At 43.4% G+C, this 144,179-nt stretch overlaps 3 protein-coding genes across 6 annotated transcripts; 2 read left to right on the forward strand and 1 right to left on the reverse strand.

Moving 5' to 3' along the window:
* Window positions 1–520: 520 nt before the first annotated feature.
* Window positions 521–60,718, reverse strand: LOC119659888 (troponin C). 4 transcript variants are annotated; one of them, XM_038068211.1, is made up of 4 exons: window positions 60,234–60,658; window positions 38,001–38,028; window positions 18,581–18,976; window positions 521–1,352 (listed from the first exon to the last, which is right to left on the reverse strand). In XM_038068211.1, exons 1-4 carry the CDS (start codon window positions 60,234–60,236, stop codon window positions 1,318–1,320), a joined length of 462 nt encoding a protein of 153 aa, XP_037924139.1. In that variant the 5' UTR covers window positions 60,237–60,658; the 3' UTR covers window positions 521–1,317. The 4 variants fall into 4 exon arrangements, with proteins under 4 accessions (XP_037924139.1, XP_037924137.1, XP_037924136.1 ...); XM_038068209.1 differs by lacking the exon at window positions 521–1,352 and adding an exon at window positions 18,147–18,503 and having other exon boundaries at window positions 60,234–60,718; XM_038068208.1 differs by lacking the exon at window positions 521–1,352 and adding an exon at window positions 18,147–18,506 and having other exon boundaries at window positions 60,234–60,718.
* Window positions 60,719–89,217: 28,499 nt separating this feature from the next.
* LOC119660577 lies at window positions 89,218–101,416 on the forward strand. The gene is made up of 4 exons (XM_038069230.1): window positions 89,218–89,441; window positions 89,522–89,765; window positions 99,421–100,958; window positions 101,023–101,416. The coding sequence occupies exons 1-4, from the start codon at window positions 89,410–89,412 to the stop codon at window positions 101,246–101,248; spliced, it is 2,040 nt and encodes a 679-aa protein (XP_037925158.1). The 5' UTR covers window positions 89,218–89,409; the 3' UTR covers window positions 101,249–101,416.
* Window positions 101,417–108,155: 6,739 nt separating this feature from the next.
* On the forward strand, window positions 108,156–127,296 carry LOC119659859. Its single transcript, XM_038068168.1, has 4 exons — window positions 108,156–108,684; window positions 123,509–123,789; window positions 126,967–127,077; window positions 127,139–127,296. Exons 1-4 carry the CDS (start codon window positions 108,178–108,180, stop codon window positions 127,269–127,271), a joined length of 1,032 nt encoding a protein of 343 aa, XP_037924096.1. The 5' UTR covers window positions 108,156–108,177; the 3' UTR covers window positions 127,272–127,296.
* The last annotated feature ends 16,883 nt before the right edge of the window (window positions 127,297–144,179 follow it).

A 144,179-nucleotide genomic window follows, 5' to 3' on the forward strand; every position in this document is an offset into this window, starting at 1 on the left:
CGCAGCCAGCTCACTCTCCACTACCACTATCTCCTCGTTTACCTACGGTTAGGTATCACCAGGATTACCGGTGACATTTTTGACACAGTAGATTTCGGTTTTTCCATGGCACTGCCTAATGGCTTATGCCATGTCGGAAGCCTGCTTACTCCCAAAAGCATTTGGTACTGCAGTTCCGAGCCCTTACATCGCAAGTTTGAGAATCCTTCCTAAAATCCTTTTGATGTTCGTACCATAGATGAGCAAACACTTTCCCACAGACAATCTGAAAGAAAAGCACATGAGCGCTTATTTCTACAACTACAGATATCTTTCTGTTAGTCTGTCTATCACACCATTTGGGTAGGTAAGTAAGTAATGATACAATTTTTAGTTGCTTGATTAGTACTTTCCGATATAAGATTTAGTTTTGGCATTAGCTGTAAAGGGAGAGAGTGTCGGGGTTGGAAACTGGACACATATTCCAAGGACCTGTTTTCCTTTATCCAGTGTGATTTCCACCTACAATAAAACAACACGATCCCAGAGTTGACAGCATGACTTTATTTCAAAAAGTTGATGAAGATTAAAATGTCGGCTCCGTCTCTATTATGTACGAAATAAATAAATATTTACGATTGTATTAATTCTACTATATCTTAAGCCTTTCTCAGTTGTTTGTCCTCTTGCTTGTAAAAATAAACGGAAACGAAAGTGAATTACAACCATTGGATGCGCAAACGGAAACAAAGAAAATCCCGGCAAAATGGGGAGAACTGAAGACAAATTCAGATAATAACAATAGCATTGACTCGACGTGCTGTGTCAATTAAAAGTGAAAAGTGTAACATAACGTCTCTGTTGTAATTGGCTCATCGACGTGTGTACTGAAAATCGATTAAAAACAATCCGAATATTGTCGCTATCTTGTCCTGTTTTATTTACTTCTTAGTGTCTTGTTTATCTTTATATAAATATTTGGTATTGTAAGATCTCGCGCTCTCCCGCTTCATTACTAGATATCTACAATAATTAGATCATTACTTATGTACCCGGATATTAATTACATTGCGTAGATACTGGACATATCGATAGTATCTGAAAGGTAGAAAAATATCTCATGTCAATGGTGGTTTGATTTTACGCTGAGATTTCTGGTTTTGAATGTGTCCGCCGCCAAATTAAGTGATATTGAGAAGGTGGAAGTACGGCTTAGTGCGGTGTTCGCACGAATACTTTTGGTGTTGACTCGAAATTAATGATAAGTTCAATTGTTGCATGTACGGATAAATCGGTAACATTTGTCTTCTCGCTGAGATAGGCAAATCATTTAGATACTTAATCATCGCCGCCAGTCATGACCTCCATGAATTCTGAAATATGAATAGAAAAATCGAAATTAATTGGGTGCTCGAGAGATCAGTGTGGGAATGTTATTATTCAACTGGACAGTCATTAGTGGGTTGGTATTTCTGGCTATGTATGTACACATGTTTCTACTACTTAATTATAAAAAAATCTAGTAATCAAAATATTTGTATTTGATCAATTAATATCTCTTTACATTTGGCTCTCATGAATTACCACTTCCTGTGCAATACAAGAAATAAAATTAGAAGAAAGGAGGGGACCTGATTATCAAGGACGAATTCTAGGAGTCAATATTGGTTGCTTGGCATGTAGATTACCATTAAAAAACGTTATTCATTTAACAATTACATACTCAGGTTGTGATTAAATAGAATGACTCATGAATCGGGGATTATATTTAATTTCCAGGCTATTCCTGTTTAACGGTTGACTATTGCCTCTTAATTATATCTTACATTTTCGATTACATTCGTGGATTTGATTACATTCTTGTTCATTAAATATGACTTTTACACCCTGCCCTGCTGCTCTTGTCTTAAAAGGCGACTAAAATGGATGGAGATTCATGGGTAAAAACTTCCCCACATCGGAATCGGACTGGACAATGGTTTATAATGAACAATGGATTCTGAAATGTGTCAACACTTTGAGGGCCTCCAAAATGCTCCCTTGTTGTCAAGTTCAGTGAAAATTTCGCCAATACAGGCTGGACATTTGGGATTACGCGAGGTAAGGCGGTGAGATTCTGGAGAGCAGTACTCTCCCTCTTGCGGCATTGTTGGCTTTCGGATGGATTCAGTGCCAGATTAATGCTTATCGTACACCCTAGGCGTGCCTTTCAGTCTAAGAACTGGTAGCAAAGAGAGTACTCACTGCATGATTGCAGTTCAAGATGAGGAATATCTCAATATTGTAGTATTGTGTACAATCGGAGACTTCCAGTGCAGAAGTGAAGGAGAATTTCGAGGAGCTACTCAACGCAGTCCAAGATAGACTTGGCAAAGGTGACGTCTCCTAGTAGATATATGTCCTGCTTTGATTTGCACGAAAAAGCTCATCTTCGAGTCGAGCATTAAACAAAGTTATTTAACCACTAGTTTTGACTTTATAGTCAACTCGCTGATCGACATGGGACGCAGGGTTGGGATTCTCCTTCTGGTCAAGATGACTACTTCGGTTCCATCCGCTTACCCATTGCCTCAATATACCAAGACTGCTTTGTATCTGTCTAATGGTACGTCCGGCAACAAGTGCCGCAATGTTGTCAGCATAACCGACCAGGTGCAACTCTTTGGGCATACCGAGTCTCAGTAGACTATTGTAGGAAGCGTTCCAGAGGTCCCTAGAATGCATCCCTGTGCTACTCCCGACATGATTTCCATCCTCCTTTGGCCCTCTACCGTCTCATAGAACAGGGAGCGGTCTTTCAGATAATCCCTCAATATTCGCAAGAGATAGCTTGGCACGTGAAATGAGTTCTCTAATGGGCCTAGCATATCTGTCCATAGAGTCCATAGAGATCGGCGGCTGTGTGCCTCGACTCGATTAACCGCATCTACGACCTCCATAACAGCCAAAAGTCCGGCATCGCCTCGTTCGGCGTCAGGTAAACGCTAAAAAACGTTATCCCTAAACACCGGATCCAAACAAACCCGTTCCGTTTCCAATTCCGCCTGAGATTGGACACCGTCCCGAATCCGCAGTATGTGGGACGCTCTCACCAGACGCGCACGATCCTTGCAGAGAACCCAACTTTCGCTTTTACTGCAGGTCTTCGCTTGATGACCTACTTGGCCGCATCTCCTGTCCGGTCAGACGACAGACGACAGTTCTGCCCTCTGTTTTCTGCTTTCTGTCTTCTATCTTTCCTGTCTTCTGTCTCCTGTCTTTTCTCTCTTCTCTCTTTTCTGTCTTTCCTGTCGTCCGTCTTCTATTTTTCTGTCTTTTGTCTTTTGCCTTTTCCATCTTCTGTTTTTTCTGTCTTCTGCTTTTCCGTCTCCTGTTTTTTCACTCCACTGTCTTCTGTCTTCTGTCTTCTGTCTTCTCTCTTCTATCTTCTATCTTCTATCTTCTATCTTCTATCTTCTATCTTCTATCTTCTATCTTCTATCTTCTATCTTCTATCTTCTATCTTCTATCTTCTATCTTCTATCTTCTATCTTCTATCTTCTATCTTCTATCTTCTATCTTCTATCTTCTATCTTCTATCTTCTATCTTCTATCTTCTATCTTCTATCTTCTATCTTCTATCTTCTATCTTCTATCTTCTATCTTCTATCTTCTATCTTCTTCTATCTTCTTCTATCTTCTTCTATCTTCTATCTTCTATCTTCTTCTATCTTCTTCTATCTTCTTCTATCTTCTTCTATCTTCTTCTATCTTCTTCTATCTTCTTCTATCTTCTTCTATCTTCTTCTATCTTCTTCTATCTTCTTCTATCTTCTTCTATCTTCTTCTATCTTCTTCTATCTTCTTCTTTCTTCTTCTTCTTCTTTTTCTATCTTCCTCTTCTTCTTCTATCTTCTTCTTCTTCTATCCTCTTCTATCTTCTTCTATCTTCTTTTCTTCTATCTTCTTCTTCTTCTATCTTCTTTTCTTCTATCTTCTTCTTCTTCTATCTTCTTCTTCTTCTTCTTCTTCTATCTTCTTCTATCTTCTTCTATCTTCTTCTTCTTCTTCTTCTTCTTCTATCTTCTTCTTCTTCTTCTATCTTCTTGTATCTTCTTCTATCTTCTTCTATCTTCTTTTCTTCTATCTTCTTCTTCTTCTATCTTCTTCTTCTTCTATCTTCTTTTCTTCTATCTTCTTCTTCTTCTATCTTCTTCTTCTTCTATCTTCTTCTTCTTCTATCTTCTTCTATCTTCTTCTTCTTCTTCTTCTTCTTCTATCTTCTTCTTCTTCTTCTTCTTCTATCTTCTTCTTCTTCTTCTATCTTCTTCTATCTTCTTCTATCCTCTTCTATCTTCTTCTATCTTCTTCTTTCTTCTTCTATCTTCTTGTATCTTCTTCTATCTTCTTCTATCTTCTTCTATCTTCTTCTATCTTCTTCCATCTTCTTCCATCTTCTTCTATCTTCTTCTATCTTCTTCTTCTATCTTCTTCTATCTTCTTCTATCTTCTTCTATCTTCTTCCATCTTCTTCTATCTTCTTCTATCTTCTTCTTCTTCTTCTATCTTCTTCTTCTTCTATCTTCCACTTCTTCTATCTTCTTCTATCTTATTCTTCTTCTATCTTCTCTCTCCTGTCAGAAAAAGACAGAAGAAAATAGAAGAAGAAGATAGAAGAGGAAGAAGAAGAAGAAGAAGATAGAAGAAGAAGAAGATAGAAGAAGAAGATAGAAGAGGAAGAAAATAGAAGAAGATAGAAGAAGAAGAAGAAGATAGAAGAAGATAGAAGAAGAAGAAGAAGAAGATAGAAGAAGAAGAAGAAGAAGAAGATAGAAGAAAAGAAGATAGAAGAAGAAGAGGATAGAAGAAGATAGAAGAAGATAGAAGATAGAAGAAGATAGAAGAAGATAGAAGAAGATAGAAGAAGATACAAGAAGATAGAAGAAGAAAGAAGAAGATAGAAGAAGATAGAAGAAGATAGAAGAAGATAGAAGAAGAAGAAGAAGATAGAAGAAGATAGAAGAAGATGGAAGAAGATGGAAGAAGATAGAAGAAGATAGAAGAAGATAGAAGAAGATAGAAGAAGAAAGAAGAAGATAGAAGAAGATAGAAGAGGATAGAAGAAGATAGAAGAAGATAGAAGAAGAAGAAGAAGATAGAAGAAGAAGAAGAAGAAGAAGAAGAAGATAGAAGAAAAGAAGATAGAAGAAGAAGAGGATAGAAGAAGATAGAAGAAGATAGAAGATAGAAGAAGATAGAAGATAGAAGAAGATAGAAGAAGATAGAAGAAGATAGAAGAAGATAGAAGAAGATAGAAGAAGATAGAAGAAGATAGAAGAAGATAGAAGAAGATAGAAGAAGATGGAAGAAGATGGAAGAAGATAGAAGAAGATAGAAGAAGATAGAAGATAGAAGATAGAAGATAGAAGATAGAAGATAGAAGATAGAAGATAGAAGATAGAAGATAGAAGATAGAAGATAGAAGATAGAAGATAGAAGATAGAAGATAGAAGATAGAAGATAGAAGATAGAAGATAGAAGATAGAAGATAGAAGATAGAAGATAGAAGATAGAAGATAGAAGATAGAAGATAGAAGATAGAAGATAGAAGAAAGAAAGAAAAAAGAAAAAGAAAAAAAAAAGAAAAAAAAAAAAAAGAAAAAAAAAAAGAAAAAAAAAAAAAAGAAAAAAAAAAAAAAAAAAAAGAAAAAAAGAAAAAAAAAGAAAAAAAAAAAAAAAAAAAAAAAAAAAGAGAAAAAAAAAAAAAAAAAAAGAAAAAAAGAAAGAAAAAAAAAAAAAAGAAAAAAAAAAAAAAAAAAAAAAAAAAAGAAAAAAAAGAGAAAAAAAAAGAAAAAAAAAAAAGAAAAAAAAAAGAAAGAAAAAGAAAAAAAAAAAAGAAAAAAAAAGAGAAAAGAAAAAAAAAAAAAAAAGAAAAAAAAAAAAAAAAAAAAAAAAGAAAGAAAAAAAGAAAAAAAAAAAAAGAAAAAAAAAAAAAAAGAAAAAGAAAAAAGAAAAGAAAAAAGAAAAAAAAAAAAAAGAAAAAGAAAAGAAAAAAAAAGAAAAAGAAAAGAAAAAAAAAAGAAAAAAAAAAAGAAAAAAAAAAAAAAAGAAAAAAAAAGAAAAAGAAAAAAAAAGAAAAAAAAGAAAAAGAAAAAAGAGGAAAGAAAGCAGAGAACGGGATGGAGACCAGAGGAAAGAAAGCAGAGGATGGAAGTGAGTGGACAGAGGACAAAGGATCGAGATCAGAGAACGGAGGACAGAGGATGGAGGGCAGAAGAAAAAGAACAGAGGGCAAAAGACGGAGGACAGAAGATCATCCTCCAGGAATTCTCCTGGAGCATATGCTCTCAGAGGGCCGTCCCAGTCCCGATGGTACCAGATAACCTCCGGTGAGGCTTCGTGGCCAAAGCCACTTCAGATGAGTCCCTTGCAGACTCGGTTCTGATCACCCTTCCCGAGTACGTGGGGACGGTAAGAGGACAGAGGATGAGAGACAACGGAATTATCCCCTATCCTGTTTGATATTTTGTGTCGAATATTCGTCGTACTTTATCCCTTGTCTCCCTCAGTCTTCTTTTTGCTCCCCTGTCAACCCTCAGATGGAATTAGGTCTTACCTCCTATATCCCATCTAAAATCATGAATTTCCTGCCCGATTTTAGTGCGAGCAATGAATCCTTTTAGACATACTGTGGACTAGTCATTTTTCAACTATTTGATTTTCAACATTATCTAATTCTAATGGTATTTCATTTTTTGATTTCAGATAAGCCAATCAGTTGAAGTTATGGAGACGCTCCACAACCTTTCATTCAAGGGAGATATCTTCGAAGTAGCGCAACCCACGTTAAGGAGTTTCATGCTTAAATATTTTTTTACATTAAAATGTTAATGAATATATTGTCAATAAATATATATAGAAAAATTAAAATTCCTTTTTTTTTGTTAAAAAAAAATACTCCATCATCACCGAAAAAGTTATAAGGTGTCTTGTATTTGTTAAGGACACCGGATAGGGTAGTTCAGAATCTGAAATAGAAGTTCGTCCATTGAAAGGCAAAAGGTATGCAACAGAAAATAGAGGAATAGGTAAAGAGATTAATCGAAACGAAGTCATAATCTGGAGGAATTATTATTTGCGTAGCTGGGAATGAAAATAGGATAGGAACCCCCAACACCCAACCATAGAAAATATGAAAAGAGCCACCAGGGTCCGTTAGAATACGCGACAAGAGGAAGAAAGACTAAAGGGAAAGCGGAAACACGCTGTCCCCACAGTACCACAGGAGACAAAAATGGCACAACACCCCCAGTCACCTGGATAAAAACGGAAAAAAATGCTGCCAAAGGGAGGAGATTCTGTCTGGAGCTACCTGGCGCCTAACAAAAGGACTCATCACATGGAAAGACCCAAAAGGGATGCCGTAAATGAGGTGAAAACCCAAGGGAAATGACTAGGGAAATGTCAATTTGCCATACGCGTACATATTAGAAAAGGTCAAAGCTACTCGAAGCTTAAAAGATCTAACGATGGCCAACTCAAGTTGACCAAAAAGTCAGCAGGATGTAAGAGCTCAAAAGGAAGATTTGGTGTTTGGGTTGAAAAAGTCCAGTGTGGACAAGGACGATCATTTGACAAAAGTGTGATAAAGGTCAACACAGGCGACTTCTACGCCTTTCTTACTGGGTAGAATAGAGGAGGTGGTAGCATGTATGATATATAGCGGGCCATAATAGCACGGTGACTACCTAGTAAAAGACATTGACAACAATTCTTAGGATTGGAGGATGTCCTTGGTAGAAGCAATGGAAATTTCCAGTGAAAAATTATACATTTCATTGCAATTTGGATCTTACTGAAGAAAAATGAAAGCTCATTTAGCCGATGGCAGGCGAGGGGATATTTATTAATACCCAATTAGGCTTGTATAGTATAAATAGGGTGAAAGGCTTATACCAGGTCATGCATGAGTTCGGAGTTCTTTGGAACGTGAAGGACAGAGGACAACAAACCCCCAAACGCTAACCAGTGTCCCTCCTGGTAAATTGAAGGAAGTGATGAAAGTGCTGAGGCTGTCCGTATTTCCTAAAGGATGGAAATTTGGCGTGGGAATATGCAGTGTAGGTATAGAAGACGTTTCACATAAAAAATATATAAAAGAGATGCGCTCCTTAGTAAAAGCTAAGTCTAATGAAAACTTATTTCAATTTTAACGTTCGGTAAAGCCCTCTTCAGGATACATCAATGCTGGAGAAAGCCTCCTTCATTGGAACATTATAAAAATGTATATCATGCTGCAATTGAAGAAAAGCGTGGGTGTAAACACCTCACAAGTAGTTTTGCTGAATATAAAAGTCCGTAAAGCAAAATATGGCGAAAAGTGCCAGCAAACAGTTGGCAGTAGACTGTTACGGTATCTACTGGCTCACCACAAGAGAACCGGTTTATGAAGACCTTGGAAGGAAAGCTAAACATGCAGAAATACAGAAGTCAGTGAAATGTCAAGCGAAACAACTATTGCAGGACATTTACCAATAATATTTATCCTTCTATGTTAAAGTGATGCCTGAAATTTCTAAGATTCGCAGAGCAAAATGCAGTAAAGTTTGTACAACTTGATCAAATTCCACCGTGTATAAAAAAAGAAGTGGTTTGGATCTTCGATACATTTACGGCTCTAATGATGCATCCTCAGACATTTATGGAACATAATTTAGTTAAAGTAAACGCAAAGTTATCCTTTTATTTATTTGTAATATTTTGGAAGACAGACAAAAATTTGTCTTTGCATAACAAGGACCTTTCAAACAGGTCTCAGTTGAAACAAAAGATTTAAGCCAGTAACTCGATTGTTTCCTTATCCATTTGTGTGAAGCATAGGAGCGTCCCAACTTAAATACAGCATGAAGTTTACGCAAATCAAGAGGGACTACTGATACATTGGAATAATTTGCGTCATATCCTACATCTAGATTAGAACCAGTCTTCTAGGAGATCACAAAAAACCCTAGAGTTGGATTCATAAGGCTTAAAAGCAAGCTGAGTTCACATTTGCAACTGTTATCGCCTTTCTAGCACAACCTGCAGTGACTTGTCCGCTTTGCAATTATAAAACGTACTTCACTAATTGGATTTGCACATGCAGGCATCGACATCCTTTGGGCAATAAACGTTTAAGGATATCGTAGAAGCCAGATTTCTTGGTGCACAACATAGCGTGCATAGACAATTGAAATTTGTTGAGTAACCTTTGGCTAAGTTTCTGAAATGTGAATACATTTATGAATTTTAGCGGCAAGGACCTCCAGGGGAACATCCTGAAGTTTTCCGTCTAGAGAGAAAATCTTGCTGTTCTCGCATTTTCCCCAATACTCATTTCTGCCCTCAGGACAATTGGTTAACGGGCCATGATCGCGCTTTAAACCAAGGTCCTAAACCAAGGCGGCTATGTTAGATGACGCTTGGCTTTCAACCCAGATTTCGAAATGCATAACGTTTGTTCCAGAATTCGAGGCCCTAGACCATCTGCTGCGTCCAAGCTTCTTCTTTTGACTTGAGCAATTGTTTCACCCGATCAAGGAGAAAGGCTCACTCGGTGTATCACCGAGTGGACCTATCAGATACAAGACATTTTTTGGTGACCCCGACGTGATCGGCCGATCACAACGTTAAACGGACACGAGACAAATTAAAAACTTTGTGGAATTCATCCTAGCAAATCATGGAGGCGGTACGTGAGAAAGTGAATAAGCTCACTCACCAACAAGATGTGACGGGCCAGGAGATTCAACGTCTTTTGAGCAACTAGCGGAAGGATCCGGTAGCTCATAAGACAGAGGAATATCTCACGACGAGATGAGAACAATTAAAAAATCCCTGGACAACCTTTTTGGGAGAGAAATGAAGAACTTCAAGAATTAGCGCATTACGTTCCCGATCATCGATATTTCGAGAAACAATATTTCTCTTCAATGCAGCGCGAGCACACCAAGTACAAGGATGACATAGTGGAACGCCTTCAGGGTTTGGAAGGCACGTCTAAGCTGAATACTGATTTGGTAAATTAGCCACGGGTACCTTGGATACAAGGGCCGCCAGGGCAGTAAACAATGCTCAGAACGATCTTGTGGTACTAATAACTCAACAGGAATTAAGGATACGGGCTATGGAAAATATCATTAGCGATATCGACACAATTGAACAGGCACAACCCAAATCATACTATGAACTGAAGACAGCTACTTTATCAAAGTACTGGGAGGAGTTGCATCAAGGCCATCAGAATATATGGCAATATTCCAACGATCCAAATGAGTTGGGGTACAATGAGGAGAATTTTCCCCACCTCGAAGAGCGAATTCAAGACACCTTAATATTTCTCGCTGAATGCCGTTCAAAATTAGAGCCTAGCATAGCTCCCGCTACAAGGACCTTTCCAAGCATCAACTTACCACATCTGACAATTCCTACCTTTGACAGCGATTATACACAATGGCAATCCTTCCACGACTTATCCCGCCAGATGATTCACAAGCAACAATTGGGGAATGCTCAGAAAATATGGCATTTGAAGAGCAATCTAAAGGGTGAAGCAAAGCGACTTATACGTCATTTTCCCATCACTGACGAAAATTATGACATTGCATGGACGACGCTAACAAACCGCTACAGCAATCAACGATTGATGATAGCCACACTATTGGATAGGCTCCCACAGCAGCCGATGATTACTTCGGACTCCTCCAGTGCATTGAAAAATCTTCATGACGTTACGAAGGAATGTCTAGCAGGATTCGAGAACTTTCATATCAATATAGCGAGTTGGGATCCCATTTTATTATATATTTTACTGAAGAAGTTAGACAAGCTTACGAACCTTCACCACGAGAACTGCAGCCGATTGATGCATTTCTCGCGTTTTTGAAAAGACGCTTTCAGTCGTTAGAGGCCTTGTGTAGCGACAAGAGGAGTACAACTCAAAACAAACCCACAAGCAACCGAACCTCAGCTTTAATATCCACCAAGAACAGTCAACCTTTACAATGCAAAAACTGTAAGGGAAGCCATCGAATCTACTCATGTGAAACCTTCAAACAATTGTCCATCTGGGATCGAGTAGCCAAAATCAAGTAGCTGAGGCTATGTTTGAACTGTCTACGCGAAGGACATCGAAGTGCATAGTGCGGCGCAGAAAGTTGCCTTAAATGTGACAAGAAGCACAATACTCTACTACATATGGACGCCACCAATCAAGACAAAACTAGGTCCTTTATCACCGCAATTCAAACAACAGCCAACGCCACCAAGCAAGAACCAGTATCACGTACTGTAAAGGACAAAGGTTCTACAAATGTCAACCATTCTGCCACGTTATCAACGGAAATATCTGCATCAGAAGGGCCTTTGTTCTGTTAACTACTGTACTCATCAAGGTGATAAACAAAATGGGGAAGTCGATAGAAATGAGAGCTCTGCTGGATAGCGGTTCTCAAATAAACATAATCACAGAAACGGCTGTAAGAAAGTTGGGACTAGAACGAACTATAATAGTTTCCAAATACACATTCGAGGTCTGCGCGGCACGTCGCAACAAAAGGTTACGTCGTCATTCCAATCAAGAATCACTACGTTTGTACGGAAGATAGACGCTATAGTTTTACCGCATATAACATCCTCTCAACCGTCGTAAGGTCTGAATTCAAGGAATTTGGCCATACCCGGCAACATTCAGCTTGCCGATCCTCATTTTGACCGGGACGTATTGATCTACTTCTCGAACATGACATTTACTACGAACTATTAGCTACAGGGCAGATGCGGCTATCAAGGAACCTTCCACTGCTGCAAAACACGGTCTTTGGCTGGATAATTGCTGGAAGGGTTGCAACATCCTATCAGATAGAAATAACATGCAGCATCCTCAAGACCGATGATTCCAAGCTCAGCGAGCAGATAGAGCGTTTTTGAAAATTGGGGGAACCAGAATCTACAGATAACCATGCGTTGACAACACAAGAAATAAAGTGTGAAATCATTTTGCTCAAACCATGAGACGAACGAACATTGGACGTTTCATTGTGAAACTGCCTTTCAAGGTCGATCCAGCAAAACTCGGCAAATCTAGGGGATCGGAAACCTCTTCTGGATACAGTATGAACGATGTACTTGATACAGGACCTACCATCCAATCCGAATTATTTACCATTCTCACACGATTCCGGCTTCCTTGCTTTGTTTTTACTGCCGACATCGAAAAGATGTATCGGCAAGTCCAGGTGTCGGAGGGAGACAGGAGATTTCAACTAATTCTATGGCGAAATTAGCCTAATGAACCTATAAGATGTTATCAGCTGAATACGGTCACATATAATACTTCCTCTGCACCATATCTAGCCCCCAAATGCCTACAAGAATTATCATCAAAAACAACGCACAAATACCCATCCCGTTAGGCTGCATTAAGACGAGATTTTTATATGAACGATGTGATGTCAGGTGCAAACACCTTGTCAGAAGCTATTGAGAAGCAACATCAACTTCGCACAATCTTACAATCAGCCGGCATTGAGCTTCGAAATTGCTATGCGAACAACAAAAATCTTTTAAACAACATTCCTGTTGAGGATCAGGCACTCCAACTGGACATAACGCAAGAAAGGGAGGAAAACGTGAAGACACTAGGATTAGTTTGGGCTCCCAAGTCAGATGAATTTAAAATTAGATGCCCATACACGGAATCTAAGAAAGTAACAAAGAGATCAGCGCTGTCAGATATCGCTCATCTGTTCGATCTGTTAGGATTGATGGCACCAGTTACAGATACTGCTAAAATCATCCTTCAAAGGCTGTGGAGCCTCAGAATAGGTTGGGATGAAGAAATTTCTTTAGAACTACAGACGGAATGGGCAAGATATTATAATGACTTGCAGGGGTTGAGGTAAATTAAGGTACCTCGTCACATAGTTGGAGGGAAGGTACCTAAAAAAATACAGTTCCATGTCTTTTCGGACGCTTAGGAAAAGGCGTATGGTGCAGCGGTACACTTGGGAGCTATTCATTCAGATGGGGTTCGCACAGTTCGTCTTTTATGTGTCTTGTCGTAGATAGAACCATTAAAACGAGTAATCCTACCAAGATTAGAATTGTGTGCAGCAAGGTTAGCAGCTGAACTCGTTCATCGGCTTAAACGGGACATACAAATTCCAGACTATAATTGCTTTTACTGGACAGACTCTGAAATTGTCCTAAATTGGATCAATGTGGAAGCATCGTCATTTTATACGTTCGTGGCTAATCGAGTCGCTGTTATTCAGCAAAAATCCTCACCCAAGCAATGGAGGCACGTACGTTCAAAGGAGAATCCAGCAGATTTGATATCCACAGGTGTCGCTCCTGGAAAACTGCAGAATTATGCCCTCTGGTTCTATGGGCCAATATTTCTTCATGGGACTGAAGAGTGCTGGCGGAAAAGGTTTCATAATGTAGATATCAACTTGCAGAAAAAACGTTCAAAAATGGTATTGGCCTTGGTGAAGGACTCAATTTCCCCTATCAATCAAATCGACCATTAAAACTCTTTTCAACTACTACAACGCATAATGGAACATGTACTTGCTACGGTTCGTTAGGAATTCACGAACAACGAACCACAAGGAACGAGAAAAATCGCTCTTAACTGCAAGCGAAATGGAGGAACCCTTGCGAGTAATAATAAAGGAAGCTCAATGGAATGTGTATCAAGAATCTATGCAGCAACTAACACGTAACAAGCAATTAAACAACAACGATCCATTGAGCAGTCTGCATCCATTCTTAGACGAATTCGGACTTTTGAGAGTCGGCGGTCGGCTTGAAGCTTCAAATTTAACTTATGATACCAAACCCCCGATCATCCTTCCTTACGGCCATTACGTAACTCGATTGGTTTTAAATGATCTGCACCATAATCTTCACGCCGGACCACAAGCCTTATTGGCAATAGCGAGACAACGATTTTGGCCTATCAAAGGCAAATCAGCCATCAGATCTATCGTGCAGAGCTGTATGCAATGCGCAAGGGCGAAACCAAAACTCATGACGCAGCTCATGGGGAACCTGCCCGCCCATCGAGTACAACCAGCCAGAGCATTCACGAATACTGGTATCGACTTCGCCGGCCCTCTATGGATTCACTTTAAGGGGAGAACCAACCGTCCGCAACAGGCGTCCCTTGCTGTTTTTTGTTGCTTTGCGACAAAGGCGGTGCACTTGGAACTAGTGACGAATCTAACGACAGAAGCCTTCATCAATGCGCCGAAACGTTTCATTGGGCGTAGAGTACATTGCCGAAATCTATATTGCAACGATGCAACTAACTTCGTGGGCGCCAAAAATCAACTAGCAGAACTAAGCGAAAGCATATACGGGTAAAAATCCCAAGAACAACTGATCAATTTTTGTAGACCCAAGGGTATTGATTTTCGTTTGATTCCACCAAAATCGCCACATTTCGATGGCCTGTGGAAGGCGGCAGTAAAATCTGCCAAACACTTTTTAATCAGAAACATGTCCCCAGCAAAACTTACGTATGAAGGAATGGCAAACTTAATAATCGAAGTCGAGGCTATTTTGAATTCAAGGCCACTGACACCTCCATTATCCGAGGCCAGAGACCTTACGGCATTAATCCCAGGTCATTTCTTAATTGGGGAACTTCTAACGAACCCAGTTGACGTACACGCCCAAGCAGTAAAGGCCAATTTACCGCAAAGGTGGAAGGAAATCAACGACATAAAGAATAAACTGGCAAAGATGGTCAAGCGAATATTTGTCGGAAGTCCAACAGCGTCAAAAATGGAAACAAACCTGCGAAAACGTAAAACCTGGAATGTTGGTGGCTATCAAAGAAGACAATATTCCTGTTCTGCAGTGGAAATGGGGGCGAATAATAAAGGGATTAAAAGGTCGAGATGGTCCAATAAGAATAGCAGAGATCAAAACATCGTCAGGAGTCCTACAGAGAGCAATTTATAACTTAGCACCGTTACCGGTAGAACCGAACGACACCGAAGACTCCTCGCAGCAAAAACCCCCCGCTCCACCAAATGAATGGATTGTAGATACCTGCACGCAAAACTCAGAAGCAACTCGATGTTCAAGAGCGAAGAAGAAGAGAATTTCGCACTCCCCAGTAAACCTGCTACTGTGGACTAGTTTAATCTTACCCCTTCTAGCCAACCCAGCACGGTTCACCCCTTTCCAATCTTCACCAGATACCTACTTCGAAAATTTAGGAGCCTCCCACTTGATACTAAACGATTGGAATTTGATAGTCTATTACAACCTCACATCATACTGGAAAAACAGGGACAACCTACAAACAGGAATTGCGAGACTTCACAATATTTGTAACTACACAACAATAACTCCTGTTTAACCACCATGATACAGCTTAGCCATCTCTTAGGCGATATACCAGTTAATAACGAACTGTTACGGCCATTCAATAAGGAGATGTCATGGAGACACAAAAGAAGAGCTCTAAATATCGTTGGTAACCTTGCCAACTCACTCTTCGGAGTACTCGATTCTGACTATGCTACAAATATGGCACAAACTATAAAGAACTTAAAGGGGAACGACGAACATCTCCTGCAATTAATGAAAAACCAGTCGTCCATCGTTGACTCCACCGTCAATGTAATGATGAACTTGGAGAAATCAACCCACAAAACGATGAAAACTCTAAACGCAGCTCTCAACCATACCGCCACGCAAACAAACAAGATAGCCAAGGAAGTGTGGGAACAAGAAGTGATGCAGACCTTTTCATCAGCAGCGTTGCAGTTCTTAATTTTAGTCAACCAGTATCAAAAGGTACAAACAAGTTTACTAGACGTCCTTATTGACACACACAATGGAAAATTTAACCCGCATATGTTGGCACCACAACAACTACAGCAAGAGTTATCCAACATCAAAGAGGAATTACCCCCACATTTACGGGTGCATATCATGACTATTGAAGGACGCATCATGGCAGAGCATATTATCTTCCGATTAAAACTACCATTAATATCGGTCGAAAGTTTCGAGCTATTCTATATTGTTCCTGTGCCTATCTCTGCTAATGGAATCGTCTCTGCAATCACAACAACGTTACGTTATCTAATCGTTAATTGGGATCGTGACCAGTACTATCCGATGCCTGATCAGGAGCTGGAGCACGGCGATCGGACTCAGACAACGGCATCCCTCATATTGCATAGGATCAAGAGTGAATGCATGTCAAATGAGCTTCATCAATCATATTCCTTCCAAAGAACGATGCAAAATGTCCAAATTAGATAACCCACCACGATAGATCCAGTTGCCAAACACCAACCGTTGGATCTATTTCTTCGAAGACAAGGAGATAAACATAGGCTGCGGCACAACAGATACCCAGATGACTCTATCAGGAAGCGGTATCATTGAACTACGTGAAGGTTGCGCCATAAGAGAAGAATCACTAACTATCCAAGCACATCAAGTATTTCCAAGCACTATTAACATTTCATTTACACCAAAGCAGCGAATTAAGTAACGACGAAGGCATAGGAGAATCTCTTCTTCTGTAGGCGGGTCACTTAATCCGTATGGATGAGGATGATCCAGCCCGGAAAGTCTATAAGGGCAATATCTATGGTAGAAAAAAAAGACGAGGCAGACCCTGCCTAAAATGGAGCGATGGCATAGGCCAGGACGCCAGACAGCTTTTAGGGATATCGAATTCGTGGACCCAAGCACAAAACCGGGATGTCTGGAGTTCCTTTTTAAGGCAGGCCTAGACCGGATACCGGTTGTTGCGCCATTGATGATGATGAAGGAGTCGGTTGCCCTAGAATAGCATAGTGCATAACCGTGGAGGAGCGTGACGTTCTGGGAGAATACTTGAAGAGAGCCGAACCGCATTTCGCCAATCCGGGGATGACGTTAGTCTAGAGTTTAATAATCAGTTAGTAGTTAATTTTGTTGCCAAATAATACAAATTTTGCAGGAATATATCGCAATAACTAAGACCCCTAGGAAGGGACCTGTCAAAAAGATTGAACTCGACTGAGACTATCTGAACCAAATGGTAAGGGATTCTTTGAACTAACAATTCCTTTCCTCCTCTCCCCTTCCGCTGGTGAGAGAAATTCCCTAAGCCGAGAAAGCGGGAAGGCTAGCCCGAAATAATATGTCAAACCAGTTGCAGGGTAATTTTCTGATGACGGGGAGAAGTTTAGTTGGTAGTGGAAGGACAGGACGGGCCCACCAACAAAAAGTATTTATTTTCTACAAATGTTGATACATATTTCGGAAACAGCTTTCTACCTTCATCGATACTGGGTATCTATGTGAAGACGCGCAGTTACCAGGATAGCTGTGAGGACCAGCAATGGATAAAACTTTCGCAAAGGACACCTTTTCTTGGTTATCTTATCTTACTACCAAAGATTACATAATGCGCAAACTAGGAGTTAGAAATGGCTCAAAGATTGATCGCTATTGTTGTTATAACCTGTCCCAAGCCACTGTATATTTCCGTTTACGTACCTACCTTCAGTTCCCCATGTCAATCCGTTCAATCGTTACTTTAATTCAACCTCTAAATCTAGCTTTCACATTATTAAATAGATTGCTTCAGCACAAGATACTTTCTTCAGATTCTTATTTTTAACAAATTTATGTATGCAATGGCATAGGAAAAACGTCCTTTATGGGCAATAAGAATATATTAAGCAAATTCTAACCAAACACAAGCCAGTGAAGAAATCCCATCCTTGAACAGAAGAATGTAGTCGTCTGGAACATACGCGTATAAATCACGTAGATTCCTACCATATATTGCATGCACTGAAGTTTCGCATATTCGCTGGCCAAAAATAGCCGTTCACATCACATCACCTGCAAAAGATCCTCTTACTTTCTATCGCGTCTATTTAAATTGCAAAGTGACATGAACTGCGTGCAAGCACATTCCCTTGTACTTCTGGCTCGGCAGTATCTGATCTAAATTTACAGCGATCCCGTGATTCCAACACTTCCCGGTATCTAAATTTACCACAATCAATTTTGTGCGACAGTTGCGTGCACTTTATTACATGTTCTCATACCCGTCCCCGCCGCTCCGTCCCTAGCATGGAGCCATTATACGTATTCAATGATGAAAATTTAAAATTCGAAATCATTTATCTGCTTCTGACAAATAGCAAGCAGGGAACCCTTTTTATTGAAAAATGATTTAACATTGAAAGCAACGGTGACAAGCTCTGAGTGCAGGAAAGAAAACGGCAATTGTGTTGGAAAATTTCAAAATCAATCTTTCCGTGTCGGTCCGGTTTGTTATTAATGATTTAGTTATGAAGAAATAATTAATTTTCCCAGGATCCGATTATCGCCACTGGACCATGCTTAGTTTTGTCGTCGTTTGTACTCTAGTGAATAGTAGTACCTGGTCGTCAGTCTAGAGGGTCGTTTCGGTATACGTGGAAACAGTAGCCTCATGGCTGTGTTGCGCATTAATCTTTGGAAATAGTACGCTGCTGGGAAATGGCACAATTATGCAATTTTGTAAAGGGAAATCAATCAAAATCGGAAAATTAAATAAAAAAATTACCGTCAAAGTCAACTGTCCCAGATCCATCTGAATCAATTTCCTCAATCATCATGTCCAGATCTTCGTTGGTCAACTTGTCGTCTAGTTCCCGTAGAATTTCACGAAGGACTCCTGTCGTAATGTACCCGTTGCCTTCTTTGTCGTACAGCCGGAAAGCCTCTTTCAGTTCAGCCTGCATCGCTTCTGCATCCTCTTCAACCAGGAACCTGGCAGCCAGTGTTGTGAATTCCGCGAATTCGATTTGTCCTGAGCCATCCTCGTCTACCTCGGCTATGATTTCTGCTAGGACTTTGTCGTCTAACTGGTGTCCTAACATGCTTAAGATGGTCCCGACCATGGTGGTGTCGATGTAGCCTTTCTTCTCTTGATCGAATGCATCGAAGGCATTTTTCAGCACTGTAAGGTAAGGGAAAAATGAAAACATAATGAAAATATAGACGTAAATAGCTAATATCTATAGGAAGTTGATTGGGTAATTATTTCAATATTTCTAGGAAAAGATTGAATTTACATTTTTTATATCAAATTCAAAGTAGTAGGACTGAATTCGTAAATACAAAGAACGAAATTTGATAGTATTTCGGGCAAGATGAGGCATTTTTCAATCCCACTACAAATATTCAGTTTGAATCAATTCGATAGAATTTTTGGATTAGTTCCATCTTTTGCGTGATTCAACAACAGAATATTTTTCGTTCAAATGGATAATTTGAAGCCCTATTCCTACTCTGTCAAGGTATCAACTGGTGTTAGCTAGTTAGTTTGGTGGGGGAACCGAAGCTCCAAGCACCCAGGCCTTTTCTTAGGCCCAATGTACTCTCCCTTAAAACCGCTTATACGAATCTGAGCACATGTTGGAGATGCGCACCTACCAACTAAACCATCTTCCAGATGCAAAAATACGCAGACTCTATTTTGATGAAAACCTTACCTAGGAAAATTTGACCAAGGTATCCGCGTCTGAATTGCGACGAACATATGGACTGCAGGGCGTCTCTTCCCCTTCCTTATATTGGCTGCCTAAAGTCGAGAATATCATCCCATTTTTAAGGTTTTATGTTAAACAAAACCTTATTAAAATCGGTTTACTGTCTGTTCTTTTTATTTATGGATGGAAATGGAAATCCTATAAAGACACTGGCGCGGCACGTTACAGCAGCGTGTGAGATTCCCACCCACTAAAACCAACCCCACTTTCTAATTCTTCTTTCCCAGCGGAGCCGGCGCAAAGCATTACTTCGCGAGGTGGACTGCGCTTTAAGCGACCAAGCGCTCCGTTCTTTGCGTCCTCCTTGCGAGCTTCGCTTTTCCTAGTTCCTCCTGTATACTTTTCTTTGCGGAGTTCACCGTACACCAGTTTCCCTCGGACTTCATAATTTCCCCAACGATGTTCCGCGGGCTCAGGTTGATTTTCACGGAGTCTTCCAGGCTCCTTCTCTCTGAAAAAAAAACATAACATGCTCCGGGCCTCAGCTGTGCAACCACATTCAGGACAAAAGGGGGAATCATCCAGCCTGAATTGGTCCAGATACTTCCTGTAACCACAATGTTGTGACACGAATTACGCCAGATGGTAGTTAATCTCGCCGTGTCGTCGCTGGATCCACTCCTCAATACGGGGAATCAAAGTGTGGGCCCAGCGATCCCTCTGCGAGTCATCCCACCGTTGCTGCCTTTCGATATTCTGTATCCTTTTCAGGAAGATTCATTTTCATTTCCCCGTACAGGCAGCGTGTTTCACTTGCCAGAATGTCTATCGGGATCATTGCCGCAATAACACACGCTGCCTCGCCTGACATTGTTCTGAAGACGCTGCACATCCTAAGCGCCACTAAGCGGTAAGTGATATCTACTCTCCTCCGATTACTCTCACACGCTAGTGCTTCCTCCCAAACCGGTGCCGCGTATAATAATGTGGAGCGAACCACTCCGCTCACAAGTAATCTGCGACTCTATCTTGGGCCTCCAATGTTAGGCATTATCCGCGCTAATGATACGCTGGTATTTGGCGCTTTCATACAGGCATAGTCCAGATGCCTCTTGAAATTAATTTTAGGATCAATCATCACCCCTAGGTATTTGATAACCGGTTTTGAAGTGATGATGTGACCATCAACTTGAATATTCAACGTAGCCAACGTCACCACGGCACAGCATTTTCTGTACGACATTGCGTCTCAAGCCAGCTTCAAAACAACATCTACGGCGTCGATCGTTGGGTGGGTTTGTCGAAATTCAAATTTTCGCTCCGATAGTCCATCCTTATATCCAATGATAGGAAGCAGTCTACTGTAGATGGCCCTTTCGAGCATCTTTCCTACCGTGTCGATGAGGCAAACCGATCGGTATGATGATGGGGGTTCTGGGTGCTTATTCGGCTTCGGAAACAAAACTAGTTTTGCCTCTTCCACCGGCCGCGGAAAACTCCCTCTACTATGCATGTTTCAAATACGCTTATAAACCAGTCGGATCTGGTCTTAACAGCGAGTTTATGAGTTCTATTGGAAACAGCATCCAGACCGGTTGCTTTGTTATCACCAATTCTCCTGCAAATTTGCGCAAGTTCCTCCTCAATTACCGCAGGTATGGTGAAGACGCTGCTTGTATTGTTTGCACTCTGCTTTATTCGGGGGGTAGAGTGCCATCACGATATCGAGCAGAAGATGCGGACAGGTCAGTTGTGGTGTTCACCCCTTCCTCTTCTTCATAACCATCCTGTACGCTGTTTCCCATGGGCTTTGGTCTGCCTCTGGGCAAAGTTCTATGAAGCATTCTCAATTGCTGGTCCATATAGCCTGCTTAAGCCTACCTCGAAGGTTCACATATAATTGCCGTTTCTCGTCGAAGTCTGGTCTTTCTCTAGATCGTTGGCTGATCCTTCTAGCTCGAAAAAATGCATCCCGTAACTCCGTGATCTCTTTATTCCACCAATAGTTTGAGCTCCTTTTTGCGAGGACTGGACGCCTCGGCATAGCAGCGTCGCATGCTGTCGTTATGCGTCCCATCATTCGTTCTACCTTTTCTGCAGCTGCACCGTCGGGATTGTGGCCTCCCAAAAGAATCTCTATGAATGCATCCTCTTCAAACTTTTTCACGGACCACCCCTGGTTTCCAGCTCCATGGAAACGCACATCGCCGCAAGGACCACATTCGATCTGGAGGAAAATTGCCTGGGAGTCGCTATGAATATAATGCTTACGGACAAACCATGTCATTCTCCTCGCCAATGTGCATACTTAGCATTCCTTCGAATTCTGCTATCGTCGCGCTTGGTGGAGCGTAGCAACTATGTATGTAAATACCAGCTATTTTCGCCGTGACGAATCCATCTTCTGGAAACTCCATTACTTCTTGAATGGCATGATTTCCACGCGCCCATATTGCCGCCTTGCTAGTTACCTCTGCAGTCCAGGCACCGCTCTTATTGTTGCGATAATGCAGCTTCGATTCCCTTCTCATAAATGGTCTACAAAAGAAGGTCTTGCGTTGTCTCGCAGTGGTTGAGGTTGATTTCATTTCTTTACTCAAGGCTCTCCTAAATTTTGGGCATCTGCTGCCTTCTGCATCGTGCCGACGCACGTATGGAAGGTATTTCGGAGCCTAGCCACCATATAGTGGCAGCTTCTGAGAATGACCCCGTTAAATAAATGATCACTTTCAACCCCCTGAACTCCCCGCCTTTCCAACATATGTCAAAATCAAGACCAGCTTCGGAAAGTACTAATCGAGACTGGGCTATCGAGTGGGGCAGTAAAAAAACTAACGCGAGGAGGCGTGCTTATTAGAAGCTTTCGCCCAGTTGGATGTAGTTCTGGCCAACGAAGATTAAGTAAACACTTATCGGAAAGGGAGATCTGGTTCAATTGTAGATCTGACTTTCGTCAGCCCTGTGGTAGCACGTGACGTGTCCTGGCAAGCTAGCGACGACTTCACGTGAAGCGACCACAAGGCAGGAGATCCGCAGGTCGGAAGCCGAAATCCAAAAGAACACCAGGATGGTCTGCAAAAGCGATGGATGAGCAAACATTCATGGAGGTGTGGCTAGACCTGCCTAACAAAGCAGGCACCTCCACGGATAGAGCTCTCCATGTTACACAAAGCATCTCTAAAGCATGTGACGCATGGATGCCTAGAAGATGCTCATTTCCCACTAGTAGATCCACTTATTGGTGGAATAGTGCCAGCCTTCGATCGATTTACCCCAGAGCCAGAGGAATGGCTCAGAGGGCAATAGAATCGATCAAGGGCAAAAGGAGCATGCCTACAGGGAAGCCCGCAAGAACCTCAAGCTCGCCAACCAGCGGAGTAGATGGGAATGTTTTAAGGAGCTCTGTTCCGAAGCGGACATAAAATGGGTAGCGTCTATCAAATCGTGACAAGACGATTCAGAGGCCGATCATTTCCGTAGATCATGTGCCCTATGCTCTTGTTATTTCTCCAGCAAGAGGGGGATACTGACACCTTCCAGGGCCCTTCAATGTGACGGCGATTCCACCAGTCACCAGGGAGGAACTTTCGGAGGCCTACAGTCGAATAGGCGACAGCAAAGCCTCGAGTCTTGGGGGCATACCGAATAAGGCCCTAAAACTTGTCGTCAAATGAAGACGGGATATGTTCGCGGAGCTGTTCGAAACGTGCATGTCCGAAGGTATCTTTCCTGCACCATGGAAGCTGCAGAAACTGTTGCTGCTGCCCAAGGGTGGCAAATCTCCAGAGGAACCGTCCTCCTATAGACCCATATGTCTTCTAGACACTATGGGGAAAGTGTTGGAGCGTATTATTTATAATAGATTACTCGTAGTCGCTGGGAGTCATGCGGGCCTTTCAGATTGACAGTATGAGTTCTGTAAAGCCAGATCAACCGTTGATGCCATCAAAATGATTACTGGCTTGGCCGAAAATAAAATTCACGGAAGAGGTTGTACCAGCAAATATTGTGTGGTGGTGACTCTGCATATGAGGAATGCATTCAACTCGGCCAATTGGAACCTTATACGAAAGTTTCTGGCGACCATTGGTGTTCCCACCTACCTCACCGCTATTATCGATAGCTTCTTATAATAGCGGACACTCTGGTATAATACCGATGATGGACCCAATGAGAGCATTGTCTCCGCGGGTGTTGCACAGGGCTCTATACTAGGCCCACTACTAGGCCCACTACTGTGCAACATCATGCAAAATGATGTAATTAACCTTCCGGTTCCGGAAGAGGCTGCGGTGGCGGGTTATGCTGACGATATAGCACTGGTTGTAGTCGTAAAGCGTCTTGAGGATACTGAGTTGTACTCTAGCGAAGCAATCAGTATTGTTAAGGCTTAGTTAGAGAGTGCTGGACTGGCACTCGCGGAGGAAAAGATGGAAGCGGTCCTTATCACGAAGCGCCGCAAAAGAAATTACGCCAAGCCGGACATCAAATACTTGGGGATGACGATTGACAGAAAACTCAATTTTAAGCAGCACATAGAGCATACTTGTAAAAAAGCATCCGCCACGAGTATGGCTCTGGGAAGGATGATACCGAACGTACGAGAACCATAGCCAGGGTGGTGAGTTTTATCATGCTGTATGCACTCCCAGTTTGGGGAAAAGCGCAGCATGTTTTAGGCAATGCACATAAACTGAGTACGGTTTACAGAAGAACAGCCTTAAGGGTGTGTTGTGCCTTCAGGACCATCTCAGATGATGCAGCGTTCGTCATCTCGGGAATGATGTCGATTGACATCCTGGCAACCGAAATGATGAACATTTATAACACCAGGCTCACCTCTCCCTTATCACAGGTGAAAAGATAGAGATCCATAAGCAGATGGCAACAGCGATGAAACCAGTCAGAAAAGGGTCGTTGGACTTACAAGCTGATCTTTTCCATCGTTGAGTGGCTGGAGAGAATACATAGGGAGATCAATTATAATCTCACCCAGTTTCTCATCGGCCATGGAGGATACCGTCAATACTTGTATAGATTTAAAATGGACACCTCACCTAAAAGTCCAAACTGCGACGGGGTCCCAGAAGACCCAGCGCACGTATTCTTCCAATGTCCTTGGTTCTTGGAAGAAAGGAGGAACCTAGAGGAAACTCTAGGTGAAGTGTTATTGCAGGAAAATTTTGTCCGGAGAATGGTAGCTTACCAGGAGCACTGGGATGCGATCAATTCCATGATTGCAGTAATCCAAGATAAACTGCGAAAAGCAGAAGAAGTGAGGAAGACGCAGTTGCGAACGAAGCGGGTATACGGAAGGAGACCTAGCTAAAGTAAGCTAACTCCGCCCCATGGTGTAATAACTAAAGGTGTTTCCACGGGGTGGGGGCGAGTCGGGGGTGATTTTAGTGGGTAAAAATCTCACACTCTAGCGTGCCCAAGTCAGGGTCTTTTGAAGATTTCCACCTCCTTAAAGAAAAAAGAAGACAGACACACAGTAACCGATTTTAATAAGGTTTTGTTTTACACAAAACCTCAAAAACCAGAAAATAAGGTTTTGTTTTATACAAAACCTTAAAAATCAGAAAAGCTGATAATAGTAAAAAGATTATACCAAGATCATTCGAGAAAGAACTGCTCCTTCCAATTTAGAAGTTGAGGGCCATCGAAACAGGCGCACAAATTGGCAGCTATAGCCCGCTAGTTACAACGCTCAAAGCATTCAGGGTAGAAACTGCACAAAATAGTCAAAATCCAACCCTAGAGAAACTCAAGGGATGATCCATAGTTTTCAAGAGAAGAACCGTGGCCGCAATGAAGAACCCATTGAGTACTAGTCAAACCGAATTAATCTGATAAGATGACAAGACAAACTGGAATAGCTGCCACCGCAATATCCAAAACCCAGAGAGCAAAAAAGTCCAGGGACGCTGATGAAGGATCAATACTACAAGGTTTCGAAGTACCTAGAGCCTGGAATCACTGGCTAGCAAAACAGGCCGGGCAAGGTCGAATATGAGGCCATGGCTGCTAAGTACAGCAGGCATATCCAGGATAATAGCAGAATAGCGGAAATGAATAGTTAAGTAAAACGCAGGATCATGTCTAGAAACCCCATTTTCAGATTCATCACCAACAAACACTTTCCTTAAGGATCACACGCGCTACAAATATCAGAAAAATTAATGACTGACCATTTACGAAAAGACACGAGAAGAAGGATAATTGCTGATAATTGCGATAATGATAATAAATCAAGGAGAGAATAGTGAAAAGTTTTAGATACAATTTGCATTAGCTTTCTAGCGTAAATCATTCAAATGTAAGGAGACAAACAGAAAATACGGCGTAAGTGGTCGCCAGTCCTACAAAAAAGTCATACTTCCGGCAACCCTTCCGGGGTTTTGGTGTAATAATAATTAATTATTCCCTAAGTTTACGATCACAAAATATTTACTGCCCAAAGGATGGAGTGAAATGCTTTTTTAATGGGAATGAAAATATAAATAAATTGAATTCATGAAGGGACAGCATAACTGGTGATTAGTTTAATTGAAATGCTATCAAGGAACAAGGAAGTGAAATTAACAGCATTGAATGCAAATTATCAAATGGATCATTTCTTACATAAACCCAACATAAGGAAATAAAAACGGACACTCTACTTACGTCTACTGGTTCTAGCCAATACTTTCATTTCCAGTCCTTGACTGTTGCGCACTCAGTTTCTAATCGAAAGTACGAAAGTTACAGAAAGCCAGAAAAAAATTCTTTATATCATAGCTTTGCACGATCGCCTAAACCAAACTGAACGTTTTCAGATACGACAACATACGAGGCCCCAACATAGCAGATGAAGATAGCGTTAATGTCAGTACCTTAGGATGTTATGTTGCGGCCACCTACACCTTTGTTGTTAATGATTGTCCAGCCAATCTAAAATGATCCATAGAATTACGTGACCGCGGTTATGCTTCGCTGGATGTCCATGCTTTATTCCGGAGTAGGGAAGTTTGGGGTCTATTAGGGCTAAATTTTAATGACTTTTTCGACCCGATACAGAGAGAAGTAACCTAGTTAAGTGAAGGTCCCTTCAAAAAAGAACTCCTGAATTCAATGAAGATTTGAAAAAGGAGACGTGAGTCCAATCTTTAGATAACCTTAGTTTACATGCTAACTGGGAGGCTTAAAACAAAATCGTGCTAAAACACCCCCAGCTCTTCTATCCAAACATAGCAAGGACAAGTATCTGATCAATCATTGAGATATTATGTTCAGGTTGCGAAACTGCGATTGGGATTTCATTTCACTTGGCCAAACGATACATTCTATGTTCGAGCATGGATGCAATAAAAAAAACCCGGACAACATGGACCGGAGGTTTATTTGCTGGAATAATGGTCGATGGGTTGATGAATTGGGTGCCTAACTATCGATCGATTCGTTGAATAGCCGCCAAAGCCGTGCGCGAATTCAATGGTCATATTTCAGCTCGACCAGCTACTCCGCGATATAATTAAGTCTGAATGAGCGAACCCGAATAGGAACACAATTGTGAATGGCCGTAAAATATGTTGTTTATGTCCATTTATGCGTTAAATTCATTTCAAATATTGATAAAGTAAATTAGCGAGTTCGATTGAATACGGGCGCTCATTAGTTTCCTCAGTTTTGGATTGACCACGTTACAGAATGTTTAAATTTTCCAACAATTGGAATGAAGGTGCGACTTAATCAATGGCTCATTTCTCGGACTATGAAGCATTAAAATTTGTAATGTTTCCATTTTAGCAATTACACGGGTTTACGCTATTCAGCAATAATTTATTAGGTTTGGCGATGACATGCTTTTATGCGCTCACGAACACTCAAGAGTTAAGGCTTGAAACTCGGAATAAATCCCGTCTTTCTCATATGCCACTGAAAAGCCTTTTAAGAGTAAACTTCAAAGGATGCACGACGTCCTTGCATCCAGTTTCAAACATACTAGGAATTCCGGGTTAAAGTACTAATCGATATCCTTCATTTGATACCCCGCATGCTTATATTTTATGAGAAAAGATAACATCTCCTTCTTCCATGCATGGGGACTTGTGCGTGTAGAAGATAGATAGCGAAACCTGGGAGGAGTTGTCAGATCTGCCAACAGACCCGACCTCAGTTGTCGAATAGGGTCATCCCTATTGATAAATATGCGTAAATGCACTTTCTTTTCAGGCTATGCATGGACAAGTATTTGAGTGGAGCAAAGTGGCTATGAGAAGGATACTCAGAATATAAAGCCACAATGAAAGACGAGAAAAGGAGCAAACTTACGGCACAGGGTCTCCGCACTCAGTACCGACGGCTTTTAGGACTGAACAAATGGGCTCTTGGACGTCAAACGCCATCGATGGTGGAAAGCTGGGCCGCCTTCGCATCTAATGCTACAAGTGCGGACTTCGATCTAGAGAAAGAAGCACTCATACAAAGTACCATCTCTCCGCCAGTAACAAAACCAAAGAAATATAAACTGAAAACAACTCCTTGGACGAAAAAAAGATAGGCGACAGGAGGATGTACTCTAGAACTAAGAAAATACCTCGGCAGCCCTGAGATTCCCACCAATGCAAAAGACCGTAAAAGATAAAGTAGATGGAAGGTCAATGAATGGCATATATAAAACGAATAATCTGCACGGGACTAACAGAGAACAGAGCCGTAATTTGGAGGAATTACCCCCCACCAAATTTGGGACAACCATGCTCCAAGCGACCGTAATGCCAATGGTGAAAGGTTTGTGGCTATCTTCAACTTCTGCCGCCTTGTCATTGGTATCACATTGTTCTTGCTCGAGCAAATGATCAACACCGAACGCGCAATCAGATCGATTGTTTCGCGATCAACAGTAGATTTAGGAGTTGCTTCCTGGATGTGCGTAAAAAGAAAGGTGCTGGAGTCGGGATCGAAAAGTACCACCATCTGATGATCGCTTACGTGCGTGTTGCGTCCACCACTTCTTGCAGGGTTAAAGAAATGCGACCCACCAAGTTCAATATTGACCGATTGTATTCCCCAGCTGTTGGTCAACAGTTACAGAATTATCTTTCTGATTGGACGGCAGATTTATTGAGTAGCCCGCCTGCCAATATTGATGAGCACCTGCTATTTATCTTGAAGGGACGTCATAAAATCTGGCTGATGCGGCTGAGTCGTGAGTACTGCGAATGGTGCTCAAAGGTGGCGATGAGAAAGTCGAGCGGCAAAACTGTCGGTCAAATCAAGACCAAGCGGCCGAGGAGAACCTCCATAGTAGTGGCACGAAAGACGCTATATCGCCTAATTTGCGCGATCAGATCCGAGTCTGCAAGGAGGCTCATCTGTGGCAGTAAATAACGAAACCTTACCAGGAGTATACTCATACCATGAAAACCGGGATGGCCCCTAAAATCACATGTTTCAGGAGAATTGCTGTTTCATGTGAAGTCACCTCGATTGTTGCGCGGTTGGCCCCTTAGTGGGAGTTCCGTGGAGGTTGCGGTTGCGTTCAAGCAAACAGAGACACCCTTGGGCCTCAAACGTGGAGTTGCGTTGTGGAGATTTAGGTAAGTGTGCATCCACCAGTTATGAATGCTGAGCCATGTACTCATTATAGACTGGTACCGTCGTGCTTGTCTCAGAGGGGCTTTGATTGTGGTCATAAAATCAATCCGTGTCTTAAATCCACGTAAATCCAGAGAGACGTAACTGACCAATGCGAGTAGCGTGACGTTCTTGAATTCAAACGATTGTAATGATATATAAATGGTTAGAAAGATCTTTACAAATGGCGCCCAACGTGGAGCCAAACATTTCTTGGATTCAGGCCTAATTTCTTATTTGCAGGTTTTCTGAATCAAGTGGAAGATAGCCTATTCCGGCTCACAACTTCGTTTGGTGGTGTCGGATACAGAATCAATAGATTCTCAATATTGTTCCCGGCTAGGCTCCACGTACACTTGTCTTCAGATTTCTAGTTTAGGTTTCACGCCTTTTTCCCCGGAAGCAAGTGTTCCTAAGCCTCAATTTCCTTTCCCACCTTGTAACGTAGAGTTTCCTGCCCTATCCTTGGTAGAATACCATAAGAGCTAGTTGTTTGTTATGTTTGTCTTGAGATTTAACGTCTCGTAAGTGGTTGCCTTCCAGAAGCCTCTGAATCTACGGACCTTTGCGGCTATAAGCTGAAAGGTATTACCGTCCGAGCTTCTAAGGAGTGTCCTTCCCTACCTTGATGTGAAACGGCTATCTCTACGTTTCAGCATTTGGAAAAAATTAAATATTCTTTCTTCTTCGTAGGGATGAATTGACGAATGAGATGAATCCTTGATGGAATACGGAGGTAGTCCGCTATATGCTGTGCCGTTTCGCCCTCAATGATTCATCTTCACTTTGTTCTCTGACTTCAGACGAGGAAGATTGAATTTTCGCGATCCCTTTTTGCTTGTTTCTTTTTTAATACTCTACGACGGGGAGCAACTCGATTGTTGTCTCTTCATGAAAAAATACTGTGTGTGGAAGTTTTCTGCACACAGATGAAAAAAATTTATGAAGTTGGGATGGCTTTTTGGTCATCCGAGAGTTTTTCGGGAGTTAATTACAGGAGTTGACAATTTAGGGAGAGAGGAGTCCTCGTAATTCATTTTTCTTTCTTCTTTTTCATTATTTTCTTTCTTTTCCTTTTTTTTTCTTTTCGATTCATTCGACTATTTTAACTTTTCTTTTTTTTAATTTCTTTTTAGACTTCGTTTTTTTTTTGTCTTTTCGCTTTAAGCGTTATCTTTTTGCACCTTATAATTTCGCTTCTTTTTTTTTTTTGAAGTCAAACACTTCAAGCAAACAAATCAAGCGCAATTTGAGGACTCCTCCCTCTCTTTTCGTCCGTGCTCCTGCAGACCCTTTATCGAAAGGGACATCCTCAAAAAAATGATAAACTAGCCTGAGGATGTCGAGGAAGGGTGGGAGCCTCAGAGGCCGCGCCTCATACAAGATCTCAGGCGGAAGAGGCAATAATTGGGACTGTGATCCGTCGTGGATCTTCCCCTTCTTGATCGCGGCACTCGGGTCCGGAGACTTACGGCTCCACGCGCGCGGTCGAGCCGTTTTTTTTATTTACTTTCCCATTGTAGTCGCGTTCTGGTTATTATTCGATAGGCCGTCGCAAAATCCCTATTAATGTCTATTTTGGAATCCGGTGCGGACCCACGCATCGGAATAGACACGTTGATTTGTAGTAATGAAGCGTGAGGGATCAAAGCACTCAAAGGACCCCCCACATTCCCGAGCCTGGCTAGCACAGAGGCGTGCAAGAAAGTGTCGAGCGAGCACTTTGATGGAGCTTCAATCTTTGCGGGCGGACCTTCACGGTCAACTTAGCCAATTTTTTTTAGGTTTTTGGGATAGCTCTGCCGTCTAGGTCGTTGTCTGCCACTGAGAATGATCGATCTGATCATACAATCGAGCTATTTCATTACACGATACTGAGCGAAATCCCGAGAAATTCAGCGTGGTGTGTACCGTGATAAGAGAGAATTTGCTATTGCCTTGGTCAGGGAGATGGCACAACGCAATGATTTCAGAAGTGTATTCTGCATCACGAGAGAGCTTGCATGTGGTCGCAAATCTTTGAATGGTCCTTTAAGGACATTAACGGTCGACTTTTCCTCCATGATGACGAGCAACTAAAAGGATGGAAGAGAACACTTCACCACCACCCAATCTGACAGCTGTGGCATTCTGTTACCTTAATACACGGGAGACATATTGTGGAAACGGCTTTCAGATTAATGTCACAGCTGCCTCCGTCTCGATAATATTCTTGGCAGGGCTGCAGGTGCATTCAAAGCTATGACACCATTAAGTCGGCAGTGTAGGCTCAGTTGAAATGAACTCCTGAATAGGGCTTACTCCTGCCTATGAACACAAACTATCATACCATAAGCATTCACGCCAACCCACCCGTGACCTCCCGGCTCGCATAGACAGACACGGGGAAAATTTAAGGCAACTGCACTTTCTAATGGAGAATTAAAATGACAAGAACACCAATAACAAAAACAGCTACAACAAACATGATAATAAAATCGGCGATAGCTGGAATTTTCAGAAGAAGCAACAATACACCACCCTCACCGCTTTTGGCAGCTAAAACGCGAGATACCACTATAAGTTCCTTAGCAAGAAGCGCGAAAAACCCACTGTCCCAACGATGAAGGCGTCGGGAAGTGAAAAAGGGAGCGACACCGAAGAGACCTGGCAGCCGAAAATGAGAGACGCCATCGAATCGAGTCCGGAAAGAGGCCACGAGAAGCTGCGTGACACCATTTTGTCGGGAAAAAATAATGACGAACTCCACAACCTGGCGAAAACGTAAGTCACCTCACATCCAAAAGCCAAGAATAGAAGACGAAAAACTACTCAAGAAGTACGGGCTGGTCCCACGGAAAATGAAGGTTGCCACCACCGTCCAGCGAAGCATATCCATGGATGTCAAAAATGGCATAATGGAGATAGAAGCACTATTGGATCTTATTGCATACCAACAAAACTCCAGAAAGACAGCCGAAAAGGGACTGAGGAAAAGCACATCGCTAGTACAACCCCTAGTTGCACAAAACCCAGTGTCCTCAGCCCCCAGAGGGGGAACAAATAATCGACAAAAGGAGACGAAGTGAAAGCAGGGTGGATCTGGAAGAATTCCACGAGGTGGTAACCAAGCGGACTAAGCAGCGTCGAAAAAGGAGCAACATTAACCTAAGTAGTAGCAGTGGCTCCACGGTAGCAAAGTCGAAGTCGACTATGAAGTAACGTCGGCTCTAAGTAAAAAGAGAAGGAGCAAACGACAGTCAGAGGCCATTCTCATCAAGTCGAACGAACGGAGATCTTTCGCGGAAGTTCTTCGAGAAGTCCACAACAACGCCAGACCAGAGGACGCTGGATGTCAAATATATCCGGCGGACTCGAACCGGCGATATACTTGTTAAGCTTGGGTTAACGACCGATAAGAAGAGTACATTCTGCGAGACAGTCCAGACCATTTTAAGCACGAAAGCAGTGGTTTCCAGCCTAGAACCTATGTGCACCCTTAAAATAAAGGATCTGGATTGTCTCACTAATACGGAAGAGGACGAGTATGGGGATGAAAATGAATTACCCAGAACCTTAAGCTCTGAGTTACGTCTGTCAACTCGAGAGGACAAAAATTAACCATTGTCATTGGCCCTGAGAAGATAGCGAGCAATTTTCTCCATTGTGGGAAAGCACTTTGTATCACAAATGTGGTGAACCCAGTACGCAGTAACTTGTTTGCACTGATGAAGGGAACAAGTGGTTCCCGAAATATCGGTATTTGCAAGAATAAATACTCACACCAACGAAAAAGAAACAACAAGTTTTTATTATTTCAATTAATTAATCGTTGGAAACACCGCATAATTTCACTCTGGCTAGGATCTTCTTCGACGAAAAATCCTCGAGACCGAGGGCCTGCGTTCTGATGTCCGAAATTGTTAGAGACAACCATGCTGAGACCATTCTGTTCCCAGGACCTTGTTGCGGTCAACTTACAATACCAAGTTCATTAACCTATATTACCATTGTAAGAGGAGAAATGTTATAGATGCTTCTGCCCACTTATCCTATGATTCTTTGTACCCTCCGCTGACTAAGGGATCTGGTAGTTTATGCAGAATCAAGTGGCCTTGAACTTTTAATAGGTTGTAATGCGAACGCTTAGAATATTTGTTGGGGCAGTAGCAAATTCAATCCTAGAGGAGAGAAGGTGTTTGATTTTATCACTTCAGCTGGTCTGATGATCGCGAACGTAGGATGCGCCCCTACGTTCGTGGGGTCAAGAAGAAGTGAAGTAATTGATCTAACAATCGGCACTTCAAAATTGTTAGAGTTGATTAGAAACTGGCGAGTACTAGATGAAGTCCCACTCTCAGATCACCGTTACTTAGAATTTAATTTAACTAAAAAACTAAATAACTATTCGCCTAAGGACTCCTTTGGCGATAGAAGATCAATTGAAAATTCTAAATCACGCACACTTTTAGAGTGCTTTGAAGATACTTGTCCTATTTCCCGAGGCCAACGTGGTAAAATGGTTCCATGGTGGAACCGAGAACTGCAGAGGCTCATAAAATCAACCAGATGACTTCTAAATCGTGCTTGCAAAAGCAATAAAGATGAAGACTGGCTAAACTTCCGGAAATCACAGCTTAAATATAAGAGGCTCGTTCGAAGCGAGACTCTTTTAGAGCATAGGAACTGCAAGGTGAAAGGGAGACTTCCAGGTTGTACAGAGTCCTGAATAGAGATGTGTTGGCCAAGTTGGACACTGTTAGCAAACCGGATGATATTTTCACGAACTCCAGGGTTGAGTCTATATAGACTCTCTTGGAAGTATCTCCCATCCGGGAGAACAGGTCTCAGAAGTGACAAGAAGAAAATTACCGGTTTCTGCAAACCCTTCAACACGAAGGCATTGCAAGGGGAATTGGAACATTGCGAGAGCGGTTGTTACCAATGAAAAGCGAGAGCTGCTATACTATCATTTGAACACTTCAAAGCACCTGGTATGGATGGCATATACCCAGCGATGTTGAAGGAGGGTATAGAGCACTTAGAGAAACTTCTAAGAAATATTTTTCGAGAATGTCTTGTTCTGGGCTACGTGCCTTCCTCTTGGCAGAAGGTGAAGGTAGTCTTCATACCAAAGCCTAGGAAAGATAACTATTCTAATCCAAAGAACTTAAGACAAATCACAATAACATCTGAGTGAGTCTGCTTTTCATTCTTTGGTTTCAGAGATAAAGGATGCAATATTGAAGGTTGAGTACGCGATGGGGGTGTTCCTGGGCATTGAAAGAGCTTTTGACTGTGCGCCTTTCCAAAAGCTTTGTGATGCCGCCAGAGAGCATCGTATCGATGAAACTCTAATAAAGTAGGTCTACGGTATACTAACGCAGAAATTGTTGTGTGCTGAAGAGGGTGTTGATCGCTACTTAACAACCGAAGCGACAAACGGCTGCCCTCAAGGAGGTGTTCTATCGCCACTTCTGTAAACTATGCTAATCAACTCACTACTATGCGAACTACAAAATCTGCCAATACACGTTCAAGCTTATGTAAATCCAAATAAGACCACGATGGTATTATTTACAAAAAGGAGGAAACTGAATGATTTTTGCCTTCCAGAGATGAAGGGAACAACCCTTCAACTCTCCGAAGAAGTTAAATATCTGGGAGTTATTCTAGGCAAGGAGCTTCTTTGGAATAAACATGTAGATGTAAAGATGAAACGAGCTCTCACAGCTTATGGGCTGTGTAGGCGGACTTTTGCCACGGAATGGGGACTTAGGCCTCAGGTAGTAATGTGGATATATGTTCCTATCACTAGGCCGATGTTCCCTTATGCATCCTTAGTGTGGTGGGTTAGGGCGAAACGAAAGATTTTTCGCTGTAAACTTGTGCCTTGAGTACCACATCCGGCGCAACTCTGAATACATTACTCAATTTGCGTCCCTTGGATTTGTTTATTCAGAGCACTGCAATGAGAGCAGCTCTTAGACTAACGCGATTAGATATATAAGAAACAATGGACGTGGGAGGTACAAAGCATGGGAAGAGCCATTGGGAGAACTGAATCTAGTTTTCGCAATGCCTTCCGATTCTCAGATCCCCATACATCTGCTTGGTAGAAAATATGATGTTATCTTGAAATGGGGAGAAAACTGGGACGAACCAGAAAAATGCTTGTCAGGATATACTGATGTCTTCTACACCGATGGTTCAAAGACAGAAAATGGTTCTGGAGCTGGAATAAAAACGAGAAGTGGGTTTTCCCTTTGGGACAACGGTCTTTCAGGCTGAAGTGTATGCGATCCTAAGGGCGGCAACCTGGATGATTAACGAGCGGTTGAAACGCAGGTGCATCGCAATCTGGAGCGATAGTCAAGCTGCATTGAGGGCGTTGACTAGTACTTTGATCACTTCAAAAATTGACTGATGCTGCTATCAAAAACTGGGAGCAAGATTCTCATAATGACAGGTGGCGAAGCCTTAATGCTGCTAGAGAAACCAAACCCCTCCTGTCAGAGCCGAACAATCGTACTGCAAAGTTTATCCTGTCGAAAAGCAGGAAGACTTGCAGGAGTATTGTGGGCATTCTGACTAGCCATAATTGACTAGCTGGGCATATGTTCAGAATAGGAATTATACATGATGATACGTGTCCATCCTGTAATAAGGAAGCGGAATTCAGGGAATATTTTGTATTTCAGTGCCCTACCTACTAACGCATCAGACATCAGATTTTTGGTGCTGATGTACTCCAACTGCAGCGAATAGCATCACATCCACTAACGGAAATCCTGCGATACATAAACAAATCCGAGATATTCCATTAGACGGGGGAAGAGGATACAATGAACCACTAAGGTCTGAGTGCTCAGAGGCTTTGCCTCTCACCCACCTCAAACACACACACACATCTCTTAACCCAGCTCGGACAACAGTATTTTCAATCACAATGTCAAACTCACAGTTGCCCGACTGCATTTATTTCAAAGACGTGGTAAATGATCCCTGCCACACATTTTTCTCCATGTGAAGTTGGGAGCCACATTCCCATCACCTTTCGATGGTAGGGTGCTTTGCGCCCCCGGACACCATAATTGAGACCATGCTGCAGAACGAGGACACGTGGAGTGAGAGGCACCTTACGCTCAAGGCATTTTTAAAGCGAAAAAACCGAGATAAATAGGAGACATGCCAAGATAGCTGCGACTCCCTGAATCCACGTGGTTTTGCTCCTATACTAAATAAAATTGGCCCGAGTGTGGTAAACGGTTCCTGGTCACAGTACTAGACGCTGGAGGAGGTGTTTTAGCTGGTAGGAGTCCCACACTTTGTGCGCAAATGCGTTTCATCTCCCTCGTCAAAAAATAGCAACATTCAACGGAAATCCGTGTAAAATAGGGTGACGTGGTTGTAGTTCCCATAATATTGTCAGTTACGTAAATTCCTCACGGGTTCTGTTGATAGTATTGTATTTAAACACAACTACCAACTGTCCGGATGGCTCAAATGGTTAGTTCGCTGGGCTGTCGTAGCACAGGGTCGGGGTTCAAACCTCTTTGGTGGCAGAGGGATTTGTTATCGTGATTGGATGTCGGATACCCATCGACTCAGCTCTGAATGAGTACCTGAGTCAAATCGGGGTAACAATCTCGTGCGTGCGCAATGCTGACCACATGTTTATCCAATAACTGCTTACAGTTCAAACACAAAAATTTAAATTAACCAAAATTGTTATCCAATTTGCAGTAAAGTACTATTTCTCCATAATTTTAAAAAAATTACACTTTCAATTGCCAGAAAATGTTATTTTAATATATTCTTGAATGCCAAATAACATAATTTTTACTATTCAAATTCACTTTCAACCTCGGTTGGAATTGTACAACAAAATTGTTCATATAACGTCAATTAATCTAAATTTACATTAAGAATTGAAGCAACGGCAGTAAAAATAATAACGGCCGTAAACAAATAAATGGACAATCTATAAATATTAATGAACAGTTCAACGAAAACAGTCGGACAGGCTTAAGTAAGGCAGCTTGGAACGCTCATAATCTAAATAGTCCGCTCCGTCTATCAAACATTTTTCAATTTTTCCCATCTACATAATTGTATTGTCTGCATATTTGAATGTTTCCACATTTAAACATGTTTTCAGGTAGAGCTGCCAGACTGGGTTACAAAACAATGTTAATTCGGGGAATCTGCTCCTCCGAACGTATCTTCAGATACTTAATTATAAAACTAAATATTTTGCACATATAACACCCAAAGTGTATTATGACTACCCATGCTGAAGAAGTTAAAAATAAAAAACCACTTTCATGAATTCGTTTAGCATTGGTAGCTTTTCCTGATCACATTTTTTTGCCGTAAACTTGGTTTTCTGTTTATAGGAACAGCGACAAATCTTTAAAGCATAAACATCCGAAGAATTTCGTATTCCATCCATCTCAGAATACCGAAACCAAAAAGTCTGCAACCCTGTGTGTGCCCAACCTCGTCCGTCATTATTCGCATCGCTTGACTGCACTACTGCATTACACCTGTTGCTACCTTATTAGTAATTGCACTTAAAATATGCACCGTATATCAAGCAAGTGACTGAGTGGCAGCGCAGCGATGCCGAAAGCCAATATGCAATTCAGATATATTACGCTCAGCCTCCGGTAATCCGAATATAGTTATTGAACAATTTAATAAGTAAACGCTTTCAGAATCAGATTATTGTTGCATTTGTTGATTTTGCATGTAATGGCGTTCATTTGCTTGCACCTCATTCATTGTATTGTTTTGTAAGTTGGTGCCACTCAACAAATATCCATGTGGGCATGGAAATAGATACAAGATACTATGCTATCAATCCGGATCTTGGAACATGGAAATACTTACGTGCTAACTGGTCTTTATTTAGTTCATCCTGAAAGGAGAGAAAAACGACTGATTACAAACCATGTTGGATAGTAATTTATGTGCATTGAAAATGAATAATCGCGACACATATGAAACACATGTTATGCAATATGCCGGACGGATAAATGGGTCACGAACCTGTGGATGGAATACACCTCGCACCTCGAGACGGATTTCAAGCGGGTTTCCCGATGTTAATTTACATGCAATTTGTACCCATTAATGCGACCTTGAAGTGAGTGATTTGATTGATGGTAGATATTAGAGGCATCCTTCTTTAGAACTGATATTTCCGGCCGTTCTTGGTAATTGAGCTGAGGTAAAACTCGTGGAAATTAGGGCGTTTTCAAGGTAGAGCAAGCGAACAACAACAAAATAAGGCAATATACATGATTTTGTTAACGTTGATTTCTGGGCACATTAGTTTGGCGGTCAAAGGGTAGTATAGGTCCCAGGGCGAAACGTGGATTGGTGCCCACGATGGAGCAAGAAACCTGGGAAACGCCTGCTGAACCAACACCAACAGCTCTACTACCAACCCCCCACCCTATCTCCACCGCTACGTGGTGGCCGCTTGGAGCTCTTTCTTAACGAAAAGCTGCAGACGGAGAAGGATGAAGGTGAGTCTCCCACGCCTAAAAACGGGACAAAATGTACCAACTGGTCCTCCAGGTTGGGGGTTGGGTAGGGCTGACAACCCTACACGGAAAATCGATGTTACGGAGCCACGAAAGGAGCCTCGGACAGGATGAACTTTACAACGACGAACCCGGCAACGACAACGGATTAACGATTTGCGCATTTTCTCATGGAACGTGCGCTCCCTGTACAGACCGAATGCTGCTGAGCAGCTAGCCGATACCCCCCCAATATAAGGATGATGTAATAGCGTTACATGAGTGCGATGGACAGGGGCCGGTTTCCTGGAGAAGAGCCGCTATACCATATATTATAGCGGCCATCCAGTAAACCATATGCTCGGAGTAGGTTTCTTAGCCAGCTCACATAGGGATATCAATGATAAAGGATTGCCGATAATCTAGTTAGCAATATCGCACGAAATGGTTGTTGGAAGTATCTGGTTTGCACGGAAAGCAGTTCACAAACATACGTGGGCCTCTCCAGAAGGGACCACTTTCAACCAAATTGATCACGTGCTGATTGAACGCCGTCACCTCTCAGCCTTGATGCATGTCATAACATATAGGGGGGCCAATATAAACTCGGACCACTATCTCGTTGGCATGGTGCTCCGAGCAGGAATTACGACACCACCTACAATCCCCTCTAACAGTCAGGTGAGAGTGAATACTGAAGCCATCCACAACGCAGCCCTCCGCGACACCTATAAGAGGGAAATGGATGCCTTAATAACTGCAGTTAACAGAGGTCCTGGAAATGAAGCATCAACAAATGATCTTCACAACAACCTGGAGAACGTTATCATTGATACGGCCACAAAGATACTTGGCCCCAGCCGCAAAAAAAGTCGGAACGGCTGGTTTGCTGCAATTCATCGGCTTAAAAATCATAAGTCGCCAGGTGCCGATGGAATTACAGCCGAATTAGTGAAATATGGAGGCGATCAGTTACACCAAGTGGTTCATCAACTTGTGCTCAAGGTATGAGACAGCGAATCAATGCCTGACGATTGGCAACGAGGCATTATCTGTCTCATACATAAAAAGGGAGATATCACACACTGCAGCAATTATTGAGGTATACCGTTATAGATAGTACTCATATTCTCCTCTATCTTGCTAGGCCGGATAGCCCAATACGGCCAGAACATCATTGGCCCATATCAAAGAGGCTTCACTCCAAGCAAATCAGCAACAGATCAGATTTTCTCTCCAGCGATGAAAAAACTGTTGGAATATGGGCAACAGTTGCACCATCTATTCACCAACTTTAAAGCCGTCTATGAGAGAATTCGGTATCCCAACGAAATTGATTAGACTGATTACGCTGACCCTGACCAATGTGCGAGGCCAGATAAAAGCAGCAAGATCACTATCACTGGGTAGGGCTGACAACCCTACACGGAAGACAACCTGTTACGAAGCCACAACAGGAGCCTCGGATAGGACGGATGTTAAAACGACGGACCCGGCAACGACAAAGGAACAACGATTTGCGCATTTTCTCATGGAACGTCCGCTCCCTGTACAGAGATGAAGCTGATAAGCAGCTAGCCGATACCCTGTCCCAATATAGGGCTGATGTAACAGCGTGGCAAGAGATGCGATGGACAGGGACCGGTTTCCTGGAGAAGAGCCACTACACCATATATTATAGCGGCCATCCAGTAAACCATGTGCTCGGAGTAGGTTTCTTAGTCAGCCAAAAAATGAAACCTGCTGTTATCGGCTTTGAAAGTATAAGCGAACGGCTATGCACTCTGCGCTTGCGAGGCAAGTTTAGAAATATAAGCCTCATAAACGTTCACGCCCCTACAGAGGAGACTGCAGAGTCGGAGAAGGATACCTTCTACGAGGCAGTAGAAAGAACCCTCGAAGCCTGTCCCAGATATGATATCAAAATCATACTTGGGGATTTTAACAGCCAAGTAGGGAAGGAGCCAGTATTCAGGTGATACGTTGGCTCCCATAGCTTACACGAAAAAACAAATGATAACGGACTGCGGACTATTCAATTAGCAGGGTCACACGAAATGGTTGTTGGAAGTACCTGGTTTGCGCGGAAAGCGGTCCACAAACATACGTGGGCCCCTCCAGACGGGACCACTTTCAACCAAATTGACCACGTGTTGATCGAACGCCGCCACCTCTCAGCCTTGATGAATGTCATAACATATAGGGGGGCCAATATAGACTCGGATCACTATCTCGTTGGCATGGTGCTCCGAGCTCGAATAACAATACCACCTAGAATCCCCTCTGACAATCAGGTGAGAGTGAACACTGAAGCCATCCACAACACAACCCTCCGCGACACCTATAAGAGGGAAATGGATGCCGCAATAACCGCAGTCAATAGAGGACCTGAAGATGAAGCATCAACTAATGATCTTCACAACCACCTGAAGAACGTTATCATGGATACGGCCACAAATATACTTGGCCCCAGCCGCAAAAGGAGTCGGAACGGCTGGTTTGACGATGAATGTAAGCTAGCAATGGAACGGAAGAATGCCGCATACCGAGTAATGTTGCATTCTCAAAGAACGCGGGCACGCGCAGAGACTTATCACGAACTCCGTCGAGCGGAGAAGCGACTTCGCAGACGGAAAAAGGAAGCCTGGGAGAACCAACAAGTCTGTGAGCTAGAAAAGTACAGGGAGCAACCGCACCAGGCGCGGAAGTTTTACCAACAAGTCAGCAGGATGAAGCCTTATACACCTCGATGCTCATCCTGCCGAGACAAAGAGGGAAATCTGATTTCCGACAGAATGGGCATATTAGAGCGATGGGTTGAGTACTTTGATGAGCTACTGAACAACCAGAACATCGGCGAGTTGGAGGTCCCGCCAACTGAAGACGACGGACAAATACTGCCACCACCAAGTTTAGGAGAAACAGGCCGTGCAATTCATCGGCTAAAAAATCATAAGTCGCCAGGAGCCGATGGAGTTACAGCCGAATTGGTTAAATATGGAGGCGACCAGTTACACCAAGTGGTTCATCAACTTGTGCTCAAGGTATGGGACAGCGAATCAATGCCTGACGATTGGCAGCGAGGCAAAATCTGTCTCATACATAAAAAGGGAGATATCACACAGTGCAGCAATTATAGAGGTATCACGTTGCTGAGTACCATCTGTAAGATATTCTCCACTATCTTGCTAGGCCGGATAGCCCCATACGCCCAGAACATCATTGGCCCATACCAAAGAGGCTTCACTCCAGGCAAATCAGCAACAGATCAGATTTTCTCTCTGCGGCAGGCGATGGAAAAACTGTTGGAATATGGACAACAGTTGCACCATCTGTTCATCGACTTTAAAGCCGCCTATTATAGCATAGCCAGGGTAAAACTATACACGGCCATGAGAGAATTCGGTATCCCGACGAAATTAATAAGACTGACTAGGCTGACCCTGACCAATGTGCGAGGCCAGATAAAAGCAGCAGGATCACTCTCAAGACCATTCGACATCAACAACGGTCTACGACAAGGGGATGCGCTATCATGCGTCCTCTTTAACCTGGCCCTCGAGAAGGTGATCCGTGATGCTGAGGTGAATGCAAGAGGTACGATCCTCTTCAAGTCCACCCAACTACTGGCCTATGCTGACGATATCGACATCATGGGAAGAACCACCCGAGACGTACAAACTGCCTTCATCCAGATCGAGCAGGCGGCGCGAGATCTTGGGCTGCACATCAATGAAGGCAAGGCAAAATACATGGTGGCAACGTCAGCACCGAAGACGAATCAACCAACATCAAACCGCACTGGTCAAACACAAGCACGAACAAGAATAAGGATAGGGGAATACAACTTTGAGACCGTTGACAATTTCTCCTTTCTAGGGTCGAAAATCACAACCGATAACAACTACGATGATGAAATCCGCGCACGGTTGTTGTCAGCCAACAGAGCCTACTTCAGCTTACAAAGACTGTTCCGCTCGAAACGTCTCACCATAGGGTCAAAGCTCTTACTGTACAAGACTATGATCTTGCCAGTCCTCATGTATTCCTCGGAAACTTGGGTTCTTAGCAAGAAAAATTGCGAACTCTTGGCCGCGTTCGAGAGAAGAATCCTCCGAAGAATTTTTGGCCCCCTACATGAGGATGGACGATTCCGTAGCCTACACAATGACGAAATCTATGAGCGATACCATGACCGTCCGGTTGTGGATAAAATCCGGCTCAATAGGTTACGGTGGGCGGGTCACTTAATCCGTATGGATGAAGATGATCCCACCCGGAAAGTCTATAAGGGCAATATCTATGGTAGGAAAAGAAGACGAGGCAGACCCTGCCTAAGATGGAGCGATGGCGTGGGCCAGGACGCCAGACAGCTTTTAGGGACATCGAATTGGTGGACCTCGGCGCAAAACCGGGATGTCTGGAGTTCCTTATTAAGGCAGGCCTAGACCGGATATCGGTTGTTGCGCCGTTGATGATGATGATGAAGATCACTATCAAAACCATTCGACATCAACAACGGTCGACGACAAGGGGATGCCCTATCATGCGTCCTCTTTAACCTGGCCCTCGAGAAAGTGATCCGTGATGCTGACTTAAATGCAAGAGGTGCGTCCTCTTTAAGTCCACCCAACTACTGGCCTATGCTGACGATATCGACGCAACGTCAGCACCGAAAACCAACCAGCCAACAATATCAAACCGCACTGCTCAAACAAGAAGAATAAGGATAGGAGAATACAACTTTGAGACCGTTGACAATTTCTCCTATCTAGGGTCGAAAATCACAACCGATAGCAGCTACGATGATGAAATCCGCGCACGGTTGTTGTCAGCCAACAGAGCCTATTTCAGGTTACAAAGACTGTTCCGCCCGAAACGGCTCACCATAGGATCAAAGCTCTTACTGTACAAGAATATGATCTTGCCAGTCATCATGTATTTCTCGGGGATTAGGGTCCTTAGCAAAGAAAAAAAATGCGAACTCTTGGCCGCGTTCGAGAGAAGAATTCTCGGAATAATTTTTGGCCCCTTAAATGAGGATCGACGATTCCGTAGGCTACATAACGACGAAATCGATAAGCAATACCATGACAGTCAGGTTGTGGATAAAATACGGCTCAACAGGTTACGGTGGGCGGGTCACTTAATCCGTATGGACGAGGATGATCCCTCCCGGAAAGTCAATATCTATGGTAGAAGAAGAAGACGAGGCAGACCCTGCCTAAGATGGAGCGATGGCGTACGCCAGGACGCCAGACAGCTTTTAGGGATATCGAATTGGTGGACTTCGGCGCAAAACCGGGATGTCTGGAGTTCCTTATTAAGGCAGGCCTAGACCAGATATCGGTTGTTGCGCCGTTGATGATGATGATGAATAAACAAAATATCTGGCCCAAGTATTAAAAACTACACTCTTTGTGGAATGTTACTATGGGAGAATACAACTTCAATTTCAGTTCACTCCCTTAAGACTTACTAAGTACGGCAACGAAGTTTATAAAATTCGACGACGGATAATGATTATTCCTAAGGCATTCTAGGCGGTGCTTCCTAGCCTAAACTCAAGGATAGCCTATAGTACAAGATATTGACATGTCCTGTTCTACTATCAAGAAACGAAATAAAGACGTTAGCGGCTGTGGGAAAGGGCCCTAGAAACTGAGTTTTAAGTAGTAGGTATACCGTGTCCTTATTCTGAGGGAATGGGTCATCTTCTCTTTCGAGGAAACGGAGGATATTATCCTGTTCTTGATTAATACCCTAAACAGTCTAAAGAATTTTGCGGGTGTCAGTTGTCGTACTTTGGTTAGTCGCCGGATTGAGTTGTCCTATTGAAGAGCGTTCAAACATACTTCTTCAACCTGGAGGTGCATGTGAAGGTCCTTGGAAATCCCTGAAGCGCATTACAGAATCAAGTTCTAAACAAGAATCTGTACCGAACATAATTTATTTTCGATCGATTCGGCGACATCTCGTACATACATAAGTGTGATCTGTAACCCACAATAGCAATGGAATTAAAGAGTTATCAGTCCAAATACAAAAGAAAGAATGATATCAAGATAATCTGTAACAGTCCCAAGATCATTAGTTGCTATTTTTGTACCTATAATAAATGGAACCGAAACAATAAATATTCATAGTAAAAATAGATAGATGGACACTCTACGATGTTAGGTGTCATATAACGGCGTAAATTGAATAATTCAGTTTAGAGGAATGCGTCACCATTTTTAAAGATACAGGAAATTACTTGCAAAATTCCACAGTTGCAGAAAAACCAAACGCCAAGTCAGCATTATCTTCCGAAGAAGTTTTTTGGAAATTTAAGCCCAAGAAGGTGATTTCCTACCTTCTGTACATAAATACATCTGACCGTGGTCACGCGGCAAAAAGCTTCTTAAGATGCTACTGGGGTTTCGGGGAATTCTACAAAAACAAACGGACGAAAGTCAACTTAAATTCAATAAGTCGAAAATTATTTAGAATTAAGTGGCCACGAATGGCATCAAACGTTTCATGTGCCCGAAACAGGTTTCTTCGCAAGTATATTAAGTAATTTGACCAGTTGGGAACATTCCCAGTGAAGTAAAAGATACTGTCCGTTCAATATCTATTGTGGTAATCGCGAAATCTCAATCATTGGTGAAGATGCTAAGACGTGGATTTGGAGTGTTGCTCATTGGCGTGATCCTCGCAGTGACTATTAACCCAGGACTCTGCAAAGATAACAGCGCGGTAAAGAAGCACCACGTCGAAAATGGGTCCAGCTTGAAAGACACCTTGCGGAAGGTTACTACCAGCATACAGGAGGAAGCCAAAAAAGTTGGAGAGACTTTTCAAAAAGGATATGAAACCGTGAAAAAGAAGGTTTCGGAAATGAGTGATAACGATGGGAAGTCTAAGGATCAACTTCCCAAAGTACAACTACCCAAGGATCAGCCGGGTGTAATTGCTGCAGAAAACAACCAAGACAATAGTAATAACACGGATGGAGGGAAGGTCGATGCAATCAACGCTACCGTGGATAATCGATTCCTCTTTGATACCCCACAGAAGTGCCCACCTGGACAAACTACGGATCATGGCAACCACTGCCGACGTTCGTGAATTTAAGAGTGTTGAGACGTTTTGAAAATTGAATGTGAATGAAGAAACTGACATGGAAAAGGTGGTTAGGTTCTGCCGTTATAGTATTTGCTTATTAAAAATATATGTAATATGGTATTTCTAGATGTTTGATTTTAAGTATAATCTAATTAAATATTTCTACCGAACTAAGAATTTCGCTTGTTAAACCAACTGCCGACTATATTCAAATCATCGTCTGACTCTGGGGACGGAACCAAGGGAGTGTTGATGAGGAAGTGTTCAAAAATCAGTGCCGTGTAATCAAATGAGTCCTAGCTAGGACTGCATAGGGGACGAAAGTTTATCTGCGTATGCAATTTCCTTAAACACTAACTTATTCTTTGCAATGACCTTTTGGATATGTCGTTTCATTGAATGAAAATTTGCTTCCTACAGATCACCGAAGTCGGGTGCTATGGAGTCTATAAGAATCAAGATAATACCGAGCCTTTCGCTTCAGTTCCTTTAAATAGCGCTTCGTTGACGGTATAGAGCGCAGTACAAAAGTCTCGTGACTCTGCAAACAAGGAAAAGTCGCGAAAATTACGAAAACAATAAGACCCGATACGTTTTCAAAGTATACAGCCCTGATCTTTAGGCAAACAAAAATAGCGGTGAAGCCCTGGAACGCCCTCTGACTCCGGCCAGGCTGTCCTCTTACCTGAATATAATAATCAGAGGAGTCTACTCCTCCTTAGCTGATCACAAATAATAAGCGCGGTTGTGCGGGCGCATAAACTATCATATTCTCTTATTTTGCCGGTGGATCGCCATGCGAAGTTGCGAAAAGCGAAAGTCGAATGAGTGGTGAATAATATGATGATTCTAAGGTAAAATAACTGGGCAATGATCTTATTTCGAAAGCACGATTGTAGCGAAAACGCAACCCAGTAACCAATTTTAGTAGAAACATTCCAAGTCAGCAGCAACTCAGAGCAGTCTATTCCCATATCAACAATTTCAATATAGTGCTTGAAAGATGTATGGGTCAAGTTTATGTCATTCCCTGGAAAGACTCCCTTATACTGCATATTCCGCACAACTTGACAAGCTTGTCCAGCTTTGTCATTATCACAAACTTGCAGACAACACTACGGGCACTATAATCAGCTCCCGAGTTTAAGGCAGCCCTGTCTTGTTAAGACGACAATTCCTAGAGTATGATGAAGCGAATGCACGTGATCCACGTATGGGCCTCGACTGGCCCCTCTTGAGATCTCTGAGCGGGGTGCCTGATCCTGGTGTTGACAATCGCGAGGTGGTTAATATGATTGAAACCCATCTGATCCTATGGCAAGCTCGGCGCTTGAGCATTATGCCACCAACGGCGAGGCGGTGGAAGCTGCAAAAATCCACAAACCTCCCACCATTATTATAACGGTCGACAATACTGTATCTCCCACCACAAGTCCGAGCAAGGTATTACCGGAGCCCACCTTGATATTCAGATCAGCCACCATAATCACTTTTAGGAAACCTCTCCAAAACTGCATGTAATTACTCACAGACATCGTTCTTCTACACTATATCGGAAATTTTCGATGATATGTAGCCCTGTACAACACTGATGCTCCTAAACCTGGATCTGAATCTAGCAGTCAAAAGTCCTGTCACAAACTGGTTCAATTCAAAAGAGCGCGTCTTGTAGTAGCCGTCGCAATCGGATTCACATCTGCTCGCACTTGACTTTCCAGAGTACAAGAGTGGAATACCCCAAGAGGAAGAGGATTACTCTCGAGCTCATGTCACTTAGGCCAAGAATGCCCAGCTTATATCACCGGAGTTTTCGCCCGAGTTGGAATGTTTGGATTTTTTGGACTAGCTTAGAGCTAAAGTCCTTAAACTGCCAGGGATGGAGAAGAACGGAATTGCCGACATATGCTGGGGATGACTTACCCCATCTAAACCCGCAGCGAGCTTCTTCGCCTCCTTCTCATTGATAACATAGATCTCCACGAACGCTTGTGGAGAGTTGTTAGAAGCAAGGAGGAACGCATAGGCAAACTCCTCACGATGAGGGTAGACGACCGATCCCTGAGGGAAATTAAACGTCGTAACTGCCTCATCAGTTACAGATTTAGTAGCATACCTGCGCAATTGCACCGAAATATAAGAAAGGATACTTCGGTGGAAATCTTACCGAGATCCCTGAAGGAAGCCATAGAGGCTGAAAGGGCAGGACCGAGCAGAGAGGTGAACTTGCTTCCCACAGAAAAGGATAAGCTAAATACCTTTAACCTAGACTTCCTAGGGTTAAAGTCGGACAGCAAAACACGATGAAGTGCCATATCGTCGGAGGAGGCCAATACCTCAACATTATGGAAACCCTCCGAGCACTAACGGAACCGATGACCAGCACTAAAAGAGTCCATGTGAACCACCAGTAATCGCGAGAGCAAGTTGATAATATTGGAATAGTGCTAACTCAAGAACTCTGGGTGTACCGGAGGCGGATTTGGGATCTGCATGGAGAACAACAACAACTTAAAATTACATAGCATAGGGAACACCCCAACATTTGTGACCAGCGTCAGACAAGAGGTACTATACATAACTCTAGGGAACACTCCGATGCGCGGCTTGGTCGAGAATTAGAGGGTCTCGAATGAGCCTTCTATGGCGGATCAGAGAATAATCAGATTCGACATTGAGGGTAACTCGGAAGTGGAATAATGAGGATTTGGGGGTATATCGGAGACGCGAACCTCGAACACTATATTGAATTCGCCTCCGCCGCCTAGCACGAGGCCGGCGCGCTCGCTCCCTTACTTCTTAGCCAGAGTGCCGATGTGAACAGTCATTTTTCTAGAAAGAAAACCCCGTACAATAGTTCAGCGCTTTGCTCGACCTGGCTGTGTAAAGTACAAGCAGAGTGAGTACATTTTTATAACCTCCCGAAGTTTATTAATTGTCATTAGAACAAATTTAAACTAAAAGGAGTCCCAAGAAAACTGACTGCTACTCCTACACAAGACACCTGAGTGACAACATGATTCGTCTACAGGTAAACGGTGATATCAGAAGCAAAATAGTGGTGGAAAACCTAAACAAAGTTGTCATTGACGCATATGAGCCCAACTGTCCAGCAAAGACAGTCAAGGCATCAACGGACGTACCCTGGTGGAACAGGAGCCAGAATGTGAAAGGAGGTGCAAAAACTCTTCAACCGGGAGAAACAAACAGGGGACTGACAGATATACAAAAGAGCACTGACGTAGTATAGCAACGCCAGCATCGAATGAAAACGAAACAGCTTCAGGGAATTCTTGGAAGAGATAGAAGCATCCAGGCTACACAAGGCTACAACCAAAGACAAGGCAATATCCTCTGCCAATGTGCAGAAGGAAAATTTGACATTTACCGAGAATGAGAACAATAGGGAACATCTGGTTTTCAGAAATCAATTCCCGAGGACCCACCCTACAGAAGGCGACGAAATTCTACCTGATACCCCAATAACAAACAAAAGGGAAAATAAGAAGAACTGGGAATTAGCAAAAGAGGAATTCTCGGAAGCTAGAGTATGATCACCCGAGGTAGATGGAATTTTCCCAGCACTACTCTAGAGAGGCCTTGAAATAATCTTAAGATCTCGCCTGAGGGTGGTAAGGTGCAGCATAGACTTGGGATATATACTAAGGGCGTCCACACTAATTTGCCTGACATCGTTCGTACTTAAAACCGTGGATAAGGTGACAGACAATTGCATATTCGGAGTTGGAATAAAAGTGAAAATTTAAAATATAAAATGTTTTGATGTACTTTACTCGTATGCTTATTATATTTGATATCCATAATCCAAACATGATACCTGAATCGCAACGATGGATCGGATGGTGTGTGGACATTTTGTGCATAAGCATCACAAATCTTAATTAAAATTGAAAAAGGACATTGAACGCTATGCATATTCCATTCACAACTAATTGAATTGCTGATGCACCAAAAAGATAGGGAATAATTATTATTATCAATAACTCCTACTCTGCACAGGAAAGGAAAACTGATAGCTATTATCAGAGGAGCATATGGTCGACGCGCAGGCCTACGCAATGTACGTACGTAATTTGATTGGAACTCGGAAGTGGGACTGGATACGTAACACATTAAGGGGCGACTACAATTGAATTGCTTCCTCCATCATGCAGTGGAATCCACGCACTTGGCCCAGAACAGTGGAGAAAATTCGCGGGCGTCTCCGGAAGTCGTGTGGGACCAACAGCACATTTCAGGTGATCACAAGCATCGTCGCGTAGGTATGATTGTCGCGCTATGTCCCATCAAGGGGTAAATGGCAACCATACAAAAAACTTTGGGTCCAAAGAGAATTGCGCTCTATCCACCCTCTCCTCCTCAGGCTTTTAAGCAATAGTCGTGGTACTAAAGAAATTCCTCAATGGAGCCTGACCTCGCAGATGATGCAAAAAAACTATTTTGTCTTAGGTGTGAGGCATCCAGTTCAGGGGTGGCAGTTTGGAAAAAAAATATTTGATTTTATGCTACCCAAATTAGTGAACTAAAGATGCACTACAGCAAAAGACACTGCTCATCACCCCATAGGAGGGATGTTATGGATAAATGTTCAGTATAGCAAAACCCCCACGGCAATAATCAAACGTCAATTTAAAGCCGCCGCAAGCATAACACATTATCACCGTCTGATAAGCTGTCTCTGCTTGATCAAACCGTAAGTTCCCTTCCTCTTTTAAATAATTTAATAATGGAAATAAATAACAGAGGAACTGACCGGAACTTTACAAGGTGGCCAAACCGTTATCATCATCTTCTACAAAAATTGATGTAGGCTAGCAAAGAAATGACAGCACACTTAGTTGTAAGGGGTGGAATCATAGTTTTACAATCTCATGAGGATTGGAGACATCCTTTCTAGCTAAGCGAAGATGAGATCAAAGCTAATAAACCAATAGGTCTAATCCCCTGATTGTCAAAGCACTGGTAAAAGAAGCAATATGAAAGAGAAATTATCATCCTCATCCCTGCAAAAACTCAGAAAACGGAACCCTCTCAAGGAAAGCTAATGCATATTTGGTCCAAATAGTTCCTAAAAGTCAATTAGAAACGATATCTTTCCCTCTGTATCTTTTAGTTTTAAATAAGAAATCCTAAAATTTTAAATGTTAATTAAAATTCAACCTCAACCATGATTTTCACAAGGAAATAACTATGGATCCTTGTTTTCCAAGCTACCTGTCATTGTCAGGACAGTCCCCACAAAATTTTATATTGAAGAGATATTCTTGAGGATGCTATAATGATGTGACCCGATATTATAATTGGTGCGATTGATTTAAGCTAGTATAAAATACGTCGTACTAGCTGCAACGAAATCTATCTAGCCAACTAAGCCAAAGTATAACTGCTTAAAGTCCTTCTGTTTTATCTCATAAAATCAACATGAACCCAAAAGATATTCCAATGAGTCCTGTATATGGTGTGCAGGACGATCGTAGTTACGCAAGGGTAGAGGAATCAACCGCAAGGGACTACCCACCCAATCATAAATTCCAGGCAGTTTCAGACGATTTTGAAGAAACCGAGGAGGACCTCGATATCGTGTCAATCAGCGATACCGAAATCGATGTGGTATCAGTTAGCGATGCAGAAATCGGCCTGGTGTCAGTCAGCGGTAACGAAATGACGTCAAACGTTGAGGTTGGAGAGGAAGCGCGAGAGGCGTCGAACATTGATTTTGGAAGAGAAGCCACTGATGTAGTACTTAACCCTGAGCATTCAGTTTCGGAGTACGCCCATACTGCAAACATCGTGGGAAGGATGCCGTATCCATTCACCATCAGCTCTCTGTTGAATACCTCCCAGGAAGCAGCAGCTGGTTCAATTAATAATGATCTGATAGCCCAATACGGACTGCAGGTATATGTCGGCGATGTGCCTTCTGAGAGTTTCGCATTGCTTACAGGCAACTTTGGGGAACCCGGTTATCTTCGCGAACGCCCGGGAACGCAAGTTCAAATTCCCACCAACATCAGTCCAGGTTTGGAACAACCTGCACAAGGTACGAGTAATGATACAGATTTTACGATGCGCACCTCAGGAGTGTTTTATGTTGATCGTTCGGCACTTGGAACAAACGCCCCGGAAACAATGAGTGTGAATCCAAACCGGACGACTAACACGCTTTCCCCGGTTGTCAATCAGCTGCAACAACTATCTGTTAGCGCGTCCGTAGGTAGCTGCACTCCAGCCCGCCAACCGCGAAATTTCAGGGTTTTGGGTTCTATTCGCTCATCGGCCCAAGCGAAGATAACCTATGGCATATACCAACCCGGGCTGCCTCCCATCCCAATCCAACTCGTGGGAATTGCGAACGAAGAGAAAGGCCTGAGTTCGGAAGCTGACAGCCATCAACCGGAGGATCCGCCGAGTGACGAAGAAATTGCCGGTAAACCGTTTAGTGTTTCACTTTTCAGGGGAACGGCTCCTTTCGTTAGAAGCCACGAACCTTACTTTTTCGTATTGGGTAGTCCTGACTCTGATGATTCAGACGAATCGCCATCGGGGAGAGTGGGAACAATTAATAGTGATCGTTCAGTTCCGCGATATCGTCTTAGACGTGCAGATTTTTATCTCGATCGTTTAGATGAGGTTGGAACTACTCACCCAGAGACCCCTCGTACTGCAAAGTTAGACCGGAAATTAAACTATATTCGGCGAAAAATCGACTTCAACACCGAACCAGAGGAATGATCAAGTTTTAAATTTAAAGATAAAGATATAATGTAATTAGGACCGTCTGTTCAGAATATTTTTTTTTCTCTTTACAACTTCATATTAGCGATATAGTGATAATCTTTTTGTATTTTTTTGTAAAGTAAAATTTGTCTTCCAATGTTATATTTATCAACTGTATTTTGGGAATAAAGAATGAATCCATTAAATTATTTTGGGGTTATGCTTTCTTTCTTATACTCTGCGGACCACAGCACTCTTCACCGCAGATACGGCAGATACGCAACACAAGAATAGTAACAGTTCTTTTGCAACCGCTTGCTGTAGCTTCCTGGGCGGAGCGGTCCCATTTTCCTGAAGATCGCCTGCTTGTTGGTTCTCCCAAGCTTCCTTTCTCCGTCTGTGAAGTTGCTTCTCCGCTCGACGGAGTTCGTGATAAGTCTCCGGGCGTGCCCGCATTCTTTGAGAATGCAACATTACTGGTTATGCAGCATTCTTCCGTTCCGACCACAATGCGAGATAATTGGATTTTCAGATTTTATACAGGGCAGCAAAAGCAGTTCTACTGCTACTAATACGTTCGGCCACATCCAATTCGATGCAACTGTCCACAGAAACAGCGCTTCCTAGAGACATACAAATAGATTAAGGCCTTCGATGCTCTTCCCATTAATGCTGATAGGGAGAGTGCGACGACACGTCAGACTGAGCACCTTGGTTTCTTTCATCTTTAGGCCAACTCTACTCGCCCCTCTTTTCAAATCCAGAACCATTTGGCCAACGGTGAGAGAGCAAGCAGAGGTCATTTGCGTAGTAGAGTTGTTTGAGGAAAGTTCTCATCGTCTGTTGAATTCTGCCACGTTCACCGGACAAGGCAACCTGAAGAACATCACCGGTAACAAGGAGAAATGATATCGTTGACAGGGCGCAAGCTTGGCGGACTCCGAGGGTTGTATTTTGATGCATTCCAGAATTATTTTATCTATTATCTTTGCGACGGAAGGGACCATGCAGATACCCTTCCAATTCTTGACGGTCATCCCCTTCTTGCACTCTCTGGGGAGAGTCTCGGATTCCCAAAATTTCCGTACGAATGGAAGCAGCAGATCTGCAGTAACTATATGTGCAACGATAAATAACTCTACAGGGAGGCCGTCATGCCCAGCGGTTTTAATCCGTTTGAGTGCATTGATGACCGAAACGATTTCCCTTCTGGTTGGAGAAAAGGTCCGCATCCGCATGTTGCGGTACTAACCATTTCATTCACAAGAGAGGAACTTCAGCGGGTGTGGTACGGTTAGGAGCCGTGGTGAAGTGTTCTTTCCACCTCTTTAATTGATGAGAATTCAGGCTTTAACGTTCTTCACAGAACCATCGAAACTTTAGCGACCACATCCAAGCTCATTCGTGGTGCGCTTCCACGATTTCGGTTAAGCAGATCTCATGACGCCCTCTGGAACATGGCAAACGGACTATGTACCACTCGAGAAAAAAGCAGGCGGATTACTCAGTCTATCTGCCGCTCGATAAAAAAAGTAGCTAACGACAGCTGGGTCATACAAGCCATCAATGTTAAACTTAGAGGCTCGCAGTTCAGCCTGCCTGCGAGAAGTGGCGGACGCAACACACAGGCAAACGAAAGCTACTATCAGTAAGTAAGTAAGTCCCACTCTTATTATGCACATCCTGAAGGCAGGATGGAACGGTGGAAGTTGCGGAAATCTATTAACCTCCCTCCATTACAATTGTGATTGCCAAGACCGTGTTTCTCCATCATATGTCCGAGCAAGCTCATCTTTAAAAAACATCCCCTGAACTGCGGCCGCATATAATTGATTTTCCCCACGGAGAAATTTGTGGAAGACAGGCTCTCCACTTCAGTGGAAAACCTACACCCGGTGTCTATGGCGCGGTCAGCCAAAAAGGATAGTACAGTAACTCCCTTAATGAGAGGAACTGGAAATCTGACAACATAACCTTCTCCTCCGCCTGTACCCGGAAAAACGGAAGAAAGGAAAGCTGGTAATGTGGACGCAACTGGTCTAACGCCGGTATGTGAAAATAGATCTTTGCAGCCGACGGCAACGGAAGGCCTGAGAAAGAAGGGGAAGTTTCTTGGGAATGGACTCAGGCCTCAAGTGGTAATGTGGATATACGTCGCCATCATTAGGCCGATGTTCGTATATGCACTACTCAATTTGCAGCCCCTGGATATTTTTATTCAAAGCACAGCAATGAGAGCAGCTGATAGACTAATTCGATTAGATCTATGGGAAAACAACCGATGTGGGGGCACAGAGACAGGGGTGGCGAGTACAATAGGCCAACGCGGCCTGAGTGCTGACCACACACACACACAGTCTCAAAGCGCATTGCTGCAAGGGGCACAGGAGTACTCAACTTAGTTCGCTTAGGCCCAAAATGACCAGCTTTTATCATTGGAATTCCCGCTCAAGTTTGAAAAAGCGAGGACTCTGTGGACCCTTGGTACAGTTATCAAGGAGCGTGCACATATTCCAGGAACCAATCATAGTCCATTTTCAATAGCCCAAGGTCTGTGCCGTGAGGCCAGTCCTGTTCGAGGAGTTGTTGACGTTCCGGTTTCGAAATTTGCAGGTTGCTAGTCCACAAATTTCAACCCCTTTTAATCGCCTCTTACGACAAGCAGGGAAGGCTTATGAATGTATTCTTAAGTTCCAACTCCCAAGGGGTAAAGACTAAGCCTGACGGAAGAAAGCAAGAAGGAATATTTCCTACTGAGTTGGAAAAGGGAAAGTTATTGTTACTAGGCAAGGTCAATACGTAACCTGGAGATCCAAAAACATATCGCCCAATCTGCCTGTTGGGTACAATGGAGCCGTAGCCCAGGTGTGAGATGTTGACTGAGACAGGAATTCCTGGATGTTTGGCGAGTCGAACAGTGAATTACCAGTCGAAAAAAACTCCATGATATGAGACTCCAAAGAGTACGTGGTTTGTGCTCGGTGCTGTAGAATCTCATGCATAATGGAGTGCTTGTTTTCCAAGTGCTAAAAGTGGTTTCGCGGATAACGAGGCTGTAGTTGTAACTGCAAAGGAATCAGAGGGTGTGACGTCTAGCCATCTACGGCAGTGAGAATATAAAGTTCTGACTAGAAAACGCATGACCCTGACAAACGAGAAAATGGAAGCAACGTTACGAACCGTAAAAGAAAAAAAACTGTCAAAGTAAAAGTCGGTGGACATACGGTCGTCTCGAAAGGGTTGATGCTTGATGTAAAACTGAGTTTTAAGGAACACCTAGATTATACTATATATAACAAAAGATAGTTAGTGCTACCGCGCAAAAAGTGTCGCCAAAAGTTGGTAGGTGGAACTACCATTAAAAATTGCTTCAAGCTGGTGCGCGCCATTCTGCTTTACGCGTCACTTATGTGAAGGGAAACGCTAGAGACAGAAGCAGGTGACTTTGGTATACCGGCGAATGGCCCTGAGGGTTTGCAGTGTTTTTGAAACTACATCAGATGAGGCAGTGGTTGGCATGCTTCCGATCAGCATTCTGGTGAAATGTCTGTCATGCTCAATAATGCAGAACGCAGGAATACGATACAATCTATGTTACTTGATCTCTGCCAATGTGAATGGAACAAGTCTACGAAGGGTTACTGGACATACAGGTTCATCCTGAACATCATTTTCTCCACATTAAAATGGACGGGGCAATCCATCTATTTCAGATCAGATCAAGAAAATTTTTAGTGCCCACTTTTCTCGCAGGGTGTCAACAAATCAATGCTGCCAGCGATTAAATGACTCCGTCCCAGCAAAGTTTCTTTATCATTGTCGACGAATTCGCCAGATTCAAAACCGCCGAAAATAATAGTATTACGTCCTGAACTCGGTTGATTTACATCGACTAAAAAACAAGTTATAATCCAAAAATAAAGATTCCCTATTTCTTCGGTACGCTCATCAAGGAAAACGCGGTTTTGCCGCAGGGAAGGAAGATTGAGGGTACGAAGCCGTTACGGATAGTCAACCCGTGGAAGATTTCTTTTGTAAAAGAGCGTCCGGGTGAATTTGCGTTGTAAACTTTAAGAGCACGACAGTCACATATGCGAAAGGGGGACCAAACTACACAGCAATATGGAAAGTTGTTTCTAACAAGGGAGTTGCAGAGTGTTAAGGGGGTTGAATTGAGTCAGAGGAGGAATGTAAGATAAAACCAGACATTTTGGAAGCTCTATGATCTCAACGGATTGGGAATTGAAACGAAATTTGTCATCGAATATTACACCCAGGTCTTGGAAGGAGGTCAGTAATAAAATAGGTTGCCCACTAAGAGAATAGGAAAAGGATGTTAGGGAGGAATCAAGCGAATAGCAGATCCAGTGGCATTTCCTGACATTCGGTGTCAGCTTGTTAACCGAACGACCAGAGTATCAAAGTTGGACTGCAAGAGAGCACAGTCCAGCGGAGACGAAACAGAGGAAAATAGTTTAAGGTCGTCTGCGTAAAGCAAACATGGGCAAGTGAGGATGAAGGTGAGGTTATTGATAAAAAACCAGGCAAATATAGAGCATTGGGGAACACTAGGCGAAGAAGAGAGAGAACGAGAGTAACCATGAAAAGAAACCCTGCCGGTTTTGGAGAAATCAGTATAAATAGCATGTACCTCCGGGCACGGCTACAGTGGTTGACGTATCTTTCGAGGATCTCCGCTCTTGGGGATAGGAATGGCCTTTTTCCTGAGATAAGGGAAGTAGCTTTTTTCTAGACTTTTGTTATAGATTATACGCAGGGTGAGGGAAATGTGTTTCCTACAGTTAAGAAGGAAAAGGTTAGGAAGCCCACTGAGGCCAGGTCCGACATTTGGATCAAGTTTACCAATGAGGAACTCAACCAAGGAAGGCATAAAGAGAGGGATGGCCAGGGATTCGAAACAGTATGCAGTTGGAAGAAGCGTAGCGGATGGAGTGGTCAAGGTTGAAAGCACAAAAGAGAAATAGGTACAGACAAGGATTGTTGTGAGGAGCTGGCAGTGGAGTCAGCAAAACTGGTAGAAGAAGAGGGAGACTGGGTGGGACTACGAGAAGAGCGATTGTGGATTTCATGTTGTCGCGGACAAGGGCGGCTTCGATGCTCAACAAGTACCTATCATGTGCTTTTTTAATCATCGACTTCACAGGGCTGCGTATAGCCTTGAAGTGAACAAGGTTGGCGTCATCTTTAGAAGCCGAAACTTCTTCCGCGGTGCATTTTTCAAGCGAATGTTATTAAGGATCTCCGTTGTGAACCAAGTTGGGTACGGACGCAAACAAGCAGGAGAAGAAGGGACAGGATATTGTAGAAGGTACTAAGAGCTTGATCACACGTTGAATTGCTTAATATGTGAACCCAGTAGATAGACGCTAAAACTGAATTGAGACCATAAAAGTTGGCTTTGCGGTTGTTGAACTCAGTAGATTTACGCAGAGTTTTGGGGTTGAACGAGGGAGCTCCGCTTCAAATTCAAGCGGGCGGTGGTGAACATCAGTTTTGACATAAATATAGAGAGTTGGCGGGGTATTGAAATTCAGGGCAACGCAAGTGTTCATGAAGGAAGAAAGTAGAAGGGAAGAACGGGGGAGGTAGTTGGAAAGAATTGGTAGGCAAGGATGATTAGGCCAGTGGAACATGAGGACGTTAAAATTTCCACTAAGCAAGAAATGGAGGGAAGAGAATCTGACAGTAAGGAGTTCAGGCAAACTGTGAAAAAATTCTTCATGCTGGTGAAAAGGTTAAGCACATCGGACGTATATACAAGATACAATGAACGGAAGGGAGTTGGGCGAGAAGACACAAAGAGCAACAGATTCCAAAAGAAAGCCAGAGAAGGAGAAGACGAGTTCGGCGGGGAGTGTATTTTTATTGCAATTAGGACCCCACCGTCAGTGGATTTACGGGATGCATCCCGGTCCCTATCACAGCGGAAAATGAAGTACCTTTCGGGGAGCTCAGAGTTTAATATGGTATCGTCCAGGATAAATTGAAGGCCCCTAGCTTGGTTCTTGCGCCCCTTACATCCTGATAAAACAAACCGACAGTAAACGCGGATCCAGTTGCATTGTGCGGCGAGGCAGGCGGGTTGCCCTGAAATTTACTCGCGAATTGTTGCGCTTGTATGGTTTTCGTGGAATTAAATGACCTTGAAAAACGCTATCACTCGGTCGGTGTTGTTGCGTTTGCTAGTTTGACACAGGAAAGAGGAGAAAACAAACCAACTTTTACTCCTTATGTATGTATTATGTCCTAACCTAGGAAATAAGTTGATTTGATTCCATCCTGAAACTTCAATCATCTTTAGCTTGTCAGCAGATATTCAGCAGTATGGATCGCACTACTCCAGCTATGACTAGCTTAAGTAAGGCTTTGTCTCTACAGCCAAATCGCGACAACATTCTCCCAGACGTCGTCATGCCATCTGACGGCCATCTGACAAGTATATTCTTTATTCTCCTTGTGGGTTACCTGGCCTCAATTGTCACTCCCAAATGTACACGTTATAGCTCCCAAGCACCAGCAACAACTGTTTATCCCACGCGTCTTTGATTCGTTGGCAATTTGGGAAGTCGAGTGCTAGAATTGACTCCGCCCCTTTTCAGATTCGCAACAACATTTACTACTCGTATATTTACCATTGGAAAGGCATGCCAGAACTTAAAGTTCATTTTAGATGCCTCTTTCCGTTATTTTTTCCATTGAACCTAGCAAACCGATAAGGTTATATGACACTGGGTTTCTTTGAAACTTTACTAGGTTTTGATACCAATTTCTGTTGCCTCCACTATGACAGCGAGAGCTTTTAGGTATAGTTAAACTTGGTAGACCTATGCCGTTTATACGAAATTGACTCAATTTTAAAGACGTTATGATTATATTTCACTTTTTTTTTATTAAAATGACTATTCAGTTAGAAAACACAGCGAGATCGATGCAAATCGGCCATAAACGTTGACAAAAGGTCATATTAAACTGCTTTCTTTCGCCTGGCATTTCTAGAAAAAATCCTCGCATCCCGGCAATTCCAAAAGAGTTTATCGAAGTCTTGAAAAGGAACACCTCACAGTGCCATAAAATTTAGTTGTAATCGGCCATTCAATTCTACAAGTATCCACCTAATTAATTAGAATTGCAATGGCAAAAAAAAAATCTGGCATCCACCCAATGCTATAAAGGCTTGAAGGAGATACACGTTATGGCTCGTAAGGACTATGTTGCATTTGTCAAATTGATTTATATAAGCCATGAGGAGTGTAACGGGCGTAAACCGAACGCTAATGTGGCGACTTACCCAGCCAATATATGATTTTACATGGAAACAACTTTGACCCTAGTCCGGTAGAGTTCGGAGGGTCCAAATTCATACAACTTTAATTAGAGCCACATGACAACTTCGCTACGAGGGGTATGACTTTTATGTGTTAACTGCATTGTTAGTGAATCCTTTAACATTTCATAGCTTTTTTTAGACACTCTATAAATTGAATGCAATTTCAAAAAATGAGGAAGTATGCCGTTAAATTAAGGACGTCGACAAATCTTGTTGCCAATTCTAAAAGTAGTAATGGCCGTAATGGCCGACTGGTCAAATCTGATTGAACTTGAAAGATGCATTCGAGATCGTGCCCCACCAAACTCATCCTCCGATCAATATGTCTTAATGCCATTTTCAATAAACTCAATATCATAAAAATATCAACTATAAAACCATAAAACATCGGAAGACTCTCACCATTTCGATGGGATTCCTGCACGACTAGGATCAGACAACGCACAAAACACGACACCAACTGACGGCACGGTACACAAAACAACACAAAAGACACCGACAAGTGCACACCACAATTCCAAAATGAAATTTAAAAACTAAAACAACAGGAGGAGGCGAGTTTGAAGACTAACAGAAGTAGTGCCGGTCAAGATGACCAACGGCTGGACCACCTAGAACTTAAGACGTTTCTCCTCTTGTTGTCACTCCCAACCTGAGAATAATGGTGGCACTATTTGAAATCGCAGTCCCGAGCTGAGCCTACTGCGCTATGTCCTTTTATTTTCTGGGTTCTAGCTTTTTCTCGACAATCTACTGTTTGGCTCGATCAGTACAGCAAGCAGCTCAGCTCGGAGCTGATACTGAAAATCACTAGGAAATTTTATAGTTGCTTCTGCACAGAATTTCATATGATCAGATGATGGTAGGTGTCAAAAATAGGACTCAGATGATGCCCAAAAAGACTAGTCAGATGCACTGTGCAATGCCGTCCGACGACCTATGAGATATTCGCTTGCACTTACGTAGATATGGATTCTAACGTGAAATTATTGTTTCGCGTGAAAGAGCTATTTTCGCACTCGGAAAGGAGAAGTTTTGGCAGTTCAGCATGTGATGAACTTTTGCATATATAATTGTCTGATATTTTCACATTTAGACACGTTCGTGGAACTTCATTTTGTTGGCGATATAGATTGAACATAATGAAAGAATTCATCCAGAATTCCAGTCAGAGGGCATGGATATGAACGACTACGTTACGTACATGCTACTCAACTAATAAAGAAACAAAACTAGCACAGATTCACCTGGCCGGCAGCGTGCAAAAAATCTAGTAGGCCTGGGTATTTTTTTTGTTAGGAATGGAGATGGACATATTAAAAAGACGCAGCGGTGTGTGAGATTGTCACCCACTAAAACCACTCCCACTTCTCCGCCTATATCCCCGCGGGGTCACCGTGAAGTACAACTTCGCAAAGAGGGCTCTGGCTTACACCGCCACGATTTAGTCACGCGTCCGACGCGCTTTACGGATTCAATTCAGTTCCTGCAGCTTTCCCCTATTGCAGCTACGCCAATTTCCTTCCTATCTCAGCATATCCTACACGAAATCGTAGAGCCCGATAACTGCATGGAGGACATCGTTTAACCTCTCTCTTACAGTCGCAAATCTCGAACAATGGAACATAACAAGCTGCGGGTCCTCCGGTGTAGCAGCGCATTCAGGACAGTCTGTGAACTCTTCCAGACCGAGGCGATGCGAGTACTTCCTGTTTCCACCGTGCCCCATAAGAAACTATGTTAGGTAGTAATTCAACGCTTTCGCTCGACCCAACTGTCAATACACGGGATCAGTGTATGGGTCCAGCGACCTTTTTCGGAATTATCCCGCCGTCGCTGCCATCTACTGCACAGCTCCTTCCTAGTGGCTTCGACGGATTCGACTTCCTTCTCTAGTGAAGATTGCATTTCCCAATCGCTAAAAGATCCAAGGGAATCATCATCGCAACGACGCACACTACCTCACCGGATACTGTCCGCGATTATTGGGTTAGGTTCACTGTATTATACAGTGGGCAAGCTCAGACGGAAACAGCCTATAGCAGGATGGATTTCACCATCCCTGCGATAAGCAGCCGGCGACTAGATTTTGTCCCCCGATATTGGGCATAATCCTTGCTAGAGTTTAACTTGCCTTTTCGCGCGCATAATCCAGGTGCGCTTTGAAGCTCAACATCGATCATTACCCCCAGGTATCTAATAATCGATTTTGAAGCGACCCCTTAATTACCAACCCGAATTCCAACAGTATTGTTTTTCCTGCGATTAGTAATAAAAACCGCCTCTGTCTTCTCTTTCGCCAGATACAGTTTCACCATTTGGAGCCATACTTTGATGGCATGAATGGTTTCACTTCCATACAGTTCCACGTTCAGGGCGTCTTTCTACTAACATCGCCAGGTCATCTGCAAAACCAATCAATGTTGCCTCCGTTGACCCACGAAGGCCGAGCACTTCGTCATACATTATGTTCCACAGCAGGCCCCAATACGGGGCCTTGGGAAACACATATGGCCCGTCGTGCGTCTCGTACTAAAGAAGTCTCTCAGAAAGGTAGCTTTTGATTATCCGAGCTAAATAACCAGGGACACCCAGTTTAGCCAGGGTGCCCATTATCCAAACCCAGTTGGCCGAGTTAAAGGCATTCCCGACATCAGGTGTCACCACTGCGCAGCACTTACCAGCGGCCGTTGTCTCCCAAACCAGGTCCATGGCCGTTGATATTGCATCGACAGTAGAGTGTGCTCTTCGAAACCCATATCGTCGCTCTGATAGACTACCCGCTAGCTCGATGATCGAATACAGCTTATTCTTGTTCCCTATCCAACATCTTCCCTCATAGTATCTAAAAGACAGATAGGACGATATGAAGAGGGTGCGCCAGGTGGTTTTTGGGGTTTCGATAGCAGAACCAACCTTTGCCGTTTCTACTGGCCGGAAAGCATTCTTCCCACCATTCCACGATTCAAATGAACTTATGAACCATGTGGGCGGAGATTGAGAAAACGTCCTGTTGAACTATTGGCTGAGATCTAGTTTCTTCCTATTGCGGGAGAGGATTGTGATTATTTTGAACAAGAGGGGGCAAGTCACTTGGGGTAATTTTTTCCACGAATCTTATTCATAACAACCTTGTAAACAGCGCCCCACGAGTTCGTATTTGCCTCAAGGACAACTCCTTGTAACAATTCCGCCCACTTTCCCGTGCAGCCTTCTTAAGGCTACTTCGAAAATCGCAGTACTCCTTCTCCGACTGCCGATGTTCTGGCTTTGTCCTTTGGCAAAGCCTCCTCGCTCGCAGACACGATGCTTCCACCAGTTATTTGGTTTCGTACTGTGGTGGAACTTGAACCGCGGCATTGTATAGTTGCATGGCTCATACTGACACCACTCCCGTTCCCTTCGTCCCCTTCGTTCCCTTTCGTCGAAAACTCCAGGGGAATACATGCAACTACCTTGTTTTTTCCAGTTCTGTTGCTCTGTCGACTGACGCCTCCTCCTTTTCTGATGTTGAGAAAGATGGCGTGCTAGTCACTGAGGAAGTAGTGTTCACTCACCCGCAGACCGTTCTTCTCACCATCGAGACACTAACGTAAGTCAGACCAACGATTGAGTCTAGCACGTATCCAACGTTATTAGTATGATGTCTAAGCCCGTGAAGGTTCCAACCACAATTTGGCCTATGGTGCCTGTCACTCTACTTCCCCAGTCTAAGGCCTACGCGTTGAAATTGCCAGCAATGATTTGGGGCTGTGGTCTCTAGCGTCCAATATCAAGCCGTCTATCATCTCCTCATATTGCGCTAATGCTTCACTAGAGGGAGCTAATTGTTGTTAGTGGAAAGGTCAATGTCCACTTCGAGGCAGGCACTTCAAGACTGACAACTTTCTACTCGAGGAGCAGAAGTGTTGTCGAGTAAGGTCGAAGGTGTGCGAGGAGCAACTCATTGTCGACCCGTTAATTATAGGAGAAGCAACTAGAGACCAAAGAGCTGAAGTAGTGAATCTTTTGGGAAAGAACAAAATAATCGCATTGAATCTGTTCGCTCTTCCTTCACTGGCATATGCGTTTGGACGAAGGCCGATCTGGAAAAAAACTAGCGGCATACGCAGATTACTGTGTCCAAACCTCGATTGCATCACCCAAATTGAGCCATGGAGCAGATTAACCTGCTTCGTTACATCGAGGGTAGCCCCGAGTCGACCCCTCATATGCTTATCTTTACAGCAAAGAACAGGCGAGTTCCTTTGTATGGCAAGTGGAGGGGTGACTCCACTTTAGTCTTTTAATCCTTTGGAAGGGGTGAAATCAGACCGGGAATGGATCGATATGTGGATGCCGAAGGCAATGCATTTCTCGGTAAGTTTTAACACCACACTCCATACAACAAGCCTTCTGTTAATTGACAATACGGATCGCTTCTGATGTTAAAACAGTAACATTGAGCGGAAATACGCGCAGGAGAAGGCAAACTATAGCAGGCAAAACCGAGCCATCACCTCTCCTCGGTACCTGCTACATAACGCCAACGACGGTCATAGCAAGTGTGAGACGCTATATTCTCACCTATTAGCGAAGCCCCGGCAACGCCTCCTGGCGCCGCGCAACCAGGAAAATAGCCTGGGACCGGCCTGATTGAACGACATGTCTTCAGCAACGGAATATGGTTTGGAACTTGAACGTTCGCACTCTAAATAGAATCGGAGGTCCGCGAGAATTTCTCAAAGAAGTTTCAGGATGCATCGTCAACAACCTAACAATCCAAGAAAAAAATAGCTCGGATGCAAGATTGATGACATACTTTCGCATACAGTATCTACAAAAGGAAAAGATTCGGAAAAACGAGTTATCGAGTTTAAAGCAATAAATGAACGGCTGTGGGCAAACCATATCAAAAAAAACAATATTTTAACGTATGCCCAGTGAACTGCCATGCACCAAAGGAAGACGATGCCGTCAAGGACGAGTTCTACAATACCCTGAAACGAGTTTATGTGGTACTGCCCTCAAACAACATAAAAGTAGTTGAAGTAATAAAAAAGTAATACTGCACACCGGGTAATGCTGTACACCCAAAGGACTCGGACATACGGAGAAATGACTTCACGGACAGAAAAAAGAAGACTGTGAAAACCAACAAGTCTGTGAACTCGAGAAATACAGGGACAGGGACATTGACGTGGAGGTCAGCAGGATGAAGACATATATGCCTCGATGCCCACCCTGTCAAGACAGAGAGGAAAATCTGATTTTCAACCGTATGGTGTAGTGCCTCAGCTCTTTCTGAACAAGATAATCTTACCTGTCTCCTGTGTTATTCTCCAAGATTTGAGTTCTTAGCAAAAAAAATTGGAAACTCAACCACAATCCTTTCAAGAGGTTATATATATATAGCCTATATAAGGAAGACGTCTAACAGCAATACAATAACCTCGGGGTTGTGGATAAAATCCACCTCAATAAGTTGCAGTGGTCGGGTCAATTAATCTGTACGGATGAGGGTAATCTAGCCCGAAAATTCGATAAGTCTATATCTATCGAAAAAAAAGAGAGTTTCTGCTTCAGATGGAGCGAGGCGTAGGTCAGGACGCGATACAGCTTTTAGGAATATTGCATTGGTGGAACTCGGCGCGAAACCACGATGTCTGCAGGCAGGCCTAGACCGAATCCGGCTTGTTAAGTCGTTGATGATGATGATTTTGTGACGAAAACCAAATTTGTGTGACGCCAGTTTAAATTGACAATTAGCTAAGACACCAAAATTGTATAATAGTAAGGCGAATATTTAGTTAGGATAATTGTTAATAAATGACTCTAATGCCAGTAAGGAGATCGTGTCAAAGTACTTTGCGCCTTTTCTAGTAAAGTGTTTGCATGCCTTTCTGGCATACTCCGTGGGGTGTAAAAGGGCCGGAAGTCCGCCCACTGAGTCAGTCAAGTTTCAGAAGTAGACTTAAATGCGTCGCATAATTTAATGTAAAATAAACGCTTATATTAAAGTTATAGAACGGGTTTTTGTTTAGTGTTACACAATCCAGTGAAACGAGTTTACGTAAAGTAAGGGCCAGTCTAAGTAAAGCAAGAATGCAGCAATGTATATATATATATATGGTTGCCATTCACCCCTTGGTGGGGTACATCGCGTCAACTACAATTTCGTGTCTCCGTTTGTCATTACCCGAAATGACTTCCCGAGGCGCGAGCACCCCTCTTCTACCGCTCTACGCCAAGTGCACTTGGGGCAACCCACTCGTCGACCATTTTGTGACAGTGGACTCTGCTGTATGGCTTATCAAGCAATGCATTTGTCGCCCCTGCATATGGTGTGACCTATCCACTGCCACTCCTGCCTTCTGATCTCAGTCCGTTCTAATGGCATGTCTCTGCACCGACCAAGTTCTTCGTTTCAGATAGTGTCAGGCCAGTGCACTCCGGTGATACGACCCAAGTAGGTATTGAACAGAGCTTGGGTAACAGTTGAGATCACTTTCCATGTGCTACTCTCATATAGCAACGTCGCTCCGATAGTAGCTATAAGTTTCTCCGGAATGCGCCTCCCGCGTAGAATACGCCAGATACACTCCCTCTTCATGCTATCGAAATAATAATAATCGTTAGCACAACAATCCATATTGGATCAGGGCCTTGAAGTGTGTTAGAGTACTTCATTCAAGAGCGTAACGGTACACTACAGAACAATGTAGGAGGCAATGTGGCCAGCATTACGCTCGCCCGAGATTATTACCCTGATTTGACTCAGGTATTCGTTCACAGCTGAGTCGACTGGTATCCGACTTCAAATCACGATACAAATCCCACTGCCAGCGAGATTTGAACCGCGACCTTCCGTACGACAGCCTTGTGCTCTAACCATTCAGCTATCCGAACATCGAAAGCTCTCTTCAAATCGATGAAGAACAGATGCAGCGAAATAATACGTAGGATGTCGATGTGTTCAATGCAGCAGGATCCCGAACCGAAATCAGTTTGCTTTGTCGTTCAAGCTTCCGAGTTTGAGTACGTCATGACCGCCGTCGCACGCATCTAACACTGGAGCCTTCAACCGCCCCTTCGAGACGTAGCTGGCGACCTGTGTACCACTCGAAAAAAAAGCATTTTAGATGGAAGCCAATTAGTAAGATAGCTCTCCCACTTTCGAGGGACAGCTGGGTCATACAAGCGGGCGATATTGATCTTGACGCAGACAGGCGAACTTAAACGACTATTTCGAGGCCAACGTCAGCGCGTCTCTTGTTACGCACATCCAGAAGCCAACTTCTGAATCTACTGCTGATCGCGAAGTGGTCGATCCGATTTCTCGCACGGCGTCGGCCATTTGAACCGCGACTGACCTTATGACAGGCATATTCCAGCAACCAATCATATTCCACTTTCAATAGCCAAAAGTCATCGCCTTGAGGTCAGTCCCTATTCGAGGCATTAATGGCATTTTGATAGCAATAAAATTTTAAAATCTGTAAGTTGCTAGCATCACAAATTTCCATCCCTATCCCTATCTAACAACAAGCGAGGAAGACTTTGAATGTATTCTTAAGCCCCAACTCACAGGGCATCATTTGATGACGATAATGATGATGTTACTATTTTTGCTCCCCATCGTTTATTGAGGGAAGCAGAGGTCTTGTTTTTAAAATACCTCGGCTGCTTTTATGCTACCTGCTTTCACTACATTCCCCCAGATTTTCATCAACAATATCTACGTCACCGATTGAGGTACTTTGACTAGGCAAATCAAAGAAGAACTTCATTGGCGAATCCTGAACGCACTAGAAGACAAAAGTGACAGTTAAAAGATCAAACATTATTGTTGGTGCTCCTATCTTAAGAAAATCACTACCCTAAAATGGCGAACAGTTGGTCCCACGTGAATATTCAGAAGGCTTCTTCTGACGAAGCTGATGTGTACTACTAAGAGCCGCCAAAGATAATGTATAGACGTAATTGACACACTATACTGTGGAGGAGTTTATTTACCAAATAGCTGTGGAAAAGTGGCACAGAAGAAATCAGTTTTATTTAGAATCGGTTATCTTTCGCACTCTGTCTTGCAGCCATTTACTATTAATTTGTCAACAGGAATCACATACTCTGCATTCATTACTAAAGGTATTAATAGGTAGTGCCTACGCAAATTTCTCAGTAACGCTATTGTAACAATTTGGGATGAATCTTACAATTGGTTACCAAATTGCTTTCTAAATTCATTCTAACCCAATAAAGAAAGACCAAACATATCCTCGTATAAAAATAAAACAAGACTATAAAGTAGACACTATAAACCACAGATTCAACAGTACAATTGGCGTCTATTGTGCTCAGCCCGCACCGAATATTTTTCTTGGCAACCTGTAGGATTGACACTAAGTTCGGAACACATAGCAGTAGTCGATGTAAACGTCTTGTTAAAATGTAAATTTATATTTCGCGAATGCTTTCTTCTGAAAGTTCTAAAAATAGATGATTCCGCTTCCCGAAAAAGATAGACAGGATAAATTATAATTCTTAGATTTTTCGAATCCCCGTAATATTAGTTTTCAGAGAATTCAGCTGTATTATGATAGCAAATCAAATAAGCTGAAATAATATATCTTGCACCCTCGCAGAGTTATATGCAATTTATTACATGACGCGATGGATAAAATATTCTGTCATAATACTATCTTAGCGAACGAGTGATGTGCTAAGATTTCTACTGAAAATTTTATAAACTGAATCAGCTTTTATAGTTTAGTGTCAAAATTCATTTAAAGTTCCAAGTGTAGAGAAACACTCATCACCCTGATATGGGAAAACTGTTGGTAAATCATAACACCGTAGAATGGATTTCTTGGTAAATTGTGCATCCTAAAAAAACTAGGTTTTCAAATGAGCTACAAAATTAGTACAAAGATTTGCTTTAACTCAAACAAGAATGGCTTGATCTCACAATGTCTGGTTAGGTTCACAATAAACCGGATATCTGATAGGACGAAAGATATTCAAGCCAACATGATGAAACCTGCCTAAAAATATGAATATCCAATAAACATACTATGCCTTCTTTAACGAACGTGTCTACAATTAAATAATAAATAACAATAAAAAGAATTTAAAATTTAAATTAAATTAAATTAAATTTTATCAATAATATTAAAAGATATTTTAGATACTTAATTAACAAAATTTAATCAAAAACTTAATTTAAACAAGCTTACTTTTAATTTGTTATCTAAATTACTTTTTCCCCGAAAAATTTTCTCAAAAATTCGTTTATTTGGTTTGTATGTTATTGATGAGAATGAGCGGCGCTCACTGATGACGGGCTAGATCGGGCCCCACCATAAGACCTAGGGGCACTCGGATTGATCGTGGAGTTCGTAAGAACCAAAGTAAGGATAGCTAACCTTGAAAGAAGAAATGGCGAGCTGACGAAGACACTCGAAGCTCTTAAAAATCAAATGACACTATTAATCAAGAAAAATGGAAAGCTTACGAAGCAGCTAATGGCTGGGGAGGCGGGCCCGCCGTCTCCTAAGGTAGCCAGGAAAAAAGTGAAGCTTTCTTCGGCTACTTCTGCAGGCATGGAGAAGCCGGGCTATGTTCCAAAAAATTAAAAAAGAAAAACAAAAATGAAACAAAAATGTCAACTAAAGTAAAAAACAACATAAGTAAGATTGAAAATTTAAAAAATGGTTCGACCGGGGCCACAGGTAGCACCCGAAATAAAGAAAAGGGGGACAGGATGCCCCCCATTAATGTGTATGAAGAGAGTAGAGATTTAGCCACTCTACTTAATGGGAGCACGGGGCTCGCAAAATTTTATTATCAAAAAGACGGGGGCCGAGAGAGTCCAAATAGAATGTAAAAAATAGCGGATTACAAGAAAACACGGGAGGTCCTCGAACGATTGAAGACTCTTCACTTCACCTACACTCCAAAGGAAGATAAGGTGCAAACCTTCCTTCTTAAAGGCTTGGATGCGGAAAAAGAGCCCGATGCAGTGTTCAAAATGCCGTTTTGGAACAGCCGGGGAAGCGATCTGAGCGGCATCAGGTCGCTTAATTGCCAGGCGATTCGTTTTGAGCGCTTGCTGAGGGGCGAAATAGTCCTGTGTCGAAAATGCCAGCGCTATGGTCACTCGGCAGTGAACTGTCAAATGACCTTACGATGTGTAAATGTTCGCTAACTGAAGCAGAGGGCAAGGAAAAAACCTTCTGTGTCAACTGCGGAAGCGGAGGGCTTCCGGCTTCGTACCGTGGATGTCCTGCATACCGCAATATTAAAATCGGCCCAAAGGACGAAGGTCTTAGCGGCATTGAACGGTACCGTCCATTCGACCTCAATCGTCTCGGGGATCCCGTTTGCAGAAGTAGTCCGACAAGGGGGAGCTAAGAAACCCCAACCAGATGCAAGTGGCGGGATGAACACCATCCTCAATCAAATATTAACCGTGGGTGAAAACATGCAGAATACGCTACATGTACATAATGCAAAAATAAATAGTATAACAGAATATTTACACCCGCTTCTAAATCTGAAATCACCGCGGTTCCACTGGATGTTCTCCGGATCATCGCGATTAATGTTAATTTCGTCGCAGGAATCCACCGAAAAGCGAAGCTCCTTGATTTCGCTGCTAGGCAACAGCCTGACATTGTCTTGATTTCAGAAACCCACCTCAACCAGAGGCATTCAAGGATTTTGAATTCGTGAGGAACGATAGGCGAAATTGTAATCGGGTTGTGGGTCGCCATTATCATTTCAGGCATATTAATAGGCCTGAATTTGAAATCTTTGGATGTATCGAAGTCTCATGTATTCTGTTTTCACTGCCTAGAGGAGGGAATTTATACATTCTGTCAGTCTATGCAGTGGGAAACAACCGAGCCAAGTTCAAGGAGGAATTCCATTCTCTGTTTACGATACTCGAACTGAACAGGCTGCATAATTATTATATTATAGCAGGCGGCTTAAGTGGGCCAGAGAGTCTAACCTGGCCCAGGGCAAATTCCTATCTGGATTTGTGCACTGCTGATGCGACTGATCTTTAATTTTAAGAATTTTCAACGGAAAATGCAGACTCTTCCTTACGATAGCGACCATAACGCTATTCTTATTGAAGTTCTGTTTGATGGACGAAGAGTTCGCCTTCTGCTGATGGGCGTCCACAGGCTGAACCTTAAACAAACAGATTGGATGAACTTCCAAGAGAGGTTTACTCGAGGATATCGAGAGGAGTGCCCACCTCTTGATGGGAAAAACGATAGTACAATTGCACCAGGTGACAGAAACTTGAGCAATGAGGAAATACTTCAGTATCTTCTCAAGCTGGAGAACTTGACGCTGGAAACAATTGAACAAGTCGTCCCTAAGATTAAACCTCGCAATAATATGGAAGGATATGAAACTGCAGCTATAAAACGTCTGAAATAAGTGAAAAGCCTTCTGCTCAATCGCGTCAACAAAATCTATCGGAGATATGGGGACTATCATCATCCCATATTGGTTGAGCACAAATCACTTCTAAAGATCGCGCGGGATCTTATCCGTCAATATTACGTACACGAAGTGAACTCCCTTTTTCTTAACACATTCAATTTATTTTGTTTGATTTTGTTACAGGTAGTTTATGACTAAAATTAATACTAGACTTATCTCTAACAGCTTAACTTTACCTAGAAATTAACATTTTGCTTAATACTAGACTTAATTTACGGTGGTATTAATTTATCCTATGGCTAATGTTATAGAGGGGAAAGTCAGGAAAAACCCCTCTTATGTTGTTGTTTGTTCGTTGGATAATTGTGTTGTATGAATGGATGGAGGAAGGATACATATAGGGGAGGGTGGTGTTATTGGGCGGTGGAGTAGACGAGGCCAGGGCGATGTCGATCGTATGGGCGGTTGAATATGATCATCTTCCCGCCGCGATAACTGCTGTTTTGGGAGGAAAGAGTTAGGAGGTCTGAAGGGAGGGGATGGTGGCGGTATGTGGGGTTAGTGTTATGGTTTCGTATGTGGGAGTAAAACTGGATGAGGTTGTTTTCATGGGCTTGACATTTGATGAGGAATTTGGTTAGTGAGGTAAGGAGGATCTGGTCTATGCGGGAGCATTTTACCTCGTCGTAGACAGCTTGGTTGGAGTGGATATTGGACTGGGAAAGGGAGAGGCGGAAGAACCTCCTTTCGCGTACCCGAAGGCGCTCCATTTGAGCTGAGGAGACGTCACACCATGCGACGAATCCATATGTAATTAAGGGACGGATTAGCTGCTTATAGCAGTAGAGTTTCACTTTAGGGAGGATGGCGGAGTCTTTCTTAAGGATGGGCCATAGGGTTTTTAGTCCTGTTAGGGTCTTTGAAATGATGGAATTTACCTGGGGTATGGGTGATAGGCGGGTATTGAGGGTTATTCCCAGGTATTTAGTGGATTTGACGGAGGGAATGGTAGAAGGTCCGATCTTGATAGTGAGGTTGCGGGTGTCGGCCAGCATCTTGCGGGTAAAGGTGGCTCTACCGCGGAAGACGATGGCTTCGCATTTGCAGGGGTTGAGTAGGAGTTTCCAGGATTGGAGGAATTTGTTGAGGGTTTGGATTGAAGTATTGATGCGGTTTTGGGCGGATTTTATTCTCCGGGAAGAGGTGTAGAGGATCAAGTCGTCAGCGTATTGGATGGTTTTGACTGCTTGGGGGGAGTTGGTAGGGTGCTGGAGTGGGATATCGGCGGTGTATAGGGAGAAGAGGGTTGCTGACAGAACTGAGCCTTGGGGGATGCCTGCGGGAGGACTGTAAGGGTCGGACAGGGTATCGTGGATACGGACTAAGGATTGGCGATCAGACAGGTAGTTAAGGATGAGTTTGCATAATTGTGGGTGGAATTTGAAAGTGTGGGAGAGTTTGTAGGTGAGGCCGTCGTGCCAGACCGCGTCGAAGGCTTTCTGGATATCGAGGAGGCAAGCTGTGGTGGGGATGTTGTTGTTTAGTTGGGATAGGATGTCGGTTTTGAGGACTAGGAGGGCATGTGAGGTGCCGTGGCCGCGCCTGTTGGCAAACTGGAAGGGGGGGATAATGGCGTGGTCGGTGATGTGTTGGAGCATGATATCGTGGATGACGTGTTCAAAAATTTTCGATGTCACGTTAAGGAGGGAGATGGGGCGGTAGCTGCCCGGGGAAGCTGAAGGCTGGTCCTTTTTTAGGATTGGGACGATGTGGGCTCGTTTCCATGGGGTGGGAAAGTGTGCAGAGAGGAGGCATTGATTGAAGAGTTGGGCGAGAAAGGGGCTTAGGGTTTTGGCGCATTTTTTGAGGATGATGATGGGGATGTGGTCGGGTCCGGTAGATTTTTTATTATTTCGGGAGAGGATAATGGATTCAACTGTTTGGGGTGTGACGGCTTGTATTGGTAAGCAGTAAGGTGTTGTAGATTCGGATGGTGGGATCGGGAATTCGGTGTGGATGGCTGGCGTGGTAGTGATGTTGTGTATGTGTTGGCGCACCGCTGTTTCTGTGGGTGGGTCGGACAAATGTTGGGTGGTGTGGTGGGCGGCTAGAAAGCTGTTAGCAATCAGGTCGGCGTGGGCTTTGGGTGAGGTGTTGTGTGGGAGGACGCTGGCTGAGCGGGGTTTGGCTAGTCGGGGGCAGGTACCCCGGAGTTTATTGCATGTTTGCTGATTAAGCGAGATGTTCGCATGCTTTACCGCGTAGTGATCAGCGTATAGCGTCTGGATCTGGGATTGGATGCGTTGTGTGAGGGAAGTGAACTCCCAACGGCGGAAGAATTTAAAGGGTATTTCACCAAGCGATGCAGATGTTTACAAAGATAAATATGTTATTCCGGAAGAAGTCACGAGTAACTGTGCCGAGAATTAAAGTCGATGGCACCGAGATACAACAGCTTATTGACCAGGTATAGACACCAATAGTGTAACTACTGATGCGCAAGGCAATTACATCGTGATGGATGATGCTCTGAAACTCGAATTTATAGGGGAGTACTTTGCATCGGTACATCAGCCCAGAACGGGGTTAGAGCCAACGCGGCTTTCGGAAATTGTAGAACGAGATGTCCACAATTTCAAATATGGCCTGAACGGCACTACAGTTTTCCAGTTTAGCCCTGCATTGCAGGCTGATCTCATACCGAGTGATAATCTGCGTGATTACTTTGCCTCATGTGGGGAATTAACCACCGTATTTAGAAGGGTTAACAATAAGAGATCATCCGGTATGGATGGCATTCCCAACGTGGTCCTCCGGCTTTTACCAGACATTGCCATGCGTAATTATTGCATCTTGTTCAATAATTTATTGAACAATTCTTTCATTCCAGGACAATGCAAGAAAGTCCTAGTGTTCCCGATCTTAAAGAGAGGGAAGGATTCATCCATCCCTAAGAGCTACCGCCCAATCAGTTTTCTACCTAACATCAGCGAGGTGTTTGAGGCTTTGGTATTGAAAGCCTTGAACGGGCATATCAAGAAGAAGGAATTATTGTCGAATGCGCAATTCGGATTTCGATTTGGACATTCGATAATACATGCAATAACGAAGGTAACGTCCGATATTCGCTGGCGGATTAACAATGGTGAATGCGTAGGCACTTGCCTTATAGACATGGAGAAGGCCTTTGATACCGTCTGGTTGGATGGACCGATTTTCAGGCTCCTGAAAAGCGAGTTTCCCAGCCACCTCGTAGCGATGATGTGTAGTATGCTGTATGGCAAGTGCTTTGTCATTACGGACGGAAATCTCACTATTAGTAGAGAATTTCATGTTCCGAATGGAATACAGTAAAGGACAGTGACTGCGCCTACACTTTTCGCAGTATTTGCCGGCGAATTACTCAACTCGTTTGAGTTTAATAAATCTCCTAAAAGGTCGTTGGTTGCCTTTCTTGACGATCTAATAGCTTACACGGCACACAAGAAGGTAACTGAGGAGCAAGTTGAACTTCAGAAGATGTTCAATGATATTAAGCTCTTCACGAACAGTTGGCGGATGAAAATCAATATCCAAAAGTGAGAAACGATTCTGTTTCGAAATTCCTTTGCGTACGCCAGTAGGAACTTGAAAAGCAATTGGAAAGATTTCCACATTGTCGCGAACGAGGATAGTTCTGAGCGCATTACTCATAAGAAGTGCGTTAGATACCTGGGTGTGCCTCTTGACGAGCGTCTCCAATTTAACGAGCACGTTAAAGTCGCGCTAGAAAGCGCTCGCAAGGCATTCTCGTCTCTTCGAAGACTATTTTATGCTCCACATCTTAGCCGGAAGGTTAAAATTATTTGCTATCATACTTTGGTTAGACCGGTGCTCACCTATTTATCTGGTTTGATTTGAGTTCTAGCCGAATAGAGAAAATAAGGATCTTTGGAAGGAAATGTCTGCATGCTTGAACGGGGCTTAATAGGACTGCTTCGTCAAACTATGAGCACTATGTAACTAATGAAGTGACGTGTGCAGCTGCTGCTGTGCCGAGAATCGATACAGTTATCGTCAGATTGATTCTGAATCATATGTTGCGATCTGCTGGGTGGGTATTTTGAGAAAACTCTCACGACAGGCTTCATTCCTCCCGAAGCGTTTGTGTATCTTGACAGGAATGGTCTTTTTCTTGATTCTGCCGGTGATCGGTTATGTATCATATACATAGGCGGGGCACGGACAAAAGTATAGAATATCCCCCGAACTTGACTGTAGGGGCTCCGGAATTCGACTGGAGATACTCCAAAGCGAGATCAATTGATATTAATAATAATAATAAAAACTCCGCCGAAGCTGGTCCCAAGCCCGGTTGTGAAAGGAGGAGGGACGGATAGCTTCAGTCTGAATGGCTGTACGCCACCGCAGCGTCTCAGGGGGTAGGTGAGGAAACTGCAGGAACTTTGCAGTCTTGCAGATTACTCACTAAGGAAGCTATCCCAACACCTGGCAGCTAGGGAAGAAGAAATTTGAGGTCCGGTACGGATAACCGGCGGGAGTCGTCTGACTTGGTGACTGAGTCGCGCTCTCGTAATGGACAGTACGGCGTCGAAACCGCTAGTCGTGGTTCGACGTCTAGGCGCCACGACGGCCAAGAGCAAGGCTCCGCCTGCTGCAGCTGTTTCGCCACAATCTGTGGCGACTACTTCAGCAGGTTCGCGTAGGCAGCGGATGAAATGGACTGAATAAATGAACTTCTTCATCATCCTTTCCTACGGCGGGGGCGGGTACAACATCATACTGCCCCTTGTTGGACCAGAGATTCGTCGAGTGTTTCCCGCAATTCGCGCACGTGACTGTGAAACGAGTCGCAGACCAGTACCGCTTTATTACTCGCAGCGACACAATCCCGACCACCATCAGGGAGCGTGTTCGACTTGAGGTCATCGGGGAAACAGGTGACCGAGAGTCGATGGCATCAACAACACCACGCCGTACTGCAGGCAACAGGTTCAGTACTCTCCGAAGCACTCTTCCCCACCGTCCAGCTGAGGTTTCCGCTGAGGTTCGGGACGAATTCCAAAGGGCGTGTATAGAATTCTCGGATATGGATCCTTTCCATAGACCAGGTATTCCCAGGCTCTATGCATCTCCAGCAATTCCGGGAATTCTATCCCAAATCAGTGATCAGATTACATCTCGACTGTGTGCACATATGTCGCTGCTGCAACTACAATCACTTGTGTATTGTGGTGCAGTTGCGGCTATAAGATTGCACAGTCAGAAGATTCGCTTTCGTGTTATTGGTTTGAGTGACAGAAGAAATCCACCATGGAAAATTCGCCTGGAACGTCGTCGACGGGACCCACTAAGGCAGGACATTGCTAGACTGATTCCGATCAGCACTGGCAATGCCAGCAGAAACAAAATGAGTGCAACTACAAAGAAGATAACATCCTGGGAAACCCCCTCAGCGCCAGTTCCTCATTGGAAGGCAGGCAAGTCGCAAACCCTCAGTAGCCAGAAGAGCAACTCCACGACTATCCACTTCTAGCATTATCCCACAAAAAGGATCATATTTCTTTCATGTGTCCAGAGAAAATAACACATATCTTGCTAAAACCAATATTCCTCAAGTTTTAGAATCAATGGAAGACGAAAACCATCATTGAAAATAGCAACCAACAAAATCAATTATCATCAAAATGAATATCTTCTCATCATCAAACTCAAAAGCCATGCATGCAACTTACGTTGCAAATTTCCCATCGTAAATAGACTGTAAAAGATTCATGTCTTTTCCTTCGGACAAGCTTTCATAGCACACCTAAACGCAAGGAGGCCTTGGACGGTGCCAAAAAATGCAAGGGACACCGACAACAATACCCAACCACTAACAATGCTCTTTTGGCGAAAAATCGCGCATGATTTTCGGTGTATCTTTAGCGGAACATCTGATGTAAATCTTATTGTGTACTCTGAAATAGTAATGATCATACTTGGACTGCAATCAGTTATAAATTCGTTCAAGTTTGGCGGGAATCATAAGTGCAGATTTCGTGGAAAGCAACTACAAAGCAATCGTTACAAGAGCGTGGTGTGTTACAGACATTTACACCTGCTACTGAATTTCATTCGATTTCCTCGTAAATTCTCGGAAAATAATCCCACGACATAGTTTATCTGAATAAATTCACATCTTGGAGACGGTCGGATGCGATAGGTTGATTCTATCTAAAATATGCTATAATCTTTTTGCATTCAATACTTAAGTGACAATCATTTCGCGACACTGTATTACTAATCCCATTTTCAAGGCACGAACATCCTTCTTTTCCAACACACCAATACAGCTTTTTTCTCTTCGTGCCTCGCAAAATCCTTGAACAAATCAGATTATTACCAAAAAATTCAAAAATTTCAGATTTCGCCCTCCCTTACCTTAGTTTTGTTTATGACTGACGGCACCCAGGAAGAGATCCTTCAATTATATTCCCTGTGACAAGGACAAAGTTCCCAGCACAACATTCTTTAGAGCTATCCAATATGCAAGAATAAAGGCATGAGAGTAACAGTAAAATACCATGCTAACATCCACCCAGTTCTAACGTCAACACAAGAGGATCAAGACTATTAGAATACCTGTGGAGAATATCAAACGATACCATGATTTCAAATCACAAGCGCATTGATAACGAAATAGGCATGGATCCAAATCCAACAACTCCATTTCGAAATCCGTAGAAAACAGATTGGGCAACATATAAAACAGAAATGAGCGCCCGAGTTACGACCCATGGAAGACTCATCAAAGCGATTGTTGAGATTGAGAAACACCTCAGATTGTCACAAATAACATGCGAGAAACGTAGAGAGCTGTCAACTCAACACAAAGAAGAAATGTTTTACCTTTCCACCTACCATACAGGAGCTCCGATTTGACAAACCAGAAGAGAATGACCAGGATACTCCTCAGTCGAGCTGTGAAGTACGATTCCGCTGTTGATACAAAGAAACTCAGAAAACTATAAAGCATAGCACAACGTCAGCTAAACTATCACCGTAGAAACGTGTTTGAAGTGCACTAACCAGGCAGCATCCAAAACCTCAGCTCAACGGTGACAGCCGCATACAGTCCTCAATCGAAAGACTGGACTTAATAAGTATCACTTGAACGCTCACCCTCAGACACCGCCTAGTCGTGATATGGGTGCCTGTGGTAGTTTTCTACTACACTAAGGGTGTCCAAAAACACATGAAGATGGAAACAAAGGATTGTAACTCTCCAAGTAGTAAGAAGTCACTGACATCGAATCCACCCGCAACCTTGAGAAATATACGCATGGCCGAGGCACGGATTTTGGAGGAGTCACCGGATTCATGTTCCCCCACGAATAAATCTATGGAAGACAGGCTCTCCACTTCAGTGGAAAACCTGCACCCGGTGTCTACGGCGTGGTCAGCCAGGGAGGATAGTGCAGCAGCTCCCTAAATAAGAGAAGCTGGAAACCTGACTACGGCCGGCCTGTCGGTGACACGGGTTTCTAACTCTTCCAGAAACGGAAGAAAAAAGCTCGGCAAAAGGAAACTTCAGCCGTAAGGGAGAAGGGACTACAGACTTACCTGTCAGAACCTTCTCCTCCACCTCTAACAGGAAAAGTGAATGAAAAGAAAACTGGTGAAGTGGACGCAACCGGTCTAACGTCGGTATGTGAAAATAAATCCATGCACCCCGGACTCCGGTGAACCTAGGAGGGCTTCTAGCCGACGACAACGGAAGGCATTGCGAAAGAAGGCGAAGTTTCTTGCGAATGAGGACATGGACGATGCTACACCACCAAGTGTGGCGATAACCAGAGAAATCGGACGCAAGAAAGCGGAACTTTCACCGGAAGGTGAGGATAAGCCGGCAACCCCGATGAGATCCACACTGAACGTAGTAGACTTTCCAGTTAGCGGCGGTTTTCATATTAAACTATACTTATGTCTGCAAACACATGCCAAAGCCTCTTCTTATCTACTGGCTGCAAGGCTGACAAAGTTTTAGGATTGTCCTTATATATTCTGGTTCAAGAGCCATGGGTTCGTTTTAACAAAATCTGTGATATTGGTTGAGTAAAGTGGACGAGGATCTCCTACGATGAAAAATGCTTAAGACCGAAGGCCTGCGTTCTGATTTCAAAATTGTTAGAGGCAACCGTGCTAGGACAATTCTGTTTCCAGGACCTTATTGCGGTCAACTTACAAGACCAGGCTAATGGTAAGAGGAAAAACACCATAGTTGCCTCTGCTTACTTAGCCTGTGATTCTTTGTGTCCTCCGCCGACGCAAGAACTAAAGGATCTGATAATGTATGCAGAATCAAGTGACCTCGAACTTTTAACAGGTTGTGATGCGAACGCTCAGCATATATGTTGGGGCAGTAGCAAATCCAATCCTAGAAGAGAGAAGCTATTTGATGTTATCACTTCAGCTGAAATGAAGTAATTCAGGTAACAATCTGCACTTCAAAGCTGTTAGAGTTGATTAGGGACTGGCGAGTGCTAGATGACGTCTCCCTCTCAGAGCACTGTTACTTAAAATTTAGTCCGAACAGTCTGTAATACAAAGACAGAATTCTAGGAAAATGGATTGGGCCAATTTCAATGAACTTCTTAGCAACACAGTAGAGGATTCCTAAGGATTCCTTTGACGATAAAAGATCAATTGGTGACACTGAATCGGACGCTTTCAAAACACTTTGAAGAGGCTTATCATATTCCTTCAGGCAAAAACGGTGAAACGGTTCGTTAAGTGTTCAAAACGAAACTCGTTTCGAGCATACTGTGAGAAACTGGCGAGGGGAGTCAAAGAGAGACTTCCAGGCGGTGAAGAGTCCTTAATAAAGATGTGTCGGCCGAGTTGCTCTATCATAGAAAACTGGATTTCCAAATCGAATTCCAGAGTTGAGTCTCTACAGACTCTCTTGGAAGAACATCACCCGGGAGAACAGGCCTCAGAAGTGGAAGGAACAGAATAGGCGGTTTCTCAAAACCTTTCAAAACGGTGGTGTTGCAAAGGGGAATTGAGACACTGCGAAAGCGGTTGTTACCAATGAAAAGGCGAGAGCTATTTGAACACTTCAAAGCACCTGACATGGATGGGATCTAATAAGCGACGCTAAAGAAATATATAGAGCACTTAGAGCAACTTCCAATAAATATTTTTTGAGGCTATCTTGCTCTGGGCTACGTGCCCTCCTCTTGGCAGAAGGTTAAGGTGGTCTTCATACCTAAGCCTGCGAAAGATGATTATCCACATCCAAAGAAGTTCAGACAAGTCAACCAAACATCATGGATGGAGAGACATCACATTCGCGGGAAAGCGCTAAGGCCGTCATCATCAACGGCGCAACAACCGGTATCCGATCTAGGTCTTGCTTAATAAGGAACTCCAGACATCCCGCTTTTGCGCCGAGGTCCAACAATTCGATATCCCTAAAAGCGGTCTTCTTCTTCTTTCGGGCTGGATCATCCTCATCCACACTGATTAAGTGAGCCGCCCACCGTAATCTATTGAGCCGGATTTTTATCCACAACCGGACGGTCATGGTATCGCTCACAGATTTCGTCGTTATGTAGGCTACGGAATCGTCCATTCTCATGTAGTGGGCCAAAAACTCTTTGGAGGATTCTTCTCTCGAACGCGCCAAGAGTTTGCAATTTTTCTTGCTAAGAACCCAAGTTTCCGAGGAATACATATTGGACTAGCAAGATCATTGTCTTGTACTGTAAGAGCTTTGACCCTCTAGTGAGACGTTACGAGCGGAACAGTTTTTGTAAGTTGAAATAGGCTCTGTTGGCTGACAACAACCGTGCGCGGATTTCATCATCGTAGCTGTTATCGGTTGTGATTTTCGACCCTAGATAGGAGAAATTATCAACGGTCTCAAAGGTGTATTCTCCTATCCTTATTCTTCCTGTTTGACCAGTGCGGTTCGATGTTGTTGATTGATTGGTTTTCGATGCTGACGTTGCCACCATATATTTTCTCTTGCCTTCATTAATGGGCAGCCCAAGATCTCGCGCCACTTGCTCGATCTGGATAAAGGCAGTTTGCACGTCTCGGGTGGTTCTTCCCATGATGGCGATATCGTCAGCATAAGCCAGTAATTGGGTGGACTTAAAGAGGATCGTACCTCTTGCATTTACCTCAGCATCACGGACCACTTTCTCGAGGGCCAGGTTAAAGAGGACGCATGATAGAGCATCCCTTTGTGGTAGACCGTTGTTGATGTCGAATGGTATTGAGAGTGATCCTGCTGCTTTTATCTGGCCTCGCACATTGGTCAGGGTCAGCCTAGTCAGTCTTATCAGTTTCGTCGGCATACCGAATTCTCTTATGCCCATGTACAGCTTTACCCTGGCTATGATATCATAGGCAATCATAGACAAAATATATGGTGGCAACGTCAGCACCGAAGACGAATCAACCAACAACATCAAACCGCACTGGTCAAACACAAACACGAACAAGAATAAGGGTAGGAGAATACAACTTTGAGACCGTTGACAATTTCTCCTATCTAGGGTCGAAAATCACAACCGATAACAACTACGATGATGAAATCCGCGCACGGTTGTTGTCAGCCAACAGAGCCTACTTCAGCTTACAAAGACTGTTCCGCTCGAAACGTCTCACCATAGGGTCAAAGCTCTTACTGTACAAGACTATGATCTTGCCAGTCCTCATGTATTCCTCGGAAACTTGGGTTCTTAGCAAGAAAAATTGCGAACTCTTGGCCACGTTCGAGAGAAGAATCCTCCGAAGGATTTTTGGCCCCCTACATGAGGATGGACAATTTCGTAGCCTACACAATGACGAAATCTATGAGCGATACCATGACCGTCCGGTTGTGGGTAAAATCCGGCTCAATAGATTACGGTGGGCGGGTCACTTAATCCGTATGGATGAAGATAATCCCACCCGGAAAGTCTATAAGGACAATATCTATGGTAGGAAAAGAAGACGAGGCAGACCCTGCCTAAGATGGAGCGATGGCGTGGGCCAGGACGCCAGACAGCTTTTAGGGATATCGAACTGGTGGACCTCGGCGCAAAACCGGGATGTCTGGAGTTCCTTATTAAGGCAGGCCTAGACCGGATACCGGTTGTTGCGCCGTTGATGATGACGATGATGATGATATCATAGGCGGCTTTAAAGCCGATGAATAGATGGTGCAACTGTTGACCATATTCCAACAGTTTTTCTATCGCCTGCGGCAGAGAGAAAATCTGATCTGTTGCTGATTTGCCTGGAGTGAAGCATCTTTGGTACGGGCCAATGATGTTGTGGGCGTATGGGGCTATCCGACCTAGCAAGATAGAGGAGAATATCCCATAGATGGTACTCAGCAACGGGATACCTCGCTAAGGTCGCACCCACTAAATGAAAACCAACATGCTTATCAACGTGGAAAGTCTTGTGAGTCTGCTCTCCACTCTTTGAGTTCAAAGATAGAGGCGAGTACGCGATGGGAATGTTGGTGGACATTGAAATGTTGTTTAACTCTACACCCTCCAAAAGCACCGTGATGCCGCAGGAGAGCATGGTGTGGATTAAACTTTAATTCAGTGGATCTACGCTATGTTAGCGCAGAGATTATGTGCTGAAGTGGGCGTTGATCACTACCTAATAATAGTGGCGACAAAAGGCTGCCCTCAAGGAGATGTGTTATCGTCACTTCTGTGGAGTATGCTGATCGACTCACAAACTGCAAAGTCTGCCAATACACGTTTATGCGGATGACATGGCTGTGCTGATTGTTGGTTGAGATATGGGAACGGTGTGTAGAAATACAGTTGGTGTCTCAGACATGCACTTTCAGTAAATCCAAAAAAAACCGTAATGGTATTATTTACAAAAAGGAGGGAACTGAATGGTCTTTGCCTTCCTGAGACGAAGGGTGCAACTCTTTCACTCTCCGAAGAAAGAGAAATACCTGAGAGTTATTCTAGGCAAGAAGCTTCTTTAGAACAAACATGTAGACCTAGAGCGGATCTTTGCCTCGGCATGGTAGTAATGTGGATATATGTTGCTGTCATTAGGCCAATGTTCGCTTACGCATCGCAATAGGAATGGCAATGGGACATGAATTCAAGAATATCGCTGTTTCTAATTTAAATTTCGCTGCAGAGGTCGGCTGCCCTTTCAAAAATCCCGGGATGATCGACTGGAGGAAGTTTGGGCGGAATTTTGGTCAAGTTACCCAGAGGATACTTTACAATGCACGAAGTCAATGATCCGGACTTGTGCCCTCCAAAATAAAATAAAAAGACATTGCTTCCATGGTGGAATGAAGATCTGTCCAACTTTCGAAAGCTGACCGGTGTGGCCTCTAACATATTCTGCAGACAATAATACTGGCAACCATATAAAGACCTGAAGATGTACAAGCCGGTTATCAAGACTGCCGGAAAGCGATCCTGATTGGAGGTTGTAAGGTTCAGAGTGATTCTGGCCAAGAAACAGAGAAACTCATTTTTTTTTTTAAATCAGAAGGCTCCTGGGGAGAATCTAGTTGTAGGACCCAGGAGGTGTTTGTCCATACGCACTTTCTCGTCGGCGAAGTGGACTGTGAATTACAAACTTAAATTGAAGGTATGCAGATCCAGTCGCGTAAAATTGCCAACTCGGAAAATCCGAGGATAAAGTATGCTGGGTTATAAAAAGCTTCTTCTTCCTACTGTCACTGACGGCATAATGTCAATCGTGTTCCAGCAAACGCAAGAAGGCGAGACATGCGCGAAAACCGGGAGACGCATTTCAGTGATACAGGCTGGAAATTCTGGGGTTAAGCGAGGTATAATGGTCGGACTTTGGGAGGGGGGGGGGGGAGTTGCTTTCCCTTTTGCGATAGTATGCCTTTGCATTCCGACAAATCTCCCAGAGGTAAGAGCGAATCCGGTGTCGGATTAATGCTTACCGTGGTGAAACCTTTGCGGCTTTTTGCAGCTTCTACCGATTTGTCATCGACTGCAAAGTGCTCGAGCACATCTAATCAGATCGGCCATATCGCGATCAACATTATATTTAGAAGTTTTCACCTAGAATCACAAAATAAGAGACGTGCTAATATCAGTATTGAACGAAACTGTCACTTGAGGCCTGCCACTACCTTCGGTTGTGTATCGCGTGCGCACTTTGTAATTACCTCGGACGGACCTTGAACGTCTCGCCGCCAATATCGAGGAGGGTTTGAGGCAACGTACTCTGTACTATCCTCAGTAAAACAAAAATAAAATGCTGAGATCAGGGAAAGAGATAGATAGAGTATAGTTGGAGTCATTCTACTATGCTAAATCCTACCTGATCTCTCTTGGTGACAGGCCCCGCGACAGGTCGACCAAGAAAATGCATAGAATGTCGTTACAAACATGATGATCGGATTAAGTCACAGGCCTCGGAGAAATGCTAGGGCGTCCACCTCAGTCGACGCGGCAGGACGGGCCCCGGTCCTGTCGAGAAATGAGCAAGGGTTCTTGACGCATGGACGGCGTCAGGACGTAAGCAAGTTAGTCCGCACACAACGAACAAAACAAATACGTGTCTGCACGCTAAATGTTGGTACCCTAACTGGAAAGACCGAGGAACTCGCAAGAGCCCTTCGGAGAAGCTGCATTGACATCTGCGCTCTGCAAGAAACCCGATGGTCTGGTTCCAAAAGCTGCGACATTGAACGCGAACGCGGTAAAAATGGCTACAAACTTCTCTATTTTGGTAACCCACACACTCAATATGGTGTTGGCATTGCCATCTCAGAGGGTTTCCGTGATGCCATTAAAGAAGTCGAACGATTTGATGATCGGCTGATGAAGCTCACCATTATATCAGCTGATCGCACTATTCACTTCTTCACCGCGTATGCACCACAGACAGGCCGACCAGATGCCGAGAAAGATGCCTTCTGGCAACTTCTCGATGAAAAGACTTGTCACGTGCCTGCTGACGATTACATAATCATTGCCGGCGACCTTAATGGTCATGTGGGTGAAAAGGCAGACGGTAACAGATGCCATGGGGGAAAGGGGTTCGGAGCGCGCAATGAAGGTGGCGAGCGTGTAATCGATTTTGCGGACACCCATGACCTTATACTTATGAATACATGGTTCATCAAACGATTGTCTCATCTTCCCACATTTTATAGTGGGAACAATAAAACGCAAATCGACTATATTCTCATAAGACGTCAACATTTTACCACTGTCACTGATTGCAAAGTCGTTCACTATGAGACCATCGCACCTCAGCATCGGCCGTTGATTTCTGTCCTGCGAATTAAGCCACCGATAAAACGGCGTGAGGAACGCACTGGCCCGCCGCGCATTAAATGGTGGCGATTTGGTGAGAAGAACGAAGAAACGGTCTCACTCATACGATTGCCAACCATTACGAATGTGGAAGAATCATGGAACCAAATGAAAGACACGATCCACAAAGCGGCCTCTGCAACCCTCGGGGTCACCAAGCCGTGTAAGCGGTACATCAACCGAGATACTTGGCTTTGGAATGATGATGTTGAAATGAAGGTCCGTGAAAAGAAACGCCTCTACCACAAATTTCTTTACGATAAACTGGACACTCGGGATGGCGAAAGAGATCTGTATCGACTTGCTAAAAGCCGTGATGAACGCACACAAGATATCGAACACTTCTGTTGTGTTAATGACAAGAACGGTACTTTGCTTACCAACCGTCGAGCCGCAACGGATAGATGGCGAGAATACTTCGAACAGATTTCAACTGAAGAATTTGCTCATCCTCCACTTCCACAATCATTGCCGACATTTGGGGCAGTTCCACCAGTCAGCGCAACTGAAGTCGAGGAGGCAATAAAACAAATGAAATCGGGGAAAGCAACAGGACCTGACGACATCGCATCTGAGCTCTGGAAAGCGAAGAGCTGGGACCCAACACTGTGGCTCAGTGAATTCTTTAACCGGGTTATTCAGGAAGGAAAACACCATCTGACTGGCAAGAAAGTACCACTGTTCCAATATGGAAAAAGAAAGGTAGCCCAGCAGAATGTTCAAATTACCGTCCGATCCGGTTACTTTCTCATACCATGAAGATTTTTGAACGCATTCTTGACAACGGTATTCGCGAAATCGTTGAAATAACCGTGAATCAAGCCGGATTTGTCAAAAACTGCGGAACTACTGACGGAATACACGCTGCGCGGTTACTCATGGAGAAACACCGTGAGAAGCATCGCCCTCTTTACATTGCCTTTCTGGATCTAGCGAAAGCATTTGACCGTGTACCACACGATCACATCTGGTATGCTTTACGACAACACTTCGTGCCAGAAGAACTCGTGCGCTGGGTTCAATTGCTCTACCACGATCCGAAAAGTAAAGTTCGAAGTATGGCGGGTGTATCAAAACCGCTTCGTGTCTCTGTTGGAGTTCATCAAGGAAGTGCCCTCTCACCACTCCTCTTTGTCCTTGTTATGGACACTGTCACACGGGATATCCAACGTCCAGCGCCCTACACACTGCTTTATGCAGATGATGTTTTCCTAGCATCTGATAGCAAAAATGATCTCGAACAACTTGTTCAAAAATGGAATGATCGCCTCATGCAACACGGTCTCAAATTGAATTTAAACAAAACTGAATTTTTGACTACCGATCCCCATGAAACAGGCACAATCACTGTCAGCGGCAGTGATCTGCCCAGAACTGAGCGATTTAAATACCTCGGGTCAACGCTATCAGCTAATGGAGAGCTGCGTTATGAAATTGCTTCACGCATTAACGCAACCTGGATGAAGTGGCGTTCCACAACTGGTGTCCTTTGTGATCAACGTATCAACGAACGTCTCAAATCTAAAATTTACCGCAATGTCGTCCGTCCAGTCGCTCTCTATGGTTCTGAGTGTTGGCCGACTATAAAAGACAATGAACGGCGTCTCGCGGTAATGGAGACGAAGATGCTACGTTGGACTAGTGGCGTCACACGTTTAGATCACATCCGAAATGAGGATATCCGCGATCGTTATGGGGTTGCACCGATCGTGGAAAAGTTGCGAGAGAGGCGTCTTCGATGGTATGGTCACGCAATTCGTGCAAACGAGAATTCACTTGCAAAGATTGGTCTGAACATCGAAGTCGATGGTAAACGACCAAAAGGCAGACCTAAGCAACGGTGGCTTGATACGCTGGATGGGGATTTGAAAGCCTCGAGATTGCACCCAGATCAGGCATTCGATAGAGCCAAATGGCGAAGCCGATCACGACGAGCCGACCCCGCTTGTGAACGGGACAAAGGCTGAAGAAAAAGAAGAAGATTGGACCGTCATCAAAAGTACTCTTCTCCTGACATAAGTGGTTTTGCACTCTCTAGCTAACTGCCAGGATATAGAAGTGCATCGAGCATTGTCGATGCTTGTGCTGCGATAGCGCAGAAAATCTCAAGAAGTGCGTTATTGCGTTATTCAAGGAAACAGAAGCTTCTGCAAATAACTATGATTTCACTAGCGTATATTGCATCCCGAAAAATTTGCAGTTGTTCGCAAATCTCCCCGTCTTGCTTTTAAGTTGCGCGTGACGACTTTCAAACGTAGCTATTCATCGCAACTGTCTCTGCAGTGGTGCTTCTTCCACTCATTCGTATATCCTGGGAATCTGACGTCTTACCCTGCTAGTGGATGATCTATAAGATTCCACAGAAGGAAACCCGTCTTGGGTGCGGCAATTTGAGGAACATTTACGTGTTTTCTGCCATCGCAAAGATAATAGAATAGAATTGTCTTTTATAGCATCAAAATTATCCTTTAACGCATTAAAGAACATCTTGAAAAGCTTAATCGGTAAATCGCATTGACCACACATTGATTTTGGAGCAGTGTGCGCTTCACCAAGTCTTCAGAGATTTCACGAAGGGTTTTGACAACATCTGAAAGGATATCTGGAATGCTCTATGCAGGAGGGTTATTCCGGAATAACTCACAGCTATCATCAGAGCGACATATAATGGAACGAAATGCCACATATGCTATCGAAGTAAAATTTCCGAGGAATTTGAGATTCAAAATGACAGGATGTATTCTGTCAATACTACTTCTTCTCATTTCCCTGGCGTTCTCCACGCTGCCTTGTTCGGAGAACGCGAAGAGTTCAATGGATCACGACGTTATTTCTCAGACACCGCGACTACGCTGACGCATTCACAGTGCTGCTCCCTATTTCGTCTTTAGTTAGGAAATGCAGATACACAGCACCAACATTAGGTTGAACTTATTCCGTACGAATGTTTCCTCCGTACAGCACATGGATCTTACTGTTATTCAAAAGCCTCGTAGCCCCAGCCTCCGCCATATTATCGGTGTATTCTGGCCCTCAAGAATCTCAAACCATGATCAACATGTAAGTCGGCATATAGCCCACTTACCGGTAGATATGTTAAGTAGAGGTGGAAATAGCACCAATTCTATGAGAACACTAGTCATCTATGTATAATATATGGAAATTGATGTGATTCCAGATTAACGGCTTCGTTTGACTCCAAATACCTTTCACTTCAACACTTCAATAATTTCAAATTATACATGAATGATATTTTCATTTATCACAAAAGAAATCTCCCGATATTATCATCCATTAAGATAACATCAACGCCACAATAATTCACTATCAGGATAACAAATACAAAACAAGAAACAGAACCACAACGAGCCTTTACTACTGAATCCATTCGTACTCCAACTGGTGTCACCATTATCAACGACATGATAAGTTTCGTGATTAGAATAATGAATTTCTATACGAGATCATAATTTGTTGATTTAGCAACTAATATGTATTGATATCTCCAATTATCCAGGATCATGCGCGAACGGTCCACACGCTGTCCGCTGTATTCGAATTCGCCATATCAAGAACAAGGCTATGAATTTCCAAATATTTTTAGGACATGTGTAGTGAGAGGGGCGCTGATAACACGAAGATATCAACTGGTTGACGGGAAAGTACAGGTGGTGTCAATAAACAAATTGCGATAAGAGCCGCCTCGGCTTTCACATTGCCCTTCCATTCAGGAGTCTGATAATGAAATCTGCTGTGATCGGAACGAATTTTTTCATTGTTGTCGTGGAGATGATAAAAGTCCTTTTTTAATGGTTATCTTCAAGTGGGACTCAAAGTCAAGGTGCAGTGATCATTCCTCTCGTCCTTTTCTATGAATATTCTTCCCAGCTTCTTACTATAATCCGCACTTCGTTTCAATAGGTTTGTGAAAAATTTTCGGACATGCTGCAGATACGCGTGGATTGTCATATTCGGTACGGTCACACTCCTCCTCTTGGTGCTGACAATCCGAAAGGTGGATCCCGATAATCGGAAAGCGGATCCTGAGTTGCGGATGATTGCCCCACAAATCGCTCAAATGACGCAAGGATGCAAAGCCTATCAGTGTTCTGTGATTTGCGTGAATGCAACCGATTTGAACCTTGAAATGCAGGAAGCGATTTTGGTAAGTGAATCATTACAAATCATGTTAACGGAATAGAAATCCAACATGGCCGTGTTTTATCAGTGAATACGGAATTAGAGTGTGATTATCGTGGTTAATGGACTTAATATAAACTAATTACATAAATAATGTTTTCTAAACAATTAATTTTTCCTCATAGCCGAATATTTTGCTAAATAATTAATGAAAGAAAACCCTGGAACCCTAAAAATCATTTCAAGTGAGATAATAATGGTATAGAGCGTGCATATTACTGTTACCCTCAGTTAATTACGAAATTTCATTTCATTTTTATGACGCAATTCGTAAATTATTGGCTTATCTCTTTCTATCAAAGAAGGTTTAGGAGTTGTTATTTTCCATCCAAATACATAGTTACCCTCGTATTCCGTGCTCAATCTTTGTAAGCTACGAGAGTTTACTTCTAGGATTGCAGAACCTTAACTGCCAAGAACTCCACTTTGCGTGAGCCATGACTAACGGCGAATGGGCTGGCTCTGTTTGATTTTTTTACCTGCACTTTCAATTGCTCTTTCATATAGCGAAAAGGAGATCTACGGATTTATCGTCCCACTATGTTCCCCAAATTGGCAAAATCTCTCTGCTTGGAGACAAGATGGTCTTAACAACTATATCTAAATATAAACGCCTTCACCAGATCTCCCCTACAACTCCCCCTCCAGTGTTCTGAACCAGGTGTTTCTGGTGCGATCGACTCGTAAACCCCTCTAGAATAGAGAATTCAATCAAGTTTTCGCAATTTCTTAAAATATAACTTATCTACTACCACCCTAACCGCCTGATTAACTAGCCTATCGGAGTTTAGGCTGAACACCAATGTAGTTCTTCCTTCAAAATCGTAATGGGCTAGATTACCTTGATGATACGGCGACAGTGGAAAGAGGACCTTGGCTTCATTTTCAAAATCTGAACAAAGAAGTGAAGGCTAATCTAACACTGTTAATAGGTCGAGAAACATCAAGTTAGACATCAAGATTGACGAATTGGTCGACGTCTTCAATATTCAATATTGATTGCAAATTATAATGTCACTACTACCTTTTCGCTAAAGAAGCGGATTACAGGTGATATCTTTATTCGTCTAGACCTCGCTTCTTTTGAGTGGCTCAGGGCCTTGTGCTACCTTTCAAACATCCCATTGGATTGCGATCGTACGCGGTTGCCTGATGGAGTTTAAAGCAAAGGACTTTGCCCAACTCTGAGAAAAGTGAGGAGTCAAACTGCATTCCCTGGTCGGTGATTATAATTTCCAGCACACCAAAGCATTGAATCCATTCTCGACAGAGGGCCTCTGCACAATTTTGTGCAGCAATGTTTTCAGAGATATTGCTCAGATCAGCGCGTGAACCTATTGATGATTGTGAGGCAATACCTAAAACCGTGCGAGTTTCGCAAAGGACCAATGATGTCACGGTGGATTGTGCGGAAACGCTTGGTGAACCGAGGGAACATTCCCACCACTTTCCGCACATGCTTTATAGTTTTCCACTTCTGGCATGCGACGCACTATCACGTCGATGATTGCAGGAAAATCGACTGCGGGGATCTTGACCGCGGCAACACGTGACGAAGTGTCAGTAACCACATTATCTTTTCCAGACACATGTTTAATATCGGAAGTCAACCGAAGTTGACGAGGGGATGCTTTGTCGGGCTTTCGTTTCAAATCAAAAGAGAGTGGCTTATGATCCGTAAACAATGTGGACGGCCTGTCTTCAAGGTAATACCGGAAGTATCTAATTGCGAGGTACGCACCGAGCAACTCATGATTATAGGTGCTATGCTTTTCATCATCATCATCATCAACGGCGCAACAACCGGTATCCGGTCTAGGCCTGCCTTAATAAGGAATTCCAGACATCCCGGTTTTGCGCCGAGGTCCACCAATTCGATATCCCTAAAAGCTGTCTGGCGTCCTGGCCCACGCCATCGCTCCATCTTAGGCAGGGTCTGCCTCGTCTTCTTTTCCTACCATAGATATTGCCCTTATAGACTTTCCGGGTGGGATCATCTTCATCCATACGGATTAAGTGACCCGCCCACCGTAACCTATTGAGCCGGATTTTATCCACAACCGGACGGTCATGGTATCGCTCATAGATTTCGTCATTGTGTAGGCTACGGAATCGTCCATCCTCATGTAGGGGGCCAAAAATTCTTCGGAGGATTCTTCTCTCGAACGCGGCCAAGAGTTCGCATTTTTTCTTGCTAAGAACCCAAGTTTCCGAGGAATACATGAGGACTGGCAAGATCATAGTCTTGTACAGTGAGAGCTTTGACCCTATGGTGAGACGTTTCGAGCGGAACAGTCTTTGTAAGCTGAAGTAGGCTCTGTTGGCTGACAACAACCGTGCGCGGATTTCATCATCGTAGTTGTTATCGGTTGTGATTTTCGACCCTAGATAGGAGAAATTGTCAACGGTCTCAAAGTTGTATTCCCCTATCCTTATTCTTGCTATGCTTTTGGCGAACGGAATTCAGCTCTTTAGAGAAGAAGCTCAACGGCTGCCACAACTAATTCACTTCTGGTGAAACGCAGCAGCTACGGCAATGTCTGAGGTATCGACAAATACGACTAGGAGAGCATCTTGCTGAGGAAATGCCGTAAGTATAGCATCCACCAGCTGTTGTCTGGTGGTCTCAAACGCCTCAAACGACGGCCTCTGGGAATCACACATTCAGACAGGAGACTTTAGTTTTCGACCCAGACGAGAGGGCGTTAAGGATCGATTCATAATGGACGGCCTTGAACAAGGAAAGACAATAGAAGTTTAACATGCCCAAGAACCATCCCAAATCCTCAACAGTTTTCGGAAGCAGGAAGGTCGAAATCGCGTTTCCGGAATGTCTTCGGGAGTTACAGGGATCTGATGGTATGCCTCGACTAAATCGAAGGTCAAAAAAATCCGGCAATTTGCGACAGAGTGTCCAAAATCCTGCATGAGTGGAATGGAATCGTCTGTAGCCGCCACGAGGTCTCCCGTTACCATTGGTTTTTAGGAACCATGTGAAGCGACGAAAACCAACCGAAGGTCTGCAAATCTTCTTCTTAATAAGTTGTTCGAAATATTTCCTTGCAACTGCGAGCTGGACGCACCTTCACTCGGTAGTGATGCTGCGGTATTTTTCAAGAAATGCGCGAATACGTGCGTCAGCAACGTCTTCAAAAACAATGGAAAGAGTGCTTGGCGAGCAGGATGAAATTTTTCCTGATGACTTAAGAGAAGTGGAATCAATGACGGACCTATTATGTATATCCACTAGCAATCCATAGTAGCACGGGAAATCCGCGCCTAGGAGCGATAATGAAGCGCCAAGAAAACACGTGGTGCTGCATTAGTCTGATTTTTTTTGGTCAGAAAACGCACAACCTTTGCCAACTCAAAGATGGTGTCTATTAATGCTGTTACCATCTGTTGCACCTAAACCACCTGGCTTGATTTGTCGCGAAGCACCTCACCAACCATGGGTCGCACATGGATCTCATGAGTTTTGCCCGCGGTAACAGCTAACGAACCCAGAGATCCCGAATCCGCACATGCCTAGATAGCGTGTGTGCTCTCCAGAAGCCACTGCAGCCACAAAGATTGTAGCAGCTGGGTGCTGTTTTTGCAACCACTCAACTGCTTCATTTCATGCAGCAGTTGGCTTGACGCACGGTTTTATGAGCTGCTCTTTTAATTGCTTATAAGAAAAGTCCTCGAGGGCGTCGGACACAAGCTCAGCAGCCTCCTCCTCTCCCGACCAGCGCGTAATTGAAACGAACGGCGTCCGTTGTGACCCCAGCCAAAGCGTATTGGGCCTCAAGTTGGAGGAACCATGCTGCCGGGCTCCTACGACAAAACGGCGGCACCCGTACGACCGCGGTATTTACCGTTACCAAGAGAAAGAACGCGCAAATGGAAAGAGCGGAGTTCCAGAAAAAAAAAAAGCGAAAGAGCAGCGGAGAAAAAACGGTACTGCGCCATCTCTTAAGACGTTCCCCTTTTTATGATAAGAGGAAGAGGCAGTGCCGACTCTTGCAGCCCGAGGCTTTTTACTTTACCTCCACACATACAGCGAATTGTGTTACTCTACGTTGGGCCTAAAGAGGTCAACAGTGTTTACTCTTTGGTACCAAAGGTACTGAATGCAGTGCCTTTTGAAATTTATCAATACCTGAGTACTTTTTTTCATTTTCAGTACTTTTTTAGTTGAAAAAATAATTTTTTAGTACTTTTCAACAGAAACCGAAACGAAGTTAATATTTGGAAGTACCACATTTCGTGAAAGACAAAATTTCCGAAAAGTTGATCCAGGGCGCAAAGGGCAATATCTATTATAAAAAAAGAAGACGTAGCAGACCCTACCTCAAATAAAGCGATGGCGTAGGCCAGGACGCCAAACAGCTTTTAGAGATATCGAATTGGTGGACCTCGGCACAAAGACGGAGTATCTGCAGTTTCTTACTAAGCCAGCCCTAGACCGGATTCCGATTGTTGCCAATACTAAGCGTGAAACTCGCGATACACATACACCTCAGACATAGAACAACCATCTGTTTTCCAGTATGATGATAAACCCAAATACACTTACGTCCAGAATAGTTACAGTATAATGTCTCACGCCGACGCTATAAATCTGAAATAAGGCTATCTCCTGTCCTATTTCCATCGAGTGCAACCTGAGATTGTGGGGCCATTACATGGCATAGACAGCAATGCATTATGAATGCCGCCCTTTCTTAATGTGTGACCTATCCACTGTCACTTCCGCTGTCTGTCTTTTCAAGGTACTCCTTGATGCACGGCAGCAGGAGCCGCACAAATACCCTCCTCCCCCAATTATCGTACGCAAGACTCCAGGTGTCCTTTTTCGGAATCCTAATTGCCATCCTCTCCCTTCCTTCAGATTCAGATTTCGAACATTTACAGATCAGTGAAAGTAGCATCTCTGAGGAGAGTGCAGGAACTGCACGAAACTGTTCCACAAGGAGACAGCCAAAATCTACAGCTTTACCCCAGTTGAGTGCGTTGAAATCAGCGATAATTTGCTTCTTTTTGGAGAAGCATTCTGTATCCGCTTGCCATATTATACACAAGAAGTGGAACTTCACTGGATATTAAAAGATTCGTACTGGCGTGCTCCTTCCACTTCCTCAGCTGCTCGTCATAGTAGATATCGTATCGCCAAGGAGATATTAGAAAAATTACGCTAAAATCTTCTGAATTTTGATAATGGGTCACTTAGATGCCCCATGATTTTCTGGGAACACTTTGCTATCTGTTTGGATCACAACAACAACAATGGAAAGTCTGCGTATTCTGAAACTTGCGCCACCATCCTTAAGAGGTTAGTTAACTCGTCTTTGGACCACGCTTACATGCATGATGATGATTGATTTCTGGAATATGCGCACGCTCCTTGACAACGGTAGCGAGGGTCCCCAGAATGCTCACGTTCTCCAAATTGGGAATTCCAACAACATAAGCTGGACATTGTCGACCTAAGCGAGGTAAAATGGTGGGACTTTGAAGAGTACTCCTCTCCACCTTGTGGCAATGTGCTTTTATACTCTAAAAAGCCAAGTGGTGGCAGACGCGAATTCAGTGTTGGGCGGTTTTCCACGGCCATTGTAAGAGGCGCTCTCTTGACCTGGGAGCTGATTTCTGACAAACTTCTAAATACAAGATTCCAGTCCAGGATAAGGAGCATCAACATTATATAATGTTATGCGCCAATTTCCGCTATAGAGGACATGAATACTTTCTACGAGAAAATCGACGCAGTTCAGGGGAGGCTTCCTAAAGGTGACATTATGATCGTGATGGGTGATCTGAGCGGACATGTGATAGGGAAACATGGTCTGGGTGATCGAAACGGTAATGGTGGGAGGAACGTGGATTTCTGCAACTTCCACCACCTCGTCATTTATGGAACAATGTTCAAGCACAGAGCTTGCCATAAGGTAAGTTGGGTGCCCACTGACTAACGCTGTATGAACAATCAGATCCGCCGCTTTGCGATCAACTGGAGATTTAGGAGTTCCCTCCTGGGTGTGCGTAACACGAGAGGCACTGATATCGGTCTCGAAAGGGATCATCATCTGATGCCCGCTTACATTCTCTTCCATGTTGCGTCCGCCACTTTCCGCAGGGTTGGGGAACTGCGACCCCGTAAGTTCAAAATTAACCGCTTGTATGATCCAGCTGTCGCCTGATAGTGGTACAGTTACCTTGCTAACCGAACAGCAGATATACTGAGTAACCCGCATGAGAATATCGATGAGCATTTGACTGCCATTAAAAATTCTCTATTGTCGGGTTCTACACAAGTCATCGGTCACTTTCTGAAGGGGCGTGATAAGATCTGGCTGATTGTGGAATCGTGGAAACGGACCGATGAACAGAAGGGGGTTAAAGGCTCTTTAAGGGGTTAAAGGCTGTTACGAGTAATGGTGGGTGTGATGCGCTTGAACTCTGATACAGAGCGAAATCCTGAGAAGATCAGCGTAATATGTGCCATCGAACATCAGAGAATGACGCAAAGCACAATGATTTTAAAAGTGTATACCACATTACAAAAGAGTTTGTATGTGTTCGCAAATCTTTCGATGATCCCGTGAAGGACCTTCAGGGGTCGACAACTCATCCACGTTACCGAGCAACTGAAGAAGTGTAAAGAACATTTCATCACCGTTCTTTACCGTATAACATCCGGTGAAGTTACTTCGCTTGAGGATGAAACGGTTAGTCACCGTAATATGCGGGCAAGGACTGTTTCTCCAAGCAGAAAAGTAATAATTTCACCCATTAATGGACTCAAACGGTGTACATCCGCTGAGTTGGAAGGTCTCCCCGCAGATTTATTTATCGCTGAACCTGCGGTTACTAGAGATCTACTGCATCCACGCGTACAGAAATTTTGGGAATGCGAGACCTTTTCCAAAGAGTGGAGGAACGGGATTATCATAAAGGTCACAAAGAAAAGCACATGTTTTGAATGTGGCAATTGAACTCCCTGCCATCGCAAAGATAATGACTAAAATAATTCTAGAACACATCAGAGAAAAAGAAAAAAATCTCGAAAGCTTGATCGACAGATAGCAAGCTGGTTTCCGCTCCGTTTCTTTCTTTCTCCATTGGCATCAACACCCCAGGAATCATTTTGGATCAGTGCGCGGAATTTATGTCTTCGCTTCACCTGCTCTTCAACGGCGCTCCGAAGAAACTAATAGCCATTATCAAAGCAAAATATGATGTCGTAAAATGTAACGTGCTGCACTAAGGTAAAATCTCAAAGGATTTTTAGGTCCAAAGCGTAGTCCGCCGGGACTGAAGCTTGGCACCGATATTATTTCTTTCTGCTATCGGTGACGTTCTTCATGCTGCCTTGTCCAAAGGACGTTCAGGAACTCAATAGACTATGACATCTTTGTTCAAACACTTTGATTACGCTGATGACATCTGCTTGCTCTTTGACCAATCTCTGGAATTTGGCCAAATGGCTCTGGTATTGGAGAGAGAGGCAAGTAGAGTTGGGCTGAAGAAAAACACCAACCAAACCAAGGTTATCTGTCTGACGGGTCCTCGCACTCTCCCCATTTGCATTAATGGGCAGAGCATCGAAAACGCCGCATGGTTTCTGCCGGCGGTGGCACCGAACTGTAATTGTATTAACAGCGCTAGATCAGCTTTCGCTGCCCTATCTAAAGTCTGCAAATACAGTTATCTCAACACCGAGATCAAGTTGGGACTGTTTTTTGCTAGTATCCTCTCTATGCTCTTACATGGGAGTAGCACATGAAAAGTGAACTCCACTATTACCTAAAACTCCAAGCCTTCATCAACACCTGTCTGCGTCGTATCATCGGAGTACGTTGGTCTGACACTCGGTCGACGCACAGGCCTGCACTCGTACGCTTTGTAGTCGGAAGGTGGGCGTGGCAGTGAATAGGTCACACATTAAGGAGGGGCGACAATTGCATTGCGGGCTACGCCACGCAGTCGAATCTACTCTCTCAAAATAGCCGAAGGGTGGGTGGCCCCAAGGGCATTTGATGCAGAACAGTACTTTTCGGGTACAGCGTCTCGAGAAGTCGTGAGGAGCTCAAGAGCATTTCCGATAACAGCGGACGATGGCTCTAATTTTGATTGGCGCGCTATACTCTGCCGGGGGGTGAATGGCAACCAAATATATGTATATATTCAAAATGAAGGACAAATAGAATTGCAAAAAAATCCTTACTCTAGAAAAAGGTGAATTTCAAAATGAAATTAGTTTTATAACTAAACGTGTACGGCAAACGTTCCGTTTGAACACATCCAGCCGTTTGATGCCGCAAATTCCAATCCAGCCAGCCAGCAGCATTTATGATGGATGACAGTTTCCCCACTCTGCAAGTAGAGATCTTTTTAATGTTCCCCAAGGATTGTTCACCTAGTGTCCACAGCCTGACTCTATGTAGAGCTGGGTAAACTCAAAGGAAGTACCTGAGGGCTTTCCCCCCACCCCCCTTCATCACAATTTCGCAGAATTATAGAGTACTGAGGGCATGGGGCATACATTAGTGTCCCGTGCAAACCGCGGTAATTCTGTACGCATTCCAATGGTCCTCCCATGACAAGGCTGACTTCGAATGTGTCCCACAGTCTCTTCATCACGTATCTGGACTGCTGGAACTGCCTAAAGGATATCGTCAATGGATACGAAGTGTTAATGGCCGCTTGCTCAGAATGGCTATGTTACACTTGAGACTCGGATCATGCACCGCTAATACTACACCGGCGAATTCTAGACCGCATGACTGGGCTACATTGAGTATATCCAAGAAAACCCCGCACCATTTCCATAGGCTGGGTTTGATCTATTCCTGAAGAATACTACCTTAAAAGGTTATGCTGCAAGGACAGCGCGTGCCTGATCTTCCACTCTCGCCTGGCGGGAAAGCTCATAGCAAAGTTGAAGCTCGGCGTGCGTATGGGGTAATCCGTTTGGAATGCCCGAAGTTCCCAAACATATTTCGTTTAGAATATTGCGGTGGCCATAGGACATAGCTATTAAAATCCGAACTCACATCGTCTAACAACGTGCAGCACGCTACAGGGTATTTAATGGGACAGCAACATTTATAAAAATAAATTCAGATACAACGATGATGAAACTATGGAAAGGGAAGGAATTAAATAGTCTTTGCCTTCCAAAGACAAGAGGAATAACCCTTGATCTTTCATTTATTTCTATCCAGGCAGAAAGTAAAAGACCACAAACCTGTGGAAGTGTTTCCCGGATACATCTATTCAGTAAAAGAGATATAAACCTCAAGCACAGAGGGACAGGTTCCATTGGTGTAGGCTTAAAAACAGAACAAAATGTAGAAGCTACCTCCCGAATAAAAACGAAAGTTGGCCTCTTGCGACAATCTGGATGATCGACGAGCAATTGAAGGACAGACACCCCACAACCTACAGCGACATCAGGCATCAAACATTTCCTTCTTTCGTTTAAACTATATATCTTGATTCAATACGGTGGAACTATGCTGGCTAACCCGTCTTAATGTCAAAGCTTTGGCGTAGTTTTAAAAAATTAAATACTAAAGATATAATAAAATAATTAGTAAATAAATATTCTAACCAGTCTACAATTTCCACAGGAAACCGGATGTAAAAATATCGACACATTGCACATCGATCGTCACACATTCACTAATGGAAACCTAGTAAAACATTGGACCCAGATTTCGACAAGTTTCTATGAAGTGCTTATAACCAACAGCAATTTGGATTACATCATGCCAGAGGCCTTCGACAGCGATGAATTCACGCAGACATTCAGCCTTAGCCTGGAGGGTATACCCCTGACAGCACTGGAAGGAAGTGCATTGCTCGGACTACCAAAGCTAGAGACGCTTTCCATCAACGCCCCAATCGACCATATCAGTCGAGTATTCTTCCAACCGATTCGAGCTAGTCTGAAAACCCTCAAGCTCACAAGGATGACCGATGCCATACAATTCAACGACCTGTTTGGAGTGAGTAACATGTCTAGGTTGGAGGACTTGGATCTAAGCAACAATCACTTCTACAAGCCACTCACTTTGGTAGGATTTCTGCATCTATCCAACGTACGTTATTTAGATTTGTCAAGGTCCGAAATCAGTGTCATAGGTAGAAGTGCATTTGAGCCTATCAAGAATACCTTGAAGTTTTTGGACCTATCACATAATAATTTAACGACATTGGGTCCTGGTACACTGGATGGCATTCTTGAATCTAGGAAGACCTACATCTATTTGAGAGAGAATTACTGGATTTGTGATTGCAATCTAGCTCCATTGGTAAAATATTACAACCAGTACTCTGAGGTTTTCCTTGACCTACCGATTTGTCATGCACCCCAAATTTTCTACGGCGAGGACATCATTTCAGTGGAGATGTGCGAGGTATCAACATATTTCACCGAAGATTCGTCCTTCAACCAAGAGGTTGAAGTAACATCCCTTGAAACTACAGATAAAGAGAGATCATCTATGGGTTTTGAGAAAGTCGAGAGTACGCTAGTGGAGATTCAATCAACCAGCAGTCCAGGGTCAAAAGTTACTTGCGCGGAACGACAGAAAAATTCTTCTACTTCGCTTGCGGGAGCAATTCAGTACATGCATCTGGATCCACCCTCTCATGAATTCAGCTTAACGTACCTAGGGGACAAATCTGTAGAAGTCGACGTAGCGGCTATTAAAGACCAAGTGACAATTCTATGGTTCAACGACCCAGATATCTATGGCGTATTCACAAGCACAAACGACGATTTTGGATGCATAGGGCAATCCAATGGCTCAATTGTTATAAGGAACCTTCATCCCAACGTTTCGTACACATTTTGCCTAATACCTAAAGGAAAAGTTGCAATTTCACCATTTAATTGTCTTCCTTTCTATATTCCTTTGGAGCCAATTGATACCTGCGACGGTTGGCTGAATACGACTAATAAACAAGTTGTTGTCATTCTGGCGTGCATAGTCCTAGTCATCAGCTTTGGGATAGGAGCAGCAATTTCTTATATAGCTATCAGGAACTTCCCACAAATATTGAAGGGCAACAAAAGAGTTTTGGTGGTGAAAAAAGAGAAACCAGACACAAGTCCAACAGTCTCTAGTGTATCTGAGAGTATAGATAAAAGAAACCTAAAGAGGTAAGTAAGAGAGTTTTTAAAAACGCATTATCCTTTTCCTTTATTTGATGGCACTTCGTTACAGAATGGCGCCACCACCGCCGTACAAGAAATTCTCTGAGGAAGACAGTTCATACGAAATACCAATTGAGGTTGCTGAAAACGAATATCTCGATCAGTTCCAGCGTTGCTATTCCGAACCACTTCCTGAGGGAACACCAGAGATACCACCACCCCTACCAAAGAGGAATTCTGAACAGATTTATTGCAGTGCAGCTAACCGAGATAAGCTTACAAAAAGGAGTATTTGATGATGGTGGTGGGTAGTGAAGTAAAAGTGGGTTTTATAACAAAAGGAGTTAAATAGTAATAGCCAAAGAACCGAAATTGAAATAGAATATATCTAGATTATAATATGATAGAATCCAATTTTGAAACATACAGCGAAACAGCGGAGAAAGTAGCAGTATTTCCTCAGGTAGATGACAATTCAAATGTATTGCAGATGTCCTTATATATTTAAGAAAGTTGAAATAAAGAATTTATTCCCTATTTCTGTCATAATAAGACATTAAATGTTCCAAAAATCACATCAACCCCAAACCCGGAATGATAAAAGGATCGTCAGTTAGTCTAAAAATAGAATCCAATCCTTTTCGTAACATCTTATTTCCAGGGTATGGTGTCCTAATCCCTGAACCATAATGTATTCCGGTAATTTGCAGGAGTCGTGTTTTCTGGTATGACCTGTTTGATGCTTAATCCGTATCCCCGTTGGAGAATATTCTGCACAATGATTCACAATTGTCGCTATAGACTAACTCCTTAGAATTACTCTCGCTAGGCGGACATTTCAGTCAAGCTCTCTGTTACCTCTTTAAATCTCATTTTGAATCCTCCGCGATCAACAAGGTGTTAATATGTAAAACATGGAGATAGAAGGATATAAAACGAGATCCTTCCGTGCTGCCTCATTTATTTAAAGATTGTGGAGAAGAGGCTTGTTCCATTTTACTATCCCTAGAGAAGTCAATGTAGACAATTTTCTGCCAGTACCGCCTAGTACAGGCGTTTTTTTCAAATTAATATTGCGTAGCAAACTTTGTCAACATCGACTTATTTACTCCCGCTTATGAAAAGAACCAACATCGAAAGCGAAAGGAACTAAGCACTTATGTCCTAAACGAGAGAAGTTACCTTTTTTTTTATCCATTTAATGTCTGGCACGGAGGGGTGTATCCTAGAAGGAGGTGACTTTAATGCCAGGGCCAGAGGGAAACAGATCGTAGAAGTGGCAGAGGAGGAGTTCGTTGCTTTAAACATCGGATCCACGCTAACATTCCAACGACCTCAGGAGTCGTCAGCGATCTTTAATGGGTCGCTTACGAGGAACCCGAGTAAGTAGTTCTGAGCCCCTAGCCCTCGAGAGTACACCCGACGAAATACTAGGGAGGGAAGAAGTGCTGACTGCGTTTGAACAGCACGAAAATGCGTCGTTTACCCCAGCGACCATTAAAAAAAGGCCGCGACGACTGAAATACCCGGTATGATACCGGACGCCCATATAAAGATGAGCCTTACCTAATGGCGCGACAGACGGTGCGAGGACGGCGACTCCGGAAAAAAAGCCAAGTGAGAATCGCTAGTCCTGAGTAGGTGAATTCAGACACGCACCATGTGGAAGTGCAATCGACAGTCCTAGCTAGAATCAAAGAGGAAAGGCTCATCAAGAAATGCGCGACAGTGGTGAAGCGTATGCGATCGGCAACGTCCCTCCGGAAGAACGTCAGTAAAGGCATCAAAAACGGGCTGATGGAACTGGAGGAGCTATTGGACCACATCTCCTTTTACAGACGAACGTGGACATCAACAGTAGACCCGTGGAAAGCAGAAACAGCTGCTCTTCCCGCTGAGAACACTGCAAGCGCTAAATGGATTGCAGATAGCCCACTACAAAGCGAACTGCGAAGAAAACGGAAAAAGGAATACCCAACTGAAGAAGTCTTTACCCAAGTTGATTCCAGGGCCCAGAAAAAGAGTTATTTATTATCGTGGCTGAATGTCTAATACTAGTCGACTTAGCTGTGAATGAGTACCTGAGTCAAATCGAAGTAATAATCTCGGGCAAGCGGATAATTTCCCTGAAGTGCTACAGGTATCCGGACTATAGTAATACGTCAGCAACTTACAAGCGACCCGTAAGGAGGACAGCAAGCCGGAAATGCGGCCAGGTAGGTCACCAAGCGAAAATCTACAATGAAAGTGAAAATTGCGCTCCCTGCAGGGTGAAGGTGAGAACGTTGTACATACTGCGGGTTCGGGGCGGTGTCCAATCTTTAGGGCGCAACAAGAAGGGACTAGGGCGCGAATAGCATGATCGGCATCCTACAAATTAACATACACCGGACGGCAACCGCTCACCAGTTGCTAGTGCAGTTCACTGCGGAGGTAAAGGTTGATCTAGTGTTACACAGTGAACAATACTGGAATAGGGTTCCGGCTTCTTGGTATCTCGACTTATCAGATACGGCTGCCATCTAGGTTCGGAACGGCGTTCGTTTTCTTGCCCCAGGCTAAAGTAATGGCTGTCTGGATTCAGTATTCAGAAATAACGTTTCTTAACGTTTACCAGACGCCGGACGAGACGATACCGGACTTTCAGCGCCGATTTGATGCTCTGGAGAACACCATTTCGGGCACGAACCCCATTGGGTGGTGTTTTTAATTCTAGGGCCCTTGAATGGGGCATGCCTTAGTTAGACTCCAGATTGAAACAGATCTTGGAAATAGCGGCAAGAACCGGGCTTGTAGTTTTACACACCATTTTGGCGTCTAGGCTGCGCAGGATGCCCTGTCATCGCTTTTGCGTCGGAATCTCTGGCACAATCGGTAGATAAGTAGCCAGTCCTAGAACACTTCGAAGTGGTTGACGCTGCTTGTCACTAACCCGACGCTCCCCTTAGGTGTGAAATATCGCGAGGGTGAACATCGTCAATGCTCTTGGAGTAAGCAGAGTCTGGCTGGAGGGCGCTTAGGGGGGTGGTAGCGTTGCAGCCGCCACCACCGTAAGAAACTGCTGACCTACGGAAGAAATGTCAAAAACTCCGACGTTTGACACAACGTTTACACGCTCGCAAGAAGGTATACGCCATAAAGGTAGAGTGTGGATCAGCAAATAGGAGACTCCGCAGTGCGATAAATAAAAGCAAAGATCCGGCCTGGCAGAACCTAGTCAACGAGGTAAATGAGAACCCGTTGGGACTTATAAACTTATTATTAACTTATCACCCGGAAAATCGGGGCCCCTCGGAAGCCCTGCATACCAACTACCGACCAGATGGACCGCATTTTATGGGCATTATTCCCTAGACATCCTGCATGGGTTGATGTTAATAACACGGAAAGCGTCGGGGATTGTCCCCTTTTCACAATAAGAGAGCTCGAAGTAGCAATTCTCACCATGAAAAACAAGAAGGCGTCAGGTCCTTATGATATCCCGGCAGAAGTTTACAAATTGATGTTCCGCCAACGGCCAGACTTACTGCTTGGTGCGTTCAACACTTGCCTAAAGGAAGGCATTTTTCCTTGGCACTGTAAGATGGCGAGGCTCGCGCTAATCAGCAAAGGAAAACTAGACCCTGAACTGCCGTCTGCATGCCGACCACTGTGTAAAAGCTCATCAGGAGTAGACTCGCTGAAGCAATCCCCGTTGCCGGGGACTTATCCCCAAGGCAATTCGGATTTAAAGCTGAGACATCCACGGTAAATGCTGTTGTGTGTGCAGTTCATCGATCTGAAGCCCACAACCGCCAATCTCAACGGATAGTGCTCCTCATTACGCTTGATGTTTGAAAGGCCTATAATTCCGTAAGATGGGCTGATATGCTAGCCATATTTAAAAACTCACTCCACGTGCCGAATATTGAGGGATTATCTGAGAAACCGCTCCTATGAGATGCTATAGAGGCAGAGGAGAATGGTGATTACGTCGGGAGTCGCACAAGGGTCCATCATAGGGCTGAACATCTAGAACACTTCCACTTCCCATGATAAAACGGAAGGAAGAAAGTAAATCTCGAAGAGCTTTGATCCAGGCAGTCTCAAGGATCAAAAAAAGAAGGCGAAGAGGAACAAAAGACCCCAACTACAGCACCAGCTCTGCTTATCAAGTTGATAGAAGGCAGGACTTGTGGGGAAGTCCTTACCAAGATGAATTATAGCATTAAGTCTAAAGATAGCGGAAGTGTCTTCCATTTGTGAATCGAAGGGTGGTGGAGTCCTCGTTGAATTGCTTCCGAAGACAATAAACAGAGGTACGTCATGTAGAGCGCTTAAGGGGCTGCTGGGAGAGAAAGCTCTGGTTGCTACTCTTGAACCCGCACACTCTCTAAAAATCAGGGATCTTGACTGCCCCACAGAAAACATCGAAGTAGAACCGCCCATCAAGCGTGGTATCATTGCGAATTCTCGAGGCCAAAAACTTGCCGTCGTTGAAATTGCTGAACTATACACAAGGAAACTTCTTAACAACAGGAAAGTGGGAATTGGCTGCATAGTATGCAGGGTGCAATTACGGGCCGTCTCCATCAAGCGCTTCGAATGCTCAGACTATGAACTATGGAAGTCTGCAATTTATCAGGGACGTGACAGCAGAGCAACATGCCGCAGATGCAGCCATAGAGCGAATACCTGTAATGAAAACGATAGTTGTGTTTTATGCAGAGATAGTGGCACATCTTTTGAGAGCGTTACACAGACTACAGGCTCGGAATGGTGCCCAGCCTTTAGGACAGAATCGGAAAGAGCTAGGACGAGGTTAACATAATCCGCATCCTACGGATTAATATGCACTGGAGTGCAATCCCTGATGAGTTGCTAGCATGCGGGCGGTTCAGGGCGACAACTTCTTTCCGGCTCTTTCCTACTGCGGAGGGGTTGGTTAGCCTAGATACGGTATTAAGGTATAACGTTTTTCACCGAAAGAGACGATGTCCTACTTTCGACATAGGCTTGACGATCTAGATTACGCTGGCTTGATTATCAAGGGGAAAAGGAAACTTCCATACCAAGGTACTTGAATGGGGGATTCCTCTCCCAGACTCCAGAGGAAAACAAATCCACGCCAACGTTCAGGTGCCCTGGCCACGATGGAAACACTCACGACGTAATCTTTGCGTCGGAATCACTCGTATCGTTAGTACAAATGTGGAAAGTTCTGAAAGTCTTCTCACGACTTGCATTCGTAGTGGTCGATGCAATCCCTCGTTTTGCAGTACTCCGGCGCTCTTGTTGTGGGTGGAACGTCGCAAAGGTGAACATCGGGAGATTTGTCGAAACTTGGTGAAGTTGGTGGCGCAGTGCCTAAAAGCACTCCTGGAGGCTGACACCCTCGTAAATTCAGTTATGAAACTGGTAATCGCAGTCCGCGTAGCTATATAAGTGAACGGCGGAAATTGTCGAGTTCCGGAGGGAGTATCCCAAAATCAGCCGTTTGATACAACGCCAAAATTGCCGGTTCGGTCAAAAAAGACTCTGCAGGGTGATAAAAAGAAACAAAACTAGCAGCTGGCAGGACCTGGTCGACGTGGAGAATGAAGACCACGTGTCTTCACGATTATTATCTTGTAACCCGAAAAATCGGGACTATGTAGACCCCATGTTCCCTTCAGGCCGAGCAGATGAACCATATTATACGTGCACTATTCCCTGTACACCCCGTATGGGTGGATGATAGCAGCATAGAAGGCGCCGAAGACTGGCAATTTTCTTTGTCTATAAAAGAGTGGGAAGAGGCAGTCCGCTCTATGAAAGGGAAAAGCGAATCTGAGCTGCTATCTGCATACCGGCCACTTTATACGGTTGAAGCAACCGATAAAATGCTCGAAAAGCTAATAGGTAGCCGCCGAGTCGGCGATATATGCTGCCGGACATGTATCTCCTAGATAATTCGCATTCAAAGTAGGGAGATGCACAATTATATAAACCCTGAATGCAGCTCATCTAGCGGTGGCACACAACCGCTGAGCTCGACGGCTGGTGCTTGATGTCAGAAATGCCTTTAGTTCCATAAGACGGAAAGACATTCTAAGCACACTAGACAATACTTCCTACGTATCGAACTATCTCTTGGGGGATTATCAGAGAAACCGCGCACTGCTTTATGAAACACTAGTGGGTCAGAGATGGGTGGAGATAATATCGGGAGTAGCGCAAAGACACGCGAACGGTGTTCCAGTAGAAATAAATTTTCGACATTTGCAGGTCCCAAGCCCACATATAACAAGGAAAATTTTCAATGTATTTTTACCCGTATCCCAGCTTAATGTATAGATTGTTCTAGACGCGAATCTGATCCAAAACTATAGCTAAGTATCTCTATCTAGAGGAAATTGTCTTCTGAAACAAGATTGTCTAAATCTTTCACAACAATTTTGCCTATTGGACAACAAAGGGAGTCGCCATATTTAAAAAGAATACAAAAGTATCTTCGCTATCCTCGGCATTCGCTCAAAAGAGCCACCATTTCCAGAGGGGCGTTGATTCACTTGGACACTTTCAGGATGATTTTACGTATCCAGCATCCCTTTTCTGAATCCTCTTTTTTGCCTCTGCTTATTGGTTAATTGGTGGAAGGGAAGAACGCCCACTATAACACCCACTGTCGCATTGGGAGCTGTATTCTAGGTTTTCATTCCTGAAATACAATGCGGCGCCACATGGACGGCTGCGCAAATTTAATTGTGATAAGCAAAAATCTGTAACTATTTCTATAACATTTGTTGTTTTATAATGAAACGCTATATAAGAGACAAGAGATATTACTTTCGTCTTAGTTACTGCATTTATTGTCACAACCTGAATATAAAGACACATTTCGCCCAATTCATCAGTTCACCTATTTAGCACTTTCTCCGTGCACCAAATAAAGTACATATGAGACCAAAAGAAGGGGTAACAAAACAGCTTGAATTTTCACTAGACCATTGTCCAAGTGTGACCAAAATATTTCTTCAAGTAATTCTAGCACTCAAAATGTCTAACTGTTAAAATAAGATATCATCACCTGTCTGCAGCTGAAAGCATTAGAAGATCACATGAGTCAACATCAGAAAATGAATATTACTTCGATAAATACTCTGGAGCTAATCAGGTTATCTTTCAGGGAGAAATGGAATATTTCACCTTCTTGACTTTTCTGGCAGTCGTGATTGATACACATTCGTTTAAGAACGCGGTAACAATGCGGTTGGTGATAATATTCCTACTTCTATCTTTAATAACGAGTGCGCTCAGTAAGCAATGCGGTTTTTCACGATATCAAGACCCAATAAAACGAGTATTTATCCGTAAAAAGCGATTAATAGTATTTCCCAATTATTGTTCAATGAAAATAACAGTTGCTGTTGGAAAAGCAGTGATAGCTACATATCCGACTGGGCACAATTTGAGTTTGGAATTAAGTGTATATTACCCGTTGCCGACGAAACTGGAAGAATGGTATCCACGCAGATACCGGGAGAGGTTGAAAATGGCAACGAAGAAACCGATGGTACCACCGAAAATGCCAATGTCAGTGAAAAATTCTCTGATATCTCGAATAGATCATGACAGGATCTACTACGAAGGCGGTGCATCGTATATACCAGGAACTCATTGGGCAAATAGAGCTCCTGTTTTATACTCGGCACCAAAGTATTCAGCGGACAGAGTTTGGATAAATAAAGACTACAATAAATTTCGGAAGAGAGTAAGTATCTTGAAGTTTTATAGTTTAAGTAATTTCGCTGTACAAAAATTAGATCAATCCACTATACTTAAAACGAGCGACGCTTTTATTATTGCGCTGCTGTGTATATTTTCATGCTTGTGCCTAATTGAATGCATTTTGCCTAAGTGGTCTAGCACTGAAATATATGTACGTATTGCTCTGGAGTTATCGGATGCAAAAAAAGTTAATTGCACTGAACGCATACAGGAGCAATAGCTTTACGTTTTTGCTATTTAGAATTGAAGTGCGTGGGTATCAACCAGCTAATCAAAAAAGCAGCAATTGATGATCAGTTGGGCCAATTGGGCATTTGTTTTTCAGAGTCACAGCTAAAACCAAAATCAGTAGTTCACCAGGAGAAAGTCGCACGCACAAAATTAGAGCCCGCGATTCAAGAATCAAAAACCATCTATAGTCCTATGCGTTACCGCGCCTGAAATCAACCTCATAGTTGCGAACGAAGGGGTTTACTTTGGATATGAAGGTTTTGTTTTTATGTTATGTGAAAATCTTCATATACGCATTTTTCCGTTCATACATAGAAAAAAAAATTCAAAATAACTACAAAATTACCCGTATATATATAGAGGGTGTATATGTACATATAGGGGAAAAAATTGTTATGCACATCCTAAAGAAGCAAACATTGCCTATCACCGCATATTGATTTGATACCCCTCATGGCAATATTCAGTGAAAAAAATCACACCCCCTTTTTGCATGTATCGAGCCAGCCCCATTAAACTCAACGTAAAGCGCTGTTACCCACTGCATGACTGGGGGTTCATAGTTCCCACGTTCTCACTCAATTTCGCATATGGCATATTGCATATGGCAAACAGGCAGATAGACACTGTGCTGCGAATCAAATGAGGGACAGAAATGGTATCAAACGACATGCCGAGTCTCACAATGGTCCAACCTAGGCCTGCTCTTGTGGATATTTATGTATAACAGATTAGTGGTTCTGGAGTGACGGTTGTTGCATGCTGGAAGAAGTCGAGCTTTATGCGGATGAACCGGCTTAAGACATCAAGTCCTGATTGAAGAACTCTAGTCTATCGCTTGCAGAACATAAGACGATGATAGTACTTATCACCCAGCGGAGAAAGTGTACGTATATGAAGATCAAAGTTGGGGCCCAGACAATACATGCGCTCATATATTTAGGCGTAATTATCGACCAGAGACTAAATTTCAAATCATATGCAGAGTGTTCAGGAACCAAGACGTATAACACCGGAGCGCTGATCGCGAGAACACTACCAAATATAGGCGACGGAGGAGATCAAATTGCAATTGTCTATGGTTGCCAAATTAAGGAAATCATCCGCATATTGAAAGATTTGAATAATATCAGAACATTTATTGAGCAGGGATGGTGTATGAAGGTTGAACAACATTGGACTTAAAACGCATCCTTGGGGGATGCCATTGCCAACTTGAACGCTGTCCAGACCTAGTTGAAGGCGTCGATTGTACATTATCCTTGACACCCATAGAACTAACTAACTAACTAACCAAAACGTGACATTGGTCAGGTTCAGAATCCTTAAGAGTTTTGGGGATGGATATCACCCAAATAATGGACCAATCGTCAGGTGGGATCAAATTGCACCAGACGACGTTAAACCGCTGCAGCAAAGCCGAGGGGGCTTCAGGGGGCTTATGCTTGAGCAAAATGGCAGTAAGATCACTTAGAGGACATAAAAAAGAGAGGGAGAGGGTAGGGCTGTACTGCCCAGCTACATAAACAAGATATTTTAGATTCTTCCTAACATCCCAAGTTTGGGGCCTGTCACTAAGGTAATCACGAAATCCCTTCATGGATTTATAGAAGGACGTAACACCTTTTGTCTCAAATAAATAAAATCAAATTTCACGCCAGTGTCCGGATAGTTCAGTGGTTAGGCTGTCGTATAGAAGGTCGCGGCTCAAATCTCAGTATGGCAGCGAAATTTGTATTGTGATTTGACGTCGGTGCTAGTCTACGTAGCTGTGAATGAGTACCTGAGTCAAATCAGGGTAATAATCTCGGGCGAGTGCAAGGCTGACTACATTGCCACCTACAGGGTAGTGTACCGTTACGGTCTTCAATGAAGTGCTCTAACATGCCTCCCTCAAGGCCCTAATCTAGTATGGATTGTTGCGCCAACGATTATTATTATTATATAATCGGATTCCACTACCAACATTGACTGACAGGATTAGCAAGAGCAATGTCCAGAACCGAGCCAAATTCTCAAAAAGTAAGGAACCTCCCAATAGCCGTGTTGAAATCGCTGTGGGAGATAATAGGAGGGAGATTAACTGAAACAATTACAGAGAAGAGAGGTTGAGCGTTTCCGCTATGACAATATCATAGCCTCAAACATAGCTGACTTGGCGAAGCAAATAGATTTACGAAAAGCCAGAATGACACCATTATAGCTATCCACCATAAACTAAGGTTAAATTCAGAAATGAATTTAGAGAAAGGAGAATAGTTATAAGTGTAGGTTTCTTGCAGCGCAAGAATATTGAAGCTGTTTCTATTAGCATAAAAGATGATAGCAGGAAGCAGGCTGTCAGCAGAAGGAAATGGCGAAGAATACGACCGTCAACGCAAATACAGAATAAATTCTAATCCAACATAGTGACTTTATGGTATACCATATGGGAGTCTCGCAGGAAAAGTGGAAGGAAAAGGAGGTGGTTTTAGGGGGCAAGATTCCGACATAATCGCCTAGCAGCCAACGGTAGCAGCTTTCGAAGCTTTTCACCTTCCATCGAAAAAAAAAGACCCACGAACATACAGACAGTGCAAAGATGTTAGTAAGGTTTTGATTCAAACAAAATCTTGGAAAGGACAAATAAGATGTTTTTCTAGCAGTCTACCGTTCATGTATTCGTTGATATATGATGATGACGTCATACAGGTATTACAGTATAATAAATTCATGCATTTCGTCGAACCGGCTACGAGCCGCTGAAATGCGCTTCAGCTCCCCTCAGGACCTCCCAAAATATTTGCACCTTCTCCACTGTTATACGCCATAAATAAATAAAATTTAAATTTTAAATTTAAATAAATAAATTTAAATTAAATGGCCCTTGGGCAAGTTTGGACGAAACACTGTCAGCCATAAACAAGTGTTGACGAAGGATAATAAGGGGAGGTCAGTTTGTTTATGCTACAGATATATAGCAACACAAGTTTATCTTGGGGTTAAGATTACTGCATTTTCGGATTTTGAACAGGGCAAAGAATTCGGATCGTCGCTAATACATCGAACAACATCGAATTCGATACGACCGTCGGTAGAAACCACGCACTATTAACGCAGATGAAGATTCTTCATCATCATCATCATCAACGGCGCAACAACCAGTATCCGGTCTACGCCTGCCTTAATAAGGAACTCCAGACATCCCGGTTTTGCGCCGAGGTACACCAATTCGATATCACTAAAAGCTGCCTGGCGTCCTAGCCTACGTCATTGTTCCATCTTAGGCAGTGTCTGCCTTTTTTCTTCTTCTTGCTACCATAGATGTTGCCCTTATAGAGTTTTTGGATGGATCATCCTCATCCATACGGATTAAATGATCCGCCCACCGTAACCTATTGAGCCGGATTTTATCCACAACCATACGGGCACGGTATCGCTCATAGATTTCGTCGTTATGTAGACTACGGCATCATTCATCCTCATGTAGGGGGCCAACAATTCTTTGGAGGATTTTTCACTCGAACGCGACCAAGAGTTCACAATTTTTCTTGTTAGGAACACAAGTCTCCGAGGAATACATGAGGACTGACAAGATCATTGTCTTATACAGTAAGAGATTTGGCCCAATGCTGAGACATTTCGAGCGGAACAGTTTTTGTAAGATGATATAGGCTCTGTTGGCTGCCAACAACCATGAGTGGATCTCATCGTCGCAGCTGTTTTCGATTGTAATATTCGACCCTATATAGGAGAAATTTCCAACGATCTAAAAAGTTGTAGTCTACATTCATCCCGTTTGACCGAATAGCTCGCGGTTAAAATCTCACTGGTGGTATCATGATTTGACGTCGGACTGTAGTCGACTCACCTGTGAATGAGTACCTGAGTCAAATCGGAATAATAATCTTGGGCGAGCGCAATGCTGACCACATTGCCTCCTATAGGGTACTCTTATCCTATAGTGCACCGTTACGGTCTTGAATGAAGTGCTCTGAGGCACTTCAAGGCCCTGATCCAATTAGATTGTTGCGCAAACTATTATAATTAATAATCAGACTAAGAACCTTGGTTTTGCTAGCGCTTATCTTCAGTCCGACTCTACCAAAAATAATATCGGTAACAAGAAGTGGCTTTGAATGATTCTGCCCCTCGAATTCCTCTCGGATTTAACCTCAGTGAAACACGTGACGTTTTAGACCTTCGTATGTTGCTCTGATAATAATAATAGTTTCCTCAGATCGCTCCTACTAAATAAAGCGTCCCAGACTCACTCCTTCTTGACCCTGTTCTCCCTTGCAGAAATCAATGAAAAGCAAATGGAGCATCCGATCTAAACTTCGCACATTATTGCAAAATGATCCCTAAGGTGTTGATCTGGTCAATGCGGGAGGATCCATAGCAGAAACGTCTGCTCTCTGTCGATCAAGTGTTTCAGATATTTAAGATGTGACTGACGTTTCGCTAGCAATAAAGTCACGAAGTTGCGAATAATATCTCCTGAAGAGGCTGTTGGGCTGTGACTCGGACGATAGCCCTAACGTGTCAGACAACCTGTGGGGTTCCAAAAAGATTCGTCCTCCGTCATCTTCTGTCGATAATAATAGATACTGGCATTCTGACGTTACAGCTCCCCAGAAGAGTAGCCGCTATTGACAAGACATCAAGTAGATGGCTTCCAAGAAATGACACAGTTCTGCCCAGGTAACGGAGAAAAGAGACCTTCATAATTTAGCAAACCTTATATCTACAATCAGCATTTAAATATCTAGGAATCATGATTATCCCAATATTAAACTTTCAGCCACGCCACCACCACAAACGCATCTGAAATGACCGACAAAAATGTTACCAGTTATAAGTAGTATAAGTAATATAACACCAAGATAAAGCCTTCGGCCCCTTTTCTCAAGAGTGCAAAGCTAGATTTTATTCTACACAGCTCCGACTTGGGCCTTGGCATTGGAGAAAAATATTTACAAGAAAAAAAGTGGAGTTACCTATCCTGTAAGCTCATAATGAATATCCATATCCATATCCTAGTGATAAACATATGTAATAAGGGAGTTCTGCACCTATCGTCCGCATAAACGAACTTCTCTAATCCAAAATTGATCGCAATGTCGTCCGCCTTCTCGTTCTTTATGGTTCTGAGTGTTGGCCGATTATAAAAGACAATGAATGGCGTTTTCCGGTAATTCAGACGAAGATGTTGCGTTGGATTGGTGGCGTGACACGCTTTGACCACATCCGAAATAAAGATATCCACGATCGATATGGGGTTCGACCGATCGTGGAAAAATTGCTGCCAACATTGGTCTGAACATCGAAGTCGATGGTAAGCGACGAAATGGTCGGCAGAAAAAACGGTGGCTTGATACGCTGGATGGGAATTTGAAAGCCTCGCGATTGCATCCAGATCAACGGGATAAAAACTCAAGAGAAAGAAAAAGACAAATCGCAGTTAGTGATTGATCCAGCCCCGCGATGTAATCCCGTAATGATATCCCTACGAAAGCAAAGGAGTGGAAGTAAAAGTCTAACAAGAGTAGGTTTTGAACCTTTCAACGACTAAAAGGAAAACATGCGGACAGACAAACGGCAGTTTAGACATTGAATCGCTTTTAATAAACTTTTGTTTTACGCGGAACGTTATAAACGAAGGAAGTGAATGCTATATTGAAAGTGGGAAAATGGGAAAAATTGGTGCGTGAAGAAGGATAGAAGTTGAATGATTATCGGGAAGAGAAGAAATAAATTGAAAAAAATACGTAACATGAACATAGCGACAATTTGATTGCTTTGATATACAAGACACAAACGCTGGCAGTTAATACTGCAATAGATATAAAACATAGAACGATGAAAAAAGAAAATCCCTTTCTTTTGCTAACAAACCCGAACATCCGGGAATGGGGCAAGGAAAGAAACAGTAACCTTAACCTTGTGCCACGGCTATTGAATATCCTGCTTAAATTGATAAGACTGACTGGGCTGACCCTGACAAATATGTGAGTTCAAGCTATTTAAAGCAGAGCTTTGTGTTTATAAACTCTACCAACCATTTGATAACCAGTTTGGAAATCATCGTTCCAATCACATGAATATACCCAATTTTAATGCAAACATAATAAGGACCGCTTCCATTCTTTTTTCTACGCAAGTATCAATCTAGAGCTCTCTAACTTTGCCCTAGCAGCACTGTTTGCTTCACAGAGTGTAGCTCAGAATCTTGTACATTTACTATTACAACCAACACTATATGTTCATTGTAATTCCGAAACCAACCAAACCAAATTCCAAAGGAATGCACCCAGTACCGAGGGCTATAAGACATAGGTTTATATCCCACTCCGAACGTAAGTCTTTAAAACATTCCCGCATCCTCCGTTACTGAGCCAGTTTAAGCTTTTTGTATGTGTTCTTATAGGCACCTGGTCCTACTTGCCGCGCCCTGGGTCAATTGTCTGGTTCGTAGGCTGGTCAGTGCACCATTCCACCGGAATTTGGGTCGTCTATTGCGGAATTGCAACCCTCAGCCATAGACGCGTCACATGCTTTGGCAATGCATTGTGTTACACACCAAGAGCTCTTTCGTCGAGACGTCTACATCATTATGTTAGTCTGGTGACATTTCTATGAAAGTTTGTTCCTGTAATGCTTTTATAGACCGTCTCAGCTTTGGGGAAGTTGTTTTCTTATAGAAATTTTTCCAGCCAACAACTTCCGCACTGCCTCCAATAGAATGCCACTTAACCAAAATCCTTGCACTGAACATAGACGTCATATTTTTGGAGGCGCACTGCGACATTCTCCCCAAGTTAGTTTTCCACTTGAATGCGAAAGCCATTAGTTTTGCCCATGCTGGAACATGAACTGCCCTTTCTGGATTTTTCGGATCCTGTGCACGTTTTTGCTCAGATCACCTTAGGTCGGAATCAGCTTTGACCTTTTTGAGTATCTCCGTGTACGACAGATTGCAGTAGCAGGAAAGAAAAACCGCCTCTGAGCGAATTCCCAGTTTTGCCTTCGTTTTCGCTTTTTTGTTGATAACTTTCGTCCATCCACTGTTTCTCTTTCCTTTGGGTTTTGCTCAGCAAGCCTACGTTCCGATGTCCCCATGCCTATTTTGCTCCCTTTTTGAAATTTTGAAATAATTAAGACTTGCCTTTTCTATTCACTAGTAATATTTATTAAGCTCATAAGTCCCATTAGCAGTGATGAAGGGAACAAGTGGTTCCTGAAGTATCGGTATTTGGAAGCTTAATAAATATTACTAGCGCATTATTTCAAATAATTTATCGCTAAAAACACCGCGCGATTACGCTTAGACAGTCCTATTTTCTCCATTCTCTTATGTCTGATCGTATATCGATGGCAGTGCGATTAAATTTCACTTGTGTTGCCTGTGACAACAGGTTTCGACTCCTCCTTAGAATTTTTTTTTCCTCCTGCAATCTTTTGTTGAGGGTCCAATAGTTCCCATTATGTTTTGTGTGAAGCAAAATCTGAAAATCCATTCAATTCCTGTCTGCCTGCCTGTCTGTCTGTCACACCTAATTTACTTGAAAATGGCTACAACGATTGTCACCAAATTCGGTGAAAGGCATGCTCTCTGAATCCCTTTACCTATAGCAAGTGACACCATTTTGTGTTAAGTTTGAAGGGGGCGCCTTTCTCATGTATACATGGAGGATGCATGAGAAAGGCGAGTGTAAAATTTTAATCGTAGAATACGGTCATGTATATCCCTCATGAAATGAGGGCTCGATTAGTACTACTTGAAATTGATCTTTTTCTGATTCTGGGTGAAACATAGTGGAAAGAGAGCTCAAAATGGTTGCCCCAAAAAGTAAAACAAGTCTCGTTCTCAAAACCTATCCAACCGAAAATCGGAAAAAATCAGAATACATCCCGTTCTGATATCTGCAGAAACAGAGTATATAATAATGTATTGCCATGTTTTTGAAATTAACGGAAAGCCCCCTTAAGTTCATCCTACAAAATACAAAATTTAGCACCAGTTTAGGCGATAATACAGGACATAACGCAATACAAGAAGGTCAAAGTTTTGCTTTTCAGGTAAATTTATTGCAGTCTAACACTTGTATGACGTCATCATCATATAAAAAGAACCTTTATGAATTCCAGGGTCCACGGCGACATTTTAGTTTTCTGTTTTTGTTTGTTGTTGTTTTGGCTTCTTTTAGTTATTGGTATGTCCGTATCAATTATTCGGAGCGGACATGTGTATCATATGTATGCGCAAATAAAGCTTGCGCGTAGTAACCAATACGATACGTACGTGTGTACATTGGTAGGAGCGCTTTTTAATTTACGTGCATTTATGTATGGAGTACGATGCAATTGCATGAAAATGCGTTAGATTAATTTAAATGCTTGCATATATATCGGCATGCGGTAATGGACAATGTTTTTTTTTTATTTAGGATGAACACAATATTTATGTCTTTGGTGTGTATGTAAGCAACTTATATGTATCTTAGAGGTTGGCAAAATATGAAGGAATATTTGTATTCTTAGATATGTTGGAATGGAAAATCGTGCATAGAGAGTTTCTCACACCAGATGAACCCAAAACCTTTACACCGGTATCCCGACTTGTTTATGACTTGGAGGGTGTTCTGTTTATTCTTTGACATACTCTGGCAGCTGACTTATTTTTGTCGCAAACTGACTCAAGGTTCCTCGCATAAGAGAATACAATTCCTTGCATACCAGAAACATCCCACTTCCAGTTTCTTTGTCAGTAGTGTCCAAATCAAATCTATGAACGTATTAAGTTATATGCAGCGGTATTCAATTTAAAAATACTTAAGTACGCTTATGCGTAGAAAGTAGGGCGAAAATTTTCAAATGTGTACGCAGTAACCCGGGGTATGCGTATATAGGTACGCACAGTCAAAACGTGGTCACGTACAATGGTTATTTTTTTAGGATGGGTAAAGTAGTTATGTCATATATCGTCGGATTTAGAAATATTTGAAGGAAAATTGTGAATTCTTAGCTAAGTATAAATGGAATAAAGTGCAGCCAACGTCCCTTAAAAAGAAAAATGCAAAATCTTTCACACCGAAAGCGGTTCTGCTTCTGGTTTCACATATTGTTTTAATTTTAATGCGATTAAATATTTTACAAAAAAAACTGGACTTACAAAACCGAAAACGAAACGAAAGTTAGGTTCTTCAAGGACTGAATAAAATCAAACAATAACTGGAGTGCCATAATATTATAAAAGACATTTCGATACTTTCTCTAATGAAATAATTACAGAATTTTACTATAGTTTCACTGCGTGATTGGATAAAATAACCTCTTTCTGGACCGCAAAAAACTACACAAACAGCAAAACTGTGAAGTTCGGTGCCATTTATCTTTGCTTAGCACTTACCATTATTAGCGAACTCACAATAATTCGAAACTGTACTTTCTAATGATATAAATCATTTGCTCCAAAACTTAATAGAGAAAGAACAAGTCTGATGTGGAAGAAGGAGGGGGTTCACCAGGCTCGGATTTTCTCAGAAACCCAGAATTGGAAGTTCAAGGGAAAAAACGATAATAGGAGGCCACGCATAATTTTCACCCCGGGCCCAGATTTTCTGTATGGTCCTGAATGAGAATACTACTCTACACCAAAGAGATAGAACTGGGATGGCTGCAAATTTAACTAAAAATTCTGCAAGAAACTTAAATGCCTGATCGTCCCTAGTCCAATCTCGATTACTTCTGGTCCGCAACATTTCTTGGGTACCTAACAGCGAAAGGAAATAATTTCCACGTTGTCAATGCGGATAAATCATAATTCTTGTTTTAATTTAGGTTCATGGTTACTATACATAGGTTACTATGTTATACTTTTTTTCAGACCTTGATCTAACAAATATATGATATAACGATACAAGCAAAATGACTCCAACCAACTTTATTATACTTTCCCAAATATTCTATTCTTATTGAAAGAAATAGTCTGGATTTACGTAAGAATTTAATCTCCTTTTTTCAAGCAAAATGACTTAATCTTACATTTACATATACAGTGGAATTCCGAGAATTCGTACAAGGATCATTCGCATTTCTGGCTAATTTAGGCCCTTGACGGGGATCGGGATTCTACTGTATTAGTATGGTCAATATTTCCTAAGGAATATGATCATATTTTATTAACACAAATCAAAACTACAACATGTCCGTACCCCATTAATATTTCGCTAACCATGCTTTATGCTTTTAAGTTACTAATGGTTGGCTCGACGCTTACCAAAGATAATTCGAAATTCGGAGAGCTTTTCGAAATATTTGAATTCAAATTCGTCTCCCACATCAACGTTAGTGGCAGCATATACATTGGGGTAAGTTTATACTTCAACCAGAAATATTGGATCCACAATTCGAAGTGTTTTTTTTATTTGGAAAACGTTGCCAGATGAGGCAATCGAAAATTATCAAAAGTAAAATAAAATAATTATACACACGTCAGCCTATAGACCTGGTGATTCGACTTCGAACTATAATGGCATCATCGATACATCAATGCGTCTTTTCATTCATTACTTCCATACCATTAAGGGAAAACGCCATTAGGAGGTTTTCAAAATCGATTTTTTTTATTGCATAGAACGTTAGCATAGCTATCCCAGAATACGCTGCAAAAATATCAAAGCGGAATTCCTCTTCCATTCGATTTTGTGAGCATAGACCCGAACGATTATCGAGTACAATTTCAAGCTCGAGCGCCCAGAAGGTCCTTACGTCCTTGGCGTCAGTCCCTTATATGAATGCATTTGTATTTGTTGTAACTATTTTTTGTTTGTAATGAAGAGTGAAAAGTGTTTTCATATCTGAGAGGGGCCTTTTCAAATAATGGCTTTTCAAAAGCGTTTTTGGGATCGTATCTCATTTTTAAGGATGCTTGCTTTACATAATTAGTAAAAAAATGGTGAAAGTTGAACGCCGTAACTATGTAAAATTAAAACCTTCCTGGTTCCCGATAAAAATTGGAGTCGCTAGACATCCTGCAATTGGAGAAATCTAGTTGCGACATTCGGCGGACTAATGCCGCGTAACTTTATCATTTTTGACTTAAATTATTCTCTGAAATTCTCAGGAGTTGTCCGAAATATAACTATAATAGTGTAATGTCCAAATTTGATTAAATCCCAATTAATTTCTCCTCCTAAAAAAAATCTCAAAATGTACGTGAAAATAAACCTTCTAAGGTGGTTTACCCCCTTCAGTGTGGAACTAAGACAGCCTCATGAGCAAAGTAAAAGTAACAATGAGAACAAAGAAGCGGGTTGGATGGCCTAACCTCCACAAAGGAATGAAATGGATAATAAGGTCAAGTAATTAATTTCTTTGCTATGAAATATCAGTTGCTATGATCAATCTATCGGAAATTTTCAATTTTATTATTAGCCAATCAAAGGAATGTTGATAACTCGACTTCAGTGTAATAAATTTGATAATTTAAAAATAATTTATATTAAATCCATCATTTGCAGTAAATCTGTGTTGCGGCACACCAATAGAGGAATCCAATAATTAATTCACGAAATTGAACATTGCGAATTTAAAAGATTTAAATAAAATGAAAGCATAAATCTTCTGATCTAGTTATCATAGATGAGATCGATTGGTTTTGTACTTTGAGTTGAAAATGGTATGACAATATTAAATTGACGAATGATACTGGTCAAAATTAATTCAAAATATATATCTAAGAAGTGGGACTGATTTTAGTCATCTTTCAAAGCACGTACGCAGCTATTAAAACTTTTCGAACAGAGTAGCTTATGTCCCAGAGCGAAACGTGGATTGGTATCCACGATGGAGCATAAAACATGGGAAACGCCTGCTGAACCAACACCAACAGTTCTTCTACCAAAACCCTATCTCCACCTCCACGTGGTGATCGCTGGTAGTTCTTTCTTCAAGAAAAACTGCAGACGGAGAAGGATCAAGGCGAGTCTCCCGCGCCCAAAAACGGGGCAAAATGTACCAACTGGTCCTCCAGGTTGGGGGTTGAGTAGGGTTGCCAATCTTTCACGGAAAACCATAGTTACTAAGCCACGGAAAGAGACTCGGACAGGATGGATTCAAAACGACGAACCCGACAACAACAACGGAATAACGATTTTCGCATTTTCTCATGGAGCGTAGGCTTCCTATACAAACCGAATGCTGCTGAGCAGCTAGCCGATACCGTGTCCCAATATAAGGCTGATGCAACGGCCTTGCAAGAGATGCAATGCATAGGGACTGGTTTCCCGGAGAGAAGCCACTGCACCATATATTATAGTGGTCATCCAGCAAACCAAGTGCTCGAAGTAGATTTCTTAGTCAGCCAAAAAATGAAACCTGTTGTTATCGGCTTTGAAAATACAAGGGAAAGATATGCATTCTGCGTTTGTGTCCCAAGTATAATATGGAGATTTCAACAGTTAAGTAGAGATGGACCCCGTATTCAGGTGATGCTTCGGCTCCCATAGCTTTCATAAGGATACCAATGATAACGGACAACGTATTATTCAGTTAGCAGTATCGCGCGAAATGATTATTGGAAGTACCTGGTTTGCGCGGAAAGCGGTCCACAAACATACGTAGGCCTCTCCAGACGGAACCACTTTCAACCAAATTGACCAAGTGTTGATCGAACGCTGCCACCTCTCAGCGTGATGAATGTAAGAAAATATAGGGGGCCAATGTAGACACGGACCACTATCTCGTTGACATAGTACTCCGAGCTCGAATTACGACACCACCTACAATCCCTTCTGACAATCAAGCGAGAGCGAATACTGAAGCCATTCACAACACAACCCTCCACAATATCTCTTCTTTTTCTTCAGCCTTTGTCCCGTTCACAAGCGGGGTCGGCTCGTCGTGATCGGCTTCGCCATTTGGCTCTATCGAATGTCTCCACAATATCTATAAGAGGGAAATGGATACCACAAGAAGCGCAGTCAACAGACATTCTGGAGATGAAGTATCAACAGATAATCTTCACAACCACCTGAAAAACGTTATCACTGATACGGCCACAAAGATACTTGGCCCCAGCAGCAGGAAGAGTCAGAGCAGCTGGTTTGACGATGAATGTAAGCTAGAAACGGAACGGAAGAATGCCGCATACCGAGTAATGTTGCATTCTCAAAGAACGCGGTCACGCGCAGAGACTTATCACGAACTCCGTCGAACGACCTGATAGACGGAAAAAGGAAGCCTGGGAGAACCAACAGGTCTGTAAACTCGAAAAATACAGGGAGCAACAGCACCAGGCGCGGAAGTTTTACCAACAAGTCAACCGGATGAAGCCTTATACAACTCGATGTTCATCCTGCCGAAACAAAGAGGGAAATCTGATTTCCGACAGAATGGGCGATGGGTTGAGTATTTTGATGAATCTCTCAACAACGAAAATATAGGTGATTTGGAGGTCCCGCCACCGAAGACGGCGGACAAATACTGCCAGCACCAAGTATAGAAGAACCAGTCTGTACAATCCACGGACTTAAAAACCATAAGTCGCCAGGAGCCGATAGAATTTCTATGCAAATGCAATTATCTCAACACCATGATCAAGTGAGACTATTCTGTGGTAGGGTTCTTTCTGTGTTACTATATCTATGGAACACATGGAAAGTGGAAACCACTGTTACTCAAAAGCTCAAGGCTTAAGAGCATTTCAAGTAACTGCAAATGATAGCACATAGGCATGGTTGACATGCTATACCCCATTAAGGGGTAAATGACAACCGCATTTTCCTCTTCTTCTAAGAGTTGAATCAACATCACAATGAGAGCCTCTCGTGTGCATCTAGCAAGGGCTCTATGGTTGTAAGCCTATCGTACTTACTAAATGAATTAAGAAAACGTGACTTCATAACAATCCCAAAAGAAGCGTTGCCTACCAGATGCATACATAGTTAGTTACTCCTAAATGCACAGAATGTGTCAGCTACATATGGCATAACCAGTAGTGGATTTCTCACCCCTTTTTAATGTATGACGTATCCGTTAACACTTCCGCGGGGATTATAATCAGAACCTCCGAATCTTCATGGCTTTCGCTACTTCAAATAAGATGCTTGCAGGCATGAAGTTTAGCAAGGAAAATTGGCTGAAGTAACATTATAGAGTTACTATTCTGAAATGCCTTCAATCATGTTCTTCGAATTTTTGCCTACTAGTCTTAGCCAGTATATCATCTGCACTAGCGCTTTCAGACGTAATCAGACCCTGTCTCTAACCTTTTGATCATCAACATACTAGGATGTAGCTGCCAGAAAACAAGGAGCCAAATCGGTTACCTTATTTTAGTGACAAGAGATAGACAAACAGCGAACCTCTTTTAATAAGGCTTTGTTTTCGGCACAAACAAGCATTAAACCTTATAATAGTTTCACCAAAGGTAATATTTGTTTTTCGCCTTACAAAGTAGAAAGACTTAGCTCAAGAGGTAACAATGATATAATTTAAAAGATCATGCTCTGATTAGCGAAATAAGACCAAATTATTAATTTATATTTCATCCTTAAATATTATATTACTAATTTCTATTCCTTTCAAATCAGCTGCCCTTTTCTAGGAACCCATCTTTCCCGGAATCAATTAAATGGGGACAGTATTTAACCAAGGAATGGAAGCCAACAACCCAAAAATATAGAAAACCAATACCTGTCAAAAATATGTTAAGCAATTATAGATTTGCACATAAGTTTGATGACAATGACCGCTCACGGGTCTCGTTCGATGAACAATATCTATTCGAAAACAACAAGAATTTTGAAAGATACTACCGTGCGCATAAGGATCGACGAGATTTATATAACTACATTGAGCAAATCGGGAAAAAGTAAGTAGCCTTGTTTGTTTTTACTTACATTTTAGTAGTAGTAATACTTCTAGAAACAAGTATGTAGTAGGGACATATCTGGTTTTCCAGATGATCTAATAGAAATTCAATATTTACTGTCATATCAAGGATCAAGCAGGATTCACATGCTCAAAACGAAATTAGGCGAGGAAAAAGACCCGAAGAAGGAAGAGGAAAAAAGCGGCATATACAATATGTCTTGAGAAGATTGCCCTTGTACATTCATAAGGCAAACCAAACGGTTAGTCAACACTCGGGTCAAGGAACATTTAAAAGAAGCTGAGCTAATAAAACGAGGCAGAAAAGAGTTTTTCATTGGAAAAGAGCCTCAAGACCATCGGTTCAATAAAGATATGGGTAACACGCACTCAGATCTATAGTCACTGATACTACAAAGAAGATATGTTAATTAAGATATAGTTAAAAAATAATTAAGACCTAGTCATTAAGATAATTAGATTAATATAGTAAATATTTTGATTAAGGATATTGTTGGGGTTATTCCGCTGAAGAAGCCAACAAGTGGTTGCCGATATATCATACGTATGCGGGGAAATAAACTTAATTAAAATCATTGACATTGCCGAGGCACTCAGTGAGTTTAGTTTTTTGTTGAACCGAACGTACATCCTGTGATACATTTAATCGCATTAGTCCCGTCGTGCAACTTGCCGGCAACTACTTTCGGCCGTGATTGCGATCGAGATCTACCTTCCGAAGGCAAAGTACCAACCGTCGCAGTGAACTTTGTGATCACCTCAGCTAATGTCGTCACCACCGACTCTAAATCCTCCATTTTCCGAGTCGAGTTCCAAGAAACTTCCGCGACTACGGGGCGTACATACACCTCGTTCACAATCTCCGCTGTGGCGACCAACATCTCTACCGATCACGGGTGCTCACCGGGAGTCGCTGCAGCCAGAGGGTCTTCAGCTCAAAGCCAACTTTATCCCCACCCCGTTGCCTCATTTCTCGAAGCGATTAGCTGGGGATACGATCGCCTAAGGACAGCTCATTCAGCAAATGATTGAGCTTTGCCTCTTCATTCGCTTAAAGGCGTCTTATGAACTGTTCCTTCAGGCGGACGTACGAGTACTCCTCAAGTACGTCCGAAACAATCTCTATGGTTCCTCCTCGAGACCGATTAAGGCGTGGTTAAACCGAGTGGCATCCGTTGTAATACCCGCTGGCGTAAACTGCGTCTCCAACTGTCAGAACCACGCCACCAGGTTGCACCACCAAAAGGGAGGCCCCTTAAACACGACTGCCGCCAGCGGTGGTATCACCCCTTCCGTGGATTTCTCCCCGCGCGACATATCCCTAAAGATTCAAGGGAGCGCAAAGAGAGAAGGGACGGAACACCGGAACAGAAAGCGGCTGTGGCCTAAGAATTTGCGTCTGCCGACGCAACAATCTTCACAGCCACGAAAAAAACGGCCTGGCAGAGACCGGGAGAGAGCAAATGACAAAAAAACTGAAAAACTCCGGCCGACCGTAGGGGAATTTTTAAAAAACATACAAAAATAAATATATCAAAATGATTGGACTATCATAGCAAGCAAATAAATAAATGAAACTAATACAAAAATATGTTGAAATTAATTGATTAAAACAAAGGAAAATAAATGAATAATATTGAAATAAAATAAAAGAAATGACATTTTTATGAAAAAAAATATCATTCTTGACATTTTTTCCACACCACCACGAATGAAAGAATCATCAGACGTCCGGACCAGAAAATCCCTTGATTTAAGGCCCTCCACCGCCCTGCCACACATAGCTGCCGCATGGCCTCTGCCACAGGTGGCACCCAAATCACACGACAGGATAACCTGACTCTTATAAGAGGTTTCAGGAATAACATTTAGAATTACAGTGTCAAATAAGTTGCGGGACGACTAACAGATCGAGGAGGGGTCATTTTCAGTATCCTGGTTCCGAACCACCAAATGTAAGGTTTTGGGATTTCTTTCTTTTAATTTAAGTAGTTTTTTGACGGCCAGGAGCGGCCTCTGAAACGGAAAGGCGACTCGTTAGCCAATGCAGCCAAATCGCTCAGCACACAAGCATATATTGAGTTGAGCTTCTTTTCAAAATATTTTGGAGATCTATAGAGATTGATAGCCTCACGGGGTGTGAGATCTAAAAAAAAAACAGTTCAGATATTAATCAACCTGTCTACCTTTACGGTTTTAGGAATAATGGGGTTCAAGTGGTCTCTGACCGAACACGTTCTCGTTATCTCCCTATCTAAAATGGTGATTGATTTGACTTGGGTACGAATATTAATTTTAATGAGAAAAAGTGTTACTTTGCTTCTCTGTTGATTGGGAGAAAGAATCATATCCGAGAACAATATGAATTGTAGGCACACCTGGTGGCCGAAGTTGAAATTTCCTAACAGCAGAGGCGCCTAGCATAAACCCAAAGGCTCGTAGAAGACGCCTCCGGTTCAGGAGTGCTCTCGAAAAACTCGAGTAACTGACACGACCGTGTCCAGATGACTCAAGCGGTTAGAGCGCTGAGCTTCGGTAGCGGAAGGTCACAATTCAAATCCCACTGGTGCTAGAGGTATTTGTTATCGTGACTTGATGTCGGATACCAATCGACTCAGCTGCATCAAATCAGAGTAATAATCTCGGTCATGAATGAATTGCCCTAACACAGTTGAAGGCCCTAATCCAATATAAGTTCCTGCGACATCGATTATTTTTATTTTGAAAAGAAAGTTCGCGACCAAAATGTCAGTGTCGCACCGTACGAATCTGTTCCGATAATCGAGTAGCGTCATCAAAACTAAATAACAATACCAGCATTAAGTAGCCATGGAACACTGCTCCATAAACTATCACACGAAAAAATTGGGATGATGCTCTCGGCTGTATATATTTAATATGAAGACGGGGCACCATTGAATAGACGATTTTAGTGGGTAGTACAATTGACCTAACAAAAAGCATGAATCCTTGGAGTTACAGCTCCCCCACCAAACTAAACTAATTAACTTGAAATTGGCAATAATAGCGAACGGAATTTTGCTTATGGTTTACCAAATTTTTTATCCTTTTATCCAGGTTGAAAAATGCATTTAAATATACATTTATATACTAAAACAAACTAAAAAAATTGAACAATTTTTCTTCAAAAATTTAGTTATGGATTTGACTTGAAAGCGTGCATCCTTCGAGCAATTTGCGAATCAAAACGATATTTGCTGCCTATGGGACATTCTTTGATTCAAGATATCATAAGGATAGCATTTACGTAAGTTAAAAAAATCATTACATGCGCGTTACAAATAAATACTGAAAACATTTTTTTCAAGGTTGCCTTCAGATAGGAGCATCTTGGACGAATATAGTAAAACTCAAGAATCTCAAGAATGTGAAGGAGCCTTCGATGAACGTTGTCCTTTCAGCATTATTGATATGGCCTTGAATCCTGATAAAATGAAGTGAATAATTTTTGCTAAATTAAGCTTTCTATGGGATCTCTGAATAAAAGATTTGTTGGAAAATAAATGTAAGATTATCAAAATTGAAATTCTTTAGTTTTGCTTCTTAGAACACTATTAACAATATCGAGCGATCCAGCAAAAAGACATGCGGTCTATTATGTGAAAAATATGCGAAGTAACAAGACTTCATTCGAGCCAACTACACCTTGGATTGTAGGAGTTATTTTTCGACTTTCCACAAGACTACAGAATCTAAGGGTAATATGTAGGGTTTTTTTGGGGAGTAAGGTAGATGAATGCGTTTAAGCACAGAGTGTTGGATTCCCGCAACAGCACGCTGTCGGACTACCAACTAAACACCTCCGTGTCATCAGAGAACTAACCTGGAAACGTTTGACATATTACTTCGGACTAGCCCTCCCGCTCTCCCGGCTTTGGGAGCCTTCAAGTTAGGGAATCTCTTTCACCAACGGAAGATAAAGGGAGGTAGGATTTGTTAGTTCAGGGAACTCCTTGCCATCCGATTCCTTCGCCTGTCGAGCTCGATCTTCTTCGTAATAAGAAGAGCCCGAATATAGTGCGCAATACGATGCCAGCGTTCTTCAGCATCTCTCTGACAATGCAGAATACACAATCAGGAGATCGCGCCTCCCCAATCCTGTGCAGGTAAGACTGAAAACCTCCATGCCCACTTAGAAGTTGGGTAAGGAAGTAATCAATCTCACCGTGCGTTCAGTTCAACCACGGGTTTAATTTGTCAATGAGCCGACTACGTTGTTCTCATAAGGAGACGTTGACTCTATAGTCAACTCGACGATCGATGTGGGACGCGGGATCGGGATTCTCCTTCTAGTCAAGATGACTACTTCGGTCTTTTTCCAGCGCAAGGCTGAAACCGTGAGCGGTCATCCATCCGCTTATCCGTCGCATCCATAAGCCAAGTCTGCTTTGCGCCTGTTCAACAGTGCATCCGGCAACAATGCCGCATGGTTGTCTGCATAACCGACCAGGCGCGACTCTGCGAGCATATCGAGTCTCAGCAGACTATCATAAGAAGCGTTCCAGAGGTCCGGCCCTAGGATGGATCCTTGTAATACCCCCGACGTGATTTCCATCCTCCTTTAGCCTTCAAGCGTCTCATAAAGCAGGGAGTCATCTTTCAGATAATCCCTCAATATCCGCAAGAGGGTTGTAGCCAATGCAATCGGCTAAACTGGGAGTTCGGGACCTGGAACGTCGAATGAGCTTTATCCAGAACTGGTGCTCCTCGAGTAATCGTGGAAAAGGTAAAAAAATATAAAGCAATGTTTTGACTCTTCAGGAAACTAAATTGTAAGGAAGCGTGGTATTTGACTCTAGAGCGCACACTATTTTAAAAACCGGAAATAAGTCTGGATGGCAAGAATTCAGCACAGCTTTGCTCCTCCCTAAGAATTTCGACCGCAATATCACAGAAACGAATTGATACGCTTCCAGCGAAAACTAAACTTTTTAACGCTGGACTAATCGAGAGAAGACAAGGATAACTCAGCGAAAGATGAATTCTGTAGCAGCCTTGAGTCAGTACGGCGTGAAGATTGTATCTGGAGAACTCAACGTAAAGATTGGAAAAATGATCCACTGTGGAACTACTTCGGGTCAGGCAGACGATAGCATCCTTGACGTACCCTCATATCGCGAGGCAAACTCTGATAGTTGTTATTATCGTGTCAGAAATTAATATCGACGCGGTATAGTAAATGTTCAGAGTAGCAAGCTCACCCCAGCAACCATGCACGATATCGGAAAACTACAGAAAGAAGAAATGGCATCGAAATATGCCGGAGCACTAACACCACAATGTCGATACCATTGATGTTAAGTGAACTCAGGTTAAACGAGCAATCAAGCCGACTGGAGAGAAAACCAGATGCGAACCTAGACACAAAAGGAATGAACAATTTGACGGTTTCGTTGAGAAAAGCAAAACGAAGAATCTTATTAGCGACATGAAGCAGACAAAGAATCGGTGGGTCCGGAAAACTACTCAATGCCATAACTAAGCACATAGAAAAAACATATTATATTTCGCACAGAAACCTACTCTAACACCTACATTCATCAAGGATCCACTAAAAGCCTCAGAAACAAGAAAGCGCTTGATGTCCATGAAATGAATACCTGTCTAGATTGAGTACTAAAACAACTAGGGTATCTCCAGTGTGTTTTGCGTAAAGCGCTTCGTCACAACAAAGCACATAAGGACCAAGTGAGTCTCTCAAGACGCCGGACGGAAGTCGTAAACGGCGAGCAAGCGACAACTCTGCCAACTATCGCAAGTGTTGTAACTTCATCAACATTAAGGAGAATGAGAAGGGACACTCACGAATGAACTCTTCCATCCCAGATCAATCCGGTCCAACCGAACAGACCGCGCATAATTTCAACACCTTCTGTACTCAATCATTCTGTTCAACGCTTTGAACAGCTCTATAGGATCCAACCATGCACGTTAGAATCATTGAGTTAAACATCTACGCTATGGCCAGTCGGCTTTCTGGACGCGAATTCCGACTATTCCATGATGAACACAATCCGCAAACAAAACTCCTGTGTGAAAGCGAGTTGCGTTACCGTCATAGGCTACTTCCCGATTGCAAGCTATTCCGTATTGATGGACCAATCCTAATCAATCGAACACATACGTATCATACCAAAGGCTCAATAAAACTAGTCTCCGAAAAATTTCTCACCACATAACTCTTCCTGCCCACTTCTGGGTTTCATACACATCGTTTCCCTATACTATCCTAAACAGTTCTTTGAACTAAATGACCTATCCAGCATTAAATCCTCCTGCGCAAATCCACCCCCACACAACTAACAAATCGTGGTCCCTAATCTTTGGGGGCTTGGACTTTACAACGACGAACCCGGCAACGACAACGGAATAACGATTTGTGCATTTTCTCATGGAACGTGCGCTCCCTGTACAGACAGAATACTGCTCAGCAGCTAGCCGATACCCTGTCCCAATACAGGGATGTAACAATGTTGCAGGAAATGCGTTGGACAGGCACCGGTTTCCTGGAGAAGAGCCACTACACCATATATTATAGCGGTCATCCAGTAAACCACGAGCTCGGAGTAGGCTTCTTAATCAACCAAAAAATGAAACCTGCTGTTATCGGCCTTGAAAATATAAGCGAAAGACTATGCACTCTGCGTTTGCGACGCAATTTAAGAAATATAAGCCTCATAAGCGTTCACGCCCCAAAAGAGGAGACTCCCGAATCGGAGAAGGGTACTTTCTACGAGGCAGTTGAACGGACCCTCGGAGCCTGTCCCAAATATGATATCAAAATCATGTTTGGAGATTTCAACAGTCAAGCAGAGACAGATTGAACGCCGCCACCACTTAGCTTGATGAATGTCAGAACATATAGGGAGGGAATATAGACTCGAATGACTATCTCGTTGGCACAGTGCTCCGAGCTCGAATTAGAACACCACCTAAAATCCCCTCTGACAATTAGGTGAAAGTGAATACTGAAGCCATTCACAACACAGCCCTCCGCAACGCCTATAAGGGGCAAATGGATGCCGCAATAACCGCAATCAACAGAGGTCCTGGAGATGAAGCATCAACAAATGATCTTCATAACCACCTGAAGAACCTTATCATTGATACGCCCACAAACATACTTGGCCCTAGCCGCAAAAGGAGTCGGAACGGCTGCTGTGACGATGAATGTAAACTAGAAACGGGACGGAAGAATACCGCATACCGAGTAATGTTGCATTCTCAAAGAACGCGGGCGCGCGCAGAGACTTATTACGGACTCCGTCGAGCGGAGAAGCGGCTTCACAGACGGGAAAAGGAAACCTGGGAGAACCAACAAGTCTGTGAACTCGAAAAGTACTGGGAGCAATCGCACCAGGCGTACAAGTTTTACCAACAAGTCAGCAGGATGAAGCCCACACCTCGAAGCTCATCCTCCCGAGAAAAAGAGGCAAATCTGTTTTCCGACAGAAAGCGGATATTGGATCAACAACAATCAAAATATCAGCGAGTTGAAGATCTCGCCAACTGAAGACGATGGACCAAGCATGGAAAAAAAAGGCCGTGCAATTCATCCGCTTAAAAACCATAAGTCGCCAAGAACCAATGGAATTACAGCCGAATTGGTTAAATATGAAGGCGACCAAGTGGTTCATCAACTTGTGCTCAAAGTATGAGACGGCGAAACAATACCTCAGACTGGCAACGAGGCATTATCTGTCCCATACATAAAAAGGGGGATATCAGCAGTGCTGCAATTATAGACGTATCTATCTTGCTAGGCCCATACGCCCAGAACATAATAAGGCAATTCTAAAGAGCCTTCACTCCAGCCAAATCAGCAACACATCAAATTTTCTCTTTGCGGCAGGCAATGGAATATGAACATCAGTTGCACCATCTTTTCATCGACTTGCCGCCTATGACAGCATAGCCAGGATAAGATTCTAAATGGCCATGAGAGAATTCAGTATCCCGACGAAGTTGATAAGACTGGCTAGGCTAACCTTGACCAATGTTCGAGGCCAAATAAGAGCGACAGGATCTCTCGAGGGACCATTTAACATCAACAACGGTCTAAGACAAGGGGTTGCCCTATCATGCGTCCTCTTTAACCTGGCCCTGGAAAAAGTGAGTCACGATGCCGATGTCAACGCAAGGGGCAGCATCCTCTTCAAGTCCACTACTGGCCTACGCTGACGATAGCGACATTATGGGAAGAACAATCCGAGATGTACAGTCTACGTTCATTCAGATCAAGCATAGAGTCAAAGCTCTCACTGTATAAGACTATGATCTTCCCAGTCCTTATTTCTTCCTCGAAGACCCTGGATTCTCAGCAAAAAAAATAAGAATAAGGACAGGAGAATACAACTTTGAGACCGTTGAAAATTTCTCCTATCTAGGGTCGAAAATCACAACCGATAGCAACTACGATGATGAAATCCGCGCACGGTTGTTGTCAGCCAACAGAGCCTATTCCAGCTTGCAAAAACTGTTCCGGTCGAAACGTCTCACCATAGGGTCAAAGCTCTTACTGTACAAGACTATGATCTTGCCAGTCCTTATGTATTCCTGGGAGACTTGGGTTCTTAGTAAGAAAAATTTCGAACTCTTGGCCTCGTTCGAGAGAATAATCCTCGGAAGAATTTTTGGCCCCCTACATGAGGATGGACGATTCTGTAGCCTACATAACGAAATCTATGAGCGGTTATCACGACTGTCTGGTTGTGGATAAAATCCGGTTCAACAGGTTGCGGTGAGTGGGTCATCTAATTGGCATCGATGAGGATGATGCAGCCCGGAAAGTCTATAAGGGGAAATATCTATGGTAGAAAAAGAAGACGAGGCAGACTCTGCCTGAGGTGGAGCGATGGCGTAAGTCAAGACGCCACACAGCTTTTACGGATATCGAATTGGTGGACTTCGGCACAAAACCGGGATGTCTGGAGTTCCTTACTAATGCAGGCATAGAGCGGATACCAGTTGGTACGCCGTTGATGGTGATGATATATTCAAGAAAGCCAGTCCCTAGCAGACTGACAAACCGCCTATCTTTTCTCAAAATCGGATGCACATAATTCGATGAAAAATTGCAACTCTAAACCCCAGTAATCAATCACATCTTCCAATATGAGGGGGAGGGATTCCCAGCACACAGAAGAGGGGTGCAAAATTTGTATCTACTATCTATCTAGATAGCCCTCTTAAGTTCAAGCTAGAACGATAATATTTAATTATGCTCATAACATAGGCCAGAATTTGGTCGAAATTCTGCTATTATTAACTGACAATAGAGATGATAGGTTTAGTTTACCTCTTATGCGTGAAATTACAACCCCCTAAAAGATGAAGTCAGACATGCTCAAGTTATGCGCAAATGGAACCATCGTGCCATCGCAATCTTACACAAAAAAACCCACAAAACCTTTCACACTTAAAGAGCCGATCGAGCGGAATTTTCGACTTGCCTTTTGATAAAGAGAATTATCATCAGTCCGCGAATAACTTTCGGTTTACCTCCTTCGTGTTGAAGTTGGGTCGTGAACATCCCCTTACGGATGTCTACCTCAAAGAGCACGGCTCTACACAACGTAATTACTACGGTAGACGAGTCGTTATAATTGAGGCATCATACCGTGGCTACGTTCCTGGATATAAAGGGAAGAATCAACAACTTGAGTACGAAAACCATCAAGGAGGCTCTAGACAGAATAGGTTAAGAAGGGTGTCCTACACAATGGACAGTATTCAAGTCAGAGTGTGGACTACGAGACCCAGGATTGGCATAGATCCAACCTAAAAGGAACTGATACCACATATCTAGAACCAAGGCAGTGGCGCGATTTCAAGCTCCCGCGGCTTAATGGACAAAGGTTATCATTTTCCTCTAATATAGAATATCTGGGTTTGATACTGGATTATACGTTAAATTAGAGATTAAATACAGAATTGGCGGTTGAGAAGACCTGTATACATAGCCTTTTAGGACTGCAAGGGGCCATCTTAAAGAGATGACGTCTCCGACCCAGGATGATTTTCTAGAGCCGAGGTTCAACCCTGAATAAGGAATACAGGGTTCAATGAACTGCATGTACAAATGCTACTGAGGATCTGCAGCCCTTTACGATAGATGCTCACTCCTAGGATTATGCCGCACGCAAATCAAGCAGAATTTCGCTGTGGAACTTCAAGAAGGATGCTAAGACTCGACATAGCGAGCTTTACTTCCAAACGAAATTGGAAGTACTCCATCGAAAATGGAAGACATGCGAAGACAACCATCTGTCAGCCAAGCAGAACTTGGCTCAAACCAAGGAGCCTTTGCAGAAGTATCTGACCAAATACGACGAAGCCGAGGCCGAATACGAAGTGTACAGCATCGAATTTGCGGAAAGGCTGAGTTCAGGAAGCGGGCGGGACACATCAACGGCTCAGCGGATGGAACCTTACAATCAGTAGAACCAGATGCGGTCAGACTGGAGCGGGTTAAGCTTCCAACGTTCGATGGAACTTGCTCAGCTTGGATTTCGTTCAGAGACCTCTTCAAATCTCTTATCCACGACAACGGAAGACTGTCTAAATGTGCAGAAGCTACAGTATCTTTGGGCATCAGTAAAGGGAGAAGCCTCTCAGAAAATTAGACATCTTAATATGTCGGATGCCAACTATTTCGCAGCTTGGGATCTCTTGACGAAGAGATACGATAACAAACGCATTATTGCCCAGTTACTTTTGGCCCAGTTTTGGAACATTAAAACTGTGATAAACGCCGAAGACATCAAAAGAATTATTGATATGACCAACGAGCTGATCACAAATTTCCAAGACTTGCAGGTTGACCCATTGGACGCAGTCATGATATTCATTCTGCAGAGCAAGCTTGATCCAGAGTCGAGAGCAGAATGGCAACGTAAAATTGGCGCCACAGCGGACATACCTAAGTCAGAGGCATTCCTAGAATTCCTGGAAACCCAGTACCACGTCAGCGAAGAAGTGAACAAGTGCTCCTCCTCTAAGAAGTCCAAGAAAGTGGGGATCCATACTGTTACCCATAAAGAATACGAAAAGTGCACATTGTGTAAATCAGGCCACAGTGTATGCAAGTGCCCGACGCGACGTTCCAAGGCTACACCATAGACAAGCGGAGAGAAGTCGTTAAAGCAAGCAACTTGTACTTCAACTGCATGCGTGCGCATCGAGTGTACGAATGCACATCAAAGGCAGCGTGTAAAACATGCGAAAAGAAACACCATTCTATGCTGCATCCTACGACTACGGACAAGTCTGAAGCTCGAAAAAGTCAAACCCGAACCATTTTGACCAGTCCAAAAGCAACTTCGTGAATCGGGAAAACAAATGGACGATGCTATTGGCAACCGCAATAATTGAGCTGCGCAATGTCAACGGCCACTTCATCAAACTGCACGCGTTAATAGACCAAGGCTCCCAAAATTCCTTCATTACAGAATACGCTGCAAATTTATTGGGGAATTGAAAGTGCAACCAGGAAATGTAGAGACAAGTACCAATAAGCATAAAGGAAAAATGGTCAAATGGTAAAATAGGTACCATCGCAATAATCATTGATACAATCACGAAGCCTCTTCCTTCTGCGACGATACGCAATGATGGTGACATTGGACTGACCCTCGCAGACCTAGCTGATCTAAATTACAGAACTAAGGGCAGAATCGATGTTCTCCTTGGAGCAGATATATACGGGGATATTCTATTGGACGGAATTATTCACGGAACTCTAACAGCACAAAAAACGAAGATCGAAAGGATTCTCTCTGGTCCGGTAGCAGCCCACTAGGAGATAATATTAACATCAGTTTTGTAAATACTAACGATTTGGACAAAAGACTTGAACAATTCTAGATTTAGGAAGGGGTAGTTCCCAGAGGGATACTTAGTAAGGAAGAAGAGGAATGTGAAGCGCACTATCAAACGACCACCAAACGATTGAAAGATGAACGATTCGAAGAGCAGCTTCCACTCAAAGCTGACCCAAGGACAAACCTGGTACCATCGAGTAAGGATGCAATTCTGAAATACGAAGCGCACGAAAAGAGGATGCTCAGAAACCCAAAATTGATTCAAGAGTACAACAAATGCTTGCAAGATTCCCTAGATTGCGGACACATGGAGGAAACACCAAAGGATGAAATGGGTTTACCGTCATATTATCTACCACTCCATGCAGTCATCAAGGAATGCAGCACAACAAATAAGGTGCGAGTGGTCTTCAATGCAACAGCAAAAACTGCATCTGGGAAATCCTTGAATGAATTGTTGATGACAGGACCAACCATACAAGATTCGATCATCGCACTTCCTTTGCGATGGCTTTTGTATCCCGTCGTGCTAACAGCAGATGGAGCAAAAATGTACCGACAAATACGAGTCCGGAGCAAGGATGCAGATCTCCAACGGATCGTGTGGCGCCCAAACGAAGCAGATGTAATTCGTCATTACCGGGTAAAGACGATCACATTCGGAACCGCAAGCGCCCCGTTCCAGGCCACCAGAACACTGTACCACTTGGCCATGGACGAGGAAGATCGACTTCCGAATGCAGTAACATATCTGCAAAGGGATTTTTATGTTGACGACCTAATGACCGGAACAGACACTATCGAGGAGGCGGTAGGCCTTTACACGGAATTAGCCCATCTGCTTAAGAATGAATGGGTTTGATCTGCACAAGTGGAACTCGAACCTAGACGATTTGTTGGAAGCCATACCAGAACATCACCGGAGATCAGCACACCCACTTAGTTTCAACAAGGAAGACCGAGTAAAGGCATTGGGATTGCAATGGCATCCTCAACGAGACATGTTTATGTTCAACATTCATGCAAAGACCCTATCTGCAGACGGGCTAACTAAAAGAATAGTGACATCAACGATCGCATCCTTATTTGATCCACTCGGATGGTTACAACCCATTATGATCAAAGGAAAAGTCTTTATGCAACAATTATGGCTTCAGAAACTGGAATGGGATGACGAGCTACCGCCAGAATTAGCACAAGAATGGCAGACATATCTAGCAGAAATTACAAACCTCAGAGTTATTAAAGTGCCAAGATGGATTGGGACTACCTCCAAGGACGGAATCGAATTACATGGATTTTGTGACACATCGAGAACGGCTATCGCTACTGTGATCTACATTCGGATCCTTAAGTAATCGGAGGAGCCCAAGGCTAGATTACTAACGCCTAAAACAAAGATAACACCGCTTGCTGTACAAACCATCCCACGGCTTGAGCTCAATAGCGCAGTATTGTTGGCCAAACTGATGAATCAAGTTAAGGCCTCAGTTGTCAGCTGGACTGATACTACCACCCAATACTGGACAGATTCAACGATTGTACTCTCTTGGTTAGCCGACTCGAAGGAAAACTTATGTCGCGAATCGAGTAAGTGAAATTCATGCAAGCAGCACACCGGAACAATGGCATGATGTGGGGACGCACGAGAACCCCCGCTGCCTGCGCCACACGAGGATTAACCTCAGCACAGCTAAACGAATTTGGGGTTATGGTTGAATGGCCCAAAGATTCTCACATCCGATACTGTCAGCTTCCCAACAATGAAGTGCATTGAACCGATGAAACTAGAGAAAAGAAACACCTTACGCACGTTACGGACAGAAGAACAGGATCTTGTGATCGATAAATTCTCCAACTATACGAGGCTAATCAGTGTAGTTGTATACTGCAAACGACTGTTGCCGAATAATAATGGTTATCGATCCAGTGGATATCTCGCCGCGGAAGAACTGCGAACAGCCAGACCGCGTGCATTAAGATAGCGCAATTTCGATCATTTTTACCCGAGATCCAAAGATTAAAGAAAGGGCAGTCGATGGATAGTAAATCACGAATCATTCAATTACGTCCATTTATTGACTCCTGCGGTATCCTCAGGGTGGGCGGAAGGCTATAGAATGCCGGCAACGTCAACAAACATTGCGATATTCATCTGCCTTGCGACGAAAGCTATGCATCTGGAGTTAGTCAGCGTTCTCACGTCAGCAGCATGCATAGCAGCGGTAAAACGATTCGTATCCAGAAGAGGAAAATGTAAAGCCATCTACAGCGATTGTGGAACAAATTTCATAGCAGCTGGAAAGGAAATAAGGACCATGTTTCAAACTATGACCCAAGAAACGCAAGCGTGGATGGTGAATGGCCACATCGAGTGGTGTCACATTCCACCAAGTAGTCCCCATTTCGGTGGATTATGGGGGCCGGAGTCAAATCGGTGAAACGACATCTCTTGATAACCTTCGAAGAATCTCTCCTAAACATCGAAAAGATGTATTATACACCGCCCTCGCTCAAGTCGAAGCATGCTTAAACAGCAGGCCTTTAGCACCATTAAGTAGTGATGCGAGCGACGAAGATGCGGTCACTCCTGCACACTTCCTAATCGGAAGTTCTATGTTTGCACTACCAGATAAAACACCAGACAACGTCAAGGAACTATGACGGTGGCAGCTAACACAAAAATTGTCAATCGAATTCTGGAACCGATGGCATCAAGAATACCTGTCCAGATTACAGGAGCGTCCAAAATGGTTAAAACCTATCAAAAGTGAGAAAACTAGCCGCTAGCACGAATAATCGACGTACATTCAGGACAGGATGGATTGGTCCGGGTAGCAACGATTAAAATGAACAGACATATTACAAAGCCACCAGTAGTGAAGCTGTGTTCTTTGCCAATAAACGATGAATACCCACGAGAAGCCATTAAATCGGTATAAGAGGCAAATAATGACGGGCACCACGGACCACCTCCTTTGAAGCGAAGACGTGGAATAACCAACAATTCTGTTACGCCCTCCCCAGGGGTCAAGCAGTGTACTGCAGGATAGACTGATGCGGAACATAGCTCCCTGAGGCCAACCTATCTTTGTCTAAGGATGAGTTGTCTCTCCTCTGGGACGGTGTGTGCCTTTTCAGGGGCCAAGCCTCTCGTCTACCAAGACCGTTAGTGAGTGGTGATAGCCGCACCCTGTACGAGGTGACCCTACTATTAACAAAACGCTACGGATCTAGACTGGGGAGTCGAAAAACACCTCCCCCAATCCAGGGTGTCATGCGAACCGTGCCCATTGGATAGTTTGCAGTCGGGGGTAACTGACTGTATTCGAACGGAGCCTCACTGATACCTGGTCGCCTCAGTGAGTAAGTTAGATCTTACCGTGCTACGGGGGGCTATGGCACGGCGGACCTCTTAACCCCCATACTCGTGGGAATCAAATGAGTACTAAATTGGAAAAAAAAACAAAAACCAAAAAAGCGGGGCCCCGTACCGCACCAAAACTGGTTAATCAGGTGGAGGCACGTCTCCGAATTACTGAAAGCCAGGTGACTACACCCAAGAAGGGAGAAGTTGGGACGTCAAGCAGTGGATCCAAGGTGAGCATTGGTATACTGCATGGACTACAGCCAACGAACACCACTGCTCAAAGAGCAGGGACCAGCAAAAGCACGTCTGAGATAAACATAACAGACGTCAGGAAAGAGACAGGTCTCAGTGGCGCCGGGGTTAAATGGTACCTGCGCTATCTGAAGGAAGGCCTGAAACCAGAAGAGGCCCTTAAGAAGGCTCAGGACAGACCTAAGCCATCTCTACTGGAGCCGAGAAAGCGGGGAGCAGCAGAGATCAGCCCGCATGAAGGGAATGCCCCCAAAAAACCCAGACCTGAACCCACGGGAGGAGAAAACCCGGGCAGGTCAGGAGTGAAGGCAGGACCCAGGAAGCCCGGCATTAGCTATGCTAGTGCGGTCAAGGGCATTCGGCTGGCCATACTGCCAAAAAGGTTTCCCGAGCAAATACTCACTCGGGAGGAACAGGAAACCATTGAAGAACTGGTCGTCAAGCAGATGATCAAGGGATGGACGTCGAAACTGGTGTTCACCGGGATACGCTTTCGACCAGGCCTTATACTGGTGGACTGCGCGACGGAAGGTACCGCAGAATGGGTCAGAACCATAATTCCTAGATTGCCAGGCTGGGAAGGGGCGGAACTGTCAACATGTGCTGGAGATGATATACCAGGAGCCCACATGGTGACAGTTTTTCTCCCAAAGGCCGCGGCAATAGTAACAGAAGACCTCATGAGACTCCTAATTGCTCAGAACGAAGATCTCCATACTCGACTATGGAGAGTCTTCAGAAGCAAGGTGGAGGGAAAGGGTAAACTCCTCACGATCGGGGTAGATGACCGATCACTAGAGGCAATTAAACGTCGGAGTTGTCATATCAACTACCGATTTGGCAACATACCCGTGCATGTGCACAAGGAAAAGCCAAGGAAAGAAACCTCGGAGGAGGCATCGGGTGGAAAACTTACCGAGGTCCCTGAAGAAGTCGCGGAAGCCATAGAGGCGGAAAGAACGGGATCAACCAGGGAAATAGACCTGCTGCCCAGTGAAGAGCAGAAGCTGGACGACCTAGACCTAGGACTGCTAGGGCTCGGGGTGGACAGCGACGCGCAGGAAAGCGCCATGTCGGAGGAGGAGGGTGACACTCCGACAGTGGAGAAGAGCTCCAAACAATAACGGAGCCAATGGCCAGCACTAGGATAGCCCAGATAAACCTCCACCATGCGAGAGCTGCATCTGCAGTGATTGCAAGGGCAAATTCCAAGGAGAACATTGGAATAGTGCTGGCTCAGGAGCCCTGGGTGTACCGGGGGCAGATTCGCGGTCTGCAAGGAGGAGACATGCAGGTAATTTGGGACTCGTCTTGTGAAAAACCAAGAGCTTGCATAATTCTCAAACGTAATCTAAAATACATATGTCTTTCAGAGTTCTTAACCGGGGACCTTGTGGCTATCCAAGTCTCATTGGAAGCCGGGAGGAGCACTCGAAAGGTAGTGGTAGCATCGGGATACTTCCCAGGAGACGAGAGCCGGGCTCCACCGGAACAAGTCGCAAAGCTGACGGAGTATTGCGAGGAGAGGGCGTTACCACTTCTTCTCGGCTGCGATGCCAACGCCCACCACGTAGTGTGGGGAAGCAGTGACACTAATCGTAGAGGTGAGTACCTTCTCGAATTTATTCTTAGTAATAAGTTAGAAATATACAACGTAGGGAACACTCCAACATTTGTGACCAGCACCAGACAAGAGGTACTAGATATAACTCTAGGAAATACCCTAATGAACGGGATGGTCAGGAATTGGAGGGTGTCGGATGAACCCTCAATGTCTGATCACAGGATAATCAGATTCGACATTGAGGGTAACTCCGAAATAAAAAGAATAATAAGGAATCCCAAGAGAACGGATTGGGAATCCTACACAATGCACCTGAGCAACAACATTGCCCACCTTCAAGGGAGCGGGGACATCAGGAGCGAATTAGAATTAGAAACGGTGGTGGAAGACCTCAACACAATCGTCATTGACGCATATGAGGCCAGCTGTCCGGCCAAGACAGTCAAGTCATCAAGGGATGTACCATGGTGGAACAGAAACTTAGCCAGAATGAGAACGGAGGTACGAAAACTCTTTAACCGGGCAAAACGAACCGGGGACTGGCGGAGGTATAAAAATGCACTGACTGCGTATAGCAACGCCATCAGGGAAGCGAAACGGAACAGCTTTAGGGAATTCTGTGAAGGGATTGAACAGATCACAGAAGCAACTAGGCTGTACAAGGCTGTAGCCAAAGACGGGAGAATATCCTCTGTCTGCTTGAAAAAGGAAGATGGGACATTCACCGAGAATGAGGAGGACAGGGTACACCTGCTTCTCAGAACTCATTTCCCGGGGTCCTACCCCTCGGCGGCAGGCGACATTAATCTGCCTGACACCCCAACAACGAATAAAAGGGGAAGGAAAGAGAGCTGGAAACTAGCAAAAGAGGTATGCTCAGAAGCTAGGCTAAGATGGGCAGTGGAACCTTTCAACCAATGAAATCTCCCGGAGCAGATGGCATTTTCCCTGCACTTATCCAGAGGGGCCTAGGAATTATCCTAGAGTCTCTTCTGAGGGTGGTAAGGGGGAGCATAGCACTGGGTTACATACCAAGGGCATGGAGACGGGCAAAAGTGGTCTTTATTCCGAAGGCGGGTAAAAAGGATCCTTTTCACCCTAAATCTTTCAGACCAATCTGCCTAACATCGTTCGTACTCAAAACGGTGGAGAAGGTCATAGACAACTATATTAGAACTAACGTTCTAAAGCGTAATCCCTTACATCACTGTCAACACGCTAACCGGGCAGGAAGGTCAACTGAAACTGCTCTGTATCAGCTGACAGAGGTACTACGGGACGCCATTGAAACAAAAGAAATTGCACTGTGCGCGTTTTTGGATATCGAAGGAGCATTCGACAACACATCGCACACAGAGATACAGGATGCCCTGAGCCGCAAAGAAGTGGGAAACACCCTGGCACTCTGGATGGGCAAAATGCTAGAAAGCAGACAAATAGAGGTACAAACAGGTACAAACTCTATTATCATGAACACCACTCAAGGCTGTCCACAGGGCGGAGTACTATCGCCGCTGATGTGGAGTATGGTAGTGGATGAACTCCTGGACGTGTTAACTAATACTGGAATACAAGTCCACGGCTACGCGGACGACATTGTTCTAATCTGTAGGGAAGATACCCTATGTGATAGAATCCAAACTGGATTAAGGGTTACTAGTGCCTGGTGCAGGAAGGTGGGATTGCGGATCAACCCAACCAAAACCACCATAGTACCATTCACTAGGAGGCGTAAACTGGATCACCTGAAAGCCATAACATTACATGATATGGAGGTGAAACGAGAAACAGAGGTCAAATACTTGGGAATCACGCTAGACCAAAAATTACTCTGGAAGACACATGTCGGAAACACTTGTCGGAAAGCCACGAGGGCTCTGATGATTTGCAGATCCATAGCAGGAAAAAAATGGGGTTGTAGCCCGAAGATACTACTTTGGATATATACTGCAATAGTAAGACCAATGATTACCTATGGAGCGGTAATCTGGGCAGAAAGAACCCAACTCAGCACACAAGCCAGGGAATTACATAAGCTCCAAAGGCTGGCTTGCGTGTGTATCAGTGGGGCAATGAGGACATGCCCAACGGCATCCCTGGAGGTCCTTCTGGGGTTAACCCCTCTCCATCTGCACATACAGATGCAGGCAAGGAGATCAATATTCAGGATGGCCGGTAGCATAAGTGAGGCGGGGAGCTGCCTAAATCGAAGGAAGATTGATATCCTTTCTAGGCGGTATCCCGAATTACTGATACCGAGGGACAACATGACAACGAGGTTTCACTTCGATAAGAAGTTTGAAACACGTTGGAGTAACAAGACAAACTGGGAAAGCGTGGCTGTGACATTCGGCTTAAACCAGCAACTGATTACTTGGTACACTGACGGATCCCTCACAGCAGAGGGAGCGGATGCCGGTGTCATTGGTCCAAGGAAAATGTACTTTGAGCCAATGGGCAAGTACACTAGCATATTCCAGGCGGAAATTTACGCCATAGACAAATGTGCCTCCTTTAATCTGCAAAGGAACTACAGGGGGCAGAACATAGCTATTCTCACCGATAGCCAAGCAGCGATCAAGGCACTTAGGTCCAACCAGGTGAACTCTAAACTGGTATGGGAATGCCTTGAGAGACTGAATACACTCGGCTCGTCCAACAAGGTCTGGATACTTTGGGTTCCAGGCCATGCTGGGCTGGAAGGCAATGAGGCAGCGGATGAACTAGCCAAGAAGGGAGCAGGGATGCCTTTATACGGGCCAGAACCCTTCTGTGGAATCGGAAACGGTTTCATGGCTATGAATCTAAGAAACGAAGAAAAACGGTTGAGGGGGCTATATTGGGCGGGCCTACCAGGGATGGAGCAGTCCAGGGTGCTTATTGGGGGATACGAACCCATGCGCACAAAGGATTGCTTAAACCTCACCAAAAAGAACCTCCGAATCATAGTGGGAATTCTCACTGGTCATTGTCGGCTGAACTACCACCTAGGGAAGCTAGGGATATCTACGGACACTGCCTGCAGGTTCTGTGAGGAGGAGGACGAAACCTCTATGCACGTCCTGGGACAGTGTCCAGCACTTGTGCAAAGTAGGTCGATACATCTGGGAGAACACTTAATACCAGATGCAAAGCTGAAACTTCTGGAAGTGGGGAACATACTAAAGTTCCTAACGGTTACTGGCCTGCTTGAGATACTATGATCAACAGGTACACTATAACCAGTAAAAGGGGCACAATAGTTCTTCAAGGACGCGGTGCGACTTTCCCTTAACAAAATAATAAAATAATAAAAATACGCCCTCATGGACATTAATGTTAGCAGCTATAATATCACTCCG

The sequence above is a fragment of the Hermetia illucens genome, chromosome 6, assembly GCF_905115235.1.
Source record: "Hermetia illucens chromosome 6, iHerIll2.2.curated.20191125, whole genome shotgun sequence".
NCBI classification, from domain to species: Eukaryota; Metazoa; Arthropoda; class Insecta; order Diptera; family Stratiomyidae; genus Hermetia; species Hermetia illucens.

Bases quoted from the DNA above. Each gene is read 5' to 3' on its own strand.
- LOC119659888 (XM_038068208.1), bottom strand. The intron at 18,977-38,000 runs GTAAGTATTTCC...CTTACCTTACAG, and splicing joins AAATAAAGACCAGTTAGCAC to TGCTGAAAAATGCCTTCGAT. The intron at 18,507-18,580 runs GTAATTTTTTTA...GCCATTTCCCAG, and splicing joins TGGGACAGTTGACTTTGACG to CAGCGTACTATTTCCAAAGA.
- LOC119660577 (XM_038069230.1), top strand. From the start codon at position 89,410: ATGGTTATCTTCAAGTGGGACTCAAAGTCAAG. The intron at 89,442-89,521 runs GTGCAGTGATCA...TCGTTTCAATAG, and splicing joins AAGTGGGACTCAAAGTCAAG to GTTTGTGAAAAATTTTCGGA. The intron at 100,959-101,022 runs GTAAGTAAGAGA...ACTTCGTTACAG, and splicing joins GATAAAAGAAACCTAAAGAG to AATGGCGCCACCACCGCCGT.
- LOC119659859 (XM_038068168.1), top strand. From the start codon at position 108,178: ATGCGGTTGGTGATAATATTCCTACTTCTATCTTTAATAACGAGTGCG. The intron at 123,790-126,966 runs GTAAGTAGCCTT...TCAAAAATTTAG, and splicing joins ATTGAGCAAATCGGGAAAAA to TTATGGATTTGACTTGAAAG. The intron at 127,078-127,138 runs GTAAGTTAAAAA...ATTTTTTTCAAG, and splicing joins ATCATAAGGATAGCATTTAC to GTTGCCTTCAGATAGGAGCA.